We start from the raw sequence: 143699 nt of genomic DNA on the forward strand, positions 1-143699 counted from the left end.
AATAGCAAGATTGAGAGGAACTGGAAATGGTTATGAGGAACCAATGAGGGACTGAAATTTCTGCCACTTGGGGTGGCAGGGGAGGAGAGAGAGGAGTGTAGAGGAAGATGTTGTGGGATTTCCCCCCACCCCCATGTGGCTGCTTTTTAAAAATGTGTGCCAGGAAATCTGTTACTGCTGAAAATAGCAACTATCCACTGCCAAGTTAATGACACCCTCTCTCCATACACAAACACATACTCCCTATTCGAAAAGGCAGGCTCACACAAGATACCCATATCTCCATTCCTGTCCCTCACACCACCACCCCACTGGGGAGCTTCTGTGGAAGCTCATCTCAGGAGATGGCTGTGGGCACAACTGCTGCATCTGAGACCCTCCTGGAAAGGAGTGACCCACCAGAGAGCCCACTGCTGGACCTACTGGACTGTCCTGCCCAAGAAGAGCAGACAGCCAACACAGAGCAGCAGTCAGGGTGGATCACAACAGAACTGGCCAGTGAGGGAAGGAGAGGCCAAGGTCCAGCCAGGCATAGGAGTACCTGGGCCAAGGAATATGCACCCAGAGGTTGCCACCCTGAAATGAACAAGATGCGATGAATCACTAATATATCTTGCCCCAGGTATCAATTCAGCCAAAAGTCAGAGACACCAAGACCCCAGAGAAGCAAGTTTCTTCCCAAAGAAGTCCTGCTTTTGCTGAGGAAGCCCCCATTGTCATCTGCACTGCACAATCACTTCCAGCACAGCACTAAAAGCAGAGTGTTTACCAGAAACCAAATAAATATAAACTTCCTTGGGCAGAAGGAAACCAGCTGGGGCCTGTGATGACATAACAACTTTGAACCAAGCAGAATGGCCTGTACCCAGATCACTGTGCGGCCTCAGGCAAGTTGCTCTTCCTTGTAGCACCAGAGTTAATAGCATCTCCCCTAAAAGGATGGTAGCAACTATAGGAGATGGATACATGTCCCCAACATAGGCCCCATCCTGCAGTAGACACTCAAGAACTATTGGTCTACCCCACTCCCTGCATGTCCAGGGTAAGTTCAGATAAGATCCCAATGTGGGCTCTGTGACCTGCTACCCCAAACCCAGCCCCTCTTGCCTTCCTGCTCTTGGTCTGACTTCAGTGCCCAGCAGAGCCTGATCCTGACAGTTGATTTTTCCTTCTGACAAGCCCCTTGTCCCACCTAGGGCACCCTAGGCCTTTCCAAGCCTTGTCTGAGATCTGCAGATTGACTGTTTTCCTGATGTTTTTTCATTTGTTTGTTTGTTTACACATCGTTAAGTCCCAGACCAACCAGCACCCTCAGTTAATGAGATTTATGAACCAGAGTGTTATAAATAGGGGGTTTACCTACTTACATGTACTTACCTACTTACCTTCTTCTACAAGGAATTAGTGTCATAACTTTAAAATTAAAAATTATGATATTTCCAATACCATCATACTTGAAGTTGGCAGATGCATGCATTTGTGATGTGTAAGTGTGTATTTAAAAGATGACAATGTTTAGTTGACTATTATTGTCACTATTTCCTTTATATTTGAACTTTTTGGAATCAGGGTTAAGTTAACATCTTTATATAGCACATGTAATCATTGTGAAGGGGAAAGCTACAAACGCAGACCAGAATGGAGGTGTTGTGTTGGCGACTCAATTACTGGCATAAACATGGCCAACAGGTTGGGGGGTACAGGGGGCATTTTCCAAAATGGATTAACAGCTGATGAAGTTCCCAAAAAAAATGTGCCTTTTCAGCACGGTAGTTAGAACCCAGGAAGATATAAAATAAAATCATGTTTTTTTTTAAAAAAATCCACTCCTTGTATACAAAGTGAATTGAACTTTGGGCTCATGTGACTATGAACTGGCTTTTCCCCTACATGAATGTTCTGGCAGGATGCTAAAAAGATGTGTAGGATTTAGGACAATTTTTCGTTGTGGAGGGCTACCCTTGCAATGTCTCCCCTGCAAGATACCTATCATCCATCACTGATGTCAGAGAAATGACCCCATCATGTGACAGCCAAAACTTTAAAAATGTTAGGATGCTCCATGAGAAACTAAAACTTCTCACTGAAACCTGTTATTGTGGACTAACAACAGAAACACACTCTCCCACAGCCTCTGGTTCATAGCTCTAGATGAAAATCGGTTAAGCTAGGGGCCTCCCTGGTGGCGCAAGGGGTTAAGCATCAGCACTAGGAAGCTATTCACTGCTGCTGCAGCACAAGTTCGATCCCCAGCCAGGGAGCTACCCACATGGTACAACACACCTCTCCTGTCTCACCAATTGCTCCCCTCAGCAATGTATTTCAGTCAATCTGAAGAGTGGGGAGAAGTGTTCTCTGGTGAACCCTCTCACCCCCCACACCTCTGGCCCAGTTTTTATATTCATAAATAAATAAATCTTTTAAAAAAGAAAAAGAAAATTGGTTAATCTACAAGGGTTAAGCAATCTAGAACTGTCCATTCCACCTCGCATAGCATGTTAGATCCTCCAAGGAACTTCTCAAGATCTACACATCGAGGTTCTTCTACAGACCTAGTGAATGGAGGGTAGGGCCCAGATATCTGTATTGTGAACACTCCCTAGATAAGGACACCCTTAGATCTATATTTTGAACACCATTTCTTCACCTTCATCCCACAGTGAGTGGGCACTGAACCTAGAATTCCTGACATTCCATCCCAGAAGCCCAGGCCCAGAGAATGCAGTGAAATCTATAGGTTCTTGTGTAGCCTAGGGCACTCAAATGCTGTGTGGCTTTGGCTGCACCATTTACCCTCTCTAGATCTCAATTTCCTCACTCAAAATTGTTAGAAAGAGGAAGCTGCTCTCCAACTCCCGGTCTAGAAATCTTTATGCCCCACTTAGGTAACACTTTCCAAAAACTTCTGTTTGGAAATTCTACCTCTCTGGCCCCCACATTTCCAGGAAGGGCCCTAGATCATGAGGTTGTTTGATGGGGGAGGTGTCAGTGCTGGTCCTGATGAGCAGTGTAGCCTGAATGTCCAGGAGGACAGGCCCCTTGTCTCCTTCCTCACTCCCACAGTGTTGACACAGATGGAATGCAATAAAGAAGCCCAGCGTAATAAAAGTCCTCTGTAAACAGAGGACCAAGGGGGTAATTATGAACCTTAGCTATGCTTACTGCTTGCCTGGCCCTGCAGAACCGGTTCCCATGGTTGACTCACTCAGAGGGGCTGGTTTTTGACAGTTGAGCAGCTCTTGCATCCAGCACTCAGAGGTTCAGGGCAGGAACAAAGGGCATTTGTCTCCACATGCAGATTAAAATCCTCCTATGTCTTTACAAATGAAATAAAAGATTTCTCCAGAAGTTTAAAAAAACTAAGGACACTTATTCTCCACGCTGAGGGGAAGTGATCAAGGCAGAAAGAGCAAGGACAGCTTGAGTTGAGAATGCAGGATGAGCAGGATTTAACCAGGCAGAGAGGGGTAAGGAATTGTGTCGCCAATGCCCAGTGGGGCAAAGGCAGGTCAATGGTGCTAGAGAAATAAGAGTAAGGAACAAGGGAGAGGTCAGGGTAAAAGTCTATAGGGACGGATTTGTCAGGGGAGTGGGCAAATGTCCGTGTCTTTAAGGGTTCATGCAGGTTAAGTGACCCTGCATGAAGGTTAAGTCCATTTGGGAGTATAGGTTTCAGCCTCATTTACTCATTCATTCAGCTTTTAAACACTAAGCTGCAATATCCTGAGTGGAAATGTATCATTGAGCATAACAAAGACCCCTGCCCTCATGCAATTTACATTCTAGAAGAAGGAAACAGACAAATAGATATGTGAACTAGAATTTCAGCAAGAAGGGGCCAAGGGCTAGGGAAAAGGGAAAGCAAAGTCAAGTATGAGAAATAGAAAATGTGGGGCATGAGGCAGGATGTCATGGATGCTGCAGCTTTAAGAAAGCTCAACAATTCAATTTTCCAAGCTGTGTGGAGTTTCCTCAAACTACTAAAAATGGAGCTACCATATGACCCAGCAGTTCCACTCCTAAGAATCTACCCAAAAGACACAATAACATTAATTCAAAAGAACACCTGCACCCCTATGTTTACAGCAGCACTATTTACAATAGGTTAGCTATGGAAACAACCCAAATGCCCAAAAATAGATGACTGGATCAAGAAGATGTGGTACATATACACTGTGGAATATTACTCAGCAATCAAAAAAGATAAACTCATGCCATTTGCAGCAACATGGATGGCGCTGGAAGGGATCATGCTCAGCAAAATAAGCCAGAAAGAAAAAGAAAAATACCGGATGGTTTCACTTATGGGAGGAATATAGGGGAACCAAATAAAGGATCAGGAAAAAAACAATAATAAAATAAACTTAACAGTCAATTACAAATCAGAGACTTTCTTCAGAGGAAGGGGAGGGAGAGGAATCAAAACAAGGGAGGGAAGAGCACAAGGGACTATGGTGATGGTTCACGGGTGACTTGGTGGTGGGAATTTTACAAGGACTAAACCTGAGAGGAGAAAGCAAACATTGAACAAAAATGTACAATGATGGGGCCTCCCTGGTGGCGCAAGGGGTTAAGCACCACACTATGAAGCAATCCACAGCCTCTGCAGCACAAGTTCGATCCCTGGCCAGCCAGGGAGAAACCAAATAGTGTGGCAGACTTCTCCTGTCTTGCCCACTGCTCCCCTCAGCAGTGTACTTCCAGCAGTTGCTAGTTCTATTCCCCACTGTCTCTGGTGAATCCTCTCACCCCCCACCTCTCTGGCCTGTACCCCAGCTCTTATATGCATAAATAAATCTTTTTAAAAAATGAACAATGATGTAACATGTATATAAATAAATAAATATTTTTTTAAAATTTCAATTTTCCAGTCAGAAATCTAGACTTTCGGCAAAATTCTAAAATGGTGATGTCCTAGGGGCCTGTCAGGGTCAGGGATAATGTTCACCCTCTTCTATAAGACTGCGTTAGTTTCAGCACCCAAAAGACAGAGCTCTGTTAAAGAGCCTGTTACTGTCCCCTTTGAACCACCTTCAGATATTACCAACTAATGTTTTCAGATATCTGTGGCTGGTGCTTCCCTTTTCTCATTGCCAGAGCTGTCCAAAACTCCTATTATCTTGGGGCAGACACAGAGCCCTCAGCTTGCCCCTGATCTGCTGGGAAGGCTGTTGCTTCAGAAAGGAAGATTCCCTCCCTACAGCAGGAATGACGTGTCGCACTGACACCCAACAGTGTCAAGAGACCCCTCCTGGTCTCTTCCTGGTCCTGGGAGGCACAGGTGGTCAGCAGATCACTCTTTTTTTTGTTTTTTGGTTTTTTTTAAGACTTTATTTATTTATTTATACAAGAAACGGGGTACAAGCCAGATTCGTGGGAGGGTGAGAGGATTCACCAGAGACAGAGAGGGAAACAAAACAGGCAGACTGACTGAAATACACTGCTGAGGGGAGCACTAGGCAAGGCAGGAGAGGCCCACCGTGCCATGTGGGACCCTTGCCAGCCATCTGGGATCGAACCAGCACTGCAGAGGCTGCAGACAACTTCACAGCACTGTGCTCAACCGCCTGCACCACCAGGGAAGGCCCCAGCAGAACACTCTTGATTCTTAGTTCCCACCCAGATATAGAAAGCCAGCATAATTTCTGGTCTAAAGCTGCTGAAAATGTAGGGTCATGTTGTTCTGGACTAGTCCTGTTGCAATTGGACTAGTATTTGGTGACCATGACATAACTTGCTATATCAACCCTGTGTGTTAATTCCGACCCTTTCCCCTATGCTAGAGAAAGAAAATCTCTAAGTTGTTTGGTGATTGTCAAGCAATTTAAAAGGCCATAAAGGGGAAGAAGACCAAGCAACTCATTCAATTGTTTTGAAGTGTTTTTTGTTGTTGTTGAAATATACCAGACGTACAGACAAGTCCACAAATTAAAGATTAGAGCTTCCTAAATACTCATGGAGTGAACATCAACATACACAGCATCAGGTCTGCATGTATGTGGTAAGTCCCCTGTCTGAGAGCTTGGGGTCCTAGAGGATACAGTATTCTTTTTTTTTTTTTTTAAGATTTATTTATTTATGCATACAAGAGCTGGAGTAGAGGCCAAAGATGTGGGGGTGAGAGGATTCACCAGTGACAGAGTGGGGAACAGAACAGAACAGGCAGATTGACCAAAGTACACTGCTGAGAGGAGCTGCGGGCAAGTCAGGAGATGTCTGCTGCGACATGTGGGTTGCTCCCTGGAATCGAACTTGTGCTGCAGTGGCTGCAGATTGCTTCATAGGTTGTGTCTTAACCCTTGTGCCTCCAGGGAGGCCCCAGGATACAGTATTCTGATTTCTATCCAAAGATCAGCAAGCAACCAATGAAGTTATTTAAATTTAGGAGCTGACTACAGCACATTTGTATTTTAAAACACTCCCTCTGTATCGTATGGAAAATTGGCCAGGAGAAGACCCAAATGCTCAGACAAGTTACAAGATGTTTGCATTCCTCCAGGCAAAGAATGAAGATGGCTTTCTAGGGCAGAATAATGGCAAAAGCTTAGAAGATACTCTTGCAAAGAGCACAGATACATGAAAACAAGATTCCCAGAGCTAGAGGGTCCCTGTGTCCTGGTCAGCAGGCTCCCAGGTGTGACCTCAAGCTACACCAGAGAAGTTACAGTCATAGTTCAAGGGAAACTCACTATCTAATAGACAAAACTAACTTGTGACACCAGAATTGGAGTACCTCTTACTTAACCATGGGGTTCTTTTTGATGGTGTCCCTTAAAATCGGTTGTAGCAGTAGCCAACTGAGCAGTGACCTCCAGGCTGATACTCTTTTTATGTACCTTAGTGTTGTCAGTTGAATTGTGTTCCCCAATAACTCATATATTGAAGGCCTAATCCCCAATACCTTAAAATGAGACATTATTTGAAAATGAGATCATTGCAGCTGTAATTAGTTGAGATAAGGTCATACTATAGTAGGAATATTCATTTTTACAAGAACGGGGTACAGGCCAGATATGTGGGAGGGTGAGAGGATTCATCAGAGACAGAGTGGGGAACAGAAGAGGCAGAATGACTGAAATACACTGCTGAGGGGAACAGCAGGGGAGACAGGAGAGGTCTACCGCACCATGTGGGTTGCTCCGCGGCCAGTGGGGATCAAACTGGCACTGCAGAGGCTGCGGACAGCTTCATAGCACTGCGCTCAACTGCCTGCGCCACCAGGGAGCCCCTATATTAGGAATAATCTAATATAACTACTGTCCTTATAAATGCAGGAAATTTGGACACAGACATGCACACAGAAAATATGGAAAGATAAAGGCAGAGAATTAGCTGATGCTTTTACTATCCAAAGCACACCAAAGATTGCCAGCAAACTGCCAGCTTAGGGGAGAGGCACAGGGCAGATTTTTTTGTTACATGCTCAGAAGGAACCAGTTCTGCTGATACCATGATCGCAGAATTCTAGTCTCCAGATCTGAGAGGCAAGAAATCTCTGTTGTTCAAACCATCCAGTTTATGGTCCTAGCAAATTAATATACCTAAATTCTCAAACTAGGGTTTCCCTGATGGCTCAGGGGTTGAAGACAGCACTATCGAGCTATCACCAGCCACATGAGTTCGATCCCCCACCAGCCAAGAGCAACCCACATGGCGCAGCAGACCTCTCCTGTCTTGCCCGCTGACTCCCCTCACTAGTGTGTTTCAGTAGATCTGTCTGTTCTGCTCCCCATTCTGTCTTTGGTGAATCCTCTCACAACCCCCGCCCCCACACCTCTGGCCTACACCTCTGGCCTACACCCCAGTTCTTGTATGCATAAATAAATAAATAACTCTTTAAAAATAAATAAATAAATAAATAAAATTTCAAACTAGCCCCCCAAACTCCAGCAGGTTGACAAAGCAGGAAGGGGTGGGGAACAGTCTGAAGCAGCCAAGTGTCAAAGCAGTGATTGGGGTGGGGAATCTTCCAGAAGTCCTGGGTCCACTGTCAATTGACTTCCTTGTGGAAAAATGGATCTTGAAGCTAGTCCTGCTGGAGGGGACTGCTACATTCAGTTTGGGGATACAAACCAATACCTGCCACTTAGGGAGAGACATCGTAGGGGACACTACTGAGGAAACCAGGCACTTGAACATAGTTCAAATGTCCACTCTAATTCACTCCTATTCACATAATTCAAATACTCTCAATGTTTAAACCATTTCTACTGACTGCCCTTGGAAATACCTAACTCAACATTCCCTAGTTATTGCATCACCTTAGACTCAAACTCATTCCATTTGCATATTCTTATAATTTGCTCCAAATACACAAATCTTCCCAGTTCTTTAAAGCAATTATTTATAACTATTTATTTATAGGCCTGCTCTTGACCCCAGCCACCCACCTCCAGGGAAGCTTTACAATCATTCTGGTGAGGAACAGAGGTCCTAAGGGGATTGCCCAATGTTGTCTCAGAACACAACCTCACAACCATAAAAACAAGTCAAAACCAAAGCCTGCTGTAATGAATCAGTTACAGGACATGTATAAACAAAGGTCAGGGAGATTGCCTAGGCCACATCTCAGGCTATATGGAAATCACTTAACCTGATAAATCTTCCATAACAGATAACCCATAGCAATAATCATTTATCAACAGATATGCTCATCTCTTTATGAATTATATATCTGGAGAAGATGACCTCAAAGGGAAGACACCCATACAAAGCTCAGTTAACTGAATGCTCTTCTTGAATTTGGCCCACCAGGCCTCTTAAGAGCAACTTCTCTTTCCAACTTCATACTCCCCTTTTCTACCTCACCCTCAGATTTAAAGCACCAAACACAGGGCCTCCCTGGTGGCACAAGGGATTACACACAGCACTATGAAGCTATCCATAGCCTCTTCAGCATGAGTTCAATCCTCAGCAGGCCAGGGAGCTGACCCACATGGCGCAGCAGACCTCTCCTGTCTCACCCACTGCTCCCCTCAGCAGTGTATTTCAGTCAATCCACCTGTTCTGTTCCCCACACTGTCTCTGGTGAATCCTTTCACCCCTCGTACCTCTGGCCTGTACCCCAGTTCTTGTATGCATAAATAAGTAAATCTTTTAAAAATTGCTAAAAAAAATAAAATAGAGCATCAAGCATAGCTGGAGTGATCATGTAACTTATCATCCAATCTGGGATACTTTTGAGACTGAGGACATATTGGTAGGTTTTCTGGGACAACAGGCCTACACTGGACTATTTTGTTCAACCTGGCGCTGCCGATCTCATTAGCTATATGGAAAGACTTAAAGTCCCCATAAGGGCCATGGGCTTTTATATCTGCACACTTTTGAGTATGCTCTCTTTTTTTCCTTGGAATAATCTCTTCTCCCTGTTCTACTTGGAGCTCATTCCATACCCTCCTCTGTGGCATTTCCTCAAGACTCCTAGGTTGACTTGGGCACCCCTCTGCTGATCTCCACTATCCCTAGCACTTTTCACATTCTAGCTTCATTTCTTTGGTTCCTCACAAGACCAGTAACCTCTTGAGTACAGGTGTTATATCTTTTCATCTTTTCATTCTCTAGCCAATTCCATGTTGTAGGCACTCAACAAATAAGTGTCTATCTATTCAATGATTTTGTGCTTACCTTGGAGAAAAGGTGGATTTTAGAATTAACTTCAAAGGCAGCCTAAACTTGATTCATGTGGCCAAAGGTAGACTAATAATACTGACTGGATGCCTCAAGGAGATATATTTCAGTTCAATATTAAGAAGAACTTCCTGGCCAACAAGACTACATCAAAAATGACCAGGTAGCCCTGGACAGTAGAGCATTCCTATCACTAGAGCTGATTTAGTGGCAAATACTACCATAAACTTGGTAAGACTCTTAGAATCAGCACTTAGTGGGTGAATGTCTTGGATAACTAGTTTAGACTGTGGGATTCATTCATTCATTTGTGCAGTGAATATTTACTGGGCACCAAGCATTGCACTGAGAGTTCAATGAATTAGCACAAAAGAAGCACACTTGTCTAACCAGCGTACAGAGAAAGGCCCTATGTTTTGTGATAAACAAAACAATGTGGCCTTTGACCTCTTGGAGGTTACAAGCTTGCAGCACAGATACATGTCATTGTAAGAATTACTGAGTATTAAAAATGAGTGTGAGGGAGAGAACTCGGGTAGAAGTCAGAAAAGAAGCATGTAAGTTGAAAAGGGATGAGTGTAGGAAGCTTATTTGGTTCAATGACCGTAGATCAGCCTGGAGAGCTCAGGTTTCTCTCTTTTCTTATGCCTGCTCTTCCAGTTGGGTGACCTTCTTAAGTAATGGTTTAAACCTATATATACCTGTTAATTCTGGAACAGTGAGTCCTGTTCAGGTGACAGATAGCCAAATGACTTTGATCATCTCAGGAAAGACAGGTGGGTGGACCATGTAGGGTCTTAAGTCATGTACCTTTCTTTCCTCTCCTCTAGTCACACAAGCTAGTCACACAGACTTTGGGACAACAGGCACAGGCAATGCCTTAGTGGCTATACCCCAAGAGCCTGGAAGAGACTCAATTTTCAGAGCTGCCAACCCTCATCAAAGCACCCAACAGTATTGGCCATAATCCAGACCTCCACAGACAAAGTAGAAGACAAGGTAAGACAAGGGGCATGTGATCACAGGATTTTCTCTTATACACTGATGGGGGATAACACCAGGATTATATAGCAGCCATTCATTAAACATTTGCTTGATTTGAGTAAACAAAATTAAAAGTATGCCATTCATCAAGTCTTCACTATAGGTCAGGCACTGTGGTGGGTGATTACATGTGCATTATTTTATTTAAGCATAAAATAATCCAATAAGGTTGGCAGAATTGCTATCCTTATTTTACAAATGAAGAAATTGAGGATCTGGAAGTTGTCAAAACCTATCTAAATTTGTATAGCTAGAGAATGGCAAGTGTGTTTCCAGAGCCTGTGCTCTTCTCTGTGGATTTTCCATAGGGAGGCATGAAAACCCCAAAAAAGCAGAATGCGTCAAAACAGAGCTACCCTCTCTGAACTCCTAATGTCAGTGCATGTGCCCTCTACAGAGTAGCAGTTTAGGAGGAGTTCACAGCACAAACAACAACATAAGAAAAAAATGTTCTCTTAAAAATTACTCATATTACAAAGGGATAATCTAATATATAAATCTGTGTATCCATATAACAAGGACTAACAAATCAGCAGACAAAATGGACAAAGGATATGAACAGAGATCACAATAAATATATACAAATAGCAGTTAAACATATGAAAAGATGTTCACTCTCACTAATTAAAGAAATGCAAACACTGATTAAAGAAGTGGCTATATTAATATTGTCAGATAAAGTAGACTTCAGAGCAAAGGAAATTACCAGAGACAGAGGACTTTAGATAATGATAAACAGGTCCATCTATCAAGAAGAACATATCACAATCCTAAATGTGTATCACCAGGCAGTACAGTCATAAAATATGCAAATAAAAAACTGATAGGACTGAAAAGAGAAACAGACAAATCTAAAGTTATAATTAGAGATTTCAATGTCTCCCTTTCAACAATTGCTAGAACTGGACAGAACATCAGCAAGGATAGAGAAGAACTCAATGCCACTATCAACTAGCAGAATCTAATGGACATTTATAAAATATTCTACCTAACAACAGCAGAATATACATTTTTTCAAATGGCCACAGAATATATACCAATAAAGACCATATACTGAGTATAAAATAAACTTCAAAAAATTTGAGAGAATTAAAATACATAGTGTTTGTTCTCTAATCACAATGGAACCAAAGTAGAAATTGAAAGTATAGAGAGGGTGGAAAATATCCAAACATTTGAAACTAAAGCATAAACTTCAAACAATCCATGAGTCAAAGTAGAAGTCTCAAGAAAATAAAAAATACATTTAACAAAATGATAATTAAAATATACCAAATTAGAATTTGTGAGATACTGCTAAACTGAGAGGGAAATTTATAGCACTAAATTCATACATTAGAAAAGAATAGTCTTAAATCAATAATCTAAGCTCCTGCCTTGAGAAGATAGAGGAGGAAAAGCAAAATAAACCCAACATAAACACAAAAAGAAAATAATAAAGATATGGCAGAAATCAATGAAACTGAAAACATAAAACAGAGAAAAATCAATGGAATAAAGGACCACTTCTTTGAAAAGAAAATTTAAATCGACAAACCTTTAGTGATACTGACAAAGAAAAAGAGAAAATCACAAATCGTCAATGTTATAAATGAAATGGGTTATTAATACAATCTTCAAAGGGATAATAAAAGAATACTAGGAATAACTCTTTGCATATAAATTTGACAACTTAAAAGATATGGACCAATTCCTTGAAAAACACAAACTACTATAACTCACCCAATGTGAAATGGATAATTTGAATAGCCCTGTAACTATAAAGAAAATTGTAATTTAAAGACTCTCAAAAAAAAAAAAAATAGAATTCCAAGTCCACATGGTATTCCTAGAAAGGTCTAGCAAACATTCCAAGAAGAATTAACATGTATTTTATGCAATCTTTTGTCCCTTCTCCCCCCGCCCCAAAGTGGCAAGAACACTTTCCAGTTCATTTTATGAAGTTAGTATTACCCTGTTACCAAAACCAGACCAAGACAGTATACAATAAAGGAAACCACAGGCCGATATCCCTCATGAAAACAGGTATAATAATCTTTAACAAATGGAATTCAATAATACGTCAAAGGAATTATCCATTAGGATCAAGTGAGGTTTATTTCAGAAAGACAAGACTGCTTCAATATGTAAAATCAGTCATTGTAAGCCACCATAATAGCAAGTTAAAGAAAAAAAATGTAAGATCATATCCATTAAGACCAAAAAAGCACTTGACAAAATTCAATAATATAAAAACTCTCAGAAAAGTAAGAATAAAGAACAGCTCACCTTAGAAAGGAACACCTACAAAAACCCTACAGCTAACATTATATGTAATGAATAAGACTGGATGCTTATCCCATAAGATCAGAAACAAGGCAAGGATATCCACTTTTTACCATTCTTTACTCAATTATTCAAAATAGTATTAGAATTTCTAGTGTGTGCAATAGGTAATAAAAGACAAGACACACAGACCGGACAGAAAAAAATTAAAATGTCCCCTATGTGGGTGATATTATTAGCTACTTAAAGAAATCTATAACACATCTCCTTGGACTAATAAGTGGGTTCCCCAAAATCACAGGATACAAAACTAACAAAAAAAGTCTACATACTAGCAATGTATGTGTGGACACTGAAAGGCAGGAGGACTGCACTCCATTTCCAGGCAGACAGAATCTCTGACCATAAAGAAAAAAGTAGGTTTCCCTCAGCAGACCGCATGTTCAGTTCTAAAGAATACAGGAGTACCCCCTTGTCTACAGAGGATATGTTCCAAGATCCCAGCGGATGCCTGAAACTACAGATAGCACCAACCCCTATTTTACGCTATGGTTTTCCCAATACATACACGCCAATGCTAAAGTTTAATTTCTAAATGAGGTGTGGTAAGAAATTAACAACAATGATTAATAATAAAATAAAACCATGACAACACTCTACTATAATAAAAGTCTTGTGAATGTGAGCTTTCTCTTAAAAAATCTTGTGACATGTAATATTTTCAGACCTCAGTTCATCAGGGATAACTGAAGGGATGGAAAACGAAACTGCAGAGAGGGGAGAATCTAGGTGGGGGGGTGTGGGGAGGTGGGGGTGTGTGCAATGGGAAGTGAAGCTGGTTTTACTCTCAGCTGTGTCAGCCCTGACACTGGGAAGCCCCCTAAGTATCTGAAAACATCAAGGTAGTCAGGATGGAAGAGAGTCCTCTCTTCTTTCAAACACGATATATCACTTATCATAACAGCCACCCGGATTCCCGAGAAGCGTGGAAGAGGAGGCTTTCAGAATGGATCACTTCATTTCTGCAGAGACACATCCAGGAAAAGTTAGAGCTTAAAGGGGGACACATACCTGTGTGGATGGAGAAGCATATGGGTCAAGGACAACATGGAAGTTCACTCCCCGGAGGGTGACTGCTGTGATCAGAGTCCCTCCCTTCAGCTGAGAAGGTTAGAAGTTTTGAAGAGTTCGGTTTTGCCTCAAGCAACCCCCCCTTCATTTTCTTCCTCCCAGAGTGAAGCTAGAATCTAGAAGCTTTCAGGGCTCTGTTAGGGAGCCAAGGGTGCTGAGAACTCTTGAACAGAATCTTCTCATTCTTGGGACAGCCTTAGGCATAGCCTGAAAACCTATCCTCTTTCAGCCTGTTTGTGCCCCAGCCTCTAACCCACCACTGTCTCATAGACTAAAGATAATCCTCACCTCCATTTTACAGGTGTCCAAGTTGAGCCTTAGAGAAATAAAGCAAATTACCCAAGCAATTAGGCAAAGGACTCATTTCACTAGACCCCCCTCCTCCATGAGCTACCAGTGATAATGACTCTTATGTCACTATTTCTAAGCATCACCGGTGTGCCAGGCATGTGGCAAGGTGCTTCACTTTCCTTATTGCTTTTGTCTTTCAAAACATCTTTTGTGAGTAAGTGAGATGCTGCATTTTATAAGTAGAGAGGAGCAACAATGAGCACTCACTCTTGGTGCCAGGCACTGCTCTAAACACTTTCCTGTGCATTGTCACTCAGTCTCCCCCCAAGTCCTGTGAAAATCAGTGCAAGTATCACTCATTTCAGAGACACAGGACTGAGGCTCAGAGACACCAGGTAGATTGTCTGCTAGGATGTAGCCGGACTGGGATTTGAACTGAGCGTTATGGTGGCTGTTCGGAATCTCCAGCAGTACAAGCGACTTCCCCAAGGAGACATGGCTAGGTGGTGTCAGATTGAAACTCCTGGCCAACAGGAAGCTCAGGACCTTCCCACCAGCTATCCTGCCTGGAATAGGGGGCACGGATGCTCTGAGTCACATTCACAGGCTTCCCTCTCTCCATGCCAAGAGATGACTCTGCATGTCTATCCTCAGAAACTGGGTGCATGGAGACAGAACCCGCTTAGGTAGCATTAGGCCCATTCTGTCTGACAGAGCTGGGATCCAACTCTTCCAACTTTCTTCGCCAGTTTTTCTCTCTCTGCCTGTTACTTGCTGGCTGGAACCCGCCCTGACTCTCATTTTCTCCCTAGTCCCCCCACTGAAAATGCCAAATGCAACATGGAGAGGGAGCTCAGGAAGGGAGAAGATCCTCAGTGAGTCCTGTCTGTCCTCCAGGAGAGGTAAAAGGAGCTGTGTGGGGATGAGGAGAGGGGTTCTGGGGAGTGGTTCTGGAGTTGTAGGGAAGGGGTAACCTAGCAACCACTAGCTCATGCAGTCACAAAGCAGACAGGCTTGCCCACAGAACCAAGGAGCCTTCTCGGTGACTGGTTCTTTTGCCCTTTCCTCTCTGGCAGCAAGGGCTTCCTACCCACATTCTATAGCGGCGGGCACTTGCCTTCGGTGAGTCCAGGGACCTCTCCAGGGGAGAAAAGAAACACTGCAGCCAGACAGGAGCCTGGGTGGGGGATAGGGGTGGAGCCCAAGGGAGCTGAGTTGGAGAAATAGAAGTTCTGTTTCATTACTGATCTGAGCATTCAGACCCCTCCTGCCTGGATGGCTGGGGGCCCAGAGGAAAAGGGAAGTGAGGACAAGGGCAGGGGCAGTGGGCTCAGCCTGTTCCAATCTGGATAAGGCAGGCCTGGCCTGCTCAGTCTCTCTTGACTTCTCTGCAGCAGCTATGGATGTGATCCATTCATGGCTAATAAAATCAATTGAGTGGGTTCACGTCTAGCATTTACAAAATGAAAGCCAAAAGTAGAAAGAAGATGTGAGTCTGCATCAAATGAAGCAAGGGTAAGTATGGCTTGGGGATCTCCTTGCTTCAGTTTCATATCCACAAACCTATGCTCATGCATGTGTTAATTGGGTCATGAGGCAAAAATGAGTTTCTTACTGTGATCATAGTCAAAAGCATTTTGAAAGTGTATATTATGAAAAATATCTTTTCCTACTGGCAGGTGCGTTTGGGGCTATCCTCAAGCCTGTGGCATCTAAGTGCTCTAGGGCACAGGACCCCCACCCTACCCTCATCCAAAGCTCCCTTAAAGGAAGAACTCTTTCTCTTTTCAAGAAAGAGCCTTTGAATCAGAATGCCTGGTTCCTTGCTGGGTGACCCCAAAGAGTCTTCTCTTTCTCCACCTCAGAGAGTGTGACCCACCCTCCCCACCAAGTTTGGCCCTGGGAATTTCTGTGATTCTGAGGGTTAATTTGAAGAATGCACTGATTTTCTGTCCTAAACCCATTCCTGGCACCTGAAACCCCAGTACTTTGGAGATATATATGTATGTATTCAGGTCCAGAGATTTAGATTAATCACAATTCTTAGGTTTGACATCCATCGTCATTCATCCATTTAATTTCATTAGTTAATAATATAGTGAACATGTGTAAATAATGTCGCAAACCAAGAACTAGAAAATCACCACCAACACATCTTGTCTCCTCCCTCCTTCCCCTCCCCTCAGAAGTAGCCACTAGTCACTTTTGTCATTAACATTTGTTTTTTCCTTGTTTTATCACGCTTATGATAATTTTTCTTGCTTTTGAACTTCATTTTTCAAAAGAATCTTAGGCTACATCAGGACAGTTCCTTGATTTGTAAGATGTATCTGCTGATAAGATGCATCAATGCACTGACTATAGCTGTGGTTCATTCATTTTCCTTGAAATACAATGTTCAATTGTCTGAATCACCACAGCTTGTTTATCCATTCTTCTGCCATTGAACATTTGGATTGTCACCATGTTTTTGCTTATTTGAACAATGTGAGTTTGAATGTTCTTGCAAATAGTCCCAGTTGCACATCTGCAAGAGTTTCTGTTGACCATGTATCTGGCAGAGGAGTTGCTGCATGGTATGGCATGCACATGTTCAATTTTATAAGATGTTGTCATTTTCCCCCCAAAGTGTTCTGGCTTATACTCCCATCACCAGTCTATGAGAGCGACTGTCATCTGTCTTCCGCACTAGTATTAAGTGTAAAGGTCTTTATTCCATTAAACCCTAAAATGACTACGGAGATGACTGAATTGTCCCAGGATCCACAGATGAGGTAAGGTCCCATGTGCACATCCTGCTGGCCAAGGAAGTGGGGTAGGGGTGGGAAGGAAGACAAAGGTAGCCTGGGGAACTCAGCAGAGGAAAGACTCAGCAGTTTTTCCTCACCTTTCATTGTCACCAACCAGGCCCCCAGCAGGGTTCTCAAGCCTGAGTTAGCAGGGGTCACAGCCTGGGGAAAGGGAGGCCATGGTGGCAGGGGGCAGGGGCACTGATTTCTGGGAGTGGCTTCCTCTGTTACTTGCAGGGGATGAGGGAGGCTTCGAATTGCTACTTTCTGAGGTTTGCTTTATTTCTTTAAGTCCCAAGTCTCTTAGTGATGAATTGAAGATGGAACAGGAAACTCAGGTGCCTGATCAGCAGGATCCTCCCAGTGTCCCAGGGCGGAAAGTCTTACTTAGCGTATCCAAAGCCCATCTGTTCTCCTCCAATGAGACTCCTTTCCAGGGCCACAAGGAGAAGGAAATACAGACACCTAGCAGGCAGGTGGTACCACCAGGCCCCAAGTAAACGCAGCTGAGCTTGGATCTTTGCGGGCCGACCTTGACCTCTTCCTCTAGGGGAAAAAGGACAGCATACTCAGAGCAGGGCGGGCTGCAGGGTGGAGGCCAGAGAACCTGAGACGGCTTGTCTCCAGTGAAGCCAAGCCAGTAAGAGCTTGATGCTTCCCTGCGGCGTCACAGCCTGATATCTCTTCCAGGAGGTGCCCCCACAGGAAAGACTTGGTGGTGTAGTCTGGTTTGGTACCGGCTTTGACTGGGCCAAGACTGACCCAAGGGCATGGGGGGAGGTGACCACCTGTAGTTGACTTCTCCTGGGTTGCCAACAGTTTGGCTTGGGGGCAGGCCCTTGCTTGTGTCAGCCCATGTATATATATAATGGGTCTTTGCTCCATCCCAGGTGTTTGGATGAGTAGGTGGGTCTGTGATTTCTGTCTCTGGCTTTAGAGATGGTTTCTGGGGAGAAACTGGGATCCTGGGAGATCCCATCTGTGTTCTCTCAAATGGATCCTAGCTTCCTGCTAAGTAATTTTAGGAAGGTAGAAGGTTCTCTGGGGCCAGATTGTACCAATTTGGAAAGGACTCTTGGAGAGACCCAGCTTTGCGTGCCATGGGGTGGTATTGAGATACTAGAAAACAGGCACTGAGTTCTGAGCTCAGATGAGCACCACTATGGGGGTTCCATTACCTTCTTCTTGATCCTGTCTTTTAGTCCAAAGGCTGAGCTGAAGCCTGTGAAGAAGTGTGAGGACAAGCCAAGGCATCGAGGGAATGACGGGCCACAGAAAGAATTGGTGATCCCAGGGATCATGAAGTTTGAGCTGACCCAAGAGGCACCAAAGACCCCTAAAACCAAAACCCCAGGCGCCTATCGCTTTGGCCGTCTCAGTCACCACTCCTTCTTCTCCCGACACCACCCCCACCCCCAACGTGTGACCCACATCAAAGGTAGGGCTGAGGTAGGCCAAAACCTGGGTGGGGTGGGGGGTGGGGAGTGTTCTTGAAAACTGGAAAGGGGGGGAGGCCTCCTGCTTCCAGGCTGAGGTCCAGAGAGGATGGGGACTTGGTCAGGGTCACAGAGCTGTTTGGCCACTGCAGCACTTAGCCAAATCAAGACTTGCCTTGGGAGTTGGGAGGGGTGGGGAGCAGAATAAAAGCCTTAAGGGCAGACTGTGTGTGTGTGTGTGTGTGTGTGTGTAAAATATAGGATTTCCCTCCTTGCTGGATTCTCCCATTTTACAAATCAGACAAATGGATGACATTTTGCCCCAGCTGCTCTCTGTTCTCTAGCTTAGGCCATTTCATCCCTTCACCCATCCATCCATCAACCATTTATTGTATGTGAACAATAGTTCAGGTACTTTTTTAGGTCCTGGGGAATGACAGTGAATAAAACAGGCAGCCCCTGCCCTGATGGGGTTGAGAAAGTGGGGGAGGCCAGGAAAGAGACCAGGTACCAGAGTGAGTCTCAAGGCTGGAGAGGAGAGACTGACCAACAACAAGACATTTGAGCAAAGCACTAAAGGAAGAGGCATGAGCCACATGGATATCGGGAAGAATGTCCCAGGTAGAGAGACAACAAGCATACAGGCCGTGAGGCTAGAGCATCTGGGCACTGTTGCAGGAATAGTGGGGATTGGGGGGGAGAAAGGAGAGCATCAGAGAGTACATGGGCCCTGCAGCATTTGCCATGGAGTCGTCTTTCCAAGTCAAGTAGGAACCATTGGAAGGTTAAGAGCAAAGCAGTGACAGGAGCGACCTACTGCCCTCTGTGTGGACAGCCAGAAAGGCGGTAATGGAAATATTAGTGAATTTATTCCAGAGATATACAGAAGGTAAAGCCGGCAGGATTTGCTGGTCGATGAAAAATAAAGTATGAAGAAGAGAAATCAAGGCTGATGCCTAGCTTTTGGCCTGAGCAACTGCAGTTGCATTGACTGAGACAAATAAGCCTATGGAAGGAGCCAGTGGAAGGTGGGGAAGGGTCAGGAGTTTGGCTGGGACGTGGGAAACGAGAAGTGTGAGCTGCCTTTCAGACACCCAGGAGGAGGTGGAGAGTGGGCAGCTGGGTGTGGAGTTCGGGCAGAGGCAGGTGGGAGAGCCATTCAGAAGATGGTATTTGAGTGGACATGGCTGGAGAAGATCGTCCAGTATGTATGCACCGGAGATCCGTGCATCCAAGAGAGGAGAACCTGGGGACAGAACCCCAGTACCCCAAGGTGAGAGGTTACAGAGATGAGAAGGAAACAGCAGAGGAGAGGAGGAGGTGGCAGCGAGCTGGAGGGAACCCAAAAATTGAGGGGTCCTGGCACCAAAAGGGAAAGGGAGAGGAGGCGACCTTTCTGAGTCCAAACCAGGCTGCTCCTCCAGGCTTAACCCTCTAATAGGAATAGCACATCACACAGCCCTTCGCTCAGAAGGGCCCTCGTGTGCAAACTGCCTGCCACCACCTCCGAGCTGCCCTGCCCTGTGCCCTACACAGGCTGACAGGTGGCGTGAGGTTCATTGTAAGAGTCTAGTGAAATCTCACTCCCTGTGATCCGAGCCCTCTTATCACAGACTGTGTTTTAATGCCCCCAGCATGACCTCTGTGTGCTCATACCTGCATGTATTACCCCATCATGGAAAACGCAAAGGACTCAGAACTAGGGGCCCAAGGCGCCTGGTTCTTTTACCTCTGCCTAATTTACTGCGTGACCCTGAGCAAGTCCCTCCCGCCTCCATTCTGAGTGCCCCTGGGGTGGACCATGCTGGCTGCAGATTTCCTCCCAGCTCTGTGGATCTAAGGGCTGTGGGTACTGGGAGAAGGGGACGTTGGGGCTCTCCCTGTACACTAGCCTTGACTGGTCTCCCAGAGTTCTTGGGGTCCACCTGGGCCACCTTCTCACACCTCTAACCCTTCACAGATCTCACCGGGAAGCCTGTCTGTGTCGTCAGGGACGAGTTCTCTTTGGCAACCTTACCCCGCTATCTGATGGGGATGCCCACCATCTATGGCCCCATTGGTGACCCACAGTCCAATAAGGAACCCCAGCTTTCTTCTGGAGGTACTTGAACCATACACCTTCCCTATGGGCAGCCCTGCTTGGGGGGGTGCCTGAGAAGGAAAGGGCTATTGTTTTTAGGTCAGTGGCTTATGGTGGGGTCCTGCATTTTTCCCCTCATTTCCTTGGGCACCTGCATCTGCATTAGTTCTCTCCCTGCGCACCCCCGCCCAGGTGCTAACAAATGCACCCCTGCTTGTTTTTGAGTTTCTTCTGTACCAAGCAGAAGACAAGCAGATTTGGACAACAGTCTTGTGACTGACAGCTGTAGACGGGCATGATATTGGAAATATTTAGTAGCTTGTAGCCTCAGGTACCAGCTTATCATCTCATCAGCATAGAGCGTGCTGGAGCTGTGTGCCAGGGACCTCTGCTTTGGCAAGCCTTGCCCTTTCCATACTAGGGTGTGGGAAAGTGGGTAGGGTGGGGAGGAAGGGAGATCCTGGGGGGCAGGACAGTCCTGTGCATGCACAGGTTTGGAAGATGTGCTGTAGTGCTCCTTAATAACCACTCCAGCAGTAGTTCGGTATTTAGTAACAGCACTTTTCCTGAATCTCAGTCCAGCTTCAGAGCCCTAAAAGAGGCAACGCTATAATGAACAATATACAACCTGGTACAGTCTCCAAATAAACCCCAGGCCTTGCACATCGAGCCCTTCCAGCACTCACCACACCCACGCACTCCCAGCCAATGAAATATTCCTGCTCCATCTCTCAAGGACCCTGCCTCTCCTTCTCTCTTTAAGATGTAGGGTGGGCATAGGTTCCATCCCCTGGCCAGCCAGGGAGCAACCCACATGGCGCAGCAGACCTCTCCTGTCTCACCCGCTGCTCCCCTCAGCAGTGTATTTCAGTCAGTCTGCCTGTTCTGTTTTCCACTCTGTCTCTGGTGAATCCTCTCACCCCACACACCTCTGGCCTGTACCCCAGTTCTTGTATGCATAAATAATACTTTTTTAAAAAAAGATGTAGGGTACAAAGCTGGGGAGGGGAGCAGGCCTCCCAACACCCTGCACCACAGGGAGGGCAATGGGGAGAACCCAGATGTGGGCCAGCGGGATCTTGTTCCCTCCTCCCAGAGGCGTGGAAGAAGGAGTTGAAGGACCTGGCCTCCCGGGTGGCCATCTTCACCAAGGAGAATGAGCTGAAGGACAAGGAGGTGGGTGCTGAACAGAGGAGCTGCCTGGGAAGAGAGGAAATGGATCCATCTCCTGTCCCAAATCCTTCCGAGTCAGTGGGACCTAATCAGTCCTAGAGCACAGGGTCATATGAGGCGCTGTTGGCACGGGAGGAGGGGCCCGGGAACACTTAAGGGAGAGGGTTGCAGTGAGGGCTCAGGAGGAGAGCATGTTCCTAGGGGAGACATCCCAAAAAGAGTGGGAGGTCAGCTAGTGGAAGGGGCGGCGCTCCCAGTAGAGGCGTGCAGCCCGAATCTCAGGGGCTGAAAAGTGCAGGACAGCTTGAGATGGGGGGTGAGTGGGCAGGCGGCGGGCATTGGTTGGAGAAAAGGTGAGAGGGGACCAACTTTGAATGTGGGAAGAGGAGCTTGTGTTTCCCTCTGAACTTAGTATCTGTTCTCATAAGGAGTGGAGAATCACTGACTCAAGCAGGGTGGGGATGATCGCATGGGGCCTTTTGCTGATAACCCAGTAAAAATAGTTGGGAGGCAGCCTGCAGGGAGTTGGAATTGGTCCTGGGACAGGCCCAGCACTGTGTGGCTGAGTAGGGTCCTGGCCCTGCCTGAGCAGCAGAGTGCTCACCCCTGCTCGGCAGCTGATTCCCTGCAGAGCTCAGCTTAGCTGCCTGGACCTCAGTTTTCTTATCTTTAAAATGGGCGGAAGGATACTTACTACCAGTCTTAACTGGAATTGCAGGGGCTGGGGACCCCAGGTCTCGTGTCCACAGTCCTGGTTTGGGAGGGTTTCCCAGGGCAAAGAAAAGATGCCAAGCTGTGGGGGATAAAACTGGGGGCAGCTGAACTACGAATTAAAATATGTGGGGGTCCTGACACAGGATATTGTTTGCAAATCCCTGAGGGACTGGGGGAAGGGGAGGGGCAGCAGGGCGTGTCTGCCTAAGAGGAAGCATGAAGACCACCCAAGGAGCACTAGAACAGCCAAATGCAATGAAATTTCAGGAGAAAGAGGGAGACGATAGAACGATGAACTGGGGAGAGGGTCTAGGATGGGGTGGGGTGGGGCTGGTCTAGTCAACGTTCTGGATCCTCGCAATGTTTTGATGCTGGGATTCCAGGAGAAGAGGCAGTGATGGGCGTCCTAGGGTGTGACCCACCACCCCTCCCTTCCCCTCTCCTCCCCTCTCCTCCCCTCCCCTCCCCTCCCTTCCTTTTCCCTCCCCTGCCTTTCCTCTCCTCACCTCTCCTCCCTTGTGTCTGTCTCTGCCTGTCTCTCTCTCTCTGCCTAGAGTGTCAGGACACTTACGTCCCAGCAGAAGGAAGAGCCCCAGCGGAAACAGGGGGCAAAGTACTCAGCTGAGACAGGGAGGCTCATCCCCACTTCCACCAGAGCCATAGGCCGCCACGCCTCCCGCCAGGGTCGAAGGAACTATGCTTCAGGCAAGGACAGAGGAGTCCAGACCATCCTGCAGGATCAGGAGCTGTTGGTAAGGCCCAGGGAAGGCCGACGGCAGGCCCAGCAGAGGCCCCGGTCTGAGGACGACCAGGTGGTACCTGCCCCCAGGCCCGTAGCAATCCCCACTAGGATTCTTCAGACTGCTTTTAAGTATGGCCTCTCCCAGGGGTGCTTGCATCTGATCTGAACACTCCAGACCTAGGAGCCAGGACTCTGGGTTCCAGTCTCCTGCTGCCTCCAGGTTTCTGTTAAGCTTTCCCTCCCTGTCAAGTCCTTCCCTCTCAGGGCCTTAGTTCCAGGATCTATCCAAATTGGGAGCATGAACAAGTCATCATGAAGGTCTGCTCGAGCTATGGCATTTGATGAGCTAATGAAGGCAGCTACAATAGTGGAATGACAAGCATGGAGATGAAGGTCCTGCCCACTGTGTCCTCAAAGCACTCCCGGGGACCTGTGCCCCGCAGCCTGGTCTCCTCATACTCCGAAAGGGTCTGGTCTATGCTATGGCAAAGCAAAAAGACCACCTTTTCCACATTCAAGTTTCCCCTTCCCGGCCTGAGATGAGTCCATGTCTTCTTCAGTGGGTTACGGCACTGAGGTCCCTACTGAGATATCCGTGTCCTCCAGGGAAGGCAGACACTGAGACAGCATCTGGGCACCTTCCCTGTGATCAGCATTTTCAAGCCTGTGCTCCCTTTGGAGTCCAGGGAAGTGAATAGAATAGACAGGGCCTGAGATCCTCATGGCACAATGGGGAGGCTGAGGCCCTGCCAGGTGACATTCTGTGGCCCAGGTCCCCAGAGGGAGCAGCAGAGCTGGGACTAGAACACAGTACTTTCTCCACCTTAGGGCGGCCTCACCTTGCCTGGAATTAGGTTCTCGGGTCCCGTGGGGAGGGGGCACAGGGCAGGTAAGTTGGATTGGGAGAATGGAGAAGGGCTCAGGGATAGACAGGGGAGGGGGTCACTGCAGTGAGTATATACATGGGGGTGAGGGTGGGTGCCCAAGTGGCATAAGCCTGGGGAGCAGCCTGCCCAGTTTCCACTCTGCCAAGGATGCAGAGACTTGAGGGGACTGACAAGCCCCTTCAAGTCCTGGGAAGAATAACCTGCCAAGCACTGAGGGGTTCCCACTTTCCTAGGACTCCAGGGGCTACACCTCCCACCACGGCTGCCAACCTCAGCCCACCGTAGCCATGGCCGCCGCCTGCAACCCTGCGTAGGGATCTCCCATAGCCCATCCGAGACAGAGCTGGATCTTTCTTTTTTTGACTGGAGAATGAAGGGGGGGAAAAGTCCAGAAGTAACAAAGATGCCAAAGGCTGAGAAAGCTGGGAGCGAAGTGTACGAGTTGCTCTGCAAGAAGGAGCCCCCAGCTGGGCGGTTTGCAGTACCAGCCAGGCCTGACCTTCAGGCTACCCCCTGGGATCACCTCACCTCTTTTCTAATGTCTCCAGACTCTGGGAGCTCCAGGGTGGGGAGGAAGCCCGTGGGGTCCCTGAAGCTCCCACACCAAGGACCCAGGGATTCAAGACTCGGTGCGTCTCCAAGCAACTGATTGGCCAGCTCTGACTTTGCCTTCCCAGTGAAGGAATTGGGGTACAACCCTTCCAAGTGGGGTGAGGGGCCCACCTATATGATTCTGAGGCTTAGTTCTGCCACAATTTCCCTGTGAGTCATCCTCTCATGGTCTTGAATTCCTCATCTGTCCAGTGAGGAGCTTCCTCCAGAGTTCTCTGGAGAGAAGGTCCCCTGTAAAGTGTAAAGAACCATGGAGAGAGGGGGACCATGGGCCACCGTGGGGACCAATGTGGCCAAGCAGAGGCTGTGGGAGGCCACTCGGGAGGGCGGAGAGGGTCTGTGCTGCGGCTGGAAGGTACCATCCGGGCACGCTGACCAGGCCCTCTGCCCACAGGTCTTGGAGCTCCTGTGTCAGATCTTACAGACAGACTCCTTGAGTTCTATCCAGTTCTGGCTACTCTACGCTCCACCAAAGGGTGAGAACACAGCCACCCTGGGGTGCCTGGGTCCTTTTCTCACTGGAGATGGCTGAGAGAGGGCCTCCTCCTCTATCTCTGCCAATATGGATGTTACCTGGCTCCCACCCCAGGGCCCTCCACCTGGGATTCTTCTCCTTTCTCCTTTTGGGAGTCCCAAACTAACCTTTTCCAGCCGGGCAATCACACCGCTTCCTCCTCTCCATGCCACAAAAAGACTTACATGAGGAGGACCCCTCCTTCACACTAACTGCACGCAGGCCCCAGCACCCAGGAGGAAAAAATCCAAAGACTATACTCAGCAGACTCAGTCCTCACCCAGCACTGTGGGAAATGCACACATAGATACAAAACACACACAGACACACACACATGTATATGCACATGAACACACATGGACACACACGCAGACATGGGACAGTGCGTGTGTCTAAGTGGGAGGGTGAGGAGTGATGAGGGCCGGAGAGCTGGAGAAGGCTTCCCAGAGGGGAAAGCCAGGGGAGAAGGGAAGAGAAGGGAGGAGAGAAGCTTTCCAGGGTGGGTGGGGAGTGAGTGAGTGGGAGCAGTGGGCCAGAAGGTGTTAAGAACAGGGTGCACAGGTGCTTGTATAGCAAGAGTGAGGAGCAGAAGCACTGGATGCTCTGTACACACAGGCCAGGAGGGAAGTAAGGCCCTTCTTACCAACTACAGGGACCTGTGCCAGCTGGTTAGAGAAAGCTGTCCTGGGCCAGGGTTGGCGGGAAGCCCTGACCCCTGCTTCTTGCCTGTTTCATCTAGGGAGGGGATGGGGGCCTTGGTCTTGCCGCTGAGGACTTGTCCTGGCTGTCTTACAGAGAAAGACCTAGCACTGGGGCTCCTGCAGACAGCGGTGGCTCAGCTCCTACCCGAGCCATTACTTTCCATACCAGCAGAAAAACTGCTCGACCAACTCCAAGAAGTACAAGAATTACAAGAGAAACAACCACCACCACCACCCTCCAGGTGCGCTTGATCGCCTTCATCTGCCCTTCTGTATCCAGAACTGCCCCCTCATGTTCAGCCACCTGTCCTCCCAGGTGAGGTCAGTGGGTCCAGAGAAGTGAGCCTGGTGCTAGCCACAGCCTGAGCTGGCTGAGCTGGCCCCAAGGAAGAGGCCCAGCCCCTTGCAGGGGACCTTCCACTTCTGCCTGTACTCTCTGAAGGTCGCTTTGCAAACCAGACCAGACTGCTGGTTGTGGGAATGCGGCAGGAGCTGTCTCTTGTAGCCAAGAGACCATCCGGGTCTGAATTACCCCATCTAGTCCTCCAGAAGCTCCTGGTCTTTGGGAAGACAAAAATAGGGGTGAAATGCTAAAACGGGGAGGCAGAAGGACCTTTCTGTCAGCATTAAGTCTGATGGAGAAAGAGAAAGGGTTCAGGAAGGCCCCACAAAGCAGGTGAGTAGGACTTGGATGTTAGCAATGGAACCAGAAATATTGAACACCAGGTACTGTATATCTTTCTGGTCCACAACCACTCACAGAAGCAGTATGATCTCCATTTTACAGATGACAAAACTGAGGCTCAGGAAAAGTTGAATGACTACTCACAGTTACCCTGTTGGTCAGCAGGAGAGCCATGCCCAGCAGCACTCAGATTTAACAGAGCTCTTATTAAAAATGCAGAATCCTAGAGATTCAAACCCAGCAGGGTGGGAGTGAACATAGAGAATGTGTAGTTTTAATAATCACCTAGGTATTTCTGATAGACTTGTGGAACTCTGCAGGGTTGGATAGGATTTGAAGTTGAAGAGAGGGGGTAGGGAAATTCAGAAAAGGAGGTTGGCTGTGTGCATACTCTAGGGAATGTTGAGTTTGGGATGGTTGGAATATGGGTGGGTTTGATGAGAAGGGACTGGGTGCTCAGACTTGAAGGTTTGATTTCATGCTCTCGTCTTGAATTTGGTTTTCTTTTCCATTTGGAGAGACCAGGGGAGACTCACGAGGAAGGCAGACCCCACTGTGAGCTTGGGCAAGCCACCTCCCACCTGTGAACCTCAGTTTCACCTTCCCAAAACCCCTCTCCCAGAGTTGGAGACAGGAAAAATGATACTGGCTGCAGAGAAGGGCTTGCTGAAGTAGAAAGCTGATACAAGTTGGAAGAGCGTTATTCGTGCGTGTAAGACTTTCCCTAGGGCAGCAGAGGTCCTGGTCTCCACTTAAACAAGCAGGCTTCCTATTTTGGAGGAAGTAGCAGGCAGGTGAGGGTCTGGGGCAGGCAGGTCCAGGGACCTCCCTACAGCAACTGGGACAGCAAGGCCTTGGTTCCCTGTGGCTGCAGCAGGCAATGGAGTTACAGTTGCCAGGGTCCTGGCTGGGGCTGTGCCAGCCAGGAAAGAGACTTGCTGGCTCTCCAGGAAGGGTGATAACCTGCCTCTCCCAAGAGTGCCTTCCCTCCACTCCCTGCCTATCCTGCTATTCCGCTGTCATGTGCTCCAGCCTGACCTTCCCAGCCTCTTGTTTGTGTTGGTTATAGTCAATCCCTGAAGAAGATGAAGTCACCACCGGTACCAAAAAGCGAGAAACCAGGTAAGTCCACGCAGCAGGTCATGCTGGGGGCACCAAGGCTCATCCAGATTGGACTTCTCGAGGGATTCAAGTCACCCTAGAAATGGGTCTCTGCCCAAGAAAGTCTGGTTTCATCTGTCCACCCATCCTTCCACCCACCCATCCATCCATCCATCCATCCACTCACTCATTCACCCCACACATGCTTTTTTAGCAGTTGTATGTTAGGCTCTGGGCATCTGAGGGAAAATTCAGACAATCCCAGCTGTGGAGGAGCTTGTATGAAGAACTTACATCTAGTGAGGAGTAGTGCAGACAATAAATAAAAACATCTGAGAGGCATAAGTGCCTTCAAGCAGGTGATATGAGAAATAGCAATAAAAAAACAGACAGTAGGAACTACCAGCAGGTGGGAAGAGGACTCCAGGAGCCGAGTGACAGCAAGGCCCCAGGCCTACACAGGTCTGGAGAGAAACTAGAAGGAGGGCAGCCCCTCTTCCCCCGCTGTGCTGGTGAAAGAGCAAGTAGGCCAGGATGGGGACTGGGGTACTCATGGTTTGGGGAAAGTAGTAAGAAATGAGATGAGGCAGGTGGCCTGTGACAAAGGCCAGGATATGGTTCTTACACTGTGTCTGGGGTGCACTGAAGGGCTTATAAGCAGAATGTGGGGGACCCCTATGGCCCCTGTGTGAAGACACACTGTTACGGGACAGGAGGACATAGGGGAGATGGGGGGAGGCTGTTGTATGAAGCCAGTGCCTGAGACCAGGTCAGGGGTCGGGGGTTGAGGTGAGAGAAGAGGACAGATATTCTGGGGGTATGTTATTCTCCCCCAGACTAGACCTAAGTGCCTGACTGAGTGTCTAACACGAGGGCACTGCATAGACATTTGTTACCTGGGTGTAGAAAGGACAGAGAGTGGTGGTGAAGATCAGAGATGGGAGTTCACCCCTCTCCGGTTACCAGCAGAGCCAGGGCCAGACTGAGCTTGAAAAGGCTCACCCATACCAGCTCAGGGCCTGCGGAGGCATGGGGTACTCCCGGGGAGGGGCCCAGGCGCCCTCATCCTCTCCTGTCTGCTGTCTTCCTTTTTTCAGAATATATTGGGAAAGCGCAAGTTCTCCAGGTGCATTCAAGCGAGAACACAGAGGAGAAAGTGTTGACGCCCAAAGCAGAGGGCTGAAGACTTTTAAGCAAGTGGAGCACTTTGCTACAACGATGAATTGGGCTTCAGGGTTATCCCGATCTCGACAAAAACAATACCGCATTGCCTATCACGTAGAGCCGATTAAAATACAGTCTCCTCTTTGAGAGGCCAGTTCCACTTTCCTATCTGCAACAGCTATGTGCTTGGGGTCATTTATTCCAAGAGAGGGGATGAGATGTTCTGAACGATCCCCATTCATTTGAAGAGAATCCAAATCCCACTGTTCATGTGCAGTTGACCTGCTTCTTTTATGCTCCAGAGAACTGAAGGGTGGATGGTAGCTGGGGCAGCCTGAGAAAGGGGTTCTGCACTCCTTGGGCCCAGACACAAGAGTTCTGGTTATAGATGAGGTTGGGAACTCAAAGCTTCCTCAGGAAAATCATCAATCTTCAATCACCAATTACTGAGCCCTAGCCCCCCCGCCACCCCACTCCCACTGACTTAGGTAGCAGGGATGATGAACACTATGAGCTGTTCTGCATCCATTACCTGAGGTGCTGATTTCATGCTCCTAAGAGTGCTATAAGGTAAAATATTAATGTCACACGGTAGGAGGCAGAGCCAGGATCCCAACTCAACATAATTCATTCTAGAATTCCTGCTCTGTTTCAACATCCTCTACTGATTTACAAACAGCAAACCTTACTAATATTTGTAGTTGCATTTCTGAAAAGCATAAGGGTTATCCAAAAAATGGTGGCTGGCAAAATCCAGAAGGAAAGGGGCATTTTATAAATGTGACCCAGATGCAGCTAGGGGTGTCCTATCCTTTAAGATCTAGGACTTGACCCTCTGGAAGTCCAATGCCTTCCTTGAGAATTGCCTGGAAAGGTAGGGGGCGTGCAATGGGGAGGCACTGAGGTCAATGTCAAGGTCGCTTATGACTCTGAGTGCCTACTTCTGGCAGTTCAGCCCATGGATGGCAACTCTATTCTATGCACGCAGCACCGCACAGCAGTTCAGATGTATTCGGTCTCTCCAGGTTTTCTCAAAGACCCGGTTTATGCAAAACTTTTCTGTGCATCAGGCTTCAGTCCAGATCAGGGGCTGGATAGGGATTTGCTGTGAACCTAGCTAACAGCTTCACCACAGTCAATATTAAGTCATCTTGTTTTTAAAAGTCCCTGGCCACTGTCCCATTGGGGATGTTTCCTGGACGGCAGCATCTCTTACAACAACTGTGTCCCTTTCCATCTTGCTGCCCCCAGTTTACCCTGGAAAACCCACATTTCTTTTTTTCCATTTTTTGTATTGTGGTAAAATCAACACAACATGGAATTTACCATTGTAACCATTTTTAACTGTGCAGATCAGTGATACTAAGTGCATTTGTATTTCTGCAATCGTCACAACCATCTGGCCACAGAATTATTTTCATCTTGCAAAATGGAAACTTTAGACTCATTCATCAATAACTCTACATCCCCTCTGCTCCCAGGCGCTGGCAACACAGCTCTGCTTTCTCCTTATGGATCTGACTGCTGTGGAGACCTTATGTAAGAGCAGTCTTACTGCATTTGTCCTTTTGTGCCTGGCTCACCTTACTTAGCATAATGTCCTAAAGGCTCATCCACAGCTGGTGTAGGAATTCCTACCTACATTTATTATTTTTGTCCATGAAGCACTTCAGCTTCCTCTAGTCCCTGCTCCTAAATCCTCCAGACCCACCTTCGTTGTAAACACTCCTCAAGGGACTGAGTCTAAGGTCTGTTTGTGGAATAAGGTCCTTGCCCCTTGGCAGTTAGAGTTGTAATAACATCCCACCTCCTAAGAATTCTTTTCAAAAATCCATGCAGTAAAAATTCCTAGAAGATACCTGCTTCCAGAACAAATCATACTTGGCATGAAAACCCTGATCCTTTAGGTCATCCAAACTCACTTTTCCCAGAAATAAAGCTGTGAGGTTAACATTTGCCACTGAAGATTCTGAAAATTTTCTTATTCCACAGAGTAGACCTCTCTTCAAAGTTGCTTAACCCAGCCTTCAAATTTATTTTGCTTTCCTGTCTCATATTTGCTTTTGCAAATTCCTACAAAATGTTCGCGTCATTGCTTGGCCTTTGCACCCACTGGCATTGTACTTAGAGACAAAGCTTCCTGGGCCTGGCTCTTTGCCCAGTATTTGAGGGTAGATTGTGCACAGATCATTCTCAGCAACCCTGCAGTCTATCGAGAAAGACAAGAGGACGTAGCTGAACCATGTACTCATAAAAACACTGTGGAAATAAACACTGTGACACGCACATGGGGAATCTGTATCGCTAAAACATGAGCAGCAGAGCTAAGGTATATGACCTGGCCTGATTCTGTTCTCACTCAGCTCATAGGTAGCCCAAAGGGCAGGCATAGCTATTCACAATCTACTGGTAGGAAACTGGAATAGAACAATAGAAACATCAAAGTTCACATAGCCCCTAAGTAATTGTTGCAAGCCCAGTGCAGTCAGACTCCTCCTCCAGTGGTCTCTTCATTCTGTTACATCGCGCAGGCCACACCCCAAAGCCCATTCATCCCCAGATGAAAGAAATGGACCCTTCACCTTCTTTTCCTCCTGATTCCTCTTCCCTGATCCCTTGGATATGGAACAAGACAAGGTTTGCCCTGACTCCCTGGTCATCTTCAAAGTCCCCCAACTGGCCTGCATCCTCTTTCTTCCTTTCAAAGTATCACTGCTGAGTCCTAGAGGGATAGCCAGTTGGGGCAGTTGGAAGATTCCATCTCATGAAGCACCAAAGTCGCAACTGGTCTTTCTGGAAACTTGAGTAGTGTTGGGCCTGACTTCCTCCTCATTTACACTCACCCGCTGTGCCTGCAAACCCTGTCTGGGTGGGAGGCCAGGCTACTGGGCACTGACCTCTGAGGTCTATTTGGCTTTGCAGAGTCTCTGTACTCTGCTTAACAGTGCTCCCTGTCACAGCAGCATGGCCTGCATCTGGGCATCAAGATGACTTCTCCTGGGTGTCAACATGCCACTGTTCCTTCCTGGTCATTCCTAAGTTTTCTTTTTTAAAAAGATTTATTTATGCATACAAGAACTGGGGTGTAAGTCAGAGGTACAGAGGTCAGAGAATTCACCAAAGACAAAGTGGGGAGCAGAACAGGCAGATCTACTGAAATACACTACTGAGGGGAGCAGCAAATGAGAGAGGAGCGGTCTACTGTGCCATTCCTTGGCCAGCTAGGATCAAACTAGTGCTGCAGTGGTTGCAATAGCTTGATAGAGCTGTCTTTAACCCCTGGGCAATCAGGGAGGCCCTATTCCTAACTTTTCTCTGACTCCTAGTCCTGGAATTCCTCTTCTCCCTACTCTCTGCTTCTCGCCTAAAGCATAACATAGATTTCCCCTTCCAATCTTCTCCCCTATAGCTCTAAGTCATCCTTGGAATGTAGTCTCCTTAATCTCTATGGTAGTTATTGTTTGGGGCTGCCCAAAGAGCTCCCCATCCTTCTTCTGCCCCATTAGTGCACCCCCTCCCTTGGGCACAGGGACTGGTTCAGGGGTAGGATAAGCATGTGACTCAAGTCGGGCCAATCACTGTCCTAGGGATTTCTTTTGTGGGGGGAGAGGAACATGAAGAACTCTTGGTGTTTGAGAGGATGCCATCATTGATCATCATCACTCCATGAAGACCAAGCCCTGGTCACACGTGATGCCCCTGATTCTGCCCCATCCTCCTCCTTTATGTGAGACAAATTACTTCTTAATCTAATTGCTGACTTTTGTGCATTTCTAAATAAAATTAACCATCTTACCCATTTTTAAGCGTATAGTTCAATAGTAAATATTGTTGGGCTACCCTCACCACCATCTGTCTCTACAGAACTCTCTTTATCTTGCAAATCTGAAGCTCTGTACCTGTTAAGCAATAATTCTCCATTCCCTCCATCCCTAGCCTCTGGCCACTTCTACCTTCCATCTCTTGACTATTCTAGGTATCTCATATAAGAATCACATATATTTGAATTTTTGTGACTGGCTTATCTTATTAAGCATAACGTCTTCAAGATTCATCCAACTTGTTGCATATGTCAGAATTTTCTTCCTTTTCAAGGCTGAATAATCTGTTGCATGTGCATACTACATTTTTGTTTATTTATCCATTGATAGGTATTTGGGTTTTTTCAGGTTTTTATTCCCCTCCTATTGTGAATATTGCTGCTATGAACACACATGTGTAAAAGTAGTTGAATTTTTATGTCATGTGTGAACAAAAGGATCCCGAATAATCTAAGTGGAGACACAAAAATTAGAATTCAGGATCATCAGATTCCAGAGTCACTGATAAGAGCCCTTGTATCCACTAACTCTGCCCCACTGTTGTTTTTGTCCTTAATTTCTTTTCTTACTTTCTTACTCTTCTATTCTCTTACTTTCTTGCTGCTCCTTTTCAAATCATTCTCTTGCCTTGCCTGGACATTGATCTCATGTTTCAAAGAGCTCAAGTTATCTTCAGTTTCTTGAGAGAGCAAAACATTTCTTATCCAATATTGTCTTCTGTTTCCTGCGTGTCCTCTTTTAGCATGTATATTTCATCTTTCCCTTGCATAGGTAACCTGTGAGGTTTTGCACAGGGACCATGGAGGTTTCTTTTTTTTTAATTATTATTTTGGACCTGGAACCCTTCTTGTCAATAGTTTCCTATTCTCCTATTCTCACAGAGGGCTTCTTCATTCTCTCTATTTACATGCCCCCTGCCTGCCGGACCCCCCCCCCCCACCCCCGTTTCCCTTTCTAGCTGTTTAGGACAGAAGGGTTGAGAGATGGCTGGGGCCTGGGAAACCAGCAAATGAATTAGAGCTCTGTTCTCTTCATTTGTAATTTCACTAAAAATTTTGACCAGTTTTAGATTGAAAGAAAAAAAATGTGAAAATAACACAGAGAATTTCCATATAGGGGAAACATCCAGTTTCCCCTATTATTTTTTTTTTTTTAATACAGAGCTTTGTTGAAATCATTCACAGGCTATAAAATCCACCTAAAGTGTACAGTCAATGGTTTTTAGTATTCAAGAGTCATGCTGCACAATTAATTCCAGGACATTTTCATCACTCCAAAAAGAAACTCCTACACTCATTAGCAGTCACTATTTCCCTCTAAAGCCCCTACCTCCTCCTTATTCAAACCATTCAACTATTTTTTGTCTCAGGATTTGTTTATTCGGGCCATTTCCTGTAAATGGAATCATACAACATATGGTTTTATAAATGGCTTCTTTTATTTAGCAGAATATTTTCAAGGCTCATTCATGTTGCAGCATGGTAGTTATTGCTTAAATACTTTCTTCCTGCCAGCTTGGGGTAGTGCCCATTAGTACGTTTTCCATCTCCATCTAAGATGTTATTCATCTCTAATGGGAGACAAGTACCAGGTGTTTCACTGCCCATGTGGGCACTCCCAAACCTGCAATTTCTTTTCCACTAAACTGGGGGGAACCTGTGAGGTTTTTAGACTTCTCTTTACCCAACTTCTATCACTGCACCACTTTCAGGGAACAAGGCACATGTCTTGGAACCTTTGTGCAGTTTGTCCTTCGTGTAGTTGGCATCTCTAGGTGAATTTTCACGAAACATGTGGCTTTGGTTGAGCCCCTTCCCAAGTTCCTAGATCAGTGACCCATTCCTTGCTGTTTCTTTTTCCTTTGGGCCATTTCAACATGCAAGAGGAAATAAAAATAGCAACAGAGATGCTGTGATAGTAATTGTGCTTTCATTTTTGCTGACTTGGTTGTGAAGGGGTAAAACCTGAACAAGACTAAAGGCAAGAAAATCGACTTGTACTGAAAAACAAAGGCAGCCCTGCTGTTCTTCAGACTGGGAGAAGAGACACAGAGCCAGCCGCAGCAGCTGTAAAATGCCATAATCACCCCCTTGTTGAGTCACTGTTACTTTCTTACCAGTGAGACCCACTGACTGACAATGTTTGCTATTTTTCTATGTTCCTCAGGATGCCCAATGGCTAAGTCACCCTTGCCCATGACCCAGCCTCTAGTTACCCCCACACTCCTGATCCTGCCTCAGAAATAGTCACCAATCCAGAATTCATCTCTGCTTTCCTTGGACCTTTCCAGAACACTTTGGTTGGAACCCAAACCTTAGAAAAGACACCCCTCTCAGTCCTGTTGCTCTGTGGCACTCCATGCTCCTTGGCTGTGATTTTCTTGGACCACAGTCTTGACCTCTGCAGTCTGACACTGCTTAGCTCTTCAGAGTTGATATTAAACTGGTGTAGCCCAGCTGTTTTTTTCCATTCAGCAAAACTTTTGTTTGTCATCAAAGATCATTAATTTGGGGTAATGATTGCTTAAATGTTTTCTGCCTGTCAGCAGGAAGAGGGAAAAATAGTGCCTATTAACATTTCTCCCTGATTTATTCACTTCTTCTAAGAGAGGGGTGGACCCCCCACATATGCTGCCCATACTGAAGGTAGACAATGGGTTAGTCCCCATCACAGCCCCAAGTCAGACAACATTTGGGTGAAGAGGCCCAGGTCAATGTTCAACCCCAGGACCTGTCACAAGTCCTGCCAGGTATGGATGTGGTACTGCCCCAGCAAGCTGTCTCCAGGCACGTCCCTCTTCTCTCTGGGCCTTTGTTTACCCTCAGCTCACTGAGGCCCCTTCTTCCTAGTTAATCTGTGACTTTACAATAAGAGGGTTTCCCGATAATAAAAATCAGTAACATTTGTTAAAGGCTTTCCATGTCCCTGGCACCATGCTTAACATTTTATAAACATCATCGGTACTCATAATAATGAAATTAAATAATATTATTATCCTCATTTTTACATGAGAAAACTGAAACAGGGAGAGGCCAACACGTCACAGCAAAAGGCAACCCATGTATTTAGTCAGCGCAGCATACTGTTTCCCTTAGTGTCACGGAGAGATGACAAAGAAACTGAAGAACAGGGAGGAATGTGACTCCCCTTGGCCACACAGCCAGTGACCAGGGTTCCTGGCTCCCAGGACAGCACCCTGTACAGATCTGTCTTCCTAATGCTGCTAGCGAGTTTCCCCAAACTTAATCTGGCCAGGACAAAGGGGAGGTTCTCCTAGCAGGGTCCTTTGAAGTAACCTTCCCTAGAGCTGCGCACCCTGGACTTCAGAGAAAGGGAAGACAGGGAGGATGCTGTGCTGGCTGCCCTGGGAGCGCCTGGCCTAGCTGGCCAACTAAAATGACCCGCGGCCAGAGAGCCAAACACAGGCCATTGATAAATTTCATTTGACCTTTGCAGGGATTTTTTCTTCTTTCTTTTTTCCCCCCTAACATATAACAATCTGAATTTGGAGCGTCTCTTAAAACATCAGAAGCTATGGAAACACTGGATCTTTGTTCCTCCTGGCAGCAGCTCCCACTCCCCATAGTCACCACCCTCATTTACAGGACTTGCTGAGTCTGAGAGACTGCGCTGGACACCCCCGCTGCTACCCATGTGAGGCTTGCTCTAGCTTTCTCCAGTCCCCTCGCTGAACTCTGGCTCCCGTGTTCCCTTGGGCTCTGCACTTCCCTAACAATGGCCTAAAGGCCCTGAGACAATCTGTCCTTGCTCTCGGCTAAAACAATTACTCAGTGAGCATTTAGTTCAATCTCTGAAACTTAAAGAGGGTAAACTTTTGTTCACAGTCATGGATCAGGGAAAGTTCTGTGTGAACTATATTTTATTGCATTCTAAGTTACAGAAAATGAAGGGATCCAATTTCATTCACTGCAAAAGGTGTTGGTTGACTGCTTCCTTTTATCTAGATGCCAGGACTATTGTGCACTGACCACATTCCAACTCTGTAGTTCTTTGGAGAAGCAGAAAGATAGACATGGTGGCTTTAGGGTTGGCAAGCAAAGGATGGAGACAATTTCTGTATGGGCCACTCACTGTGTAAATGTCTTCTCTCCTTTCATCATTCTAGGCCTTGGCTTATGCCTGCTAGGAACACCTTCCCAGAGAACATTAGGTGACCTGTAAGAGGATTGTCTTGACTCTGACGTCAATATTAGGAGCCCAACCCCTTTTCTTTTTGCAAACACTGTCACTCAGTGCGTAGCTGGCTGTCTCACGTACACAATTCCAGGCGTGTGTTTCATTTACTATATGGCTTCCCCTTAGCTTCCAGGTAGAGGTTCTCTACCCTTTGCTACCTGTATGCCTTTAGGCAAGTGGCTTCTTTCGCCTCAATTTCCTCATCTGTGAGATGGGGCTAATAATAGCAGCTATTGTCAGACTATTGTCAGGACTCAGTGAGCTGTTAAATGAAGGACATTGCACAGTGCCAGCACACTGTGTATTTTCGGTAAATGTTGGAATATATTCCTCCACAGTCAAGCGCCCATCTCCAGAAATTAATGGAACCTGAAAATCACCACACCTATCTTCCTGACTGCTTTTTATTCAGGGGACAGCTAACATTTACATAGGGGTCTCATGGCTTCACAGCTGCCCCATCAGGATCCAGCCAGAGGAAGCTTCTCCTGCCTGGCAGGTGACAGGGAAAGGGGAGTAGTAACTATCAGATGACAATACAGGCAGAGTTGGGCTGGCACCTGGTCTCCTGCCTCTGAGACCAGTGTTCTGGGTCCTACAACCTGTGACTACTCAGAGACCATCAGCCGAAATGAGGATTCAGAAGCTCCTCAAACATCCTCAGCTCTTGGGGACGTCATTACAAATGCCAGTTCTTACCATGTGGACAGTAATCCCAAAGTTCTAGTAATGTCATCTGTTTGGGTGCTCCAAAGTCTTTCTATCAGTCTTGAATAGTTAGAATGCTGTGCTGTCACACCATTGGAAAAACTAAAATCTGAACCACCTTTCTGGAAGGCAGCTGGGAAATATAAATATCAAATGCCTTTAAAATGTGCTTTTGGTACCTTTTTCACTCCAGTTCACTCTGGCAATGTCTCCTAAGAAACATTAGGGAAATGTGAAAAGATTGACCTGATGTCATCGTTTATGGTCCCTGCCAGGCCGGGGAGAGGCCCTGACTCTCGACAGTGTCTCTCCTGCCCCTGCCACTCTGCTTCTTCTTCACTCTGCTTTGAGACCTGCCTGGACAAAAGAGCCACTGTGCTCTGCCATAAACCCACATTTTCTTTTTAAGATTTATTTTATTTATTTATGCATACAAGAGCTGGGGTGTAGGCCAGAGGTGTGTGTGTAGGGGGGTGGTGGTGAGAGGATTCACCAAAGACATAGTGGGGAGACAGAGCGGGGAACAGAACAGGCAGACTGACTGAAATGCACTGCTGAGGGGGGCAGCAGGTGAGACAGGAGAGGTCTGCTGTGCCATGTGGGTAGCTCCCTGGCTGGGGATCTAACTTGAGCTGCAGGGGCTGTGGATAGCTTCATAGTACTAAGACTTAGCACCTTGTGCCACCAGGGAGGCTCGTAAACCCACATTTGACCCTGAGGGAGAACCCTCCTCCCTGGGCCTCAATCTCCCCCTCTGTAGAGGTGAGGGTTCAGAATATTTTCAGGCTCCTTCCAACCCCCAAAATGCCATGGCTCCACAGGGAGAAATTAGGATCATGAGCAGGTAGATCCCACTTCGACTATCCCAATACAAACACCACATCAACAAAGACGTTAAATTGGAGGCGGTTTCTTTATGGAAACCCAGCTCTTCTTAAGGTCATGGATGGCCTAGAATCTCTGCAGAATGTGGTGCTTTCCTCACTATTTCTGCGACTTCCTGGAGAAGGGGTGGAGGCAGGGGAGGGCACTTGCCTGCCCTGAACCTCATTCTCCCCCTCCCCCCTGTTCCCTGGGCTGCTGTTTGCTCCTTTACCTACACCCACACATCCTTCCATTTTTCTCAATTTCCATCAAAATAAACAAAAATCCTGACTCACACAAAGCCATTGTGGTGGGAGAGGGGAAGGTGGTGGTGAACATTCCTAAAGGTTTGAGGAGACAGCAATAGACACAAATTTAATTAAATATCACACACATTAGGCAAACTGTGTCCTAAAAAGGCCCCCTCCCATTTCCACCATCTGTCTTTGTTGCTCCCCCAGCTCCAAAACCACTTTCTCCTCTGCATTATGGAGGCAAGTCAGCTATCCATGGTCACAAAGGGCCCTTTCTCCAGGCTCACTTTTCTCAGCACCCCAGTGGTGCAGACCTATTTACTCAGGGATAAAAATTCCACCACTCACTTAGAAAGGGAAAAGTGGCTGCAAGTCACTTTGTTTCAATGACGATTTTTTGGCCAGTGGCAGCTTTATGAAAGCCTCCTGAGATTTCTTTAATGAGTTCCCCAGTTGCATTTAGAACAAGATGAGATTTTCACAGATTTGAATCACAAAAGTGGGGTTTTTTTCTGCAGCACCATGCAGAGATAAAGTACAGTCCTCAAAACTGGTGGAAGCTGAACGCCAACCTGGCAGTTCCCAGAAGGGCAGGAAAGGGTTGGCAGGAGGGACCGCCCTTCCACAGGTCAGCCGGGTAGGCTTTGGAGCCCCAATGCTCCCCAAACTGGGAATGAGGCTGTCGCTAACAAAGGCCTTCCCTCTCCCCAGCTCCAGCACTCCCAGCAGAGGGTGGCCCCCTACCTGAGGCACTTGGTGAGGACCCCAAGGAAGGAGCTGGAAGTGTGGAGAGAACTCTAGGTCATGGACCAGGAGCTGGATTTGCTGCAAGCAGAAGGTACCAGGACTCCTCTCTGCTTACCTGGCAAGCACCCTCACTTGCCCCCACCTGACAGAGGCTGCGTGGCCAAGGGCTTTCATTTGCTGGCCGACAAGGGGCTGGGCCCAGATGTTCTATGGCTGAACCCACACCTGGAATGCCTGCCACATTCCAGCTCTGCATGCCTTCCTTGGTCAGATCTGTTTCCTTCTCAGTCCATCTGTCCAGATTTTAAAGTGGAGAATAAAGCAGAGAAGAAATCACCTTGCAAACTGGCAAATTGCCAGTACAAAGCAAGTACAGTCTAGAAAATAGCTCCTGGTCCAGGATTCCTGCCCAGAATCTAGTCCCCTGTGGCACTGTGGCACTCTGTCTTCCTGCTCATGGCACTCCAGGTGAGATAACCTCGAACCCTCCCAATTCCCATCACCTAAAGATTTCTGGGTCCCCGACATAGTCTCTGGGCCCTTCAGCCTCTGGCCTCTGCTTTGCCCCTAATGTCAACCCAGATGAAGAATTTGGTTCCTGCATGAATCACCAGAAGGAACCCAACCATAGTGAGCTAGGATTTGGGATGTCAGGAGATTTTACAGGAGATGTGCAGGGAAGAGCTATGCTGTTAGCCCCTAGCGTTCTGCTGTGGCCTTTCTTTCCTCCCCCTCTCTCTTCTGATTGCCTCCTCCCCTCAGATCTCACAAGAGTGCAGATAATACCCCCCACTCAGGAATATCATGGCTTTGGCAGTTGTAGTCAGATTCATTTGTGAGTCAATCGGCAAAGAGGTAGGAGATAGACTCAAATCTACTTTCCCAAATTAAGAAAGGAAATGAGGTTATAAAGGTTTTGGGGGACAGGGTTGAGAACAAGGAATTCAGTTTTATTGGCTGAAAAGTGGGTCATGGGCAAAGAAACGTGGACTTGGCTGAAGTTCATTGACGAGTCACAGGGCACAATAAACAAGAAGTAGGAAGTAGGAAGAGGCTTATTTTTTTTTTCCCAGATAGCTGGGCTTTGAATTTCTGTTGGTGGGGCCTGTGTCTGGGGAACCCCTCCTCTGTGTTTTCAGTATCTGGCCTGTCATAGAGCTCAGCCCAGCCTGTTTGCTTCTGCTTGTTAGGCTGTGCCAGACAAGGTCCAGGCCCTGCTGGCTGTAAATACATGAGAAAAGTTTAGTTTATTTTTTTCCTTTTGTCTGAGACCAGTTTAAGCATTTAGCCTCCATTTTAGTACTAGGGCCCCTTGCCTTGTACTAGTGCCCTCTCCCCAGGGGGCATTACCAAGGCCCCTCCCTCAAGGGCACCATCATCTATTCAGTTGCTCAGAAAACAACTCCCCCAGCTCCTGGTGCCAGGGGTTTGCTAATGGGCCGGGGGACTTGACACCCCCAGAGGGCAGCCCACTCAGGATCCTTTCAGGAATGGAAGCCTCTGTCACTGATCTGTACCCTCTTTCTGAACTCTCAGCACTCACAATATCGCCTCACCCACATTGTGGCCTTTACCCTCCAACCCCCTGAGCATGTCTGTCTCTGTCTGAATCTCTTCCTTTTGTTAGGATGCCAGCCGCATTGGATTAGGGCCTACTCCAATGATGTCATCGTAACGAGTTATATCTGCAACAATGCTTTCTCCAAATAAGGACACATTCTGGGTTGTCAGGGGTTGAGTCATCAACATATGAATTTGGAGGGGACATTGTTCAACCTATAACTCTTGTGTAAGGCTCTTCCCGGGGCCCAGCTGGCTGTATTGTCAACTCTTGGCCAGCAGCGTCCTATGCAAGCCAAACACCGTGCAGGACCACTGCAGCCCCCCTGCCCAGCTTGGACCTTCAGGCTCCTTCCTGGGCCCTCTGCTGTTCCCTGACAGCTCTCTTCCTCAGGCCATCCTCCCCACGCCCTGCTGTCAGACACCCTTTGCAAGCTGATAACCCCCACACTGCCTTTTCCAGTCCTGCCTTCTCCCCTGAGCTCCTGTGGCCAACACCCCTTCCTTGGGTCCATGGGCACTACTGGTCTAACATGTCTACTATGTAGCTCGTGACTCTGAGCTCCTCCAGCACAGGACCTTCATCCATCTATGTGCTCAGAAACCTGGGCGTGACCCTTGACCCCACATCTAATCCTTCAACAAAGCCTACCCGGCCCTCCTGCAACATTCTGACTCCTGTTCCTGCTGAAGAGCTCCTGCTCGTGCTGTTCCCACCATTGCTCCCGCAATGCTCTTCCCAGCACTTGCCTGCTGGCTCCTCGTCCTTTAGTTCTCAGCACAATCATCACTTCTGAGACCCCGCCACCCTCTGCCTCCCTCAGACCACCTAATCCAAAGAGAGTTCACCTCTTTACCATGTCATGCTGTATATTTCTTTCTTAGCAAGGAATCTGAAAAGATCATCCTCATTGTTGACTCATTCATTAGCTGCCTCCCCTATCAAACTGTGAGCTCCATGAGGGCGAGGACCGTCTCTGCTTTGTCAGCTCCATATAGTGCCAGTGCACACAGAAGTTACTCAAGGAATGCTTGCTGACTGAATGACAAGAAAATGAAGAATTGGGTCTTGCCCTCAAGGAGTCCCAGCTCAGTAGAGCGGAGAGAAAGGCAAAGTCATGAGAATGAGGGACGAGAACATGGAGGTATGTGAAGGATGCACAGAGGAGGGCATCGCTAAGTCAACTGTGTTCCCCAGAGGTGACACCTGACTCTAGTCTTCCAAGAAGAATAAAGAAAGGGGAAAAGGCAGGGAACTGCATGAGCACAGGCCTGTAGGAGGGACCATCAGAGTCCCTGCTTGTCCCACACCTTCCTTCTCTGCACCCCACTGTCAGGGCTGCAGTTGTGATTGTCCGTCAAGGCCAGCTCCAGCCGGGGGCATCTGCTCAGGTGGACATGAACCTGTGGACACAGGTACTGAAAAACAGCCCCTGGGCAAGGGAGGGAGAGACCCCAAGCCTGGTGTCTGAAATTGAAGTATGGCTCTGTTGTTCGTGTTGCTGGGGAAGTCTCCCGGGAGACTCGAGGCCACAGTGAAGCTGCTGTCCAGGTGGGACGAGTGGCCAGGGTTGTCTTGGTTTCACGATGTTTCATATATTTTCAATTCATCTGATAACAGAAAAAACTTAAAAGGAGTGAGGTGAGTGCTGGGAGGTTTGTTTGAGGTAATTTTCAGGGAGTTAAATTAGCAATGGGAGAATTTAACTACCTGTTCTCAAGTTTACAACAAAGCCTAGCTCCCCTACTGTTTTGTGCTTTCCTGATTCTATAAGCCTCCTTTCATCAAGGGCTTGGCCAAGGCAGAGTGTGGGGCTCAGATTTTCTGGATGATGGAGCTATGTAAGTGAGCAGGAACACTAAAAGGGAAAAAGTCTCCTCCTCACGGTTGCCCTGGAGGTGAATTTCCAGGTCTCTGTGGATGCTCTTTCACTGTGCTGAGTTGATGGTCCTACTGGAACTGAGGTAGTCATGACTTTTGATGACCTTTGACACCCCATGAGTCTGTGTCAGCAGGTACAGGATGAGAGGCGGAACCCCAGGGCCAAAGCCCTTTTCAGTCCAGCCCAGGGTCCAGTGGGAAACTCTCCCGGAGCCGTCCACTCTCCACTCCACACACCCACCTACAGTTCAATATTCATTTACTGTGTGCTTCTGTGTGCCAGGCTCCGAGCTAGAGAATCAGCTCCTGCTCTCAGGGGTTTTCAGTGAGTGGTGGAGACCAATAGGCCACACCCAAGAAGCATGCTCTGGGTGCAGGATCCCCCAGAGCAGGATCACAGAGGAGCAACTAAGGCAACAGGGGCTCCCTAGAGGGATACTGGGCTGACCTGAATAGTAAACAATGAGAAAAGGCTTTAAGCAAGATTGCCCCTCGAGCCAGCAATACCTTCTCTGGGCTGCTGGGAATCAAATAAATCCCTGTCCAATTGAGGGAGTGGAGCAGGTGTTTTCCCCTAGGAAAAGATAATGAAGAATTGGGTCTGCCCAATAGCAGGAAAATAGCAGTGTGTTCTCAGAGGTCTTGGGGGGACCCAACATCTCCCATTGTCTTGGTTATGTGACTTTTAAAAGTGTTTCTTTATTGAGATAAAACTTGCAAATAAGAAAGTTCATTTAAAAATCTGCGTCATGTATTCAGAGTGTAACCACCACTATAATCACATAGAGAGTACCCCCATTACTCCAAAACGTTCCCCCTGCCCCTTCCAGTCAATCTCTCTCCCATCCTGGCCCTGGCAACTAGTGATCTGTTTTTTTATCCTTGTTGTTTTATCTCTTCCAGAACACATGAATCACCTGATTCACTTAGCACTTAGCACAAATACTTGTTAGATCTATCTGAACAGAAGTATTACAAAACACACCAGTAGTTTATTCCTTTCTGTGGCTGAATAGTATTCTATTGTAAGGATGTGCCTCTTTTACTGATCCACTCACTATCTGACACATATTTGGGTTGTTTTCAGTTCGGATCTATTTTGAATAAAGTTGCCATGAACATTTGCATACAGGTTGTTTTATGGACAAGTGTCTTCATTTCCCTCCTGTGCATGCTTAGAGGAAGAATTGCTGAGCTGAGGGTAAGTGTATGTTTAACTTCATAAGAAACAGTCCCAATGTCTTCCAAAGTGGTTGTGCCACTTTGCATTCCCGCCAAAAAGCATAAGCATTCCAGTTGCTCACAGTCTTCACAACACCCCATGGAATCAATCCTTAAAATTTAGGTGGTTCTAATAGGTAGAAATAGTGAATAGGTGAGATAGTATCTCCCTGCTGCTTTGAATTGCATTTCCCTAAGGACGAGTGATGCCAAGCACCTTTCCATGTACCTTACTTGTCTTCATGTATCTTTTTAGGAAAGGTGTCCAAATCTTTCACCCATTTTTTATTAGGTTGTTTGAGAATTCTTTACATATTTTGAATACAAGTTTGATACCCAATATTTGGTGTGAAATATTTTCCTCCCAGCTTGTGTTTTGTTTTCTCATTTTCTTACCATTGTTTTTTGAAGAGTAGACATTTTCAGTTTTGATCAAGTCCAATTTTATCAATCTTGTCTTTTGTGGCTTGTGCTTTCAGAGTTTAATCAAGGTCACAGAAATTTGTTTCAACAATGTTTTCTCCCAGGAATTTTATAGTTTATTACCTATGGGTTATTCATTTTGAATGAGCTACTTCTTGCATATAATATGAGGTGAGGTGAGGGTTGAGGTTTATTTTTTTCCACATGGATCTTCCATTTTTCTAGCATCACTTTATTTATTTATTTATTTATTTATTTATTATAATATTCTTTTTTTTTTAAAGATTTATTTATTTATGGCAGAAGGACCAAAGTACACTGCTGAGGGGAGCAGCGGGCGGCAGGAGAGGTCTGTGCGCCATGTGGGACCCTCCTCTGGTGGCCGGGGAGCAGCTGGGGATAGAACCGGCGCTGTAGAGGCTGTGGGCAGCTTTGCAGCCCAGCGCTCAACCGCTGCGCCACCAGAGAGGCCCTAGCATCACTTACTTAAAAGACAATCCTTTCCCAATTGAATCACCTTAGTACCTTGTTAAAAACTGACCAAGTTTGTGTGGGTTTATTTTTGGATTTTCTATTCTACTCCATTATTCTGTCTAGTCTTACACCAATGCCATACAATCGTGACTCCCAATAATCTAGAAATCAGGTAGTGTAAATTCTCCAACTTTGTTTTTTTTTTTTTTAAGATTTATTTATTTATGCATACAAAAACTGGGATGTAAGCCAGAGGTGCGTGGGGTGAGAGGATTCACCAGAGAAAATGGGGAGCAGAGCAGGCAGATCTACTGAAATACACTGCTGAGGGGAGCAATGGGTGAGACAGGAGAGGTCTGGTGCGCCATGTGGGTCAGCAACCTAGTCGCCTGGGGATCCAACTCGTGTTGCAGTGGCTGGCGATAGCTTGATAGCTCTGTGTCTTAACCCCTGCACCACCAACTTAATTCTTTTTCAGAATTGTTTTGGCTATTTTAAATCTTTTTCATTTCCACAAAAGCTATATGATCTTTTTGTCAATTTCTTTTTTAAAATTCTGTTGGAATTGATGGGAATAGCCTTAAATGTACAGGTCATTTTGGAGAAAATTGGCATCTTAATGAGACTGATTCATAAACAGTCTACCCTGTTTAGATATTTCCGTGTCTGCCTCAGCAAGGCCCTGTAGTTTTTTATACTTGTACAGAAAAGCATTGTGTTCCTGATGCTTGTAAACAGGTATTGCATTTTTATTTGCACTCTCAAACTTGTTCAGAGCCTCAGGGGGTGCTCTTGTGGGCCCCTGTCCTGCCCCAGCTTTTCCTTGTTTGCATCCAGGAGAGGCCTGTGGACAGGAGCTGATGAGTAGGTGCACAAGCCCCTAGTACATGGTGCCTTGATGATTCCAAATGGTCACAGTAACATTTAAAAATCTGTTAAAATTTCAGTTGTCTTTTCTTACCTGTGTACATGCTCGCTATCTCCATGTTCAAAGAGTGGAGGAAATGCATGTGTGTCCTGCCTCTTCTCACAGGGGGTTTGTCACCCTTTAGAATTTAGTTCAGCTGCTTGCCTTGCAACATCAGCCCTCTGAGGAGCTGAAAAAATACGACTTTGTAGCTTATCGGTCTTTCTTTTATTGTTAGGGTGGGTGTGGTGGTCTCCTGTGGTTTCTAGATCCTAAGTGGTGACTTGGGCTTCCAAATTCCAGGCTGACCATGCCTGCAGGGGTGGGAGGCCACAAGGAGCCTGAAAAAGGGACAAAACTGACAGGTGGACTCTTGGAGAGCCCTGACTCTACTGCGCCACTACTATGGCGCAGCCAACAGTTCCTACTGACTGGTTCCCCTATGCCCACTCCAGTGACCATGGGAGGCATTTTTGTCATCATCGCCCCTGCATTTTCTGGTTGTGCTGTTTTCAATATTATCAAGGCAAATGCTTTCACTCCCATTTTTCAGGTGAGCAGATAAATTCAGGGTTCCTCAGAATTTTATATCCCAAGGCTCTTTAGAGCTTTCTCAGCCACCCACATTGGACTCTGTGGGGGCCTCAAGATGAGTAAAAACTCCTTGGGACTGTTTTCTGAGTCTCTCTTCCTAAATTCAAGCACTGCAATCCTGCTTTGAGATGTTGAGCTTCTGCCTGAGAAGTTCATTGAACAAAGGTTTTCAATGGTAATAAAATTTTAAATTACTGATCCAACCTAACATGGCAGCTCCTTGTCCTGGCAAGTCCATCAGAGGTCACTACCAGAACAATAAGTGAAGGATTCTTAAGTGTATCTGGACTCAGTGGGGGTGGGGAAGGGGTGTGAGTGCAGTGATGGATTTGCTATGCCTGCCATGGGCATATGTTGGGAACACATCAGCAAGCATTTCCTTGAGTTAATCCTGCCCCATGCAATGTGCCAAGGTGCTAGGGCACTTGGAGGGATCCACTCTGCCCATACTTCCCACAACAACAAGGAAAGCTCTGGCCCAAGGGCGGGTGTCCACCAGGGTGCCCACGGCCTTCTTGTTGCAGGCCATCCTTTAGCACATGGGACCACAGAATTTGTTGCCTGGACAGTCCCAAGTGCAGTTTCAGGGCCTGGTCTAACATCTTCCTGGTCAGCTCCCTCTGATTGGACTGGGTCATCCTACATATACCTTTAGGCCCAAGTGGCAGCTGTTTAAAAGGAGTAGCTCCCAAGGGGAGACTGTTTGCCGATGGATAAAAATGGAGCTTGAACTTGAGGTTTTGACTACCCCCACACAAGCATTGAGGTCCCTTAAGAGGGTCTCTGTGCTCTCGTCCCAGTTCTATAAATGTTATGGAAGGGTCCATGATACACTCATTGAAAGAGTGTGGTGATGGATTAGTGATGTCTGACTTGGCAAGGAGTGAGGTGTGGATCCTCCAAGAGTTTTACATCTTCCAAGACATTTCACAGGGGTCCTCCCTGCCTAATAAGCTGCATTACAATCCTCCCATCTCCTGCTAGGGACTCATGTTCTGCTTAGACTTTTTCAGGGAAAGAGCTCTCATCATCTTCCCTTGCATGTTTGAATAGCTCTACTAATTAGAACACTCTTCCCTATAGAGACCCCAAAACTACCTCCAGGCACTTCCACCCTTTGGACCAAATTCTGGATGGTGGCAGCACCAAGTAAGGGGGCTGAGTCTTCTTGTGCCTCCAGTCCCACCCTATACACCCCCACCCCAATCATCTTGCTACAGCCTAGCCCAGCACATTAGAATTCTGGCTTTGTTGTCCCTCTCCTCCAAAATAGAGAAAAGAAAAACACAACACAATGTTTTCTGATCCAACACAAAGCACCAAGGGCAATATTAATAAATACATAAAAATTTAAAGATTTGGATCTCGAAGGCACAAAAGTTGACACCACACACACAGGCAGGCTGGGCCTCACGGGAATGATTTAGTGTGAACCCAGCATCCCAGGAAGGGGTGGGCAGCAGGTAGAGAAGGCACCTGGGAGCTTCGTCTCTGGCTTCTATTCTCCATAGGGTGAATATACTCCTATTTCTCTAGCCTGGCTCAGAATAGCCCCTTTGCCCTGGGGAAGGAAGAACTGGAAAGCACCTCTATCACCTGCTGGGAAACCCTCAGTATGACTCAGAGTGAGACCCCAGGAGTGGGGGTGGGGAGTAACCTGGGAACATGGGCAGCTTCCTGAGAGCCTAGGGAAGTCACCTGCCTTGGAGGTAACACCAAGCACAGTGGAGGCCTTACAGTGTGGGTAAGAGACTCACATCCTGCCCTGGGTCACTTGGCCTGGATGGCCTTTGTTATCTACAAGGCCTGGCTATTAATGAGCTCTGGTCTTCAGCCATGAGGCCAGAATCCTCCCACCCCCACCCTACAATCCAAGCATGACAGACCTTTGGCCCCGCCATGTGGACGAAGAAGACCCCTTAAGCCATGTGGACGAAGACCCCTGACTCCAGCAGCAGTGGTCTTTGTAGAAGGGTAATGATGGGAAAGGCAAAGCCAACTCACATCATCTGTTTCCCACCGTCCCCTTCCAGGCTGGACTCCCATTCATGCCCTGAAATGATGACGAAAGTCGCCCTTCCTGGTCTAGCCAGGAGTTTAGCACCATTGGGAAGGTCCAGATTGAGGAAGCCACACATTCCAGAGTGTCACGAGCCCCTTCTCAGGTGGGCTAGGATGAGATTGGGGGGGGTCTGCCTTGTGACCTGGAGGCACCAGAAGTAACAGAAAGTGCCATCTGCAGGGGCAGAGCTGAACCTGGACACAGCCCCCCAACCAGCAAAGGCAAGCTGGACTCTGCTCCTTGCCTTTGTGTGGAAGAGCTGTGTGGAACTGTCTCTATGAAGAATGGGGATAACTTGGCTCGACCTACGCCAGCCCTGCAGCCAGGTCCTCACAACTACATTCTCCCCTAGCCCCTTCCTCTCAGAATGCCCTGTGAATGCTCCCCTCCCCTTCCCAGGTCCTGCTTTGCCTCTCTGAGCAGAAAGCCCAACAGATGGGGCCTCCACAGGAATCCTCACAAGTTCTGGCCAAGGCAGGTAGCTGATGGGTCCAGTGTGGGGCTTTAGCTCTGCCCAGGGTTCAGTGGCTATGAAGAGGGGGCATTCGTTGGCCCTCCCCTGGAAGGAGAGATAGACAGGGGTCTCGGAGAGGTTCGACTCCTGGGCTGCTTGCTGAGGTATCTCTTGTTGGGGCTTTCCCTGATCTTTTTTTTTTTTTTTTTGCCTTAAACCCCTTCTTTATAGGGTAAAAAGTGTCACAGCCCCAAACTAGAACACCAAGTAGGCAAATAATTTAAAAGGAAGACTGTGCTTGTCCTGCCCCGCTGTGTGTTCTCTGAATTGGGGTCTCTGGGGCAGCAGAGTGTAAACATGACTGGTGGACTAGGCTAGGAGGCTCATGTGACTGGGGAGGTGGTGGGCATGCCGGTGCCCAAGTGCTCTGGGTCTTCCCTGAGCTGCTCCTTATTGTCAGAAGTTGGTATAGGTGACCCTGTCCAACTCCAAGGTTGCCCCCCAGAGGTGCTTGGGGATGTGCCCCAGAATGCTCCAGGGCCATGTTTCTGGGGAGTAAAGGGGTGCTGCGTCACTGGGGTGCTTGTGTCCAGAGGTTCTGGGAGCTGTGTGGGTCGGCTATGCTGACGGCCGTCTGATCCTGTTGGTCTCCCAGAGGACTCCACAGTATCTGGAGGGACCATAGGTCCTGGCATGGAGGTCCCAGGAGTGGATAAGGGTGGTAGTGAGGACAGTCTAGGGTCCGGGCTCACATCCATGCCCAAGGCCTTCTTGGTACAAGACTCACAGCACAGCCGGTGGTAGCCAGGGATGGAACAGTAACGATCGAGCACTTCCATCTGACAGACGAGGGACCTGTCCCCCACGCAGGGCTCCGCTGCACACATGACACAAGGACCAATGCTGGGAGAAGCCCATCAGCAAGGATACAGGCCCCCACCTCCCACTCAACCCACCAGCTACAGGCCTGCTATCTCCTGCTGGAGGGCTTTATTCCAGGGGGCTACAGGCTACCTGACAGGAGAACCAGCCCCAGTAAGAGCCCTTGTGATTTGGTAGAGAGAGGACCCCTTAGAGCTATGGCTCTCCAAGCAGGTATCACCTGAAGCTTGTTGAAAATGCCAATTCGCAGACCCCACAGACTTACTAAATCAGAAATGCTAGGGGTGGGGAGGCCAAGGATGGTAGCTCTGTGCTTTAATAAAGCCTTCAAGGTGATTCCAGGGCATGCAAAAATATGAGAGTCACAGCCCTACATTAGTCCTCAGACTTGGCAGCAAACTGGAATGACCTGGAAGCTTCCAAAAGCTTCTACCTTCCTCCTACAACAGAGAGATTGGACAAGTCGGGAGTAGCCTGGGCACTGGTATAGTCTAGCCTGCGGCAAGGTGGGAACCCTGCCAGATAGAAGTGGGAGACTTTGCTCTCTCCCACTTCACCCAGAGGAGTTTGATCCACTTCAGCCAGAGCCAGCAAATGCCCAGGTAACTCATCCATGAGACAAACAGATTCAAAATCCTGTCTCCAGTCAGCACACATTTGAAACAATAAACCCTCCAGCAAGGCATTTGGATTCAGGCAGATTCAGCTTCCAATCAGTCTCTATCACTTAAAAGCAACAAGGCCTTAGGCATGTCACTTAAACTTTCCAACTCTAGTTTCTTCTGTAAAGGGGGGTAACCCTGACATTTATCAATGAATAATAACATTGTCATTATAAATAACATTTATAAAGTTCCTGGCACTGAGTGGTGCTCATTATAGTAGTTTTGCGTACTTTAAAATATAATCTAAAATGCGCTTCTGTTTTGTGGTAACTCCAAGTAAGTCTCTCCAGGCAATGTGCAGGCAGAAGCTCTGCTTGTTACTAAGTTCTATGTGCACAACAGCAAGGGAATGAGCGAGGGAGGGAGGAGACAGGAAAGCAGGAGGGGAGGAGGAGGCAGTTAGGAATAGGAGGAAGCCTAGAAAAACTGGAAGTCACTGGCCGCTAGATGGTGCCAGAATCTTAGAATCGGAGTCCCACCCTGTGCACTGGGGAGGAAATGGGAAGGAAACCAGGGACTTGCACAGCCTGAGCTTCAGCACAGGAGCAGGGCAGCAGGAGCCAGAAGAGCCTTTGAGGATACTTAGTCACGCCCCTTTATTTTACAGATGAGTTTGCTGAGCTCAGAGAGGTTCAGGGATTTGCACAAGGTCACATGATTTTTCTGCTACTCATCTTGTCAGACACTGGCCCTTCAGAAGGTGAGGAAGGAAAAGAGAGAAGGAATGGAGGAAGGGGACATAGAACATAAAGCCTGGTACACAGCAGGTGCTCAGCCAATATTTATTAATGGAAAAAGAAAAGGAAGGGGGGAAGTAAAGAAGAAAAATTAGGATAGATGGATGGGAGATGAATGGATTGATAAATAGGTGGGTGGATGGATGGACAAGTGGGCAGGTGGACGGGTAGACGGATGGATGGATAGAGAGGTGGATGGGTGGATAGATGAGTGGCTGGAAGGGTGGATGGATGGATGGATGGATGGACAGACAGACTGATGGACTCCTGATCGTGAGGCAGAGAGCAATTAGTATTTTTATTGTTAGTTGACAGCTTGGCAGGATGCCTTATTTGATTCTCTCAACAGCCCTGTGAAGGCAGCTCAGATCTACAAATGTTATCCAAAAATCTTAGAACTAGATATGATTCCGAATCCAGAACTTTTGGGCTAGAGCAGTAACGATATGCATACCCATGTATTCATATTGTTACATGACATCCCAGTAGGAATGGGGACTCTCTTTCCAACTACATATAGCAATGTTCCTGTGAAGGAAACTTGTTAGTTAGGTCAGATTTTGCTGCCAAATGAGTTTCCATCAAACTTAGGGAAATTTGCAGCTTTCTGCATTTTGGAGTCACAGCGAAGGAATGAGCATGATCCCACCTCACACCTGAGGAATCTGAGGTCCCAGGAGGCCAAGCTCTCAGGTCAGACTGGAAGCTGGTCTGCTCCACTGCATGGCCCTTGCTTGTGATGCCGTCCCCGCCAGAAGGTTGGGGAGGCAGTGGGGGCCAGAGATATACTTACTTGATGGTATCTTGTGAATAAGATGTGGGGGCCCAGACTGTGACACCTCTTGCCCCTCTGCGGTCACAAGTTCCCAGATGTCAGCCTTCATGGTGGCGTTCTGGAGATTTCCTATGGGTGGGGAGAAGCAGCTCTAGTATTTGGGATTTCTAGGGGGCCAGGAGTAAGTGGGGCTGGGTCTCCGGTCTAGGCCAGAGAACGGGGGCCTCCCCCGCTCCTATCCTGCTCACCTTCACAGGCGGGCAGGCTGCAGACCTGGACGGAGTCTGGCTTGTCCCCTGCGCAGGTGGCCCGGCACACCACCTGCCGCTGCTGGATGCCCTCTCCACAGGTGGCTGAACACTGTCATGGGTGGGCCAGGACCAGGTAAGGGCCAGGTCAGGCCCATTGGTCACGGAGGGTAAGGGGAGAGAAAGAAGAGGGGGTCAATGAGCTCCAAAGGCAGTCAATGGCCAGGGAAGAAAGGGTGCAGAGAAGGGTGCCAAATCCCCATGACCTGAGGGACATGCAAGGACTCAACAGCCCTAGAACACAGCATCAAACTGGCTGATGCTCCTGTGCCAGGCAGTAAACAGTACTTTTCCACCACCTAAATGGTTCACCCTGGCTTGGAAGGTGTCCTCCGGCGCTCCATTCCAGCACTGCAACGGATCCACTATGCGTCACCTGTGCCTGGGTCCTTAAATATTTTGTGTATCATAAAACTTGTTGCCATGCACCACCCCACATAACTTCAGGGGGCCTCAGGGCCTGGATTATGGGGCAGGATCATCCTACAGCTCATTCCTCTGTTCTCAGCTCAAATGTCACCTCCTCAGAGAAGCCCTCCTTGACCACCCCAGACTCAAGATTGCAGTACTATTTACTGCCCACCCAGTTTTAACTACAATTTGAAATGGTTTTATTATTCATTTACTTGTCCCTTAGGTCTCTCTTAAGTCTCCCTTGTTGGCCTCTGAGCTCCATGTGACACGAACCAGGTCTGTCTGGTAGATGTGGATTCCTGGCATTCTTAGCTCTACAGTTTTCCTGGCACATAATTGGTGATAAGAAAATATTATTAAGTGCAAGGATGTGCCTTAAGTTGCTTATCTGTAACAAAAGGATATTAGCCCATACCTCATAGCGTGGCATAAGGGTTACAGAGGATAGGGAATAATGGAGGTAAAGGTTTGGCCTGGAGCCAGGGCCCAGGCTATGTAAGAGCTGTTTGGCAGAGTTTTGAGAAAAACCAGATCAGATATAGAAAGAAAAAATCAACCAGAAAGACTGCCTGTAGAAACACCAGATCTCACAGAACTTCTTACACCCAGACCCCCAGAGAATGGGTGCCCAGTTGGCACAGCCCCTCCCACACTCTTCAGACAACTCACCTGGGACCAGGCTCCCGTCCGCCACTGGGCTGGACAGGGTACCCGAAGGCAGGGCCTCCGGGCCTCTGGCCGATCTCCAGGGCAGGTCTTGGCTGGCATGGCCTTATGGGTACCATTCGCAAGGGGCAGCAGGCACTGCACCCCCCGAGTCTGCACCCCCAGCTTGCCACAGCTCCGACTGCAGGCACTCCACTCTTCTGTCACCCAGCTGGAAACAGAGAGGGTGGGAAGTGGAGGGTGGGTGGGATCTCCAGAACCACTATAGGAAGGCACCAGAGTGGGTTGGGACCAGGTAACGTGGCTCTGCAGCTGCTGGGCTGTGTGACCTCAGGAAAGTCACTACTCTCTCCTCTGTCTCCCTATCCAAAAAATGGGTATAATGCATATTTAAATCCTGCTGCCCTGCATGTCCTTGAGCAAGCTATTAACCCCTCTAAGCCTAAGCTACCCTGTCTTCACATCAGGATTCTCTAGACATTTCATAAATATTTGTGTCTACCTTGTGCAGGCACTGTCCTAGGTACTGAGCTACAGCAGTGCACAGAACAGATGAAAATCACAAACTGTATATTAGAACTCTCTCCCCAGGGATCTTGGCACAATTGTGAATATATTGTACAATTTCCCAGCCTAGAAAGCCAAACTTAAGACTTAAGTCTGACAGTTATACAAAATCTGATGCCTGCAGGTAAAGCCAGTGCTTTCACCCCCACTAATGACCAAGGAGCCAAAAAAATTTAACAACGGGTACCCAGCCTTTGCATCTCTGCAGTGTTTCTTTAGAAAAGAGGAAATTAAATCCTGCATGGCCTTCCTCTAATATCAACATATCTTTAGGTCAAGACAACTTGGAATTAGAAGTCCCTCCTATCAAGAATAATTACATTTTTAATGTCAATGACTCACTGTTCCTACTTATAAACTAAATTCCAACTTGTATTTATTGGAATAGCTCTCATGGAGTAAAATCTGTGGGACTGCTTCCTGAGTTTTAAGCCTCACTTATTACCTAATAAACTCTTTGTCTAACTATTATTGAGACATCACTATCAGTTAACACAATGAAAGCCTGTGATTACATACAGCACTTGGCCTGCAGTAGCGATGCAATAAATGCAGGCACTAAGACTGTCTCCATCACTATCCACACAGCTGTAGCACTATCAGCTGAGAGTCTTCAAGTGTCTTTAAGTCACAAAGCAACTTCCAACAGCATCTTGCGCATATGCCCGCTGGATGAATTAGACATAGCAACACTTCCCTAGTGGGGTGGGGAAGGCAGCCCCGACTCCCATTCCTCTCTTAGTTTCCTGAGGCATCTTTTAGTAAATCAGGGCTTTTCCAGCCAACCCCTTTCTTCACGAAACAAAACCAAAAAGCCCTCAAACTTCATTTGGCAATTTTACGGGTAAGGAAACAAGCTGAGGGGACCTGCCTGGACACCCAAGCAGAGTAGTGGGTCCCCCATGCTCCAGGTTCACAGACATGTGTAAGGGAATAACTACGTAAAGCAAAACATAACAGAAAATCATGGAAGACTTGGGGGTTGGGGATCATGGCCAGGCACAAAGAGGCTGAGCTGGTCACCAGCTACCACGCTGGTCCTGATCATACAACTGGCCTTGGGGTCCCCCAGCCTGAGGAGACAGGAGCTGCTGACGGCCAGCTGCTCTGGGAAGGGCCTCCGTGAAGGTGGAAATGGACCCTGCTCTCTATAGTGTCCTACTGGCCCTGCCAGGGGGTGATTAAAGCTTGGTGGGGCAGAAGAAGTCTGGGAGCCGGCTCTGACAGACTCAGAAGCCTGACCTGGAACCCTCCACAAGTCACAACTCATGCCATTCCTTGAAGTCCCCTACAAATCACCCTGAGAACATGGCCTTATTCTCACAAGCACCTGTATCTTCCTGCCAGGGAATCCCAGCTAGGGGCTCATCAGGGCTGGAGCTCCACAGACCAGGCTGTGGCCCTGGGCCCCAGATGGGTGGGCTGCGAGGAGGTGGTGCACAGAGTCCTGCCCTGGGGCCAGGAGCCTCAAGCAGTGAAATTTACTTCACCTCCATGGAACCCCTTCCCTCAAACATTGGGGGAAGTTGTGTGCCCAAATTGGGCCTTGGTTTCCTCATCTGTAAAAGAATGCAGAGAGAGACATAACAAAGGAAGCATCTTCCTCCTGGGAGTCCTGCCTGCAATGGCCAGCGCCTCTGAGCAGCAGTGCTGGAGGAAGCAGGCTCAGCTGCACCTCTCCACTTGGGACCAGGACTGAGAGAGGGTCTGTGACACCTAGGGGCATGGAACCGGGCTCCTAATCCTCCCTTAGGAGCACTCACGCAGGCTGGGGGCACGGGTGCTGGTTGCAGCGCCTGCGGATGGGCTTGGGCCTCTTCGTGTGGTCACACAGGTGCCGCTGCACCATGTGGTGGTCTCGGCGGCGCCGGCAGCCATATTTGGTGAACTGGATACCTGTGGAGAGGGCAAGCTGCATGGGGTTCTGCTGCTGCCCAGCCTGGGGCCTCCAGGAAGGTAAACTCTAGAGACCCTAGAGGGTAATCCCATCTCCCTGTACCTTTGCCTCCCTCCTGCCCAAGGCATTGTTTCCTTGATCAGTCCATCTCATGAGCCCCGGTGTAGTATCCACACGGCCGGTGAGCCCTTCTGGGGCATACCGCCCTCATCCTAAAGGCTCTACGCCCCAGAGATTTTTAAAGAGAATCTGAGGTATGAGCTGGGGTTATGTTAAGTGGAGACATTTTCCCCCCAGCCATTCCTGCTCCTCTCCTGCTGAGAGGCCCTAGGCTGCCCACACAGGCAGCTGGGTGGTGAGGACTGCTGGCAGGGGCAGTTGGTACCTCCTCCGCAGGCCTTGGTGCAGGGGGCCCAGCTCTTGAGTGCCCACTCATAGGTGTCCGTCTCCTCCAGGAGCACATTGTTGCTCCCAATAAGAGGCAGCAGGTCCTCATGGATGACATACTTGTAGGCCAAGCTATTGCGGGGGCCACCCTCAGCCGGAGGGAGCACCTGCAGGGAGATGGAGGAGGTGGCACAGGACTGGAGAACAGAGAAACAAGGCGAGCAGAGGTGGAGGGGTGAAAGGGAAGGACACAGGCCAGAAGCAGAGCCTGTGAGAGCCAGGAGGAGGGCAGCACTGAGTGTGGCCCAGGAGACCATTCACACTAGCAGTCACTCAGCAAACTGAAGCTAAGCACCCAGTGTGTGCCAGGCCTAAGTTCTAACAAAGGAACTGTATCCTTTGGTCTGCCCCAGTGAGCAGAGCATCCATACTTCCTGTTTCTAAAAGATGGTCTATTAAACACACTGGACACTAGAGGCTTATCAGCCTTATGATTGCAAATATTTTCTCCCAGGCTGTCTTCTCACTTTCTTAACAATGTCTTTTGATGTACAAATATTTTCAATTTCCATGACGCTCAATTTAACTATTTTTTAATTTGTTGCTCATGCTTTTGGTGTCATATCTAAGAATTCAAGGTCATGAGATGTAGCCTTCTGTTTTCTCTAACAGTTCTATGGTTTTAGTTCTTATAATAATATTATATAATATTATTTAGTTCTTATAATAATATAAACTTATATATAAGTTTTCGATTTGAGTTAATTTTATATGTAATGTGAGGCAGGGGTCAGCTTCATTCATTTACATGTAGATATCCAGTTGTCCTAGCATTATTAATCTAAGAGACTATTCTCACTCCCACTGAATGAATTCAAAACCCTCATTGAAAACCAAGAGATGTTTGGGTGACTGATAAATATAGGGGGAATAGAAAATATGCATAGGATCTAATTAAAATGCCTCAGACCCTAAGTAGGCCTCAGACCCTGTCCTTCAGGACTCCCCAAGTGGTGAGGGCATCATCAGGAACAGAACCTGCCCCCAGTCCCTCCATGGGCCAGCGCCAAGGGCACTGCAGCCAGGGCCCCTCCTGATCTGGTCTTTTGGGTTAGCAGTCATTGCTCCATGAGCCCTGGCCTATGGTTTAGGAAGAGAAAGGTATGGGTAGCGGTGGGTCCCAGGCATGATGGTGGTCCTCAAGGACCAGCAGTACCAGATGGCATCCCTAGGTCAGTTGCCCTGGAAGTCACAGGAAACCAGCCCTGGACTTACTTGTTGGCAATGCCACAATGCCGCAGATGCCAGGAACCACCGGGAACCAGCCCAGGTTTCTCCCACTCCTCCCAGCCCCATTTCTGACCCTTCGTTAAGGAGAACAGACACTGTGTGGTGTTTCTGATCTGATAGTGAGACAAACATTTATTTTCCTCTTTTCACTTGTCATCCTGCCAGCATCTGAGCAGAGAGCTACCTTGACCTTATCCAGGCCCCTGATGATACTAGAAAGAGAGGATTTCCACCAGGCCCAAGCCAGTATGGCAGCAGACTGTGAACTAGGGGGACAGGCTAGAGCAGCAAGGGGGTAGGCAGGGGCTGCCACAAATAGTGGGGCTCACCAGGACAGCGATGGCTTCAGGCAGGGGCCCGTTGGTCTTGAGGTTCTCCTTGGCGTCCTGCACCGAGTACTCCCACTCCAAGCCCATTGAGGTGAAGGTCCGACTCGTGGTTTCCTTGCCTTTGGGGTTGAGGATGAAGCTGCCTGTGACCTGATTCTTCACCGCTGGCCAGGGGGAGAAGACACACACAGATTTCTGTTCCCTTTCACAGGAGCACACATCAGATTCCTCAGGGGTTTCAAGGCCTTCCCAGGAGGCCCCTCATCAGACAGGTCACTCCTTCCCAGCTGAGCCCTTCCCATCAGACAGGTCACCACACTCCCCCCACCCCAATTCTGCCTCTGGATCCTGGTGCACCTACCCCACCACCCTCACTGTCTTCTCGCTTGACTAATTGCCACCCTAGTTAAGGTTCAGCACAATTCTCCCTTCTTCCATGAAACCCTTGACTGCTCAGTCCTCGGGGATTATGCCCCCTTTAGAATTTCTAGAGCAAAGCATGAAGTTTAAGAGTACAGGCTGTAGAGTCAGATAGATTGTGGGGAAGTTACACAGCCTCCCTAAGCTGCCTCAGTTTCACCATTGGCAAAATGGGAATGATAGTTGTACCTATCATTATAAGAGGGCTGCACTCCCATGAGTATAAAAGCAATGCCCCATTCCCACCCCACCATGGGACTCTTAGGAGAATTATAGGTGTTCATCCCGGTAAAGACCTAGGCACAGTGCATGACTCGCAGGAGGCACTTAATAAATGGTAGGTGTGTGGCACTTCCTTAAGGGGTTCAAGAGTGTGGGAGAACCAGCCACTGCCCAACATGAAGGCAGCTGCCTGTCCCACCTACTCCCAAACCATGCTCAGGTTTTAAATTGAGATACAATTCACAATTCAGTCTTGAAAGTGTGCAATTTAATGATTTTTTTTAGTATGTTCACAAGGTTGTACAATCACTGCCATTATCTGATTCCACAACATTTGCAACACCCCTCAAAGAAATCTGAGACCCACTGACAATCGGTGCCCATTCCCTGCCACCCAATCCCTCCATCACTTCCTTGACAACCAGTAAGCTACGCTCTGTCTCTATGGACTTGCTTATTCTGGAGATGTTCATTTATTTGACTGACTGCTGATTTAGTTTCAGCAATACCAGAACAAAATGAACAAACAAAAAATCTCTCCTATTACATAATGTTCTTAATTTGAATTTTATTGATTTATTTGGGGGCACTAATTTTATTTTGTCGTGTCATTTAAATCAAAGCTTATTTATAACCAGTCGTGCCAAAAATTGTGTCAGAACCTGATCGTTCAAAAATGAAGAACATTTTTTCCCCTCTCATCCCTCGTGTGCCCTTGTTCCTTTCCTGCCTGCTCCCTCTGAACCTCCATGGTATTTATTAATGTCCACAAGTTCTTATAAGTATTTTACTTTAGCAAATCATCTGCTATGTAAATACCCAGTATTTGTTTTTATCAATCTGACTTGCTTTACTGCACATAATTTTCTCAGACTCTCTCCATTTTCTGAGGCATCATTTGGTTGCATTTCCCCATTCCTTATAGCTGAGTAATATTCCACATCAACTTGATCCAAATGTTGACTGACGGACATTTAGGCTGCTTCCATGTCTTAGCTATTGTAAATAATGCTGCTGTGAATATTGTAGAACATTTAGTTCCAGGGGGAAGGGGTGCTAACTTTTCACCGGTCCTAGGTTGATAGTTGTATACCGTTGTAAGTATAGGGGCAGCCATCTAGTCTAGTAACTATGTGTTTAAGTATTATTATAATGACAATAATTTAAGAGTCCATGCAGTAGACTCTTGTGCCATGTGAAAATGACACAAATGCCTCCTATTCCTGTATGCACACACCTTTGTAATGTGATTTCACCACTTTTCCCGTCAAGAGATAGGGTGTTTCCACCCCGTGGGCTTGGACATGAGACACACATAACCCACTGGACGTTAGAAAGCAAGATGAGAGGCAAGGCTTGAAAAGTGCTTGCACACCCTTCTCTCTCCTGAGACACCACATGAATAATCCTGGGCTGCCTGCTGGGGACATGGCCCTGTGACCCCAGCTGACAGCAGGACCAACCAGACCCCAAGAGACCCACCAGCGAACTGCATTTGCATGAGGGAGTCCAGGCAGACAAGTGGAAAATGCACCCAGCTAAGGGCACCCCAAATTGATGACCCACAGAAAAATGAAATAAACAGTGGTTCACTGACATTTTTCAAAGTTGTGAAACCCCCCTGCATTAGAATATATTCCTCTGCCCCTAGGTCCCATGAACCTAAGATAGGTCCCTTTTCCAGCATTCCAGTACTCACCAATGTGGTGGGGGGTCTTCTCCAGCAACTCAATCTGAATGTGCCTGGCACCTGCAGGGATCTGTACCAGTTTGAGAGCTCCTGTCACAGAGGAGTATCCAGAAAAGCAGTGAGCATCCTAGTTGGTGGGCCCACACCCAGCGTCCCCCATGACCCCCTGAGTATCCAGGAATCTCAGTTTCCTTATCTATAAAATAAGGATGGGCACTTCTCTATAAGGCACTGCTGATAAGAGCAAGTAAGATACACCAGCTTAAAGTGCCCATGAACTAAAGCTGTGTGCGTGTGTGTTAGTTGTTATTTCCCACCTTCTCGATCCGATTCCTCTCTCTTGATTTTTTTCCCTTTTTCTTCTTACATCATAAGCTAATGTAGAGATTTAGATGAAATAGGATATGAAGATTCAGTATAGCTACTCTGAGTCTCCAGGGCCCTCCCAGCCTGAGGCTTAGAAACAACCCTCTCTCAGAGCCCTAGCTGTCCTCCCACAAGGAAAGGGCAGGCAAAGCTGTAACATCATCAAAGAAGAAATGGATCTAACTCATACTAAAGTGTAAAGGACTAATATCTTACCCTGTTCAACAGTAGGTTCGGCCAGACTAGAGGTAGGGAAGGAAATCAAGGAACTCAAAGATACCAAGAGTTCAAAATAAGAAGCAACACAGATTTTAAAAAAATAAGTGAGAGAGGAAAAGAAAATTACATCTAGTCTGAGACTGGACCCCTCACTCCCTTAACAATCCCAGAGCCAAAGAGATGACTGAACTCCCATCCCAATATATTCCTGGAGTTTCTAAATTCCAGGCCCAAACTCTAGCAATTGCATGCCTCAAAGGTAAGGTGACCAAATGGGAAGCATAGGAAGGTCTGGAGATAGGCTTCTCCCCCACCCTAAACTGTGGCCTGGCTCCAGGAAAGAGGGGGCCATTTGAAGGACAGCTCAGGTACTAGGAACTCTGGCTGAGCCAGAACCCCAGCTGTTTCTGGTCATCCCCCCAGCCCCAGCCTGCTCACCTGCCTGCTTGGAGGCCTTCCCCAGCGTCCCCTTCACAGTCCTGCAGTGGGAGTTGTCGCCTCCACAGACCCCGCATTTATCATCTGCCTTCATGGACCCTACCTCCTTGTCACAGCCGACAGGCTAAGACCAGAGGTGAGGTCAGCAGGAGGCAGCACCCAGGCCCCCCATCACCCTAGGGCCAGTGGCCCTTGGCTCCCTCCCTGGTCCCCGGGCCCCAGATAAAAGGAACCTTGAACCAAGAAGCATACTGGATGGGGGCTCAGCCACAAACCACCAAGGGACACAGGCAAAGTCTTAAACCCAACCCAGACTTCTCCCCACAAATGGGACTAGCATTAAGCCCTTTCCAGCATCCCTGGGTTAGGCTGAGGACCAAAGGGGTATCATGGGTAGGAAGGGGGAGGGGATATTTGTTTCAAAGGGAGAAGCAGGAGGGACAGGCAATGTAGCCCTCCACTGTCCTGGGGCTGGTGGCAAGTGGGCAGCCCCGAGGGGCCACTCACCACACACTCTCCACGGGCACAGACGCTGTAGGGGTCCCGGTAGCTGCAGCGTGTCCCATCGTGGACCACCTGGTTCATGAAGACTATGTCCCCTGTATTTTCTGACTGGCAGATGAGCTCGCACTTCTGGGCATCTATGAGAAGAGAGGCCCTGTAAGCCCCCTGCAGGGCTCAGAGAATGTGAGGTGTCCCAGGATGATATCTGCCTGGTCCAAGCAGGAAGCACTGGGAAGTGGGTGGAGCACCTGGTATGTGTCACTTATTTATTAGCCACGTGACTTGGGTGAATAATCTGACCTCTCCCACCTTCACTTCCTTATTTATCATCCCTGACCAGTAAAACCCTACATCAGTGGCAAGTGTTAAAATAATAAACACAACAATAAGCCAACATTAGTCTGAGACACTTTTACCCACTCTTGATGTACAAACTGAAATGGCTTTTATGAGTTAACTCTTTTAAACCTTGCAATATCCCCAAAGGAGATTCTAGCATTACTAGGCAAGAATCCAAAGACCAGAGGCATTAAGGAATCTGCTCAGGTAACAGCACATGGAAAAGGCAGCCAGTCTGACTTGAGCCTGCTGTGACTCTCCACACACTTCACCAGACACACAGACAGTGGTTGAATCTTGAAGAAGATGTAAACACCGGAAGGCTGTGAAAGGCAAATGGAACAGTGATCTCTTTGGGTTTGTAAAACAGAACAGCAGCCAAGGAGCCAGCAGCCTTTCTTGTTCTAACAATTAAGAGTTCCCGTCTCTCTCTCTGTGTTATTGATGTCCTAAAAAGGAGGTTCCAGAGAACATTATAAACACTTGCTGCGTTTCTTAGAAAAAGGGAGGTTGGGGCTTAGCTGACTTCCTGGAATTTGTCTAAAAGTCTTGGGAAAGCCCAAAAGGAGTCGGCTCCATCAGCTTGCAGCCCCTCCCCACCCCATGCTAAGGTGCTTGTTTGGGTTCTGAATGGATTTGCAAGACTTTCAAAGCAAGTCGCTTCCTCAGCAAGTCACTCCTGATCCTGGTCCAAGGGCTCCCAACTTGCCCAACACTCAGGACTCAGGTCTGGAGCCACAACTCCCAGGACCACTTTGGATTTCATGCCCAGGAGCCAGGCTCCTGGTGGGACCTGGGGTAGGGGGTGGGGGCCCAACCCCACTGAAGAGAGGAAGGGCCCTGACCCTTTTGCTCCTGGCAGCTGGGTCTCTGGGCAGTCACAGAGCCAGGGACAGTGGCAAGCAAATGGTGAGTTCCCCAGATTGGAAGGAATCTAGAAGGCAGACACTCCTGCAAGGATGTTCCAGAGAAGTCTTTACACCGGCAGGAATGGATAGGCCTCTGAGGTCCCTCCAACTTGCTGATTGTTGTTCTAAAGAAGAAGAGATGAGGGTCCTACCATGGACATCCTGGGACCAGGGCCACAAAGAAACAGCCTGGGGTCAGGAGTGGAAAGGCTTTTCTCATCAGAACAGCTGTCAGAGCCCAAGAGCTGTGTGGTAGGGGATGAGCATGGGTCTGTGGAAGGACCACCGAGAGGTTGTCAGGGATGGGCGCTCAGAAGACTGTGAAGGGTCCTTCCAGCCTGAAGGCTCTAACATGCCATGAATCCCAGCCCTTTGCTGGCTTCTCTCTGCTTCTATGACAGCCGTCACAGAAATGTTCCAGAAGAGACAGACTGGCACCGGCTGGGTAGATCCTAAAACCATGGCATAGAACAGCACCAAGTTCTTGGGACAGCAGCTATGCAAAGTGAGGCATGCCTGCATAGGCAGATGCCTTCCTGTACCAGTAAATCCAAGTCTGCAAGGCACCAACCCAATGGCCAACTCTGTTGATGGCCTCCACATGGGTGACATGGCCTTGGCTCACAACATTCTCCTACATCAGCCAGAAAAATGTTATCATAAATATACAAATCAGGAACAGCTTTGATGAGAACGGAGGCGCCCTGAGTTACGCAGTGAAAGGCCTGCAAAAAGTGATGTGGCCACCTGCCCACTGTCCCTCCACCTTCACCAGTGGGCCCAGGAGTGGCATCCATAAGAATGTGGACCCAGCAGATGCCCAAGGACACTCAGGTGGGAGGGGGAGCAGGGCACACTCACCTTCCATGGGCTCATAGGGGACCCAGCTGTGCTTGGCGTTCTGATGGAGGTAGTAGGAGTTGCGTTTGGAACATTGCTGGGCCCGGAAGTCTTCAAAGGGCCCCGGACACTCCTCACTGTTGCAGATCTGGTACTGGAACATGGGCCCTGGGCACAGGCGGCCTCCGTAGGCTGGGCTGTGGCAGGCACAGAGAGGCCAGTCACCTTGCTGGCAGGGAAGGCTGGCAGGATCAGGCTCCCGCATTGCCACCAGGATGGTCAAGCCTTTTAGAGAAGCCTAAAGAGGGGCTCCACTAACCTATAAACTAGAGTGACCCATTGTGGGGACTGCTGAGATGAGGCTTCCTGACCCCTCTAGACCCAACATATATACTGCCTCTTCATGTGTGTGCGTGCATGTGTGTGCATGTGGATGTGTGTCTATGGGGGGGAAGAAGAAAGGAGTAAGAGTTGGGGGAGAGAAGAGTAGAAAGGGAAGGGGAAGGTAGGTGCAGAGGAGGTGGAGGGTGTGGGAGGGAAGACAGGGTCGACAACCTTCTCCAACTAGACTGGAAGAAAAATCGTCTATCATCTTCTTACATTGTTTCACCCTAACACAAGGCCTGGCAAATGATAGTACTCAATCAATGAGGAAACCACTCCTATTTGCATACACTTCCACTTGATACCATACACTAGGGGTTAGTAAGACATTTGGATTTGCACTCAGAAGGTCTGGCTTCCGAGTCCTGGGCATGTGCAAATGGGCAAGGTGCTTAGTCTCGTTGTGCCTTTGTTTCCCTTAAAGGAGGCACCATCACACCTCTCCTGATCTACCCCCTCCCACCATTCTGTGAAGCATCAATAAGAAATGCCATTGTAAAGCCATCTAGAGCCTCTTCTCCACTAACGGAAGAGGATGAGGCAAGGTTACTAACACAGAGTGTCAAGTGCACGAGGTTACCGGCCCCTGCTCAGAGGCGCTGGGAGAATTACACGGGTGGATGCACCTAAGTGCTTAGCATCCCATCTGGCCCAGAGAGAGCACTGGATATACTGTTATTAGTAAAACTGTGTCATGTATTACAAGCAGCTGTCCTTTATTAAGTGCTTCATCTGTGCTGGACATGGTGCTGAGAGCAACACATTATTTCACTTAAGCCGCATGAAATAAAAATAGTTTTTATTACAGAGGAGTTCAATAAATGGATGCTAGGATCGAGGGTATGAAAGTCCGTCGGGGCCGGAAGGTGGTTCACTCAGAGTGGGCACCACGAGGCTTCCCTCTAAGCCCGGCTTTCTCACCCGCGGGGGGGAGTCACAGGGTAGCTCCCGTGGGCCCGTGGCCCAGGGGGGAACACAGCATCTCGCTCGGGAGCAGGCTGCCCCAGAGGCTTGAGCCCCGGCCATGGAGGGAAGCAGCAGAACACGCAGGGCCTGAGGGTGCCAGAGCCGCTGCCATCCTTGGACTCTGCCATTCCTTTTCCTCAACACGCTACCCAGAGCCGGGAGGGCCTGGCCTGGCTGCCCCCGCCCAGCGCTTCCATCTCTGTTCCTGGAGCGCTGCCCTGCACGCCCGCGCCTGTCGGCTCCATCTCTCTTGCAGCTGCGCCAAGCAGGCTGCTGAGCCACGGTCAGCTGCACTCACAGGCCCGAAGAATTGGGGAGGGGAAGGGATTGCCACAGAGGGCACACAAAGGGAAAATGGGCTGTTCCCCAGAAGGCTGACATTCGGGTGGTGGCGTGGGAGTGGAGGTTGGATGCTAGAAACAGGTAAGTGAAGAAAGATTAAAGGAAGTTTTGCTTCATGTGTATTTGTTCTCTGAAGACCTGGCTACTGAGCATTTAGATGAGTGTTTGCTCCAAGTTTAACTGGGCTGTGGGGGCCCAGGAGGGCAGAGTCTTGGACCCACCCGGACTTTCCAAGGACTCTCCCGCACACATCGCTGGTTCAGACCAATCTCAGATGTCAGACCTGATGGGTCATTAACCAATAATGATTTGGGGGTCCTTGGGCATTAAAACACCCAACCTGTGGGGTGTTTCTTCTCTTGTGCCCAGACCCCCAGTGCTTTCCCCTCCAAGCCCCCCAAGCCTAAGGTGAGGTGTCCCCTGCTCTGCCCTGCCCACCCCAGCCAAGCACACTCACAGAGGATTATCACAGCTCCGGCTGCGGGATCGCACCCCGCCCCCACATGACCGTGAACATGACCCGAACTTGGTCCAGGAGCTCCAGCTTCCATCTTGGCCATAAGTCTGCTCTAGCGACTTCCAGATGCAGTGACCTTTGAAGCACCACTGAATAGATCAGAGGGGGTGAGGTCATCCTAGGCCACCGAGCTTGCCACAGAGGTACCCAGCCAGGCGGAGACACAGCTAGTGGCACCAGGGATGAGCCCAGGGACAGGGATATTAAGAGTTAGTGCCACTCAGGGGGGCTACACAGAATCCCACACCTCCCCCTGGGCTGAGTATCCTTCAGCAAAGGGCTCCCCTTGCTAAGTCACTCCTCAACTGCCCGATGTGGACACCTGCCCACAGGGCTGCTGTGCCAAGGAGAATGCCTGGCACATGCAGCCCTGGGAAACAGCAGAGGGTATTACTAGTGATGAGAACAACTGTGCCCTAGAAGGAATAAAGGGCTGATAGTGGAGAGAAGGCAACGTGCCCATGCCACCAAGCATTTGAACTTGCAGCACTGTGCCTCAAAATCACTATCTAGGGGTCACAAGTAGTTGTATTCCTGGAGGCAAGCCAGCCGCACAGGGAGGTTCATGCATGCAGTGGAGGAGCACATGCATGAATCAAAGGCCTGAGTCCAAGTCCCAGCTCAGCCTTTTCTAGCTCTGTGTGGTTTGTTGTCACTCCACCTTGCTGAACCTCAGTTTACTCACCTGTGAAATGGGACTGTTGTAAGAACTGGAAGCAGTAACACCTACAAAGGCCCTAGTGCAGGGTCAGACACAAAGGAAGACTCAGCCAAACTTAGCTCCCTTCCTTTATCCTCTAGGGTGACAGCAGAGAAACACAGCAAAGCTTTCTCAAGAGATGACTCAGTGGTACGCAGCCTTGGAATCACCTGGGGAACTTTAAAACTCCAGATGCCTTGGCTTCACCCACACCCACTGAGTCAGAATCCCTAGGGGTAGCGGTTGTTTAAAGAAGGGGTAATGAGGTAGACTTTACAGGCCATAAAATTCACCCATTTCAAGTGTGCAATTCAATGATTTTTCCTAGCAGCATTGTGCAACCCTCACCACACTCCGTCCTCAGAATATTTCCATCACCCCAAGCAGATAGCTCATGCCCATGGGCAGCCACTCCCTGTCCTGGGGACTTCTAACATGTAGCCAAAATGGAGAGCCCCTGACTAACTGCTGTACGAATTGTGCCTGGAGAGGGTGGGACTTTGGAATCCCTGGAGTAGCCGCCCCAGTTCTCGGGATAATCACACACCAGGCTTGAGCCTCCTGGGCCTGTGCAACCATGGGCACATGTGCGTGGAAGGAGCCTGGTGAGGGCAGAGGCCAGTGGATCCGTGTTAGGACTGGTGCGTGTGGATCCATGTTAAGACTAACAGCTGGTGCTGAGTAATCGTACCCCTTAGCACCCCACTGCACCCGCACTCCCTCACCGACAGAGACGTGACTCAGTAACTTCTGAACAGCGCCGAAGAGAGAGAAGGACACTCAGCCAGGGGCCAGAGCCCGGAAATGTTCAATGAATGGCCCAAGGTCACCACACAGAGATGACCCAGGGACCAGCAATAGAGCAAAGGGGGGTTTCAGACCCCAGTTCAGGGCTCTTGCACCGGCCACAAGGTACCCCTGGAAACAAAGCCCTGTCACTCACACTTGCATGAGGGGGCAACACCCACTGACAAGTGAAAGGGCAGGTGTTGGGGGAAGCGCAGGGAGGAGCCCAGAGTCTCTCATGCCTCTCTTCTCTGCTAATCTCTCTGTGTGACCTCATGGAGCTCCCCGGGGACGGGCTCATCCTCCTCATCTGTAGAGAGGAAATAAGCATCCTGCTGCATGGAAGACCCAAGTCTTCAAACTGCAGCAACAAAGGACTGTGGCCTGTGGGAGACGAAAGTGTTGAGTGTGCGCAAGTTCCCGTGAGGCCTCCATGCAGCCTTCCCTGCACACGGGGCTTGCACCTCTCCTTTAGCACTGACTCCACATGCACAGTTGGTGGGGGGCAGGGCATCCCCTGGGACCCACACATCACGAAGGCTGTGGCTGCTACAGACCCCCATCCTGCAGGTACCTTGCCGGGTGCACACTCCGTGCCGTCCAGCGGGGGCCCCTTCTTGGTCTTGCAGAAGTACGGGTTGTCGGGGTGGCTGCACCACAGCTGCTTGCAGGGCTCAAAGGTCCTGAACTGCATGGCAGGGGGAGCGGGTTCACAGGCTGCACTGGTGTCCAGTTCTGACACATTGCCCAGGGGGCAAAGGGTAGCGACAGAGGGAGAGGGGTGTGTGGTGGATGCTGGGCCCAGAATACTGCCAGGAAGGCAGGAGGAGCCCGTCCAGACACACACACACACACACACACACACACACACACACACACACACACACACTCTCTCTCTCTCTCTCTCTCTCTCTCTCTCTCAGTGACAACTTGACTCTACCCCAAGTACCAGTGGCTGCCAGATGCCTCCTCTCCAGTAGGGCACAGAGGAAAAGGAGCCAGCCACAGCCCACACTGCCCTGTCTTCTCCCTAAGCCCTTCCGGCCTTTGTAGGACCCACACTGTCAATGTTCAGGGACTATGGTTCTGGGGAGTCTGAGTCCCGTGCACATGGCGGGCAGTGAAGGGGTTACTGGTCTAGCCCAGACCCCAGCACCCACACAAGGTCAGGGTTCCCATCTCCCTCCCATCTCACCTGCCACAGCACAGGTGGTGGGAAACTGTGTTCCAGGAGAGCCCCAATTTCCTAACAGTCCCTCCTATCATCCCAGGCAGCACATGGGCATCAAAATGCCATCTCCCCCGCATTCTCCAGCCAAAACAGATGCCATGACTTCCAGGATTGCCTGGCACATTGACACCTCCCAGCTCTGTAGAGCAGAGTGGGGTGTTGCATTTCGGGGTGGGGGCTGAGCTACTCGGGTCACCGAGGCCTGACCCCTTCTGCAAGCACCTGGCCTGGGCTCTCCCCTTTTCTGTTGCTCATCTCTTTTCTGGGTGGCCCTCACTGATCCCCAGGCTGTGCCCTGCTCTGCCCTGTGGCTGGGGCAGGGTTATATGGTTTGTGTCTATCTCCTCAGACACAAGGGCAGGGGGAGGTAGGAACTGACTTCCCTAGGGGGAGGTGGGAGCTGACCTCCCTGGAGGGAGGTCACCTCCCTGGAGGGAGGTGTGTGCAGGAGAATTTCACCAGGGTGGGAAGACAGCCCCAAACTTTCCGCCATGCCCCTGAAGAGCAGGTGGTGACAACTGTACTCCCAGCTGGAGCCCAGGGCCTGCTCTGACTCGAGGACCCCTCACAGGTCAGCTCCTAGACCAGTCCAGCCAGGATCTCATTACTCTGCTCTCTGCCATCTTTCCTGGCACCAAAGCATTCTCCAGCCACTGTACTTGCTGGAGAGCACACAGGTAGGGCTGGGCAGGGCAGGGCAGGGGTGTAGCAGAAGGTGGCAGAGTGAGTCCTGTTCACCTAGCTCCCTTATGGTGGACCTAGCCTGGAGCATAGCTAGACCCGCTGGTGGGCTGGGTGGACCAGCCTGGGTCACAGTACATGGCACCCAGCTGGCAGCACCAGTGGGGACTCACCGCCGAGCAGGTGTGGTACCCAGAGCCGAAGTCAAAGCGGCACTGCTCATCCATGGAGTAGTCAGTGCCAGGCAGTTCTGGGGGCTGTGGCCAGGCGGGTGCAAAGGGGTCATCAAGGAGGCAGTCGTAGGAGCTGCATAAGTCGGATGGTGAGCCAGGCAGAGGCAGGAATTCCCCAGTCTCCCCTTCCCGGAGGATGGACTTTGAATGAGCAGGGAAGGCCTTCAGGAATCTGACCCACTGCCCTGTGCTGAAGCTGTCTTCCAGGAGATCAGCAGCCCTGAATGCCCTCTGGCATAGGCCCTCACTTTGACCCATGGCTGTGTCTGGGGGGCTCCAGGGAGAGGCACCCAAAACTGGGGTTGGGTGTGCAGCTCGTAGTTATCTTATAGGCTGGGTTTCGCCCACCAGAGAGGGACATGCTATGTGGCCAGGACCAGGCTGATACATGGACAACTGGAGGGTTCACTGCACTGAGAGAAAAGGGAACGTCAGTCCACCATGCAGGACATACCTGGGCCCAGGCCAGCTGCCAGGGGGGTTAGTGCAGCTTTTCTGCCCACCCTTGCCCCAACCAAAACCTCTCCACTCCCATTCTCAGCCCTGAGCTCCCGAGTCTAACACGTGTCTGCCCAGTGAAGCCGGGAATTGTTTCTGGAGCGGGACGGTGTTGGGATGGGAGATTGCTTGGGGCGATCTCTGCTTGGAGTGGCAGGTTGCTGCCCCATCCTGGCCCCTAGGGTGGAAGTAACTTACGGGAGATAGCGGCTGAGCTCCAGTTTGCTGCAGCGGGACCAATGGAAGCGGTGGAAGGCGGCCTGCACCAGGGGTGCCATGACGCTGCCCAGGCTGGTCTCATCTGCGCAGCCGTTCCCCTGACCGTCATGCTCCATGCCAAGACTGGAAGGTGCAGTGGAAGATAGAGAGGAGCCCTGGTTACACCCTGGACACCTGCCCTGGGAAGATGAGCAAGCAACCTAGCAATGGGAGACCTTGCCCTGACCAGGCTTCAAACTGTACCTCTTGGCCTCAGTTTCCCCAGCATGCAGTGGGAGGATCACCTCTCTCTCTCTCTCTCTCTCTCTCTCTCTAATTCTGTCTCTCTCTCTAAGGCTGCTAGGTAGAAGCCGAGGCCCCAGATTCCCCCTACTGGGGCCAGAGTCATTCTACCCTGAAGTCTTTACTCTTGATATTCTCTGCTCCTCAGTACCCTGTACCCTCCTCAAACCCCTACAGCTTCCAAGGCTGCCCCAGGAAACCCTCCCTACCCACCCTGCCCACTGACGGACCTCCCACAGTAGGGACCTCCAGCATCAACATTAACAACGTGCCCTCTTCCCAACAGACCCAAGGCCTTTCAGTGTAAGGTTGGGGTCTCACTCGCTCAGTTCAGCCTCATTTATTGGGGCTCTCATGCCAGTCTCTTAAGTGTCTCAAGACCCTGTGGCACTTGACACAGAATTTTGCATGTGGGCATCTATCATATGATAATTTAAATTGAAAAGTCTGTTCCTTAGAGTTAGCACTTAATGCCAAAGGCAAAGCTTCTAAGAAGCTCTCCGACCCATTGGATAGTGGCTTCTTTGCTTTCTCCCAGCATGCAGCTTCTAGACCTTCTATTTTCAGTTCTCTGCTATAGCCCAATTCCTAAACATGAGTGTGTGAATGAATAAACATCCTCTCTCCAGTGGTCAGCCTGGTCTGCTGCCTGAGCTCCTCTTTATGATGGCCTCAGGCTAGCATCTCTGTGTCTCAGAAGGGCCTGGAGGTGTGGGTGGATGGACAGAAGCCACCCAGGAAGAGTTGATCACCCCTGTGCTGGGACACTGCTACCAACTTGCTCAAAGGCAGGATTATCTCTGATTCCCCATGGCCCTGGGATGTGCAGGCTGAGCCCAAGGTGGGCCAGAATTGCTGTCCAGGCTGCTGGGCACCCTCCCAGCCAAGGCAGCTTCTCTGGCAAAGCCTCACACACCATAGAACTCCTTGAAGCTCTGGAACAGCCCACCCTTTGGGTGTCACTTACACGTGGCCAGTCTCATGAGCCACCACGAAGGCGGAAGAGAAGCCATCCTCATGGTTGAGGGCGCAGCTTCTCAGGGGGTGACACATGCCAGTGACAGGCGCGTATCCTGCCAGGGGAAAAGGGAGAGAGGCAGAAAGAGGTCACGGGCAGGTGAGGCAGGACATGATGAGGTCTGAGTCCAGCTGGCCACTGCAGACCAAGCTGACCTTGCCACTGCTTGAGGGCCCCGGAGGAAGGGTTCTTGCCAGTCTCACCTGCAGAAAAGGCCATGCCTCCTTATCCTAAGGTTTTATGGCCTCCCTCTTGGCCTGAAGCTTCCCTGTGCCTGTCAGTTTCTCCTCTACTCAAGGCCAGGTTTCCAGGCAGGACCCAAGCCTGTGCACTCAACCTCCAACCTCCAGCTAACAAGTCAGTTGGTCAGTCAACAAACTCCAGACATTTTCTATGAGGAGGCTAAGGGGTGACAATATGTTAGATCCATGGAGAAAGCAGAGCAATTAGATACTTCCCCCCCCTCTGGCCCCTTGCTGCCCTGACACACACAACACACTGAAAGGCAGGTGACCTAGCAGGGGACTAGGGGTTAGGAGGTTATCAGATGTGGGTCTGCAAGGCCAGGGTTCAAAGAGTGCAGAGCGGTGAGCAGGGATGGCTTGGAAAAGTAGTTAAAGGGGAACAACCTGAGGGAGGGCAGAGAGGTGGGCATAGAGCAGAGAGGAGACAGCCCTCCCAAGGCAAGGGGGAGAGGACATGTAGGTGGGAGGACACAGGCAAAGCTGCAGACATGACCGTGCAGGCCTCAGGGAGCCATGGGCAATGCACTGGGGCTGGCATGTGGCATGTGGTAGCAACAGCTGTGGCCAACATTTACTAAGCAGCTACCAGGTTGGCTAAGGGGCCTGCTGTCAAGACTGACCCACAGGCCCATGTTGTGGAGGGCAAATGGGCCAGGGTAGACATTAAGGACAGGGGACAGGCAGGGCACGCTCCCTGCCAGGCAACCAGTCAGACAACCTTCAGAACTGCTGAAATGCCTTTTTGTTCAAGATGCTTTTGGGGTACAGCGAGAGGCTGTGGTGGGAAGGTTTCTTGGAGCCAGTTGTCCTGGAGGTCTGAGGTTTGCTATATGTTTGCTATGCAAGTATACAGGTCTATGCATGTGTGTGGACTGTGTGCATGTATCCATGTGTGTGGCGTGTATGTGCACACAAGTATATGTGCATGTGGCTGATGCACATATATGGCTGATGTGCACATGCTTGTGCAAGTGCATGCATATTCATATGCCTATGTCTGTTTATGACTGTGTGTGCACGCATCTGCCGTGTGTCTGTGTTGTCTGTGTGTCTGTACACACGTCTCTGTATTGCTATGTGCTTCTGCCCATGCGGCTCTGTGTGTGCATGTGTTTATGCATGGACTCATATGTCTGTCTGTGTATGATGTGCTCCATGTCTGTACCTCCCCAGGGTGGCCCCAGAGACACCTCATCCCAAGCCTTGGCCTCTGCTCTGCAGCTGCACACACCTGGCCACTGCAAATACAGTACCTTGCATACCTGAGGGCCCAAAGTTCTGCCGGGTGAGGAAGACCACATGGTCGTGGTGCTCTGCATGGCCGGGGTCCTGGCGCTGCTGAGAGTGTGCCCAGCGACATACCTGCTCCAGGCTACGGGAGGGGTTCCCACGCTCAATCAGGCTCAGGGACTGCAGGACCATAAAGCATCCACAACAGAGGGGTTGGTCCCAGACCACAGCGGGCACCCAAGGGCCCCTCCCACCGCAGAGGGCCATGGCGGCAGTGCCAGTACCAAACTGCCAATTGTCTGACTCCAACTGCCCCGGTACACGGCCCTCCCACTTTAGTGGATATCCCCATGCCAAGGCCTACACCCAGATGCTGCATGCTAAGCACTGGACACACATCTCTGATCCCCAACTAACCTGCCAGGCAGGTTGCTGTTCTGAACATTTCCTCAGTATACTGACTTTCATCACCTTGTTAATCCATATGCTAGTCTCCAGAGGAAACTTCAGTTGTCACCCCCATTTTGGGGAGAAAGCTGGTCTGAGGTTGCAGATCCCAGCCCCCAGGACCCAAAGATGGCAGGACATCCCTCAGTGTGCGCCCCTCTCTTCCCTGCTTTCCTCCTTTATTCTTCAAGAAGAAGGACTCAGTTGGCAAGGGTATGAGATTGCTGGTTTATCAGAATGGAGGGAGCACCTAAATCCCTCATGCCCCAATTCTTATGACCTCCGGGTTCTGATTTGAGACAAAACATCTTATTGCAATCCCTGTTTCCCACACCAGAGCTAGTTCAAAGCTCTGAGTCCACACCCCATCCCCCTCCAAACCTGTCTACCCACAGGAGGGGTTTACCTGTCGGTAGCCAACCATGATCAAGCGGACCAGGGCAATGTTTATATGCACCCCCAGCGACTCATCGTGGTAAATCTCATCTACCTGAAAGGGGAGAAGAGCTGTGAGTTAAAGGGGAATCCAAGGTTCATTAAGGGCATAGTCCATGCCAGCTACTGGGTTCGGTGCCAGACATATTATCTGATTTTATCCTTTCCAGGGCCTTTTCAGGCAGGCATTCTTAGCCTTACTTTACAGAAAAAGAAACTGAGGCAGAGAGAGGCCAGGCAGCTAAAGGAGTACCAGGGAGCTTGTTAGAAATGCAGGGTCCTAGGCCCCACTTCCTGAGCCCAAGTCTGTGTTTGAACAAGATCCTGGTGATTCTCAGGCACAGTCAAGGTTGAGGGACACTGCAGGGATAACTCCTTCTCCCATGGGCCCAGGGCCCTGGGCGGTGCCTTGCAGTTGTGGCCACTCCTTTGTTCAGAAAGCCACTGAACAGTGTCCATGAGTGATGGGCACAGCCTCTGCCTGTCAACCCCCAGGACCCTCTCCTGAACATGCCACACTCTGTGTTGTCTTCTTGGGCAACTCCAACTTTATTTTATTTTGAAATAACTTTTTTTCTAAATGTAAAACATTTCCCTTTAAAAGCCTTGAAAAGTAACCAAAAAGTAAAACAAGAAAATGAGATCACCCATATTATTACAGATAAGTAATAACCACCATTAACATGCTTCCTGCCATGTGTGTCTCATTTTATGAAATTATAACCATACTGAATACACTTATGTATCTTGCTCATTTCATGAGACTTGCTATGTACTGAAAAGCATCCTTTCTAATGTGTCCATGGGATGGGCTGTGACTTATGTAACTAATCCCTTACTTGGACACGATTCCAGAGAGAAAGGATTGCCTAAGAGGAGAAACGATCAGCTCAGCGAGGGGCAGTCAGGACAGCCATGGGGAAGCAGTGTAGCTTGGGAGCCAGGGCCCAGCATCAAATCCCAGCTCTGCCCCCAGGAGCTGGGCAACTTGGGGTATGTGGAGTAATTCCTTGGGATGTCCTGTTTCTGCAGAGTAATGGGGAATGATGGTGCCACGGGACTGGCATGCAGCTGTCCTGTGTCAACTCAACATCTGGAAATAATGAGCGACTCACAGGCGGTTCGTCGCACATTGATGATGGAGAAGCCTCTCGCTTCTGCCCACATGGCCTCCTGGGCGCTGGGATGGGGCTTCAAGTATAGCCCTGTTTTGCCACATTCACCTCTCCATGCTCTTCAGCTCATGAGTCAAGTAATCAGTCCACTGCGCCAAATGGAGAGTGGCCAACTCTATGTGATAGTCGCACGGGAAGGGAAAGCCAGAGGCAGACTAGAGGTCTGTTTCTATGCCAACCCCTCTCCTGGGCCAGCCAAGGGCAGAGCTGGGCTGTGGGCACAGGCAGGCAGCGGCAGAAGTCATACTGTGCCCCGGAGCCACAGCACCCCCCTCCCAGTGCCCAGAACTGGCTGCTGCCCCAGCTTGCGAGTGAACCACTCAGGCAGAGAGGATGTAGACTTAAGAGCAGCCAGAGCCAGGCTTCTGCCAGGGACTGCCTGGCACCACGCCTGGACCCAGCAGAGACCAAAGAGCAGTACCCACTGTGGGAGAGCAGGCCCCCCCAACACCCCACCACATGGGATGATGGAGGGCCCAAAAGGTGGCAGAACCTCTTTCCACCCTCTTCCACCCTTCCCAGCAGGGCAAGGACTTCATGGTCACAAATTTGAACTATCCTAGAGGAACCATGGAGAGGAAAGGATGCCACTCATCACATACACAAGTATTCCAACAGGATTCTTGGCCGATCCCCTGAAGTGATAGTTTCCAATAGAATGGCTTTAAATAACCTGACATCTCAGCCCTCCCCTCACTGCCCCAGAACATAGGCTTTCTTCCACACCAGGGCAGGGCCCCCAACGTACCCGCAGAGCAAGGATGAGGTCTCGGGCAAGCACTCTTTATGCAGTTGCATCAGGGCCCTATGTATACACGCGGGTGGGGAGAGGAGAGGTCACTGGGATACTTGGGTGGTGGCAGCTGCATGGCCTCGGGCATTTGGAAGTCACACAAGACCACTGTCTTCCTGTTCTCATCTCTCTCCAAGTGGGTCAGGTGGATGGCTGCCAGATTCCTGCCGTGTTACTCATTTCTGACCCCAAACCACCATCAAGGCCCCCAGTGACCCCTGCTCCAAGGGCTGCCACCACCAGTCTGGGACACTGGGAGGTCCATGCTGGAAGAGGGGGCTGGGAGGGGCTGCTGCCTAGCTGAGCAGGAGGCAAATTCAGATGGCAAATGTCCAACACAGTTGGAGTTGAATGGGGCCTCCTGATGCCAGCTTTCACCCTTAGGTAACTGGTCTAAGTGCAAATACTGATCCAGCAGAAAGGGGCACACCCTCTGGAGACCACTCAGCATCCTGAAATAATCTGGAGACCACAGGCTCCCAGGGACTGTGGTACCAAGCTCTGGGCACAGACCCCAGGAGTTGGGGGAAAGGAAGATGGTGCACACGTGGGCAGGAGGTGTCAGGGAGGAGGCTTTCCTGAGACAGCCAGACTTGGGTCCAAAGCCCACATCAGTTAGTCATCACAGCTCCTTAGGCTGCCCTAGACTTTCTCACCTCTGATGTCTGTCAGATGCCCCCTGGCTGTTTGATGGCTGAAACAGTTACAAGGAGTAGTGGTGAGGTATTTTGTAAACTCCCCTTCAATTTGGGTATGTTTCTTTTTCTCTGATGTTTTCTCAAGGTTAAACAGGGGTGATGGGTGTGGGGGAGGTTACTCGCCATCCATATCACAAGGGCATCCAAATGTGTCCTCCCCAACCCCCTGGAGCTGACCCACACAGTAGTGAGAGCTGGGCTCTGGTCTCCCCTGGACGGGGACGCTGAGACGTCACCAGGCACCAGACTCACTCTCATGCCCTGTTGGCAGGCCCCACTTCCCAGGGCTCTGGTGAGACCTTGGAGGCTCAGGCTGCTCTCAGGGTGGTGGTGGGAGGGTGCTGACTCTCCTAATTCACCTCTCAGTTGTGAAGGCTCAGCTGCTCCATCCCCTCCCCACAAGTTCATGATCATGGCCCTGTATTTCAAAGGGCTGGTATGGGCTCCAAGTGAGCACTTTGAGCTGTCTTCCAAACAACATACCTCTTAAAGGTGTGGCTATCTCAGGGCTCCCTGGAGCCTGCAGGCTGGCCCAAGAGGTTCTTCTGGGACCTAGCCACTGGGCCCACCTCATGCCCAGCCTGTTTGTGCAGGGTGGTTCCAGGGTGCACAGGGTCAGACCTCCCAGCCCAACAGAGTCCCTTTCACCAGCCCACAATGCTCAGCATTTATCCCCCACAACCTATTTCCAAAATGCAATAGGTTTGATGTCCTTGCTCAGCTGCTGGTCTGTGGAAAGACAGGCAGTATGGAGGTCTGGAAAGTTCCGGGATTGGCTGCATGATCTCATTCCCCTGAACCTGACTCCTCAATTAAGTGTGTGGAAGTCAACCTTGAGAAGATCTGAGCACAGAAGGTGAGGCAAATGTCAAGCATTTGGAACAGGGCCTGGTATGTAATAAGTGCTCGATTAACAGCATGCTTTAGTTAGTTGAAAAAGTCTACCTTCTGCTTAGAAACTTAGGAGTGGTTGGGCCTCCCTCGGTGGCACAGCAGTTGAGCACTGGGCTGCGAAGCTGCCCGCAGCCTCTGCAGCACTGGTTCGATCCCTGGCCACCAGCGAGGGTCCCACATGGTGTGCAGACTTCTCCTGCTGCGCCCGCTGCTTCCCTCAGCAGTGTATTTCGTCAGTCTGCCTGTTCTGTTCCCCGCTCTGGCTCTGGTGAATTCTCTCACCCTCCTGCGCTTCTGACTGTACCCAGTGCTTGTATAAATAAATAAATAAATCTTTAAAAAAAAATAACTTAGGAGTGGCTCATTAGCTTACCCAGAAACAGGATTTCTAGATTCTGACCTCCAGTACGTCCATATGGGAGCACTGGGTAGTGTGGGGTGTTTAGGAGCCTCCCTGGCCTCCTCCCACTAGATCCCCATAGCAGCCCATCCCCTCCAGCTAAGAAAATCAGAAAATATCCCTGGGAAGCAAAATTGCCCTTGGTTTAACCACAACATTAAAGTAAGTGAAATTTTGTTTTCAGTTTTGGAAGTTTTAGGGGGGAAGTCTTTTTTTGGGGGGAAACTAAAGTAGAGAAAGGACCAAAAAACTGGGGGGATATTGCATCCTCCAGTGAGCAGAGTGAGCTGTATTGGAGGCTCACATGCCCCCAAATAAAAGGGCCTGGCAAAGCATCACTCTGTCAGCTAGTGTTCCAGACCAGCCTTCGTGGGAATATGTAACACATATGTTGGGCCAACAGAATGCTGCCCTCCCAGGCTGAGGCCACCATGGCCCTGCTCTGACAGCCATCTGCACCCCAACCTCCTGGCTCTAGAAGGGGTACCAAATTTTTCCAAGCAGGGACCTGAGTGGCCTCAGTGCTCAGGGCAACTGAGCACTGGGGCCTCAAGAAACCCAAGATGTGTCAGAGCTGGTAGGACTCTTGCAGAAGCACCAGCCAAAGTCTCCCCAGCAACCACACCCAACACCTTTGTAATGTCGGCCTAGCAGGGCAGGTGGGGAGCAGGATGGGTTGGGAGACTACCAGCCAGATGGGTGGGCTGTCAGGAGGGGCCTAACTGGAGACTGGCCTGGTAAGGAATGATGAAAGGGCCTCTTTGTCTCTTCTCACCCTCCCACTGCTCCAGCTCCAGGCCCTAGGAGGGGTTCCATATCCCCATGCCAAGGGAGTCCTCACCCCAGAGATTCAGTGCAATACCCCCAGGAAAGGAGAGGGCCCTTGCAGATGCAGGCAAGGCCCCCACCAGGAGCCATGGGTAGGAAACATGTCCAGGGTGAAGCTTCCAGATGCTGACTCTGCTAGGGAGACCCCCTGCCTCAGGAAGACACTCCTTCTGTAAAGGGACTGCCAGGGCTCTCCCTTCCCTCTTTCCCCGAAGTGGTGTGCCCCAAGTTCTGCCACAGCAGCAGTGGCAATGGGAGGAAAGCAGGCAGATATGGTGCAATCCCCAAATCCTGACTCTGCCATGTATTATGTGTATAGATTCTGAGCAAGTCCACAGCATCTCAGAACCACAGAGATCAAAGGCAAATTGCCCATATAAAGCCATGGTGAAGATTCAAAGAGCCTGATACTAAAGTGCTCAGCCGTGTTTCTGACATGTGGTAGGTAGTGGGATGACACGATGATATTTGAGATATTCAAGATAGTTCAAACTCCCTGTCTCCTGGATCTTTCCACTGGCCCATCATAGAAAGGTGCCCCTCCTCTCCATCCCCGAGCCCACCTCAGTGCCACTCTCGGGTAGTGTTCTTCACACACGCCCATGCAGGAGCCCATACCGCTTGATGGGCCATCCTGCCATGACTGAATTCCAGCATTGTCTCTGCAGGTCCCGGTCACCTCCTGGCACACCCAGGGCGCCCTCCACAACCCTGCCTTGTCACCTGCCACCACTATGCACCTGCACAATCTTCCCCTCACCAAATGCTCCCTCCCTCCAAAGGCTGGCTCAGCTCCAGCCCCCACCAGAAAGCCTTCCTTCTCTGTACACCCCCCATCAGTCTACAGGGTCAGCCACCTCCTCTAAACTCCTTTAGCACTAAAAAAAAAAAATAAAAATAAACTCCTTTAGCACTGCCCTCAGTGATTCCTGATTATTCCATGGGATGGAGGCTTGATTTCACAGCCAGACCAAAGCTTCTAGAATAAGAGTCTGTCTCATACTAGGCACACACCGGGTATTCACTAAATGCTGAAGAAACTACTTATGTTTCAAAGCTCTTAAATGGTTCCCTACTACTGAGATTTAAAGAACGCCTAAGGAAAGTGACCTGATACAAATGGGTAAGCTGAGGCACAGTGCAAATTAAGTCCATCCAGGGCCCACTGTCATGGAAAGGAGGGATGAGGAGAGACTCTTTCCCAGCACCTGCTGTTGCATGAATATTTATAGCACATCCACAGGTTAAAGAAAAATGAGAGGCAGGATGCCCTGAGAGCAGCAGTCACTGGAGCCTGATCAGATCATTTTGGGTATTTCATTAAGAGCTCTGTCCCCTCCTTCCTGGGTTAGCACAATGGCAGCTTCCATCCTGGGAACCAGATATCCTCTCTTGGATGCCACCAGGCCAGCCCTGGCCCTGGAAATCAGCAATGGCCACAAGCAGACAGCACGCTGAGGAGAGAGCAAAAGGATGCTCTTTGTACTGGCTTCATGAAATTCCCAAGGGAATTAGTGCTAAGCATCCCAGTCAAATAAAAGTTCCCACACAATGGACAGGACAAGCTGTTGGTCCCCTGGGAGGGAGAGGTTGTTGGACGCTTGCCTGCATGTCAGAACTCTGGCAGTCTGTCCTCTGGGAAGTCAGGACCCCACAGGCCCACCTTTCCCTGAGGTGGCAGCAGGACTGCCAGGCTCCACCTGCTGTCTTGGCAATGTGAGCCTCTTCCCACCACAGGAATGGGTGCCCATGGGAATCTGGGCCTTGACTGCATCTCTTGCACATCCCCAGGCCTTTCTGTTCCTACATCCACAAGAGAAAGGCAGCAATAAGAAAAACCAGCCTCAAACAACCTTCTAGAATCTCTGGAAATACATTTCCTCTCTTTACCTGCTTTCTGGAAGGTTATGGAAAGAAGAAAGGAGGAACCAAGCATGCAAATACCATTTTCAAGGTAGGCCCTCATGGCATGGACTGTGGAAGGGATGGAGCAGAGGGGCTCCCCAGCCAAGGCTGTGAATTGTGGGTCAGAGGTGAGAGTCAGAAGTCAGAATGTGTTTATTTGGCCAAGAGATCTGAAACAGGTCACAGCTCACCTCCTCCAAAAAAAAAAGTTCCAGGGTCAGGGGAGGGGCACCAGGGAAGGAGGAGCAGAGGCAACTCCACATTGTGAATCTTGAGGACTTAGTAGAACTTCCCACACACTCCCCACTATCACTGCATGGCTCCAGATCTGAGGGCTTTAACTAGACACTTCTGAACTCATCACATTTCTGGGAGAGCCTTTTGAATACCAAATTTCAAAAGCACACTTTGCTCAACAAAATGAAATGGCTCCTTGTATGATCCATCAAGGCTTTTCCACTTTCCAAGGGAAGACCCCAACTTCTGAAACAAGTTCCAGTTGACCCTCCCCATAACCTACCTAATGTTTTCACCTTCAGCCCTTTACCTTTCACCTTTTGCCATGGCCCCAACAGCAGACCCATTTCCCCTCTGGCCACTTGAACTGACCCTCCCAGAGTCCTCCTGAGAAGGGCTTAGATAAGACCAGACCTGCTAGTGGGGGCCTTGCCAAGGGCACCTTGTGGTCCAGAACCCACAACATGTGGGTTTCCCACCAAGCAGGGATCTCAGGGACTGGCCAAGGTCTATAGCCCCTCCAGGGTGTGTATGTACAATTGCTCATCTCCTGGGGTCCACCCAGAACTGCAGAGTTGGTATAAAGATGATTTTTAGCTGAAGACATTTTAGATTCAACAGATGCAGAAAGAAACATTCTTGGCATTTCCCTTACCTGACAAAGCAGCAACTTTTGGGAAATGAGCTGCCATAAATCCCCCCTTAAGAGAAATTTCATTGCCATTAAAAAAAAAAAAAATAAAGACAGAAAGACCACTTGCACCTGCATCAACAAATACCACAAATTTTCTTATCTCCAATCTGTTTTCCTAAAAACCATTTGTCTTTCCTAAAGAAATTCATTTGTTTTTCTCTCTCCTCCCTTTTGCTAAGTTAGGTATATAAGCACTCCATTGAGTCATGCATCACTGAGACTCCTACATGGAATCTTATTGCACACAGAAACAAATTCTTTTCTCTTGCTAATCTGTCTTTTCACTTTAAATTGCAGGTCCCCAGACACTGAAGCTAAGAGGATAGAAAAAAAGCTGTTTTCTTCCTTGACACAGCAGCCACTAGCCACAATACTACCTGGCTTGATGTTAGACTTCTATGTAGAGGCCGCAGGAGAAGGGTGAGCTTTGAAGGTGACAGAGCAGCACTCAAAACCCCACCCTTTGGCTCACCAGACAGGAAACCAGAAAGTTAAAAACCAGCTCTCTAGACCCCAGTTTCTGAGTAATGACATCAGGACAGGCAAAGGGTCATTAGGAAGACTTGAGTAACTGAAGTCATGTTTATAAAGAACATGATTCTCAGTGGTTGCTTAGAAATGATTCTACTTATTTCTACAATGATGTTGTTTGCAGTTGCCAGCTCAGAGGCTCTCCTTTTGTCTGCATGCTGCCAGCTTTCTAGGAACAGATCTGGCCTCACCTCCCCCCCACACACACGGTGGTGGGCCCCACCCAGAGGGATCCAGGAAATTATTCCTGGATGGCCACTGGCCCCAACCAGGGCCAATCCTCCCTAGGGGGAGCAGGAAGAATTCTTTTGCCTTTGGGTCTTAGGAACAGAAATGTGGGGGTCTAGGGTTGTCAGTGGCCCCATTTTCTGTCTTTGGGAGCAAACCTGGCTGCTGTTGGTGTATTATACAGAGCAAAGACAAGCAGGGAGAAGGGAGGGAGGCTGAGTCCTTGGGTCCCTGGAGCTGTCATGTCCAGAGCTCTTGCACCGATTCTGTGGACATAGTTGGCAGTTTCTGTCCAGCAGACCTCCCCACCTTTGACAAAGCCAGCATGGGTAGGTCTCCATCACCTGCAATGGCAAGCGCCCTGACTAACACCATCCCCATCCTGTCCAAAGCCTAGCACTGTGGAGCGCCCACAGAGGCAGCACAGCACCTGGTGCAGAGGGAATGAACAGATAACAGCCAAGCCTGGGTGAGGCCAGATGGGGATGGGGGCTCAGAAAGTCTGTTCCACCTTCTAGAACCTGCTGACCTACTCACACTTCAGTCCAACCAAGAAACACTTAAGGGGAAACTATGCAACAGAATTCTTCATGGAGATACCTCACTGGGAAAGGATGGGGCATGTGACCCAAGAAAAAGAACTTTGTGGCATTCCTTGGACTCCTCACCTGCCACCACTCAAGCCCTAGGCATTCTCTCCACTCCCCCACTTCCCAGCCAGAAGCCAGGAAGGGAGAGGCAGGTGACAAAGGCAGCTCTTGGGGAGGGCCGAGGCTGCCAAGATGGGGACCTTCACTCAGATGGCCACCCAACTCCCTGCCACCCATGGAAGGGGTGCTTCCCTGGGACCCAGTCCAGGCCTCAAATTCAGAGAATACAAATTTGCACTTCAATGGAAACTGCATATTGTCCACAGATCACCCTTTGGCTTTACCTGAATCTTCTGCTACTGCAGCTACTTTACAATGAAAACATTGTGGATGCAAATTCTGTCTTCTCTTCCACCCTACGAAAAATTTTGTCTCTACACACTGATTTCAAAATTTCAATTTCCTGATCTGGAAAGGTTTCCATTTCTTGGGTTCTCTTTGAGCCAGTTATAACATCTGTCGGGGTTCCTCACTGACCAATGAGTTGAGTAAAATTTTTAACACATGCTCCTGTTCATATCTCTAGGACAGTCGTGATTGTACCTTTTCTGAAAATTCTATTTCAGCAATTAAAGGTCTCTGGGACCGTGAAATGGGTACAGTTAACATCCCTGATTCTTCAGTGCCACATTGGGACCCTGAGTCCAGGCTCCCGGCACCTGAGGGCTTCCTAAGGTCCCCCAGTCCCTTCCCTCACCGGCCCTCCTGTCTCCACCTGCGGGCTCCTGGGGCTGACAGGGCTCTCCCACTAATAGACCTGGAGCACAAGTTCGATCCCTGGCCAGCAGGGAGCAACCCACATGGCGCAGCAGACCTCTCCTGTCTCTCCCACTGCTTCCCTCAGCAGTGTATTTCAGTCAGTCTGCCTGTTCTGTTCCCCACCCTGTCTCTGGTGAATTCTCTCACCCCCTGCATCTCTGGCCTGTACCCCAGCTCTTGTATGCAAAAATAAATAAATCTTAAAAAAAAAAAAAAAAGAATTAGCATTCAGCTGTGTGGTCTCAGGTTGGGCCAGCAATTTATAGTCTGGTGGGTGGTCAAGTGCACCGGAGAGGTGGGTGTGTTCATATTCAGAGTCATCCCTCCCTCCCCTCTCAAACAGCCCCACATGTTGGCCTTTGCCCCTTGAGTCCTTAGCCACATATTACCTAAAAAATAGAAAAATTCATATCCAAACAAAGAGGTGGCAAGGGGCAGACTTTCTGGCACCCCCTCGTCTCCCTGGGGATGGTTTCTACCCCGGCCCTTTCCTTAATGCTGCACTGTTTACAGAAATCTACTGTCTTCCACTTTTCCCATCTCGGCCGATGCTGGCTCCCTGCTTCTCCCATCGAGGATGTTCATTTACGTATTTACCAATCACTTATCAGGAGTTGGGCGCTGTGCTGTTTGCTGCTGGGGTTCAAAAAGGCCTAAGGCCAAGTCCCCATCCTCAAGGAACTCATCTTCAAAGAATTAGACAAAGAAATACTTAATGCACACATACAGAGACTTATAACATAATAGAAGTACATTAATTGAGTACTCCCTATTGCCAAATACCTTATATGCATTTAACCTTCACGAAAAACCCACGACCAGATACTACTATGAAAAAAATGAAGGCTCTGGGTGGGAGTTTCAATATTGTAGCATGAACGGATTGTGTGCATGACCAGCTTAGAACATTTTCTCCGGTGGCCATGCCCGTGTCCAATGCCTGTATCCCCTCCTTTGGGAAGCTCTAGCTCCTTCTCCAACATAACAGTGTAATTGATCCAAAAGGTTAATCATGTCACCCAAAGTTGGACCATTTCAAGTCCTCTTGGGAAATGGCAGAAAAATTTCTTTTGTCTCTGACCATGGAGTTCTGAGGTAGGTGAGATGCAGGTGGTCAGAATCTGTCTTGTAGAGAAATGGGTCAGAGAAAATCAGAAAGTCACCAAGAGAAAAGAAACTGGAACAAAGTCTGTGTGAGCCTCTGGTACCAATTACACTCACCACCAGCTCTATCCTCTACTCTCCCACAGCTTGGCCCACGAGTTAATAAATTGCCATGTTTTTCTGAAACTAGTTTGAGTTGATTTTCCATCATTTGCCACCTACAGAGTCCTAAGAAATGCAGGTCCCTTGCCTGAGCTCACACAACGAATAAGAGGCTGGCTGCCAGCCCCAGCAGCCACCCCACCCAGCCTGTGGCCAGATGTGGACCCCAGACAGCATGAGCAGCATCATGCTGGTTTATTATCCCACAAAGTTTCCAAGGGGGTTGGCTTGACCAGGGGGTTCACATAGGGTTCTCAACTGCCTACTTCCCAGAAATGTGTTACCACTTACTTCATGGAAGTCATGTCATTATCATCACCAGCCACTCATGAGAGCTTACCCCATGTGAGGTACACGATTCACTGTGCACCCATTTAATGCCCCCCAATCTTGCATGGTAAGCATTGTGAATGCTGCTTTGAAGGAGAGAAAAAGGACAGTTGAGGTTAGTGATCTGCCCCCAAAGTGAAAAGACAGGAAGGAGCAGAAACTGGGCCCCAACGCTCATGTTCTTAGTTAATGTTACTCGTGTTCCTCTCCTTGTGGTATTTTGATTGGCTGCACAATCAACACAGGCTCGGGGGCTGTTTTGTCAGGCTGAGTGTAGTCAGTCTCTATCCCATCCTGGGCCCAGCAGCCATCTTCGGTCAGCATGCAGCTGCAGCCAGCCAACTTCCTTACAGGGCAAAGCCCCTAACTTTTAGGTCAGTGGAGGGCCTTGCAGGGTCTGGCAACTTTGGTCTTCAAAAGAGGTCCCACTCCAATATTCCAGAGCCTACCATTTGTGTGTGTGTGTGTGTGTGAGAGTGTGAGAGCGCGCGCGTATACGTGTATCCATATATATATATATATATATATACATATATTTTCTTTCTCAGCTCTTGTGTTCCTGATGGATGTTTATGCTGAGCCTTTAAGCTGGGTCACCTGCAGACTCAGATGTAAAAACCTGCCCTGTTGGCTCCTGTTTTCTGTGGCCATTGCTGGCCACCCCACACTTGACGTCTCCTTCTATCTGGACCCCAAAGCACTCCAGCATGCCAAGCTAGGTCTGAACCCAACATGTCACCCCACCTGACTCCATTGAGACAGTCCTGGCTGCCATCCCCAGCATCTGCCATAGTCTGTATAATTTCCTCTGTTAGCACCTAGGCCGGTCCCCACCCTCCCCAGAACCACAGTTGTGGGCGTGCTGACAAACAAGCTCTCCTTAAGAGATCAGCAGCACTGGGCCACCTCTGACACGTCTATTCTTTCTTCCTTTCTGGTCTCCTTCATCTCTGCCCTTTAGCTCAGGGGTGACCACCAGTAGCCCATGGCCCGAGCGGGGCCTTCAGGTGGTTTCTTGCTTCACTGTTTAAAAATTAGGAGTTTCACTTAGATCTCTGGATTTAAATTGCCCATAGTGAAAGTTGTTTTAAAAAAAAACTCTTGAAAACATCAGCATTTCTGATTTTTCTTGAAAAACTGACTTTTCTGTGATAAGAGCCCTACAGCTATGCGGGAGCCAGCTGAGCAGCGGCCACCCACTTTGGCCAGGATGTGGGCTCTCTGCTTCACCAAGTCTCAATATTTACTCCTACTCTCCATTTCCCTGCCTGCCTGGCACCCACACCAGGGGCCTGGGATCCCCAAGTAGTTTGCCTACTCTTTGGCCAACCTCCCAGCCTGAGATTGGACACTTCCTCCAGATGATGAGCCGCAGGGAAGTCCCTTCAATTCCAAGGCAAGCCAGGCCCCCAAACATGCTTGACCCAGGTTCTGAATGTGCCCAAGCCCACAAACCATTGTCCAAAGGCTCCAACTGGCTATGAGCTGGCACCAATGGCCTATGGGCACCTCAGCACCAGCCTGTAGAGCTGAGATCAGGCCACAACCTGGGCAGACACCAGGCGAGCTCAGACCCATTTTACCAAGCAACTGGCCTTTCCCACTTGAACAAGGTAGACTCCCTGAGTCCCCCAGAAAATACCAGGCCTGAGAGAAACCATCGCAAAGCTGGTGGCCATCCCATCTCCTGCCCAGGCCCCACCACCCAGCACTTGGGGACACTCACTATGTTCATGAGGGTGAGGACATAGTTCTGCACGTGCTCCTTGCCATGGAAGCGTACCACCGAGTCGTCCACCACCAGCAGCACCTCGATGCTGTAGCTGCCCGGCTTGGCGTGTCGCCTCTTCCGCTCCGCTTCACCTAGCTGGTCACCCACCAGGCTCAGCAGGTTGGGAAGGTCACCCAGACCAAAGGCTGGAATGAGGAAGGAAGAAACCAAGGTTAGACTGCATGAGGGGCCATCACCCTGAGGCTGCCAGCAACCCACCTCTGTCCCGGCCACATGTGCCCCTCTTCCTGGTTCTGTAAGCCAATGTAGCTAGAGGGTTTGCTCCATACCAGCTAATGTGTGGGCACCAGCCCTTTTCCTGGCACAAGAGCATAGCTAAGTCCTTAAGGCAGAGAGGAGCAGAGAGGTAAGAACTGGCCCTGAGCTGGAAGCCTGCGTTCTAGTTCCCACTGGGTCCTCTCTCCTTGTGCAGCCTAAGCCAACCCCCTTCACTTCTCTGGGCCTCCATCGCCCACCCCCACAGTTCCATTCCCCCCACCATCCTTTCCCCCCACCCCCTACCGTAACATGAGGTAAACAATCCTTGATCTCTTGCCCCACATATTTGCTGTAAAAATCAAAGGTGGAAACATCTTGATGAAGGAAAGTAATCATAGTGTGGCTGCGATCTACCCAGGGCTTTTGAGGAACCCTGGGAACAGTTAAGGGCTTCCAAATTCCACCCAGTCACCACCAGCAACTCAAAAAAAATCACTATTCCAGCCATAGTCTTTGAGCAAAAGGCAAAATACTTATTTTACAAGCATTTTATTATGTAATCTAGGAGTTATCTACCTTTTTCTGTATAGGACCAGATAGTAAATGTTTCAGATTTTGTGGGTCATAGCCTCTATCTCAGCTATTGAGTTAGGCTGTTGAAACATAAAAATAATCACAGACAAATATAAACAAGTGAGTTGATCTATTTTCCAATAAAACTTTATTTGCAATCGCAAACAGTGGGCCATATTTGGGTACTTCAGGAACTGAAATCAGAGGCCAGTGCTGTTGTTTCTTTTTATTTACCTTTTAGGAAGTAGCGCTACAGTGCAAAGGAAAGAATGCACAGGACTGAACAGTGAGGAAAACATGTGGCTGCTGGCTATTGGGGAAAGCAGAAAAGGGCAGCTGACTCCCTGAGTAACACTCTGGCCCCTGAGGCCTGTGCGCCTCTCTTTGCAGGTCACACTGTGCAAGACCTCCTGGTAGTCCTGGCACCTGAGCCCAACAGTGAAGGCAGCAGCCCACTGACAAGTTCCTGGGAAAGAGGCAAGAGAAACCCTAAGAGGTGAGAAGAGGCAAGGGCTCTCACCATGGAGTGGGGAGAATAACAATCACCTCCAACACACAAACGGTGCCTGGAAGATTAAGTACCGCAAGGGCAATGTGGAACTTGACCTCTGATAGTTCTCCCTGCCAAGTCTGTCAAACAGAGGCCCAGAGAGTTTACCTGACTCATCCCAGGTCACGCAGCAGGTTAATGGCAAAACCCCAGAAAGTTAACTCAGATCTGCTTCTCACCCATTATCACACCCTGTCAGGCCCACCCAGATTTCTCTCTCAAGAAAAACAGGGGAGGGGAACTAGGGAGGGCCTGCTGAGAGATTCCAACATACCCTCTCCTGTCTCTCTTCCTTCAAGCCATAGATAGGTACCCTCAAAGAGGGGAGGGGCGGAGGCCAGCAGGCTGCTGGGAAGCTTTTCAGCAGCCCACCCAAGAAGCCCCAAGAGAATGCAAAATGATGGAGTTGCTTTGAAAAACAGTTTGGTGGTTTCCCCAAAAGGCAAACATAGAGTTGCTGTGGGACCCAGCAACTCCATTCCAAGGTATATCTACCCAGGAGAATTGAAAACATATGATCACATGACAGCTTGTATACAAAGGTTCATAATAGCCAAAAGGTGGAAACAACTAAATGTCCATCAACAGACAGTGGGTAAAATGTATGCACACATAAAATGGAATATTACCTAGCCATTAAAAGGATATTGCATGCTACAACTTGAAAGATTCTTGAGAACAGCCTAGGTTAAAGAAGTCAGTCACAAAAGGACACATATTGTATGATTCCATTTGTATGAGATGTCCAGAGGAGGCAGGTCCATGGAGAAAGAAGTAGATTAGTGGTTGTCAGGGGCTGAGGAGGGGAAAATTGGGAGGAATTGTGAATTAGTGAGTACAAGGTATTTTATAGGAGTGATAGAAATATTCTGGAATTAGACATCGGTGATGGTTGCACAGTCCATGAATAAGGTAAAAAAAAAATAAGTATACTGAACTGTGTACTTTAAAATGGTTGATTTTTTCTCAATTAAAAAAGAAATCAGCAGGGCCTCCCCTGGTGGCGCATCGGTTGAGCGCTGGGCTGCGAGGCTGCCCGCAGCCTCTGCAGCGCTGGTTTGTTCCCTGGCCACCGGCGAGGGGTCCCACAAAAAAAAATCAGCAGTAGCCCCAGCCTGGCTGGCTGCCCCTGAAGGGATGAGCCATCCTGGGATCTGGCAGCCTTGGCCCTGAGCCAAGAAGCCAGAGTTCTGGCCACAGTGGCCTCCCATTGGCATCCAGTTCCCTCCTCAGGCAGGACTTGGAGGGTGAAAGGCTTGCAGAGAGCAGGAGTTGCCAAGGCAAAGCCTCAAAGGCCAATGCAGGTCCCACGGCAAGTCCCTGTGGGGCTAGGGCGAGGGCCAGCTCACCTGGAGGTCTGGTGAAGGGAATTCCTACCTCTGGGCTGAGAAGGTTCTAGATTTCTCACAGGGTCCCTGAGCAAAGAATTTTTTAACTCTTTTTTGGAGCCCATCAAAGTTGGTATGAGTGTTTATAAGTGTGAGTATAAGTGTGTCCTTCTCTGTGTGTATGGGTATATGTGAGGTGTGATTGTGTGTGAGTGTGTGAGTGGGTATTAATGTGTGGATGTGGTGTGTTTGTGTATGTGGGTAGGTATGAATATGTGTGTGAGGTATAATTGTGTGCATGTGTGAGTGTGTATGAGTGTATGTGTGAGGTGTAACTGTGTGTGCGAGGTGTAATTGTGTGTGGGTGTGGAGGGATTTGTGTATGCATGTGGGCCTATGTTGTATGTGAGAGGGTGAATATGAGCCGGTGTTTGTGAGCGTGTGGGGGGTGCACAAGTGCTCCTTTTAGGAAGCAGCATCTAAGCCATCCCCTGAGTGGAAGGGGAAGTGTCCTCATCAGCCCAAGTTCATTGATGCACATCAGACACCTGTGCAGCAGATCCCAGGTGGCAGGAAGATGCCACACTCAGGCAGGAAATCAGTCCAGTGGACTGTCTGATGCCACCTTGTGGAAAGCCACACACTCCTTTCGGGGCAGCTGACCTCACAAAGAGACACAGAGATCCTTTAGGCATGGATCTGTGATCCGGGAGCCACCAGCCTGTTTGGGAAGAAGTCAGGACACTGAGGGAGGGGACATCTAAGTTGGCTGATACTTGGACAGGATGGGGATGGGTAGAGATGGGGAAGGAGCTCAGGCTGAGCGAGGTTCTCTAAATATCCATTTACTAGCAGCTGACCCAGGCCTCTGAGACACTTCTCTACATGCTGAGAAGTGAGCCCAAAGACTATGGGAAAACTTTTTTCTTAATCAAGGAAGTTAAGTAGAGACAAGTGCACTCAGAAATCCTTCACACACTAGGCTCAGACGCACTATGCTGCAGTCTTCCAAGAAAGTCCTCTGTTGCCCCTCTTCTAAGGAAGGACAGAGGGGTTCCAGGACAGGGCGTCACCCATAGGAGTTAGCAGGCGGTGATGAGGGGGAGTCTCACCAACACTCCCCAGGGCCTGAGTTCCAGCTCCACAAGCTCAGCGGGCTCAGCCTCCCAGCCAAGGGCTTTGGTGGCAGGTGACGTAATTGGCTCGAAGCTCAGAGCAGTGGAGTGAGACTTCCCAAACTTTCTCCTAAAAAGGGAGAATTTATGGTCTTTTGATGCAAAACTGGCCTCAAATAAGTGGAACTCTAAGAGACTTGTTTTTCCTAGCCATGGTGGGGAGAACAGTGCCTGCCCCAACCTGCTTCTGAAATCCACCAGGGCGTTCGGAGGCTCTGTCCAGTCCTCTGGCTTCACCCCCACTGCCAAGGCCTGCAAAGCCCACGGCTTAGCTCATGGTGCTGTGAATTCCCTTATGAGCCACACTGGGAGAGCAGCTGGGGCTTCAAAGGAGGCATTGTCTGGGGACAACAGTTTCCAGGCATTCTTTCATGCTTTGCTCAACCCCGCCAGGGCCTGGGTACAAGGGTGTGATCTGCTCATGGCCAGGGTCCAGCCATTGCCTTCTCATGTCCTATTAACTAAAGAGGCTTCGTGACAAAGTTATGTTGGACTCAGAAGCTGGCCTGGGTGCAGGACCAGCACACATCACACCCACAACTTCATTCACTCAACCAGGGTCCTGAATTTTACAGGGGTGCAGGCTTCTGTGCTCACCACACAGGTGCAGGGAAGCCCCCTGCTTTCAGGGGCTGACACCCTAATAAGTCTTAGTTACCCTAATAACAAAGCTGTATTAAGAGCAGCTATTGATCAGGCACAGGTGCCGAGCTCCAAGCTGGGATTTTTATATGCACTATCAAACATAGTGCGCATTTATATTTATATACACCATCACTAATACCCATGACCTCGGAAGACAATAATCAGCCCCACTTTAAGATTTGAAAATAAGACTCAGAAATGTCAAGTAATTTGCCTCCTCTTGGAGACAGGATTTTTAAAGTGGCGTTGGGCATAAGCTGACCGGAGTGCGGTGAATACCATGAGAACTTCCTGCCTGTGGCTCCTAGGGGGTTGAGTGGTTTTTAGGGAAAGAGTTAACTGCAATTATTCTACCTTCGCCCTTGGTTCAGAAATAGTCTGGCAAAGCAATGCTGAGTCCCTCAGCGATCGCTGGACCATAGTTCAGAGGGCTGGCCCCAACTCTAGCCAGTTAGAGTAGCCCCCAAACCTGCAGGGTTTCTCCAATGGCCTGAAGAGCTACATGACCCAATCCCATTTTACCATGAGAAGACTGAGGCCAGGTATTGAGAGGTTAAGGTCAGAAGTTACCTAAAAGCACCCCCAGGTATGGACAGAGGTAGAACTTGGAGCCCCGCCACAGCCTACCTTCATTGTGAAGGTCCCCACGAGGCTCTGCCCACTCCTGCTGGACGACTTCCCGGCGATACACCACGTGCGTCCTCCCGCTGGCCTCCTTGTCCTGCTGCCCCCGCTCTAGGGGCTCAATGAAGTAGTCGGTGCTGTCTGTGCGGATGAGGCCCGCCTGGACCAGGACGCAGCGAGCAGGAGGAGAGAGGACGAGGGAGAAGAGGCATGAACACACGGTGTGGAAGGTGAACAGACGTCTGTGCATGCAAGCACGTGTGACCACACCCACCTGCAGGCTCTGCTTCCAGGGCCGGAAGCCCCGCAGAGATGTGGGAGGGAACGTTAGGAAGGCTGAGCAAGGGTGTGCATGCCTATCTCAAATAAAACGATCCACTTTTACCATGTTGTGCTCCCATGGGGTTCCATGTAACATTTCATTAAACGAAAGATCCGTGCTTGAAAGGGGGACAAAGTGGGCGCAAAGTTGCTACCACAAAGAATAAGCGCACACACCAGGGCTCTGCTTTCTGCTCCACGAGAGGGAAAAAGGCTATCCGTGTAGGATAATTATCCTAAGGTGGGTGCTGGTCCCCCACTCCAGCACAAAGGGCTATTATTTCAGATTTAAAGCACAGTGTGCGCAGGCCACGGAGAGCAGCTAATGTCCACTGACAATAAAGGAACCAGGATGGGGCCCCAGGAGTGCATGCTCTCATCTTAATCTAATTTTTTGCCTCAAAATATTCCCTTAAAATAAATCAGGTGTTGGTCTTGAAAATGAAAATATAAAACTACAACCTGGCAACTCCCAGCAAACATGTTATTAGCAATAATCACAGGGGCCAAGGAAACACACAGCTAGGTGTGCGTGAATCTATGTGGAGCCACACATGCTCCTACCCCATGTCAGCTCCATAAAGTCCTAAGACCAGCCTAGCTGCCCTGTGCCTGGAAAATAGTAGGTGATACTTAATAAACATATCTGCTGTATCCCTTCACTCATTCAACAATTATCTATTGAGGGCCTACTGCATACCAGGCACTGAAAACGCAGCTGCAAATACAAAGCAGTGAAAGAAAGACATTTTTATAAATCTACTGGACTTTCTTGGTTGGAATATGAGCTGCCTCTTTCCAGCAGTTGCTTTATGCAACTCAATTTTATTTCTGTTGCCACCTCAACCTTTTTTGTGATTGCTTCTTAGGGACTGAGGACACACGCAAGTCCTGGCACCGGCCCATCTTCCTTATGTCTGTCCCTGCTACCTCTGATGATCAAACACCATTTTGGAAGAAAACCATGAGAGACTTCCTTCCATGCCTGCGCAGACCCAATCAAGAGGTCAAGCACTGTCCTAGGGAAAAATAGCAGCGTTGCTGGAATAAGTTTGGGCTTTCCCAAGGTAGCCCTTTTATCAGGTGATAGTGAATTGTCTGTGAAAGTTCTGGCCTTCTTATTAAAATGTCCATGTCAAACCTTCTTCAGCACACACTCATTCAGCCAAAGCACTTCCACTCTTTTACTTTTGCATCTGCTGCGTGCCCAGGGCAGGGAGAATCAGATAAATAAGGCCCAGTGTTTGGCTGAGTTGCTCATCCCCTGGAAAGGGGGGTGGGGTGCACAGAGAGCAAAGGGGCCAGATATGCTTGGAGCTATGATGGGCACACCTGATGCACAGGGGTCCATCAGCCTCTCTGTTGCAAGATGCAGAAATTCAAGTTGAACCCACTTGGCCGAAAGGGGAGTGCATTGGCCCCATGACAAACCATGGCCGAGACAGACACTGACCTGAGGGACCCAATGCCCTCAGCTCCCTCCTTGCCTAGCCCCTGGACAACCTCTGCCTCAGTTTCATTCTCGTCACCCTGTTCCTATAGGCACACTGCCACCCTGCCTCAAGGGGACCAAGGGAAACTTTGTTTCATCTGCAGGAGCCCAAGGCAGGGTTGCACTTGGTCTGGTTGAGTCTCTTGGTCACTCTGGAACCGGCAGTCCCTGCCAGAGCCCGTGGCCAGAGGAAGGGTGCTAAATGCATGGGAAGAAAGGAGAAACTCTTAGGATGCTAAGGAGACCCATTTGAGATGTTAAGGGCCCACCAGGTAGGGTGTAGGCAGGGGTGTGGAATCATGGTGAGAGGGCAGTGTGGGTCTGAGGAGGCATTCAGACTCATGGTCACAGCTGGAATCAACAACTGATGCTAAAACAAAGGACCCTTATCACTGTAGTCCTGAAGAATCCCCTGAAGGACACAAGGGACCAGAGGGCCAGATGCCAGTTTCTGGGCCGAGGGAATTCTCCCAAAATCACTGAAACCCTGAGGTCAAAAGAATTTATGAACAATTTCTCAGCCAAACCCCATGCCCCGCCCAGCCCACTCTATCTTATCCCACCCTACCCCACCCTATTGCATCCCATCCCTCTTTCTGCAAAGCTATCTGATACCTGGGGGGAATATTCCTGCCCTATTCAAGCCCCCATGAACTAAGCAAGGCAGGAGGCCCACACAGCACAAGTCAGAAGGTCTGTACCTTATGCAGGTCAAACCCAAACTCGCAGAGAGTAGTAGCTTGCATTACCTCTGCCTATCACAGCTCTGGAAGCAGTCTGGCAGGGAGAATTTTCCAGAATGGGAGGCAGAAGACTTCACTCAGCCACCCCCACACCAAGACACCCCACCAAGCTCTCCCCTTCCGGGCCTTGGTTAACCAACTGCATACAGAATACTGCAAAATCTGGCATTCCCTGCTTCACTATCCAAGGGCAAGCCAACCCCTCCTCCCAAGATCACTTTGCCCACTCCAGTCTGAGACTTCAGTACCTCCACAACATCCCCAGTTATGGGATCTCTTGCTTTTGCTTGGTTACCCCTAGTGACAGAGAGCTCCCTCCCTGAAGATATAACCTATTCTGTATAGGGACACTCAGTGCTTCACAGAGCAAAACACACTCCCTTACATTCTACCCTTTATAAACAGTCTCAGCATCCCCTATATCAATAACACTATCTTCCATTTATATTTTCATAACTTATTTCTTTTCACAACAACTCTACAAGGTAGGCACAAAAATTAGATCCATTTCATGGGAGGGGAAAGAAACTCAGAATGGTTAAGTAACTTACCCAAAGTCACCCAGCAAGGGACAGCACTAGAACAAGAGTCCAGTTTTGTGTAGCTCATAACCATTACGCTCTATTATCTCAGGTCCTGCTTGTGCCTTGGCGGTCACTTCAAGCAAGGAAACTGTCCTTTCATAGTCCCATCAACAAACTCCCGGCCTCTGGGCTGGCCTGACTGGTCTATGGAAGTCAGTCCACCTCCCACCATGGAGATGAGAACAGAGGAGACTCTTCTGCCCCAAAAGAAGCAGACCCCTCTCTCCCCACAGGTGCCCTCCAAGCAATCTGAAAGAATTCCTGCCCCACACACATCCTCGGATACCCTCAGCTTTCCTCTGAAGATCCTAGGTCTGCTCCAGCCCCCATGCCCACCCACAGGTCTTTCCCCAGGGGAGAGTCACAGAAGCCTCTTTCCCACCTAGCTAGTTGTTTAAGGCTAATAGCAAGCGCCGTAATAGGCAATCTGAGAAATAACTCTCAAACCTCTCTGGAACTATGGGTCTCTTCAACCCCCAGGGGTCAAGGACAGATCCTTCCCAGTGACCTTCCTCATCCTTTTCATGCATCGTGTCCTGGTCTTGACAGGCAGTTCTTGTCAGGCCTGTGTGCCCCCAGCCTCTGAGACCTCCCTCCTGAGCAAGACCTGGGAAGCGAGGCTCAGCGACCAGATCAGGAGGCCTGCTGGGGCAGCCCCTCCCCCAGGCCCTCAGTTTTCCTGTCTGCACCAGGAGCAATTTGGCCCTGCTCCCCACCAGCTCTGCCCTGGCCAGGAAACCAGGCACCACACAGGGCAGACAGGCTGGCAACGGGAACTTTCTGGCTCTGCGCCTTCTCACCAAATTACTCCCGTCTTTCAATTTATGAGATGTTTATATTTCTGAAAAGTGGTGGTTAATTTTCAAGCACTAAAATCGAATCAAATTTCTATATGAAAAGTCAAGAAAAGGGGGAAAATAAGTTGTTGGAGAATAAATGTCAGTCATATCTGTTCTTACCTATACCTTCTTCTTTGGGAAACAGGAAAATCCATACTAAGAAGGTTCTTCATGCAATAAAAACAACAAACAGCTGCTAACACCCAGCAGAGTCACATGTTCTATGGGCACTCAGGAATTTCTCAGAATGTAGACTGCCCCCCAGCAGGTCTGCCACCCTTGGGTATATTTTAGGCCCTTTGATCAACTGCTTCTGAGGTGCCTTTCCTGGGAGACTTGTGGATGATGGGCGTGAGGGGGAAACTTGTTTGAATTTTCCAAAATGGCTGTGACATCATTTTGGTTGTGAAGTTGATGCTTTCTGCTGTGTCTTCACCCAGAGGCTTTCAGGCCATGCTGACTGAGGTGATCCAGTCCTGCTTGCACTCAGGGGAAGCCCCCAAGTCCAGGCTGCAACTCCAGGGTACATGGAGAAGGCAAGGTCATGTGGTGACTGGGGAGGGGGTGCTGGCCTAGAAATCACCTTGTGTCCTGCAATGGGTCGTAACTGAGTAAGTTCAGGTGGCCGTTTTTTCAGCACCCCGTGTATCATCAGGGCAAGATATTTCAGCAGATAACGAAAGCCACCTGATTTTAAATGTATATGTATACATTTGTGCATGCGTATATAGAAACATGTATATGTGCATGTGTATACAGAAACATGTTCATTCTACCATTGCATGTACTTGCATGTAAATTTGGAGGCAAGGGTACGATAAGTCCACAAAGAGATCTCCAGGGAGGCCCCAGGAAGAGATCCCCAAGGCCCCGTGAGCTCGAACGGGGCAGAAGTCCATGTGTAGACAAAGGCGGTGCTCCATCTGTGCTGAGCCAGGAGCACAGGCTGAGCAAGGGCCTGGTCAGGGGTCTGGGCAGGGGCCAGTGGCTTGGTCCTGACAGGACATCAGCAGACCCTTTGGGAATGGGGGAATTCTAAGACCCCTGCCTGTGCCCTCAGATTTGCCAACCTCTGTGGAATGCCCAGAGGCGGGACCCATTTCACAAGGGCAGTTCTAGCAGAGCTAGCTGAGGGGCAGGCCAGGTCTCCTCTTTCTTTTCCTTCCAAGGCAGCCTGTATGGGGCCTCCCAGAGGAGAAGGAAGCAGAGCAGGCTACCTCCAAATCAAGCACCCTGTCACCTCTCTAGGAGAGTGCCTTCTTGGGGCCAAATTCACTCTGGAAATCCCATTAGGAGGATTTTACTGTCCAGTGTGCTGTGTTGAGTTCTGGACTTCCAGAAAATTCAGATTGAAACTGTTCCACAGTGAGAAGGGGAAGAAAACCAGCACATGAAGGCTGGGGTGATACACACAAGCAGGAATCAAACGCTTTCCACCAGGTTCACCCCCAACCCAGCAACCTGCTTCTATGCCCAGCTACTACCAGCCTGGCTTCCTCCTCGAACCATATCACCTGCCACAATTTGCTACAGTCTCAGAAAACTCAACTTCTGCCTTGCTCACCTAACCCTAGTACACTTGTTCTGGCCATTATTCACCTTCATCAGGATCTCCGAGGCATGACCCCACCATTTGGTCACTGTCAATCCCCCCTTCAAGTCCTCACTTTCCTTCTCACCACCTTGAACTTACAGTTCTAGCTGCATAATAGTTCTCCCCCACTTTCTCCCCCACTTCCCCTCCATCCTACCTGCCAGAAAAGCCTCTTTCCTATTTAACCCATTAGCCCCCAACTCCATGCCTGCACACTGATGGAGAAAATGTACATGTGGGCTCACTGGTCTCTCAGCAGCCACAACTCTCACGTGAGCACGCTGCTGGCTGGCAACTGCTGCACCTCCTGTTACATCTGCAGTTCAGGCCTCCCCAAGGCTTGAACTTCCCACATCACCCCACACTCACTCTCTCCTGTTTTCAGGGACCTCCCCTGATCCCCACCGCCCTATGAACTCCCATTGCCATGGTCACCCTCTCCTCCTGTCCCACCCTGCACTCAGGACCACCCCTCTCACACCCTCTTGGATGTAGTTGCAGCAATTAGCTGGTACTACCATGCCTTCCCTCTCCCTGGATCATTCCTGTCCACACACAAGTACACACAGGGATCTCCTGCCTGTGAAACTCCACCTGCCCTGCCCTGCCCAGCACAACTGCCCCAGGCCTTTTCCCTCTACAGCTAAGAGTTGTGTACACTCCCTGCCTCCAGGGAGGGCCTTATGGTTTCTCCCCTACCACTCCGCAGGGGCTTCCAGAGCCACCACTTCCTGGAAACTTCTCATCAGGGGCACCTGTGACTTCATGTGGCCAGAACTAGCAGTCACTTCTCTGTCCTGGTCTCACTCAGCTCCTCCAGCCAAACACATGTTCCTTGGGGATGTCCCCTTGATTCCATGGCTTTAAATACCATAGATGACTGGATCAAGAAAATGTGGTACATATACACAATGGAATATTACTCAGCAATCAAAAAAGATAAACTCATGCAATTTGCAGCAACATGGATAAAGCTGGCAGGGATCATACTCAGTAAAATAAGCCAGAAAGAAAAAGAAAAATACCAGATGGTCTCACTCATAGCAGGAATTTAGAAAACCTAAATAAGGGACAAGGAGAAAGACTAATTATAATAAAGTAAAAATCAAAATCAACAAGTAACTATAGACCAGAGACACACTACAGCGGAGGAGGAGGGAGTAGGATCAAAACCGGGGGTGGGGGGTGGGGTGGGGTGGGAATTGTATGGGGACTATAACCAAGATGAAAATGTATACATTGTGCAAAAATGAAAAATGATGTAAAAAATATATAAAATTGAAAAAATAATTATTAATTAATTAATTAAAAAATAAATAAATACCATGTATTTGCAGACAACGCCAAAATTACATCCCCAGTCTAGAACCCTCTCAGAATCCCATGTAGAATTGTCCAGCAGCCTCCGTGATAGTGACCCCGGATCCCCACTGTGCACCTCAAACTTTAAAGCACCCTTGCCCACCCCATCTCTGAAAATGGTACTATATTTTTCCCAATTGTTACAAATCACAAATTGAGTGGTGGTATAGGGCCAAGGATTGGTTTTTTTTCAAGCCTTCTTTTTTTTTTTTTTTTTAAACAACTGTGTCTTTTTTTTTTTTAAAGATATATTTATATATGCATACAAGAACTGGGGTACAAGCCAGAGGTGTGAGGGGGCAGTGAGAGGACTCACCAGAGACAGAGTGGGAAACAGAACAGGCGGATTGACTGAAATACACTGCTGAAGGGAGCATGGGTGAGTCAGGAGAAGTCTGCTGTACCATGTGGGTCAGCTCCCTGGCTTGATGGAACTTGTGCTGCAGTGGCTGTGGACAGCTTCATAGGTTGCGTCTTAACCCCTTGCACCACCAGGGAGGTACTCTCTTGTTTCTTGAAGTCAATTGGACTGAAAGGTGCACCCAACATACCCCTTAGGAATAGACCCTTTGATGGGTCACCTGGGCTATTGACTTTGATTCATGACAAATATGAGGAGGCCATCCCCTCCCATCCCTGTCCCTGGGACCCCCACTCCTGCTGGGACTCTTCCTCCTTCAGTATGTCCTTATGTCTCTCTGAAGTGTCTACTGTAGTCTGGGCTTGATGGGTGAATGGGTGGGAAAAGACATGCGAGATTAGTCTCTGCTTTCCTGATAAGAAACTTGTATCTTTAATATAGAAAGAACACTTCATTCAATAATTAACAAACAATCCAATCCAAAAATAAGAAAAGGATCTCAGTAAATATTTCTCCAAGATAAACATGTGACCAATAAACACATGAAATGATGCTTCACACCATTCATCATTAAGAAAATGCAAATCAGGGACCTCCCTGGTGGCCTAGGGGTTAAGTCCCAGTGCTATCACCACTGCCCAGCCCAGGCCAAGGAGCTAACCCATGTGGCACAGCAGACCTCACCTGTCTTGCCCGCTGCTCCCCTTAGCAGTGAATTTCAGTCAATCTGCCTGCTCTGTTCCCCACTCTGTCTCTGGTGAAACCTCTCACCCCCCACACCTCTGGCCTACACCTCAGTTCTTTTATGCAATAAAAATAAGAAACTTTAAAAAAAAAGAAAATACAAATCAAAACCACAATAAGATACTCCTTCACACCCACTAGGATGGTTAGAACCAAAAAGTCAGATAATGAAAGTGTTGACAAGGTTATGGAGAAACTATAACCCTTGCACATTGCTGGTGGGTATATAAAATGATACAGCCACTTTGGACAACAGTCCGGCAGTTCTACAAACAATTAAATAGGATTACCATGTAACCCAGCAATTTCATTCCATGATGTAGACCCAAGAGAAGTGACATTTGTACACAAATATTCATTGCAACATTACTCAGAATAGCTAAAAAGTGGAAACAACCCATATATTAATTAAAGTGACTGAATAAACAAATGTGGTACGTCCATACAATGGAATATTACTCAACAACAAAAAGGAATGGCACAACAAAAGGAATGGGTGAATTGTGGAAACATTCTGCTAAGTAAATGAAGTGAGACACAAATTACAAACACATATGATTCCGTCCGAAGTCCAGAATAGGGAAATCTATAGACAGAAAGTGGGTTGGTAATAGATTAAGAGGGTAATAGCTAAAGAATGCAAGGCTTTCTTTGAGATAGCTAAAACACTCTAAAATTGAATGTGGCAATAATTATACAACTTTGTACATATAATAAAAATCCACTGAACTGTACATTTTAAATGGATGAATTGTATGGTATGTGAATTGTATGCCAGTAAAAATGACATGCATGCAGGAAAATGGAAGACACGCATGGAGATGAGACACATGCACCAAGAGGACCCAGAAATGATGCACAGAGATAACATATGTGCAGGCAGACAACAGACACACACGGAGATGACATTAAGGCACGAGGCACACGGGTTCCCTGCTACCACGGAAGCGTGAGTCAGCACGGCTGGGATGGAAGCCTACAAAACTGAGATCTCATATAATTCAAAGCTGATGTGGAAGCTCCAGGCTACAGGAGCTCTGCTGGAGGCTGGGCTGCCAAGACCTGGGGCCAAGCCAAGGAAATTCTGGAAACTGAATCACCCGGACCTGCAGCCTTGGGGACAAGCAAGAGGAAGGAGTTCTTGAAGGATGGGGCCAAGAATTGCCAGGCTTTTCTTCAACTGGCACACCCTACTGTGCCCTACTTGGGCAGCATTAGAACTTGCAGAACAGCTCACAGGCTAGGAAGAAACATCCAGAAGTAGAAACATTCCACCAACTGGAGGTCACTGTCTGGCATGGTCACTTAGCTCCACTTCCCAAAATCGTGACCTCTGAGGGTCCCACACCCCAGGAGACACGAAGTAAAAGGCTACTGATGTCTTATGGGGCCACTCCATTTGTAGCAAGAATCCTTCTCAGGGCGAATCAATGTGATGGGTGTGGTGAGTAAACGCAGAGACTCCAGAGCCAGAATCCGTGGGCTCTGCCTTGTAGTCTTGGGCACACTGCTTAACACCCCTCTGCTTTAGGATTATAAGCACCTGTCTTGCGGGGTTGCCCTGAAAAATATACTTAGAGCACCTGGAATGGTCTGAGCTGGCAGCAAAGACTCTGTAAGTACACGTTTGCTGCCGTGATCATCACAATCATCATTCAAAGGGGGCATGGGAGTCCCCATGGCTCAGGTGGGGAGCCAGAGTTCAGGGCAGAGAGTAGCTCTGCTGTGACCTGGCTCTGACCTGCCCAGATCCCCTGCCAGTAAACAGGAAGACATCCCTGAGGAAAAACACCAGCATTTGGGCATCTTGGTAGGAGAGCCCTGGCTAAGAAGAGGAGGTTGGTTCAGGGCACTTTTAAAAGTGAGAAAGAACATGCACAGACAAAAGGTTGGTGCCAAGGAGCTGTCTCTGGGTAGCAGAATTGTAGGCGATTCCTTCCTCTTTAAACTTTCAGGCACCATCTCTACACTTTCTATATTTCTCCTATCTGAAAAGAAAGCTGACTTTAGGGCCTCCCCGGTGGCGCAGCGGTTGAGCGCTGGGTTGCGAGGCTGCCCACAGCTTCTGCGACGCCGGTTCGATCCCCGGCCACCGGGTGAGGGTCCCACATGGCGCGCAGACCTCTCCTGCAGCCCGCTGCTCCCCTCAGCAGTGTACTTCGGTCCTTCTGCCTGCTCTGCTCCCTGCTCTGGCTCTGGTGAATTCTCTCACCCTCTCGCGCTTCTTATTTAAATCTTAAATAAATAAATAAATAAAATTTAATTTAATTTTATTTATTTATACAAGCACTGGGTACAGTCAGAAGCGCGGGAGGGTGAGAGAATTCACCAGAGCCAGAGCAGGGAGCAGAGCAGGCAGAAGGACCGAAGTACACTGCTGAGGGGAGCAGTGGGCGGCAGGAGAGGTCTGCGCGCCATGTGGGACCCTCCTCTGGTGGCTGGCGAGCAGCTGGGGATCGAACCGGTGCTGCAGAGGCTGCGGGCAGCTTCGCAACCCAGCGCTCAACCGCTGCGACACTAGGGAGGCCCAAAATTAAATTAAATTTTAAAAAGTTGACTCTACATAGATTATCTGCCTATCACAATGAGCAAGTAACATTATGGCCTATTTTTAAATAAAGCTTTTTTTAAAAAAGAAAAAAAAAGAACCCTCCCTTTCTGTTATCCAGACTCCCTGCTATGGGGTGAAAGGCTGTGCTTGGGAATAGAATACCTGGGGCTCCATCCTGGTCCAGCCCCTCCCCACAAGGCCTCTCCAAGCCTCATCTGAAGTTTCCACATCTGAAGCCACAGGGCTGCTGGAAAGATGGAATGAAATGCTGAAGGGGAAATACTTCTCGTGAGGCCTGCCCCACAGCAGGCTGGTGGCCTTGTCCCCTCCTTCCTTTGGCCTGGCTCTCCTGATTCCTTACGACCTGCCCCTAAATTTTCCACCATACACAATACACATTTCCAGGAGGCTACAGCAATAGGTCTTACCTGAGAGGTGCATCAGAATCCCCTGGCAAATTTGTGTAACTACTGATGTCCACACCATACCCAACTAGAGGATCATCTCTCTGTGCGTAGGGCTCAGACATCAGTATTTTTTCAAAGCTGCCCAGCTTATTTGAAGGTGCAACCAGGGCTGGGATCCAAACTCTGGAAGTGTCCACACAATGGAGTGGTACAAAATGGGATGTTTAAGTGATGATCAGATTAAAACAGCAGCAGCAGCCCTGGAGTATTCAACCAGAATTAGCCTGACACAGTGCAGGAAGTGGGCAAGGAAGACAGAGAGGGAATGAGAGCACAGGGGTGCGTATCCTGATCGAGGGGGTCAGGGTTGGTCCAGACAGGGTCACTGCTCACCTCTTATGAGTGTAAGCATCTCTCTGGGCTGAGTGAGACCAAGGATCACAAGGACCACACACAAATTGTGCTTTAGGGTCTGTCATGCACCCTAATCATCTTCTCTTGGAGTGAAGAGTGATTTACCAAAATTGCCCTGAGTGGAATTGGGGAGCAGGAGGTGGGTAGAGGGGCTGTGATGTCCAGGGCAGCCAGTGGCAAGTCAATTATGGCACAGCCACCCAGCTGGCAAGTCCACAGCACAGAGGGTGAGGACAATTAGTAGCAACTATGATGAGGCTGATGATGAGGATGATGAAGGCGATGACTGGCTCTGTTCTCCAGTTGGGTAGAGAACAATGTTGCTCAGCTCTTCAAATGTCTGGTAAGTGTTCATAAAGGAAGGGTGCTTGTTTATTATGACACCTCCCCCACACATACGCCAGGGACAGGGGACCTCAGGTGCTCAAATATTCCCCTTCTGCTCCGAATCCCACATTGTGCCCAGCCAAAATCAAGGGCAGACCCTGCCAGGCTGGAAGCCACTTCCAGTTTCCACAGCCTATGCCCAGGAGCCATGTGACTCCAAGGTTTCCCCCTCTCTTCCCACCACCACAGCCCACCAAGCTTGAGACCTGGAACTGCGCCCAGCCCCCTCCTGGTCCCTGAGCCACAGCAGTGGTGGCAGTTTCAGGAGACAGGAAGGAGCCCTCAAATGCCAGGAGGTGGTGTGGCTGCCAGCCCCTATGCTGAGAAGTGGCTCCCTGCATGGAGGCCTTGCTGTCAAAATCCTGTGGCTCAGAAGCAAGTCAGCTCACAGGGGGCAGCTCCAGGCAGCCAGGCCCTCCCACATTGAGGGCTGGCACCCAGTGGGTCACTTTTCCCAGCCAGACCTTCCCTCCATCTGTCCGTCAGCCTGGCCCGGAGGGATGCTGACCTGGTTTCAAATCCACCCTCCCGTAAAAACTCATGCATGTAAAATGTTTATCACCAAGCACAGAAGGATGAAAAGGAGTGACCTGGACACTGAACTCCTGTGTCAGGCCAGCTCTCACCTCGGGTGCCTGGCACTGTCACATGTTTCCAGCCCTCTTGGAACCCTGACACTTCACCACAGCTTGTCTCAGGCCCTTTACTGGTTCCTGATTCACTCTACATGTTCACATACATCTCTGCAATTTTATTCTTCCTGAACCTCTGTTTGCAAAAGTAATCATCTACTCATTCATTCATCCATCAGTTAACGACTGGGTGCTAGAGACAGCTCCATACCTGGAGCTAACACTCTACCAAGGGGTGAGGCAGGCAATCAATCAATAAAAATAAGGCAGACCAAATGAAAACAGCCATGGAGAAAAATGAAGCCACAGAGAGAACTGGAGTCAAAATTTTAAGTATGGGAGTCAAGGCAGATACCCCTCAGATGGGGAACTATGAGCAAAAGCCAGAGGGAGAGGAGATACAGGCTGGCAGGATTGGAAAGCAGTGTTCCCCTCTAGGAGTGCAGTCAGGAGGAGCCCAGAGAGCGTCTCAGGGTGCAGAGGAGGCCCAGGGAAGCAGTACCTAGGGCCTGCTGGGCTCCTCCCCAGGGGGTATCATGTGAGGGCTGGACGTGCCTGCACTGCTCTCGCTGATATTGGTGAACAGGCAGCAGATGGGAGCAGGGTGTTAAGGAAGTTAAGGAAGCAGGGAGTTAAGGAAGCCACCACCATCACCAGGGAGAAAGAGGAAGGCCTGCACCACCCCAATACTTGTTATCATTAAGTTGTGTTTGTTTCCCTTTGGGGATTATTGGCAACAAAAATCTCCCACTGTCAGCATGTGGGATCTACTCTGCATCAAGACCCACACATGTTCACACAGCCTCCATGACTTTGTCCTGCCAGGAATACCCTTCCAGCCCATCTCAAATGTCACACCACCATGGCTCCCACTCTGCTTCTGGTGACTCTTGGCAGGTGCCTATCCGATATGTCTGCCTGTCCCTCTTCTAAATGTGAGCTCCAGAGTACCAGTTCTGATTCCACACCATGGGGTCAACTTCAGAAGGAAACCACCTAAATAAACATTCTTGAGGCCAAGCCTCCAGCATGAGCTCCCTCGGGCACACTGCCCTCCATGAGAGATCTGCTTTCCCACAAAATGTGGCTGTGGCTTAGGGGTTGGTATGTGTTACCTCAAGTCTCCCATCCTGGACTGTGAATGATGAGGTGACAAAGTATCCAGTGCTCAACGCACCCAGGCCAGCAGCCTGCTGAGTAATTAGGGCTGAAGCAGCTAATTCAGAGTATGGGCCAGGGCTTCATGGGTGAAAATTCAACGATAGGGAGGGATGACTTGGAGGTAGAGGTGGTGGAGGTGTTACAGCACTTTCTGAATAGATCAAAGGTTTAAATAATTGTTTGACTTAAAAACAAAGGCTGACAAAGAGCTTGAAGCAGCCAGCTTCTGGCAAACGCTCCTACCTTCCAATGTTTCTCTAAAAGGAACCCATTCTACAGCCCCCTTAACTGTGTTACTTAAAGTCAAAGAAAATGAGACCTAAGGGTTTCTACTGTTCCATGACAAGTATACATATAACAGTACTGCCCCCATTACTTTGAAAGTGATAAAACAGAGGCTATGATGACTTAGGATAAGAAACACCCAGAACAGTCTGTTTGTGCTTCAATTCTGCCCACTGGGCCACTGACATTTGCTTATTCTCAGTTGGCATCTCAGTTTTAGGGAGGACCATGACATTGCAGGAGTTGACAGAGCCCACAGCATCACTGATGTCACTTGAAATTTGCTGAATCCTTTTCCACTGACCCAGGAGAGGCCATGTGGTGGGCTGAGTGGGGAGACCTGATATGGAAGTCAAGGGCCCAATCTCCAGTGACCCAGACAGCTGCCTTCTATATGAGCCTGGGTGAGTCTCTTCCTTCTCTGAGTCCCAGCTTCTTCATCTGGAAAGTGAAGAAGGGACTGAGGAGCCCCCAAAGCCTCTCGCAGTTGCAGCTGTCCACAAGTCAGGCCAAAGACAGGGTTTTTCATAAGGCAGGTTTTTCTAAGGCAAGGATGATTTGTGCTGACAGGGAGTGCCTCAAAATGAACCAATCTGTAAATATCACTATTGCTAATATTGTTTCTTAAGGCATTGAAGGTAGGGCAAGGCCTGCATACTGAAAATGGAATGCTGGGCCTGGCAGATGACTAGGGACTGTCCTACTACGGTGTTGAAGGAATGTGGGAATTCCCTGAGTGCTCAACCACCGGAAGCCCACTCCAGGCCCTACCACTCTGAGGCTGGGAGGCAGCTGGAAGGCAAGAGCAGGCCACAGAACATCCCACAGCCCGCCCTCCCTCCAGTCAGCCTGACGATGCCAGAAGAAAAATAAAATCAGCCCCCCGACCTGTGGTGGCTGGAATGGGAGGCTCTGCTCGGAAGGAAGAGCAGTGAGGTGATGTCTGACTTTTGTTCTATATCATAAATAAGTTATTAATCCAGGGCAGACAGTGAGGCACAGCCGTGGTAGGCGAAACTCTGAAACATCAGACGGTTGAGAGGACTGGAAAACCACCCAGGACCCAGATCCTGGAAGTCCTCAGACAGAGGTCCAGACAGGATGGGCCTTCTGTGAAGCGAGAAGAGCACCAGCATGGACAACCTGGCTCTGGAAGCCATCCCCCTGTGGATCCTGCCTCAGTTTCTGCCTTCATTCCAAGACAGCAAGAACAATAATAATAAAAGCCACAGCATATAGTTCTAGACTCTATGGCAGCACTTGAACTTCATCAAAACTAGAAGGCAGGGACACCTACTTCATAGATATGGAAATTAAAGCTCAGAAAGGTCAAGTCTGTAGGGTCAGGGTGGACAAACAATTGTAAATGGCTGCGACAATCCCTCCAGGCCCTGTAGGCACCCCTATTTGCAATGCCACTTTGTCGCTCTCCCCTTTGATAGGTGAAGTCCATTGCCCCATTCTCAGGAAATCTAATCTGGCTTGCTCTGACCAAATAGGATGCAGTGAAGCAACATTATACAACCTCCAAGATTAGACCTTTGGGTCTAATTTTAGACCAAGATCAGATGCTTCCAGCTTTGCCCCCTTGGGGTGCTACTCTAAGGCTGCCATGAAAGAAGCCAGCCTTGTCTACCAGAGGAGGAACATCCACACGAGGAGAACGTAGCCACCAGCCCAGCTCTCTGGGCATGTGACTGAGGCCACTTAGATCTTGCGGAGGAACCACTGCTTCCCAGAAGGCCCTTTATTTGTTGGTTTAAGTTCCGCAGTTCTCGGCTGGCTTGTCCCTCAGCAGTGGGTAAGGATTGGAGATGCTCAGTTTCCCCACACTGCCTAGAAATCCTGTGTTCCCACCTCCCAGAGCTGCCCCTGCCTCCGGCCACCAGACCCCACACCCCCAGTCAGGGAGCGGCCGAGAAGACACGCTCACCCTAGAAAGGACTGCAGGTCACCTTCCACCTGAAACCCGCGGTCTTCACAGTAGATGGGGTCACAAGTTCTCTTTCTCTCCTAAGAAACAATTTTTTGGTCTCCAAGCATAAATTCTAAAAAATGGATGCAAAGTTTCTCAAAGAAATGGGTCATCTGAATAGCAAATGCAATAAACCAGGTCTCCCCATCAGAGAGGGTGTGCGTCCTAGAGACAGAAGCTCGCTAGTGAGCGGAGTGCAGGGAGCAGGGAGAGAGCCGGGTTTCACCTCGCACACCATCTTAGGATGTGACCGCATAGGACACACAGCATGCACAGCTGACCTGTGATGTCTGCCAGGTGCAGGAGGGCAAACAGGGGTTCGAGTGTCACATCTGTCATGGCTGGCCTAGAGGCAGATGGAGAATTCAGCCATGAACTAATGACCAGGCCGCTGGAACTCCTCACCAAACTGGGATGAGGGGGACACAAATATGAGCTTTCTGCCACCTCTGAAAGCCAGCCCTCTACATGCCTTCCCCAGCAAACTCACCAGCACCCACCAACAGCCTGCCCTGTGGCAGGACCCATGCTGGTGTCACAGGGACGAACAAGTGACCAATCTCAGGAACCAGTGGGAAGATTATAGGCAAGAATACAAAGTGGGGCGAAAGCAAACTGCAACCTGAAAAGAACCGGGAGGCCTGGGTGAGGTTGAAACCTGGTAGGCCTGCCCAGCAGAAGGCTTAGAAACCACTATAGGATGTCAAGCTGACAAATGGAGAGCTCTCATCTTCCCCCTCTTTCCTACCACCACCCACTCAGACCCAACTCTATAAAGTACTGTGCTCATAAGCCCTTTGCAGATATAACAGCTCTATGAAGTGACTACAATTATAATTCCCACTTTACAGATGAGAAAACAGAGATGTGATCATTGCCCAAGGCCATAAGGCATGCAAAAGGCAGGGTTAGGATTGCAACCCAAGCCATCTGGTTCTAAGTATTCCCACTCTCATCTCTTGTACTTACTGCAATCCACAACCTCCACCTAACATTCCTGCTCTATTGCGTCCATACATTGTCCTAAAAAAAATAGAACACTCTATTTTAAAATCCACAGCTCTGATTCTCCTAAAAACACTCAAAGGAGGCCTCCCCAGTGGCGCAGGGGTAAAAGACAGCACTATCAAGCTATTGCCAGCCACTGCAGCACGAGTTTGATCCCAGGCCAGCTAGGGAGCAACGCTCTTGGCACAGCGGACCTCTCTTGGGGAGAACCCGCTGCTCTCTTCAGCAGTGTATTTCAGTCAATCTACCTGTTCTGCTCCCCACTCTCTCTGGTAAATCCTCTCACCCCCCACACCTCTGGTCTACACCCCAGTTCTTGTGTGCATCAATAAATAAATCTTAACAACAACAACAAAAAAAAAATACTCAAAGACCTGAGATGCCAGATTGGCATTCCCTTTACACAGGCATGTCCTCTCCAGTTTGCTACAATCACCCTTCCCGCTACTATACCTGGCCGGCTGCTCCTTCCCAAGTTACTCCCTGCTGCTGCAGGCATCTGAAATCGGACCTCCCATGCACCATGAGCCCAGCCCAGTACTCAGAAATATGCAAAAATTTAAGACAGAAAGTCCCTGATTTCTGAGGTCAGGTGGTTGAGATGGGGATGCCTCTGGCAGAGGCACCTGTGGATCTGTGGACAGCATGAACAAAGGCTGGGAGGCTGAAAGTGAGGCTGGAACACTATCCTGGCTGGGGTGGGGTAAACTGCACACAGGAGCCACCATTGAGACTGGAGAGGTGCAGCAAGGAGGTGATGCCTATACCAATGTGGGGCCCGACACTGCCTGCCCCTCCCAGGCTCTCAGCAAAGACGTGTGAGGACAAATGGCCTGCAGGCAAAGATGTTAGGGATAGGCCAGCTGGTGGTTGGGTGAGGGCCCTGCTGAAACTCTAGCCTCACACTCCAATCCCCAGGGTAGGGTGGACAGCAGGGAGGGGGTAGAGGGGATGCTTCCCAAAAAGTTGTCAGGACAGCCCATACTCACCCCAGCCAGAAAGGTATAGCCCCTAGGACAAGACAGTGTTGGCATAAGGACAACAATGAGCCACAGGCAAATCTGCTTCACCAGCATGCAGCTGGGAAGATTAGCATCTTCCCCAAACTAATGTAACTCCTGCTTAGCAACCTCCCATGTCTCCCTACAGCCACAGGGATAGGATACGTCTGTGCTCCATGGTGAGGCAGAGTTTCCAAACTACATGTTCACCACTCCCCTCTCCCATGGAGAGCCAGCGTGACTTGCCATTTCCTGAATCCTGCAAAAGACAAGATTTCTTTCCATGTAGAATGCCTATCTCTTGGCTTAAACAACTCCTATTAATGCTTTAAAACCCTGTCCAAATGTCCCCTCCCATAGGAAGCCTTCACTGAGCACCCCTCCATCTCAGTACTTACCTCCAGGCCACTGACTGAGCACATTATGCCTCCTTGCTTTCCCACAAAACACTGAAGTTTAGTGAGGTCTGTTGTTTCCCACTGTCTGCTGTGCGCATCAGTCTTCTTTCAACTGAGGGTTTCTGGAGTACAGGGAGAGGGCTGAGTTTTATCCCTGCATCCCTGGGACCCACTCAAGGGCCAAGCTCTGGGCAAGAGGCCCACTGATTGTTTATGGAATCCTCTAGTAGGCACCTCTCAGTATCTCCCATCCCAGTCCCAGATGGCATCTGGAGTTACTGCAGGCCAGTTGGGATCTCCACACTACCAAGCATTTTGACCTTGGCATGGCTGTCATCTGACCTTACAAGGTCAGCAAGCACCATTCAGTCACTCTGCAGAGAAGCTGCCACAGCAGAGGGGAGTCAGAATCTGGCTAAACTGGGGAGCAGAGATGGCCTCGGACTCACAGCAGAGAACACTGATAATCTACGTACCGTTGCGACACCAGGGACTCTCACGATGTTTGTAGCATTTTTCACTATTAACAATAATTGTAACTACTATAGGAATTACTGTTAAAATGTAATAAAAATTACAATTAATAGTCACTAAAATAATCTCTATTTTAAGGCTTCAATGTACGCTAGACCCTGCACTTTTTGATATTATCTTATCTAATCCTCTGAACAACCCTATAAACAGCTGTTCTTCTCCCATCCTTAGAGATGAGGAGTCCATGCACAGAGAAATTGAGAACTTATTCAAAGTCACACAGCTAGTCTGCACCAGTGTGAAGAGACTCCACCCTCCCACCACCCTGCTCTCTCCCATAATCACCACTAACAATGCCTGTCTCGGGTTTTTTCTAGGCCAGGCACTTATGTAACAACCTCATTGAAATATGATTTACGTGCCATACAATTCACCCATTTAGAGTTCAGAATTTAAGGGTTTTTAGTATAAGCACAAAACTGTGCAACCACTACCGCAATCAATTTTACAAGGTTTCATCACTCCCTAAAGACATCTGAACCAACCCCTACCCTACCCCTACTATAATCCCATTTTAAAGACAGGACTGAGGCTCAGAGAGCTTCTGTGACTTGTGCCACAATTGCAGGGGTAAGAAGCAGGGCTGGGAAATAGCCTTCCTGCCCCCTCCCCACACTGCCTGCCAGGGGTCTACTCAGTGTAACCCACTAAACATGCACCATCTGCAAAGGGTGGAAAATGGAACCATGTGGTGACAAATCTTACACATACAGCTGCTTCCATGCCAGTCCCATGACTCACAGGGACACTGAAGGCAGAGGGACAGTCCACACAGCCAAACTCCCATCACCCCAGTGCAGACGCAGCAAGGCCCAGGTCTCAGGGCAACAGAGATGGCAACAAGAGAGGCTGGCTGGCAGTACTGGTTCTGGAGGGGCACAGCCCCACAGAAAAGCAGGGAACCCACTCTGCTGACCCCAATCCTGTACCCAACAGACCCTCCAGGACCCACAAAGAACTGCCCCCACCACATTCTTCCATGTTCCTCCCAGGAATTCAGAGCCACAATCACCAACAGAGGGTGTTTCTGCACCTGGCCCCCAACTGGGCCTCCTAAGATAACATAGGCCCTCCCTGCCGCACCAGGCCCTCAGAGGTTGGGGATCACTGAGCTTGCCAGGATTTCTGCATTGACTGGTGAAGCTCCCTAAGTTGGGCTCTGAAGAGTGGTCCCTGGATTGCTGCTGTTGCCCAGGCACATTCCCAACCTGGGACTCTGACAGCTGCCTCTACCTTCAGAGGAAACACTTTGCAGGTAGAACTGAGCCTCTCCACATCCCTTATGTCCTTCCCCCAAATATCCTTAAGTTGCTAGGATCAGTTGTTCTCTCTGCTGGCCAGCTTAGCATTTTCCTTCATGTTTATAATGTTTGAACAGTCTTGCCACCTCCTCCAAGGAGCCTTCCTAGATGCCCTAACCAAAATAAATTAGTCATGCCTTTTGCTGTTGAATCATTCAAGATTATTTGTTTGCTTTCAAGTGTGGATCCCCATTAGTCCGCAGGGGCCCTGGTTTCCTCATTCCTGGGTCCCTCCCTACTCCCTCTCCAGAATGTGACATACCAGGCCCTCCAGAAGAGCAGATAGGAAGATAAGTCCCTTCCCTCACCTTTCCCAGTGTCTATCCAGAGACCTATAGGTGAGTGACTGGGATAGAAGTGGAAAGGGGTAGCAGTCACGGACTGCATTCCAGTTAGTAATGAGGATCAAGCCATGGTATCAAGCTGAGATACCATGCTTCCCACAGAGCAGATAAGATGCCAAAGGGCTGCAAGACTGGCTGCACAACAGAGGGAGGGGCTCGTTCAAGATAACCTTACCACTGGAAGGATGCTCAGCCATGAGTATCGCACTCAGGACTGGTGTCTTCCCTCTCTGCACCTGCAGCCTAGCCCAGGCCTGTCATGGAGCAGGCCCCTGACCTGACCAAGATGGAGGAGTCAATTATAGGTTTACAGGTGTCTCATTTCAAACTTCTCCAGCAAGGCCTGCCCCATCATGCCACAGCTGAAGGGGCTCTGAGCTCATCCGTTCCAGCCTTGGGGAATTAGGTAAGAGAAGCTCCAAGAAAGAAGGTAGCTGCTCATGGTCACACAGTCCAGACTCTTTCCAGACAGCAAACCGCCCCATCCCCACCCTTTCCACCCTCTACTTCCCTCAGGGTTCAAACAAGGCCCACCTACCTAGCACATCTTCTGGGGCCCCCTTCCAGCCCCTTCTAGTATTGTGCTCCCTCAGTCATTTGTGTAAGCTTTTCCCTCCACTTGGAATCCCCTCCCACGCTCTGGTCCCAGCAAATTTCTACTTATCCTTCCATGCCCAATTCAAATGTCAACCTTCTCTGACACCAAAGATAATAATCACCCCGATTTATTGAGTACCTAGCCCCACTGTGTTCTGGAAAAGCAACAAGTTAATGCTGAAACTTCCAGTGGGGTCTCCCCTGGTTAGCAATCAAGTTCCTCAAGGACCCCTAAAGCAGTGCACTAACAACACCTGTGACACACCCATATAAAGGGGGCAAGGTACACTGCCCTGGTATACTTGTAAGGTACACTGTCCTGGACTCATAGAAGCTACCTGTGTTATCTTCAGACCACCCCCATGACTCAGTGTCCTCATCTAGACAATGAGCAAAGGCAGTGGATGTGCCTGGGCCTTGGGAAGGACTCGCTTCTGCAGCTGTTACTGTTTGAGTCACTTTCATTTTCTTCCATCTCCCTGGGGGTCTTTCCTGTGACCAGTGCTCTGTGTATCATTTTTTTGAATGAATGATTTTGGCATCTGAAATGTTAAAAAAGATGTGATTGAGATCCAGAGACCACATGTAGAACTGAATCTCTTTAGAAAAGCTGCACTGTGGTCTTTTGGTCCAAATGGGGGCTCAACGGGGTCACTGTGAAATAGCCCCTCTCTCATGGGGACACAGGGCAGTTTTCAGGAGTGAGTTAGAAGAGAGGAGAGTCCTGCTTTGGGCTGCGTTCCTGTCAGAGGCCTAGACAGGGAGGCCTTAAAGATTAGGCTCTGGAAATAGCCAAGGGCACAGGAGTAGCCTGGTGGTTAGGGTCACAAGAGGAGGCCCAGCCCAAGGCTCAGCCCCAGTGAGGTCCATTTCTGTCCCTCACTAAAGACAGAGGGACCCAAGCAAGCCACTCCCTGGAGCCTCCATTCTGCCACAGAACAGGCCTCTGGAGCCCATCCACGGACAGCCTCTGAGAACAGATCTGGCCTCTGTAAATGTTACACAAAGTGAACGGCTGTCTGCCAGGGAGCATCAGCTGCAGCCCCTCTCCGGACAAATAAGAACAGCAAAGCCCAGAGATGGGGAGTGACTCACCCAGATCTTACAAGTGATGAGAACGTTTACTTAGAAGCCACGTCGATAAGAGTCGGCAATGCCTGCCCCAGCCCACTGCGAAGGCCCCACTCCCAACAAGCAGAGTGCACCTTGTTACCGTGTATCCTGCCCTGTATGGCCATGTGAGCTGCTTCAGGGAGTGCTGGGTCGGGTACCTATGTGGCCCTAGTCCTCCACCATCTAACAATCAGTAACCATTTGTTAACAGGCTGCCGCACTGGCTCGATGACAAAGTTTCCAGGGTGAAAAGAGGGTGGAACGTTACTTGACAATCAGCCATATAGACCTTTGTTCAGATTTCCAGTGTCCATTTATGGAGGTTGTCAATGAAGAGGGAGACCCAGCCCTGCCCCTGAATAGCTTACATTCTATGTGGTCTTGGCTTTAGGAGTTTACCATGTGATTCAGCCAAGTCTGGTTTGCACCAGCGCTTTCCTCTCTCTGTCTTCTCTCCATCTGCATGGACACTGCATCGTGGGTGTTTTCATGCATCACTTCAGATTTTCAACCAAAATGTGTGGCCACAGTAGAGCCCCAGCCAGTAGGCTGACCAAGGGCTCCCGCTGCACAGAACCGCTAAGCCAGGGCAAGCAGGGAGCCAAGATTCAACTGGAGTCAGCACAGGTCCCAGCCTTCTCCCGCTGCCCTTCCAAGCTGGTTTTCTCAATGTCTTACAGTCCAGGTGACTGCAGCGCATGCTCACCTTTGACGCCTCAACCAGGCCACTCAAGGGGGGTCCTCTTGCCTCCAACAGGCCAAAAGTTCATTTTCAGAAAGCAAGAAATCTACTGTTTCTCTATAAAGCACAGGTATACACAGTATATAACAGATTCCAGCAGATCTGTGGTGTTAAGGGAAAATGTCTACAAAGATTTCTTCAGGGACTAATAATGAAAGAAAGATCAAAGGCCTCCCCGGTGGTGCAGCAGGTTGAGTGCAGCGCTATGAAGTTGTCCGTAGCCTCTGCAGCGCGGGTTCAATTCCTGGCCAGCCAGGGAGATACCCACATGGTGCAGCAGACCTCTCCTGTCTCACCCGCTGCTCCCCTCAGCAGTGTATTTCATCAGTCTGCCTGTTCTGCTCCCCCCTCTGTCTCTGGTGAATCCTCTCACCCTCCCACGTGTCTGGCCTGTACCCCAGCTTTTGTATAAATAAATAAATCTTTGAAAAAAAAAAAAAGAAAGAAAGATCGAGAGAAACACTGGCCCAGATAAAGGCAGCTATGATATTCAGCAGGAAAACACCTCCCAAGAAGACACTAAGTGCTCCTAGCGCTGCCAGTGAGGAAAGAGCCAGCTCGGGTCCTCCCCTACCTTATCCCTCTCTTACAGCGGAGGGGCAGATGGGGCAAGCAGGAACCCAGGACACATCAGCTCCTACCTGACGTTGCCGACAAAGTTGACACTACCAGCAGAGCACCCATGGGGGCCCTGGGTTGCCACTGGCTGATGAGGGTCTGAGGCCGCGGATGGCACACGAGGGGAAGGAGACACTGCCTGAATTGAGACTTAGGAAGGGAAGCCACCCTTGACTCTCTGGGCCAACACTTAGAATCAACTACCAGGGGTACCCCAGGTGCCTGAGGGGCTGGGCGGGGGGACAAGTCCTAGGGAAGGGAACAGACAGAACAGAGTGCCAGAAAAGAGCAAGCTGACTTTTGGGCCAGAGACAATCGGGGACAAGGAAGGAAAAGAAGCAGTAAGAAGGCCAATGGCGGCTCATGCTCACAGAGCCTTGCCCCAGTGCCAGGCAGCTGCCAACCCCACCGCACGCCACCCTCTGGGGCAGCCCAGGGCCTCAGCAGCAGCATGTCAACTCATGTCTCCCTGGAGCACTGCAGATGCCTCAGCAACTGAAGTGTGCTGGGCACGTGGGACCTGAACAGTTGATAGATGCAAGTGAATAAATCCTGCTTCACACACAGGGAAAGAACCAGAGAAGGCAAGTAAAAGTAATCTGAAGCCTCAGGGTAAGTGAGAAGTACAGCCAGGATTCAACCCCAGCATGACCCACCTTCCTCATCCCTGCTTATATCTAAGTTCGAGATTCCTGCCAGGTAAGATGCAGTCCTGGGAGCCCACAGATGAGGGGGATATATAAGATAAGGCACCCTCTTAACTCAGCAGCTTCACCCTGACAGACTTGAACCTGGTGGCAAGGGAGCATGAGGGGCTCACTCCGGAAGGCAGTGCAGCCCCTGACTGGGCTCAGACTGTACACTGGGCCTCGCAGGAAGCCAAGGAGACAATCACGTCGACCTGGCTGAGGCAGCTGGTGACTGGGAAGGCGGGGGGGGTGCAGCCTGATGAAAGGCTTGTTCCTTACCAATCCATCGCAGTTGCTGATGGCGACAGTCGCCCTCGGCATGCCCGTGATACTCCCGGTATAGACACACTCCTGCCACAAGGGCTGCCGGAACAGCTCCTGAAAATCCTCCTGCCACTCCACCGAGGCTCCGGGCACCACCAGCCTCCGATTGGGCTGCAGGCGCAAGTGCAATTCCTCTCCAAAAACAGTAACATTGAAGTACAGGAAGGAGCGCCCTGCACGGCTTGGCTGCAGGGTGGCTCCTTCAGGGTGCAGGGGGCTGCGGGCCACACGGAGGTGACTGGAGTGTGATGGCGATGCCGGTGGCCCATCCGCTGCCATGCTGCCTGTGAAGGCTGCCGCTGGCCCAGACACCACATGGGAAAGGAAGCGTCCCTGGAAATCTGTGCTGCAGGGCACTGTCACACCATAGTCACTGAGCTTTCGGGAGAAGGACAGCTCTGTTGGAAGTAAACAAAGAGTTACTTCAGTAGTGTTTGTGCAGAGGTAAGGGAACGCTGGAAATTCCGAGGGGCCAGGAAGGGATCTGCAACCTGAGTGTCACCTCGGAGGGACCTCCCAGCTCAAGTTCATCTAGTTCCCATTCATCGCTTCCTGAGCCCCTGGATGGCTGCACTTGGGTGAACGGTGTTCAAGTACTTGAGGGACATAAACTGCTCCCTGTAGTCCCCAGGTCCTTGTTAAACTTAGCAAAAGAAAACAAATGAGGCCAAACAGAGTCCTGTCACTCTAGCAACAAGCCTTCCGACCTAGGGCACCGAGAGGAATGGACTGAAATTCCCCGAAAGCCCCCAGGGCAGAGAGGGAAGGCCGGATCTGCCCAAACGCCTTCAGTGTGCTGAAGTCACTGGCCCAGCCTGGGGTAGGGCCTCTTCACCAAGCTCCCAGAACACAGCTGGCAAAACAAACACACCTAGAAACCCAGGGGATCCTGGGCACGTGTCAAGGAGAAAGGAGGAGCTGGAAAGGGAAGGGAGGGAGTTCAGGTTCTATATTTTGCCAAGTTTAGAAAGAAAAACCTTTTAAAGCAGCACAGTGGCTGCTGAGATTACTACATGGCCGAGACCCAAACCGGGTAAATATAGATTTTCAAAAATAAAAGGAGACGCACGGGGTGACCTGCCCACTCGGACTGACTTAAGTGTGAGGTCATGGCCCCATGCTCCAGGCTGCATGCCAGCAGCCCCATCCTCACACAGCATTCCCTGAGCCCAGCCAGGCTAGGCAGGAATGACAGATCCCTGGCTTCCAGGACTGGTGATTCATGGATACGAGTTTAGGAAGAATTTTCATTTCCACAAAGCTCTATCTCTTGTCTCCCAGCTCTCTTCATGGCACTAATAAAAGCTAGAAAATGATGTGCCTTGGAAATCCCTCATGCTCAAGGCAGTTATAGGTGGAGAACACTAACTCCTCTCATTTCACCCAGTAGAAGATCGCGGAGACTTCTGCTAGGAAAATCCTGCTTTGGTACAAGGACACAGCGACACAGACAAGTAGACAACCTGCCTGGAAATGACCGCAGCCCCCTCCCCCATGCTCATGCAAGATGAGAGGGGACTGTGTCAGGTCTGTGTGTGAAAGGGTTTGTGCATAGGGTGAGAGAATGCTGGGGGGAGAGGGAGACAGGTGTGTTCCTATGCAGGAGTGTGAGTGTCCCGTGTTCACTAGGGTGTTGGGCAACCACCTGCCACAAGGATTCTGTGTGTGACAGTCAGATACATGCACACACACACACACACACACACACAGAGCCGGGCACCCGCACAACTTGGAGCTGAAGAAGAAAGGAAAAAGAGACAGAGAGGTTTTCCCTAAGAAGAAAGTCCGTTTTTCTCAAATCCTTTCCTGGGGTCTCACTCTACAGCTCTGGTGCCAGAAAGGGAGAGAAATCTTGGAACAGAGCAGGAGACTCAAAGGAAGGAGAGTCCAGCCCCACTGCGCACACTGCCTCCCAACCGCTCAATCGCTGCCCGGCTCCTCCAGCACCCTTGGGTCACCCTGGCCCGCGTGCACCCCGGATCCCACACGCCCCGCGCGCCCGACCAGCACGCACCTGGGGTCCGGCTGCCCCCGGCCGCGCAGAGCGCACAGTGGAGGGGCAGCAGGCAGGACAGCAGCGCACGGAGCGGAGCCATGTGGCCGCACTGAGACGCGGGCCCGGAGCTCCGGGCTGCAGGCGAGGTCGGGGCGCGCCCGGGGCTGCCTGTGCCTGGGTCGGCTGGCCTCCGCCTCCCGCCTCGCAGCCTCCCGCCCGCCTGCTCCCGGCCCCCCGCGCGGCGCCGCCGCCTGGACCGCTGGCTCCGAGCTCCCGAGGCTGCCGGCGGGAGAGCCGAGCGGCTGACGCGCCAGCGCCCCCCGTGCCAACTGCAGGCCGCTCGTCCAGCCCGCGCCGTGCAGCTCCGGGACACCGCGGGAGCCGCCGAGGGGGCGGCGGGGCGGGCCGGGGGTGGGCACACTGGCGGGGCGGGGCCGGCGCGGGCCGGAGCGAGGGGCTCTGCGCGCCCGGAGGCGGGGCGCGGGGCTGGGAGAGCTGCGGCGTGTGGCCGGATCGGAAGTGCCACGCGGAGCCAGAGCTGGGGCTCCTGGCGCCCTGGGCGAGTATCCCCAGAGCCGCACGGGTTTCCCCGGAGTGTGAGCGGCTCTTTTTGGCTCTTCCGCCCGGCTTGCTTTAATGCAAGGACAGCCTTCCAGAACCGCTGGGTCCAAGGCATGTCCCTCTGCATTTGGTTGGGAGACGGTGAGCAGCAACAGCCCCCTCTCTGCACACCCCCTCCCCTCACCCTGTCTCCTTTCAGTGATGCCGCCAATGAACCTTCGACCTCTTGGCTGTTCCCTTTTTTTTTTTAAGATTTATTTTTATTTATGTATACAAGAGCTGGGATATAGGCCAGAGGTGTGGGGGGTGAGAGGATTCACCAGAGACAGAGCAGGGAACAGAACAGGCAGAGTGACTGAAATACACTGCTGAGGGGAGCAGCGGGCGAGACAGGAGAGGTCTGCTGCGTCATGTGGGTTGCTCCCTGGCCGACTGGGGATTGAATTCATGCTGCAGAGGCTGTGCATTGCTTCATTGTGTGGTGCTTAACCCCTTGCACCACCAGGGAGGCCCCTAGTTGTTCCCATTTTGCAGAAAACAGCTCCCAAGTGCGATGACTGGCCTGTGTCTAAATCAAGAGCAGGGCTGAGCAAGGTGAGGAGAACCCTGGTTTTAGAGTCAGATAGCCTTGACTGAAGCCCTAGCTCTGAACCTCCCTCATCGTGAAGTGGGCATTTACTACCACACATAGTAGCTGCTCAATAAATAACTGTTCTTTACTTAAAACCTTGGCACCAGTAGCACCTGCCCAGCTCAAGTGGCAAAAACCAAGAAAGAATGGGGTACAGTCCATGGACGGGTTCTGGCCCCTGAGTTTTCTAGGTAAATTTCCTTGGGATGGCCCTGCAGTGGGAGAGAAAAGTTTGCAATCACATGCCATGACTTTGTTCTGCCCCCATCTGGCCCCCACTCTGTAGCTGGGAGAACTGAGACCCTGTGAAGAATGAGAATGAGGGATGAGAGTGGGTGCTGCATTTGTAATGTTGCTGAGGCCAATAGTGTAGTCAGGGTAGTGGCCCAGCTACCACTTTACTCCATAAAAGGGTTCCTAGTGATTTCAACTGAACTGTATTTCAAGCAATCCAGAGGTAGAAATTGGAGAAAGGAGAGTTTTTTTTCCTGCTCTCCCTCTCTCTCTCTTTCAAGAACTGTGGAATAAAGAAACCTTTGTATGAAGTATATAAAGACCCCTAATCTTTCTGCTTTTGAGTTCAAATATTTTGTTGTGTGGCTTTCTTAAAAAGAAGCAAATTTGTGGCTGGAAATTCTCCTACCGGGCTTCTCTTGGGGTTCTCTGGGTGCCTGAGCAGGAATTTGGGTTCCTGCCCTCTTCCCTCGACATGAGGTCACCCAGTCTACACCCGTGCTGGACTTTAAATGCATTCATCCTGGTAGAGGACCTGGAGTCTCCATCCTCGTGCCTCCGGGACCTGACCCGCGGCCTTCTAAAAGGCAGTGCTTGTGAAATGATTGGAATGGTGTCAAGGTTTTTGAGGATCAGTGGTTTTTTGAAGCTGGTTCAGATAGCTGAAGTGATGTGTCTGAGGTCACAACGTGTAAGTAGCAGAGCTGGAATCAGAACCCAGAACTAAGTGCAGAGCAGAAAAGAGAGACAAGATCCAGAGGTAGGAGTTGTTCTAGGCTGAATCTTGCCAAGTATAGTCCCTGTGATCACGGGCAAGTCATTTTCCTCTTTGAGCTGCAGTACCTCATCTGTCAAAGGGGAACTATGAGGACTGAAGGAGTCACAGATGGTCACTCTTGAGGTTCTGTGCAAAGGCAGGACATATTCTATTACAGGCAACATCCGAGCATACAGATCTGGAAATGGCACCACCAACCTGGTCTATATTAAGTTGGGAAGAATGAAGTTTCTCTCTCTCCTCTTACTGGTCCTTTTAGATCTGTCAAGTCAAGAGCCAGACTATGCGGGAGGCTGATGAAGTAAGACGTGAGGGGCATGTGCATGTCAGTGGGAACTTGAAAGGAGGCTGTCTCTGTTCTGCCTCTCCATGAACCCACTAAGTGAGCTCAGGATAAAATGGCCTTTTCACAGGGTCTCACTTCTCCCAGCTACAGAGTGGGGGCCATGTGGAGGCAGAACAAAGTCATGGCATGTGATTGCAAATTTTTCTCCCCACTGCAGGGCCATTCCAGGGACTCAGAGACCCAAGCCCCTTCCACAGACTGTATGCCATTCTTTCTGCTTTAGATATGGCAAGTGAAGAGGGACAGTTTACAGCCAGGACCCAGCATCCTGACTCATACAGAGTGGGCTAGGGCCTTCCCTGCAGCCTGACTTGGCAACAGAGAGTAAAGCCTCACTCTGGCTCCCTAACCCCACCCCCTTCCCCTGGGCTACAATGGTTGCTTTTGTTGGCAAATATTATATGTTCAAAATCTTTTCTACTGAGAAGCCTTTGTTAGAAAGAGGGGGCATGGGAGCAAAGCTAGGAGTCTGGGCCAGAGGAAAATGGTTGGGTGGCCCCATTTCTGGGAATGAACAGAGGTAAAGCTACGAAGTCTACAAGCATCAGGTGGGGACCCTCCCAGGGAAGCAAGTCCTGTCTCTCACCTTGGAATTTTTCCCACAGGAGAATGACCATCACCAACTCTTGCTAATGGTCTTCCATAAACCAACACTCCTCTGTCCAAGATCCTGGCAGAGGAGGGAGATACAAATGTTTGCATTGCACAGAGTGAGTAACCAACTGGAAGATGTGACAGGTACGTGAGAAAGCCTGAAAACCAGATAAGAGAGTGGAAGAGATATGTATTCTGGATGAAGGATCAGGGTCCCCAGTGAGGGCTATGCAGATTCAGGCAGGAGAGGGGCTGGACAGGTGGATTAACTCAACCTATGGAGACCAGACAAGGGAGCATTCCCCCGGGGGGTGGGGCCGTGGTGGGGGTAGGGTCTGGAAAGGAAACTGCCTTGAGCACAGGGAAGAAAATGGGTTCCAGCCTGCCTTGAGTGAGCACCCCTTTAGGAGGAAGGCAGTGCTGGACTCAAGCACATTCTTTGAGCTTAGACAAAACCCCAGAGTTGGAAACACGCTGCCCTGAGACAGCCTCCAATGCAGTGCCCCAGCCCCATCTAGAGAGGGATAGAGTTTTGTCTCTGGTCACACAGCTAGTTTAAAGTAGGGCCAGATACCCCGGCTTCAGAACCCAGGTGACTTACCCTCACCTCTGGAGCCCAAGCACCCACTCTCTCTCCCTTGCTCCACCTTCCAGGGTGAAGAGGAGGTGGTTTGAGATTGAGACAACAAAATCTTCCCATCTCAGAGAGAGTCACAGACACCCTCTAGGGAAGCAAGCATGTCAGTGTGAGACAGGTGTCTGGGATAAGGGGCCAGGAGCCCCTGGGTGGGGGAGGGTCACAGGTGACACAGTGGGAGCACAGAGTTATCACAGTTCAGGGGGCTGCTGGCAGATGGCTGTCATTTGTTAAGTTCCAGCTGCTTTGCTGAGCACTTACAGATTGTCCTCAAACACACAAAGAGGGTCTCTTTTTTATAAGCCCCTATGTGACCAGGGGTCAGCTGGTCTTTGCATGCTCAGGAGAGGAGAAAGAAACTCCACCCCAGTTCAATGAAAGCCACCACCCGGCTAGGAAGCCAGAAAGCCACCTGGGTTTCTCTCTCACCAGCCACACCAATCACCTCCAAGTCCTGTGGATCCGCTCCAAAGGGCCTCCCAAATACAGCTACTTCCCTGGATCGCAAACACACTCCCTGCCCCATTCAGGCTGCCGGCATCCCTTCACTGGAACGCTGCCAATAAGTTGTCCTGACAGATCGCCCCCTCTTCTCCGTCCCCTACAATCTTTTCTCCAACTGCATCCAGAGGAGATATCTGAAAACTGTAATCATGTGGAATCTCCACTATAAAGCCTCCAAAGTTTCTGTTATTCTTCAAAGACCAGACTCCCTAAGTCAGTCTACAAAGGTCTATATAGGATCCCAACCCTCCTGTCTTCTCATCCTTCCAGCCTAACTCCATATACGTACCAAGCTCAGATTGCTGCAGGACCTTTGCACAGGCCATTCCCTCTTCCCAAAATGTTCCACGCTTGGGAGCTCTTTACCCAGTCAATCCTGGCTCACCCTTTGAACATTCTGCCAGTCATGACTTCCTAAGCCTGTCCTGGCTTCCCAACTAGGTCAAACCCCCCTGTCTTTAGTTACACTGTTTCTATCTTCTCCTTCACAGCACTTTGCACTGTTGATTTTCATTAATTCTGTGTGATTCACAGATTAATATCTGCTGCCCCCCCCCCCCCACTCTACCTCCACCCCCATACACACACAGAGACAATGAGTTCCATAAGAAACAGGAACCTTGTCTGGATTTTTTTCCTTATTATGTCCCCAGTGCCTGTCCTGTATTTGGCACTTAGTGGGACCTCAATAAATATTAGTTAAGTTAATAAAACGAATGGGCATTGGAGAAGGAACAGTTCATGGAAATTTGCTAGGCAAGTCTCAGAATAATCATTTCTGGGGAAACCCTGAGACACACACTTGTAAATCCTGATACTACCGTCAACATGAAGGTGACCAGTAGGCCAGGGATGGCAGAAAAGAGTTGCTGTTCTGTTCCCCAACATATTGAAAAGATTGTAAAAATAACAAAAGCAATCCTCATAGCTGCTACTTGTTGGCCAGCTACTTCACATATTTACTTCAGTTTCCACAATAACCTTGCAAGTAATATCCTTTTCTCTACTTTCTGGCTCTTCAAGATGAAGTGAATTTGCCCCAGCGCTCACAGCTAGGAAATATCGGAGTCCCATCACACCCAAGTTGAATTCCAACCCCAGGCTTCTGAGGATACCGCATATCTGCAGGAGATTCTAACACCCTCTTCCCCTTAAGAGGTCACCCAGTGCATTTTGTTTTCTGCTTCCTTTTTTATGTATAGAAATCTTTCGTTGTGAAAACTGTGTTACACATACCCCAAAAGTGCCATCTGCTCATTTTACAAAGGGGTAAACTAAGGCCTAGAGCACAGAAGTGACACCCCCAAGGCCACATAGTGAGATCATTCGGGATAGCACCCCAAGTCTCCTGGTTCCTAGTCAGGTGGTCTTAGAGCATCACCGTTCTTGTTCCCTACCCCCTATTCCATCCCCCCCATCCCCGACCAAAGGCCCAATGGCCATTCATGGTTGAGTTCCATCTCAACCCAAAGAGAAAAAGAAGAAAAAGGTGAGTTTGGATCACTTCCTCCCACTACCTGAGAACCACAATCCCACAGTCCTGCTAAGAAGTTCAAGGCCTGAAGTTCTCAAATCTTTGTCCCCCAGACCATCATCACCATCATCATCATCACTTGGGTGTTTGTTAAAAATGCAAATTATCAGGCTCCACCCCAGACCTACTCAGTAGAAATTCAAGAATCTGTGTCTCAACATGCCCTGCAAGGGAATCTAATGCATGCTCCAATTTAAAAATCACTGTTCTAAGCAAAGCCTTGGAAATCAAGCCAAACTACAACTGAGAAAAAAACTCCCTGAGGATCTGTAATCTGCTCCTAGTTCAAGGCTACCACCCTTGCCTCCACCCCAGCCTCCAAAGCCTGCACTCTAGCAGTATCTGAACTCAAGTCTGGGAAGAGCTCCAGGAGTGTCCTGAAGAACCAGAGACCATGTGTGACCTCTATCCTTTTTCCCAGCATTCCTGCTGCACATTTTCTGGCAAGTGTCTAATGAACGTATCCAACAGACCCGGACGGGTTAAGTTAACCACAGTGATTTGTCATGCATTACAGAACAGCTGATACCCCTGAGACTGGCTGAGCCATGAGATCAGTTAGAAACAATGCTGTTTGTGCCCTGTGTGGACTTTGTGTGGTTGTGGTTACTACGTGTTGAGGGGATCAGGAAGAGGAGGCCCCCTGATCCTTATAAGGAGGGGTGCCAGAAAGGCCAGCTGTCCTCCGGGAGTTCTGTCTGCGTTTTGTCTCCTGAAACTGTAGGTCTCTGATTGCAACATCAGCATCCTTCTAACCAAAGTCCAGTGCAGCCCCTGGCGTTGACCTTTTGGGTTTCAAGGGGGATGAGAGAGAAAGCAGAAACCTCTCCCATTTTTTGGAGCCCCTGGGTGTGACAGACAGACCCAGAGAAATCGAGCTAGAACCCATTTCTCACAAGCCTTTCTTCTAATCCTGATGTCCTCTTCAATGCTGTGGGTGGCATCCTGCAGCAAGGGGAGCCAGACCTCCATTCTTTTCCTTTGTCTAAATCAGATGACTTACATGCAAGCATAAATATATATAGTTAATTAATTAATCATGGCTTCAAGTATTGCCTACTTAATATTGAATACTGAACCAGGCTTGCTGTGATTAATATGACAGTCTGACAAAATCACCCAGCGCCCCAGTTCCTTCCTCTTTCCACTCTGCCAGTTTTGGTGGTCAGTCTGATTCCAGGCTTGTCCCCACTGAGCCACAAAATGGCTGCATTAGTGCCAGCAACATATGTTTACCAGCTGCAATAGTGACTAGAGGCGATGGAAGAGGGAGTTCTTTCATGTCCCCTCCTTTTAACCTTTAAAGATTTTATTATGCAAATTTTCAAACATGCACCAAAAAAGAAGAATAGAAAGAAGGCCCCCTAGCCCCTCATTTACCATAATCCAGCTTCATCACTGTCATCCTATGGGTTTTGTTTTATTTTTTTAAAGATTTATTTATTTATACAAGCACTGGGTACAGTCAGAAGTGTGGGAGGGTGAGAGAATTCACCAGAGCCAAAGTGGGGAGCAGAACAGGCAGACCTACGAAACACACTGCTGAGGGGAGCAGCGGCTTGGCAGGAGAGGTCTGCACGCCATGTGGGACCCTCGCTGGTGGCCGGGGATCGAAATGGCGCTGCAGAGGCTGCAAGCAGCTTCGCAGCCCAGTGCTCAACTGCTGCGCCACCAGGGGAGGCCCCAGTCTTGTTTTATTTTGATCTCTTCTCCACGCTATGGATTATTTTCAAGCAGTCTTAAACATCACGTCCAATTTAGAATCAGCCTAATAAAGACTCTCTTCTTTAAAGGCAAGAACAAGGGCCTCACTGGTGGCACAGGCAGTTGAGCACCGCACTGTAAAGCTGTCTGCAGCCTCTGCAGCAAGGGTTCAATCCCAGCCGCCCAGGGAGAAACCCACATGGCACAGCAGACTCTCCTGTCTCTCTGCTCCCCTCAGCAGTGTATTTCATTAATCTGCCTGTTCTATTCCCCACTCTGCCTCTGGTGAATCCTCTCACCCTCCTGCACATCTGACCTGTACCCCAGTTCTTATATAAATAAATAAATCTTAAAAAACAAACAAACAAAAGTAACATCCACAACAAAAACCATGTCTTTGTCACATGTAACAAAATAAGCCACCACTCCTTAAAACCATCTTAGATCCTATCATTATTCAGATTTCTCCAACTGTCACAATTTGTTAATTTAGCTCTGTTTTTTAAGACTCTAGGTCCAAAGTCCATGCACTGTATTTGACTGATGCCTCTGAATTGTCTTTTAACGATGGGTAAGCCAATGGAATCCCGGGGCCAATTCCAGCCCACTGGCTCTTTTTATGAATACACCAGCCACCTCTACTGGTTTATATGTTCTTTTGGTTCCTGCTACAAAGGCAGAGTCGAGTAGTTTTTACAGAGCTAGTATGGCCTCAGAGACTAAAATACCTATGACCTAGCCTTCACAGAAAAGGTTTGCCAGCTCCTATTCTAAATAGTTTCCACTCTTTTTTTCTCTTTTCTCTCTTCCAATCTCTGACAAAACCAGGACATTCATCTTACAGAATTCTGCATTTTCCTGTGCCCCTTTTGAAGAACAGATAAAGGTTTTCTTGCAGCAACTGACCCTCAAGACTCAGTGCCCCTGATGCAGCTGTCCCTGATGAGGGCTAAGGCCCTCCTTGAAGCCCAGGGTAGCTCATAGGAGAGGAACAAAACTGGGATTCTAGGAGGAAGGAGAAAGGGGTGTGAATGGTTTGGGGCTGGGAAGCCAGGCGTGATGCCAACTTTTTAAAATGGGCCAAATCTCCAAAATGCTGGAGCTGGTGCTTCTCCGTCTGGTTCTAACCAGTCAGAGGACTGACTCTCTCACCCCTAAGACACATATTCTCCCTCTCTACCTCCAACTCATATTCAATTCTACCATCACTTGGACATGTCTCTCCTCTGTGGGCTGAACACTGGCATCCAGAGGCGACCATGGCACAGCAGTCGTGTGTTCTGAGTTTACTGCCTAGGAAAGGCCATAGGCAAGAGGTCTGGTGTGCCAGGGTGGAGTGACCTGCTGGGTGAGGAGTAGACACAGGCACTGTGAGTGTGCCTAGGAGGACACCAGGTCTATGTTTGAATAGAGGTGACTTCTAAGCCAAGTCTTAGAGGCATAGGTGTGGTGAGAGTCAAAAGGGGAGGGCATCTCAGACACAAGGAACTGCATGATTGGTGGAAGGATCAGAAATGAGACCAGGATAGAAAGCAGAGGCTGAGGGGCTGGCAGAAAGAGCAGTGCTGAGAGGCCCCCTTCTGAAGCCAGCAGGGTCTTGGGGAAGAGTGTGGCCTGTGCAGAGGGCTCTCGGCAGTCACTGGAAGGTTCTGTGAAAGGGCAGGCACAGAATTAGGATTTAGAAAGCTGGTGAGAATAAAACCTGTTTTTAAATTCCTCACTCACACTGAGGTGAGTCAACCATGGTTGTATAGTAGGATATTTAGTGCCCAAAAGGGTGAAAACTTGAGGATATGGAATAGGAGGAGCTTATAATAGTATTTTTTGTCTTTTGAAATTTATCAAATATACCTATTAAGGTATATTTTTTACATCTTTTATATTTATAATCTACATTTCAATATATTTATATAATATATACTGTGAAATATATAATAAATTATATACTATGACATATAAAATGTATACCATATATAACATATAACACATAATTATAATTCACAATTATATAGGAATAGAACTTTATTTCTTTATAAAATATATAATATAAACATACACATCTTAATATGATAGGTTTCTAACAACCGAGACTGTTATTTTATATCTAAGTATTATCAGTGTAATGAGGGAACAGTCTGTTGTGGGATTGAGTAAAAGGGCACATGGGGTGGAGACTTCTCTCCCCTCACACAAGGCCAACACTGCTCCAGGGCTATGGTCCCTTTGTGATCCTTCTTTTTCTAAATTTGGAAAATGAGACTAGAAATACCTGTCAACCACCTCTGATGGGCACCCACGACACCAGCCATACAGCCGGAAACTTTACAGCCAGGAGCAGACTGGGCAACGTATAGAACTGTGGGCAGCTCTGCTTCCTGCTCAGCCCCTAAACCATAACACCCCGAGGGATGGAGAAGTCTCCTTTGTTGCCCCCACTAAGAGGGCACACCCGTTAGAGATAAATCTCCATTTGATCAGTTAATCCACCCACTTTCAAATGGGGGACAACATGGGTACCCCAGCCTTGCCTGTGAAGTTCCTGCCTTCCATTTGCACAGAGATTTCAAGCCCCAGCTCTAACTCATTGTGAGTTAAAAGCTGCCATTCACATGTCCTCCAAAAGAGGGAAAGGTCTCTACCCACCATCTGGCCATGGAGAAGGCTACGAGCATTTATGGAGCACCAGCTGTGTACCTGGCACAAAACCCAGTAAGGGATACCGTAATAAGGGTATCCCTTATTACGAACAAGAGAAAGACACATACTACTTGGTTTTGCCCCACCAGATCTTGGCACCCATTGGGTGTGTATTGCATTGAATGGCATTGAACTCCCCTCCCTGCGCCTCCACACGGAACGAGCAGTTCTCTCCAGCTGGCAAAATGGTTCCTCTAAGAGTTTGGCTCCATCACCAGGAAGGATGTATGGGATTAGGGATCGCATAAGAAGTATCTACCTGGCACAGTGTGGGGAGCTGCAGGCCAGACTCGGCAGCATAGAGCTGGCAAAGCAAACCCCGCCAGCTCCAAAAGAGTGCCCAAGAGGACTGACACCACCATGGCTGATGGACCCAGACTTGAGTGAAAAGGTCCCCAAGGACAGAGCACCTCCTGTCAACAAAACAACAATGATGCTTTTGAAGTGTGGCAGGCTGCTGTTAAGGGCCAGTACCTTCAGCTCAGCCTTCACGGGGTTAGATATTCTGAGCATGACCCAGCCAGGGATAACTTCTCCCTACCTTAGGACCCGAAGTCAGGTTAAAATTTATTTTACTCACTTTTTTCATGTAATCAGTGTGGGTAGACTGAGGTTCAGAGAAGTTAAGTAACCAGCTAAAGCTCACACAATAAGTGGCAGGGCTGGGTCTCAGAGTCAGCTCTTTAGATACTCAAATCCATGTTCTCCAAGCTTCTATGGGTTCTGCAAGCCCATCAGTTCTTACCAAATTATTAGCTTCATAATGGTTTCTCATAGCAAATAATGGTTCCCCAAGGTGCCTAGGACTCATTGCCAGCTTTCAGGAGACTGCAGGTCTCTGCTTAAGGCCGGGATCTCGGTAAAAATGGACCCTGCAGGCCCAACTAGAGAGTGCGAAAGATACCAGCCTCCAGGGATGCCTGTCTTGGGACTGTGTGAGGCTTGATACACATCATCTCACCCAACAGCTGAAGGTGACACCCTCAGGGGTCACCATTAGTCACCCACCAACCACAGCCACTTCTATTCTTTTTATAACTCCAAGCAGCTGAGGCCAGCCAGGCCCTGTACCACCCTACATTTACCCTCCACAGGCCTCCTGGATATGATTTTTGGCCAGTCCTCTGGACCAATGAGTCAAGTCAGCTCTGGGAAGCTGGGAGGTTTCTGGGATGGGAACAGGGTCAGACAACCCTCTGAGGGCCCTTGACTTAGAACCTGCATGGCTACTTAGGACAGTGGAGCTGAGCCTTGGGCAGAGGGGTACAGACTGCCATAGGAAGGTCACAGAGAGAGCAAAGTGCTGAAAAATTAAAGTACACTGTGAAGAACCAAAACCGGAATGAGCTAAAAAAGGACTCTAGATTGCAGGTTACAGGTTACAAAACCAGGAATCCTGAGCTATGTGAGTCCCTGAGTCCACTGCAGTTGGCCAAGAGGAAGCATCCTCCCACTCAGAAGTGATTGTCCTCCCCTGAATGTTCAAAATAGACCCACATACTTCTCCAACCGCAGGCCCCAGAAAGCAGCTGGCCTGAGGCAGCCACACCCAGTGACCTAAGAGCCTGACTGAGGTATGAGCACTGGAGGGGCTGCACCTGGGCCTGGGGAGTGACTTCCGTGCAATACTATCAGAGTGAAAATGGTCCAGACAGCCAAGCACAAGACGCAGATTAGTGCCCAGGGTCATGTGGGCTGTCAGTCACACGGGGGCCAGAGGAGAGAAAGCTGCCATCTAACCCGTGCTCCCAGGCCTGTGCAGCAGCTCTGGGGACCTTGACCCTGCCTCTGACTGTATGCAGGAGCGTGAGCAGCCCAGGTGACATTAGAGCCACCTGTCTCCCTCTTGCTGCCCTCCCCAATGCCTCTCGCACCACCTGGGAGAGAGCATTGTGACCAGGCCCATGGGTCCTCTTGTATTCTCCCTTCACTGCAGCATCCATCAGACTCTTGTGCCCTCCTCTCCCAGAATGCGTTCTCTATCAGCACCATCCATGTGGCCAGACACTAAGGGGCTATGAAGGGTCTGGCAGTCACGCCTGTAGGATAATCCATAGTTTCCTGGCAGAAGGCTCCAGACTCCAAGGACTGAGGACTGGCTGCTCATGTCATAGCAGGCAGCATGAGCTGCATGTTCCCGAGCCCCCCAAGTCCCACTGGGCCAGGTTGGAGGTTAGACCAGGTGGGTGTTGTGCCCACACAGGTTGGTATCACAGTTGAAGAACCCCAGTTTAGGAAAGTCCATTCTTAGAAGGGGTCCATGAGCAAACTGCCCAATCATCACCCAGGGAAATGGCAAGAAAATCCGCCTTCTGTCTGGAGAGAAATAAGATCTTGTTATCCAGGGCCACTTTTATGTGAAAATCCTCAGAAAAGACAGTTGAGAACAAAAGCTGCAACAGGTCAGGAAAACATCCATAGGATTATCCCCCAACAGGTACTGGGGCTGAAAGCATCCCTGTGTAGGAGAGGACTCGCATCCATGAGTGCAAGGACAGTTCTTGAGCTCCATCTTTTTCCCTCTGCTCAGCCCTGCCTAGGACTAGAGCACCTGGAGGCAGGATCGGAGACAATCCAGGTGAGCCCTGGGGGGAGAGGGGGAATTCGGTAGTACCTGGGGTCCAGAAGCGGGAAAGCAACCAAGAAAGTGGAGGCATCCTTTCTCAAGTAAGAGGGGGCTTCTGGGGTGTTGTCTCTGGCTGAGATGATTTGTGATTGCCCACAGAGGATGCCTGTCCTTGGGATGTCCTGCCTTGCTTAATCTGAATTATTCCCCTGACCCTAGACAGAACAGAAGACCCCAGAGGAGCCCAGAATTAGATTGGGCCAGGATTGAGTCAGCACCACCACTAAACATCTAGGTGACTTAGTACAATTACTTCACCTCTCATCTTACCTTCCTTCTCTATAAAATGAGAAGAATAGAGGTATCTAGCCATGAGAGATCCTACAAAGATTAAGCTGATGATTCCTGGGAAGGGTTAAGCTGCTATGGAACAGCTGTGTGATGAGGACCACTAGTATTCCAGCAGTTTTTCCAGTGGGGAAACTGAAAGCAGAAAGAGGACAGGACTTGGCCAAGGTCACAGTGGATAGGTACATAAGATTTGATTTGCAACCCAAGTTCCCCAGCTTCCTGTCCAAAGCACCCACACCAACTAGGGGTGCCCTAGAGCCAAACTCCACCCCCTTCTCTTCAACCTCAGTAGTCTATACCTCCACTCAGACATGAACTATTTTGGCAGGGGGTGTCCAAGCACTGCCCCTGATTTGTCCCTGTCAGATGCAGGATCTGGAAGGGCTAAAGGAAAGGTAGCAATGTTGGCTTGTCATTTACCAGCTCTGAGACTTTGGGATCATTTCTTAAGCTCTGCCCCCAGCTTCAGTTTCCCCATTTGCAAAATAAGAAAATCACAGAGCTGGTTTATCAAAATGTGGTGAAGGTGACTATATGCAAAATGCTTAGCAGTGACTGGCACATGTCAACAGTTATTCTGACGGCATTTAGTGCAGATTCTGCTCTATTAATAAATTACCAAATGAGATCATGGGTGGGTTTGAAAATCCTTTGTAACACTATTCAAGTGAGAAAGCTGATGCTGCCCATAACTAAACAGCCTAAAACATGCTTTTGTCAGAAAGACCTGGAAGCAGACCAAATGACTAGACCTGCTGCAGGATCAGGACATGGTGATCACAGGCTCAGCTTCCTAATTCATCTCACTAAAGCAAGAGCAGTGGTTGAGGATGAACAAAGCTGGCAGCTACCTGTCGAAGGGCCCTATGAGGCCCTTTCACATTCAGTGACCAGGTATGACTGCTGGGCAGGAAGGGACGAAGACTCCTAGGTGTGTAAACAGAAGCTTTAGCCCATGGCCATGCAGCCAGAAAAGATACGCATTCAATAGAGCACCCAAGGTCCCAGAGATGCACGGGCTACAGAGGGTGCTCAGTCAGGCATGTCTGCAGGGTGTAGATCCTATTTCTCATAGATGAGATACCCCATTTCGTGAGTTTTTTTTCCTTCAGGCTCTCTTTGATACAAGTTGGATCTTCTCTGTCTTCCATATCAGTTGCATTCTTCACATCTTTTTCCCCTTCTCCAGATTAGTTTATTTCTTTTTAATTTTCCTCTTTGCATCTTTTATTTCTCCTATGATATTATTTGTGTTATTTATTGACCCTTGTATTCACTCTTATTTAACTTTAATTTCTGAAATTATTTTTCTTTCCAGGAAATAAACTACTTTACTGAATTTTATATGAGCTCCTTTCAATTTTTCCTTTTCTCCAATCATTTCACTTGTGAATTTTTATAATTCAGAGTTATATTTTAATTTCATAGATTGGGTCACTTTTTAAAAAAATCCTTTAATTCATTTTGAAATGTTAATTTTTTTTCTTTTATTTTTATGTGTGTGTCTTTCTAGAGACCTTTATGTCTGATGACCTGTTATGCTCACTAGCCTAATTTTCTTATAGGAACCCTCAATGAGGACAGGTTCCTTCTCAGTGACCTTTCCCTGTGTGATAGAAACAGTTTTCTCTGTACTTCTTTTCTTTTTTTAAAGATTTATTTATTTATGCATACAAGAACTGGGGTACAGGCCAGAGGAGTGGAGGGTAAGATACAGAGGGGGAACAAAACAGGCAGAATGACTGAAATACACTGCTGAGGGGAGCAGCAGGCGAGGCAGCAGAGGTCTGCTGTGCCATGTGGGTCGCCTCACTGGCCAGGGATCAAACTTGCGCTGCAGTGGCTGCTGATAGCTTCAAAGGTTGTATCTTAACCCCATGCACCACCAGGGAGGCCCTGACTGTACTTCTCAATGGGGAGAACAGACAAGGATTTCTTCACCAAGATTCGTAACTCTAGGGCTCCCTCTTCTGGGAGGGAGGTGCTTGAACTGCTTTCTGTTTCTCTCCCCTACTTATATCTGTATCTGGTCTTTAGTGGGCTTCTTACTGTCCTGCTCTGTTTAGATTCTGTTACCAACCACTACTCCTAGGTGTCAAGCTTTGACCAAGAAGGGCTTTTTGGCTGGTGAGTTTCAAGATTTCTGGGAGTGATTTCATTGGGAGGATTCATTTACATCATAATTATTAAGTAGTTCCAGGGTGATAGTGAAGGTTAATTGCAGGAGATTTATAATGGTAATTATTATTTAGTAGAGACTTCATACAGATAAATGTGTGCAGAGCATTGTGCCAGGGCAACAGGGTGTTAGGAATAAACTTTTCTAGCTGAAAGGCAGATGGAAACATCTCAGACACTGCTCAATTTCTTCCACAGAGTCATTCCTCAGACTTACTCAGAACTTTTTTCCATTCAGATTTGAACTCAGTGAGACATTCATGTTTTCACAGCCCTGTGGCTACCAGTAACCGGTCAACAACCTCCCAAGCATGGCCAAGCACGGCCCTCAGAACATTCACAAAACCCACACCAACTTTCTAAACTCTATAATCTAGGCCACCACTCTCGCAGGGAAATCCCAGACCTACTGTTCTTTAATAGAAATATCGGAAAATTGAGAGCTCACTGATGAGTTAGAAATCCAATTTCTCCAGACTTTGGAATTCCACTTGGAAGTGTATTTTCTAGGCAGCTGTATGTGAGCTGGACTCCTAAGAAAGCATTGGCCTCCATCTATGACAAGCCAACAGCCAGTATCATTCTCAATGGTGAAAAGCTGAAAGCAATTCCATTAAGATCTGGAACAAGACAAGAATGTCCACTCTCACCACTGCTTTTCAATATAATACTGGAAGTCCTAGCCAGGGCAATAAGACAAGAGAAAGACATCCAAGGAATCCAAATAGGAAAAGAAGAAGTCAAACTATCACTATTTGCAGACGATATGATATTATACATAGAGAACCCCAAAAACTCCACAGAAAAGCTAATTCAACTCATCAATCAGTTCAGTAAAGTGGCAGGATACAAAATCAACATGCAAAAGTCAGTAGCCTTCCTATACACAAACAATAAATCTGAAGAAGAAGAAATCAAAAAAAACCATCCCTTTTGTTATTGAAACAAAAAAATCAAATATTTGGGAATAAATCTAACAAAAGAGGTAAAGGACCTATACAAAGAAAACTATAAAACACTGTTAAAAGAAATAGAAGAAGACACAAAGAAATGGAGAGACATCCCCTGCTCGTGGATTGGAAGAATAAACATTATTAAAATGGCCATCCTTCCAAAAGCAATATACAGATTCAATGCTATTCCAATCAAAATTTCAATGTCATTCTTCAAAGAAATAGAACAATTATTGATGAAATTCATATGGAATCACAAAAAACCCCGAATAGCCAAAGCTCTCCTGAAAAAAAAAGAAGGGAATGGAGGCATTACACTCCCAGACTTCAAACTATACTACAAAGCCATAATCATCAAAACTGCATGGTATTGGAACAAGAACAGACATACAGACCAATGGAATCGAATAGAAAATCCAGAAATAAACCCACAGATTTATGGTCAACTAATCTTTGACAAAGGAGCAAAGACTATGCATTGGAGCAAAGAAAGTTTGTTCAATAAATGGTGCTGGGAAAACTGGGTCGCTACATGCAAAAGAATGAAGCTTGACCACTACCTAACACCATACACAAAAATCAACTCAAAATGGATTAAAGAACTAGACATAAGACCTGAAACCATAAAATATATAGAAGGAAATATAGGCGAAACACTACGTGATCTGCACATCAAAGACATCTTTACAGACACATCACCCAAAGCAGTGATAGTGAAGGCAAAGATAAACAGCTGGGACTACATCAAATTAAAGAGCTTCTGCACAGCAAAAGAGACAATAACAAAAACAAAGAGAAACCCCACCAACTGGGAGAACATTTTTGCACCCAACACTAATGATAAAGGACTGATCACAAAAATCTGCAAAGAGCTGATGAGACTCAACAACAACAAAGAAAATAATCCAGTCAAAAAATGGGCAGAAGAGCTAAAAAGAAACTTCTCTGAAGAGGAAATGCAAATGGCCAACAGGCATATGAAAAAATGTTCAACATCACTTGCCATCAGGGAAATGCAAATCAAAACTACCATGAGATACCATCTTACACCAGTGAGAATGGCACATATTAAAAAAACTAGCAACAACAAATGCTGGCGAGGGTGTGGAGAAAAAGGAACTCTTCTGCACTGTTGGTGGGAGTGCAAACTGGTCCAACCACTGTGGAGAGCTGTGTGGAGATTTCTGGACCTACTAAACATAGAGCTTCCATATGATCCAGCAATTCCACTCCTAGGTATTTACCCAAAGGACACAGAAACATCAATTCCAAAGAACACCTGCACCCCTATGTTTATAGCAGCACTGTTTACAATAGCTAAGCTTTGGAAACAACCCAAATGCCCAAAAATAGATGACTGGATCAAGAAGATGTGGTACATATATACCATGGACTATTACTCAGCATTCAAAAAAGATAAACACATGCAATTTGCAGCAACATGGATGGCGCTTGAAGGGATCATGCTCAGCGAAATAAGCCAAAAAGAAAAAGAAAAATACCGGATGGTCTCACTCACAGCAGGAATCTAGAAAACTTAAATAAGGGACCAGGAAAATGAATAACTATAAGAAAGTGAAAATCAAAATCAACAAAAAACTATGAACCAGAGACACTTTTAGGGGGGCGGGGGCGGGAGGGGAGGGATTGGGTTCAGAATGGGGGGGCTGCAATTGTATGGGGAATATAACAATAAAATTTATAAAAAAAAACCCATTGAATTAAAAAAAATTAAAATTGAGTAAAAATTAAAAAAAAAAAAAAAAAAAAGAAAGCATTGGCCTCAAGCCACAAAACCTGGGTTTGGTCACAGCTCTGCCACTTGTTGGGTATATCATGTTAAACAAGTGATCCTTGCTGGGTCTCCATTTTTTCATTAGATGCAATAATTAAGAATAACAGTTTTCTGCGTGTGCCACAGCATTCTTAGATGGAGATGAAATGATGTATGTGAAGGTCTTGTAAGCTATAAATTCTGTGCTGTGCAAAATCAAGAGAGTGAGCCATGGAGCCCAAAGGGAAGTGTGTGGCTGCCATTTCTAAATAGTAGGGGACTGTGGTGATGGTGCAGGGGTGCATTGGTGAAGGAAACTCTGTTGGGACTACACCTGAGGAGGTTGGGGGACAACAAATATTGTTTAAAAGTGAACAATGATGTAAAAAATAAAAAAAAAAATTAAAAATGAATTTTAAAAAATGATCAGTCTTTTGAGTATTTTGGAATAAAATAGAAAGAATAGAATAGCAGAGTCTTGGCAATCAATAAACATTTATTTCCTTCCATATTTATTGAATAAACATGTGTTGAGTAAATAATATTTGGGACATCAAATATCATAGAATAAATATGCTTAAAATCTCCCTTGCTATAAAACACCTGGTAAGAATAGATCAAATATATGGCATGTATCAGAAAACATGTATAAAATTGGAAATGAGTAAGGGAAATTCCAAGAAGTAGAAGCCAAAGAACAGGTAGACCACTGGATGCCCAGAGGGCACTTGGTATCCAGAATACCCAGAGCCTCAGGTTATCACACCACAGGAGTAACAAGCAATAGCACTTGAGGGGATGGGTAGGGGAATTTTGAAGCTGTGATCATCTCACATAGAGCCTAAATAAATTCTCAAAGCACCAATAACATCAATGAAGGATAAACTAGAAACAGATCTACTTATTGGAAAAGGGACTCAGGAAAGACACTTGCTTATCTCAGTCTCAAATCTGAGTGGAAGGACAGAGTTTCTCCTAAAACATTATAGCCACAGACCTACCTTCCCTGCATTTGAAGTTCAAATTTATGCTACTTTTATGGGTCAGAATATATGACAAGCCAAAAAATTAATATAAATAGGTAGGTTGGTAAAACTGGAAGGTGCCTCACCAAAGTAAATGCAAACCTGCTTTGAAGGAATATTCTCTACCCGGGCTTTGCAGGATTCCCACAGACAAAGAGCAGCCCAGCATAAGCTCACTATCTAAACTTATAAGCAAAACACTTAAGAATAGAAGCCACCAAGAGGGGATATTCAGTTGATAAAATAGCATAAAGAATGAGCTACACAAAAATTTAAATACTAGCATGACTATACATAAAATGTAAATGACTATGTTTGAATGCTTTTAAAAAAGTTCAAAAGAGTAGAAAACAGTGATGACATTTGAACAGAATGAAATAAAGAGTTTATAAGAAATAAAACGTGAAAGTAAAAATTATCTGAACAAAGACCTGTAAGTTTGACCACACAATCTGTAGATAAGAGAAAGGGGAAACAGGCTTATTTGTGCTTTACTGTTAAGGCACTACGTGTGTGTGTGTGTGTAATTTTTTTAAATTATTGTCTTTATAATGTGACTTATCTTCTCTACAAACTTTTTTTCAGATTCATTTATTTTTTGCATAGAAGAACTAGGGTGCAGGCCAGAGGTGTGGGGGCATGGGGGTGAGAGGCTCCACCCAGAGACAGAGTGGGGAGCAGAACAGGCAGAATGACTGAAATGCACTGCTGAGGGGAGCAGTGGGCGAGTCAGGAGAGGTCTGCTGCACCATGTGTGTGACTTCTGACAGTACACTTGTCAGTTTCTGCTTGCTGGAAACGTCTTTATTCCACCCTTGTTTTTGAATCATACTTTTAGCCGGTAGACACTTTGAAGTTATTGCTGGTTGACACCTCTCAGCACCTTGAAGTTATTTCATTGTCTGGCTTCCATTGTTGTTAGTGTTTAATGGTCATTTCTCTATAGAGAATTTAGAAATTTATTGGGGGGTGGAGGAATTATTGTTAAGATCTTTTCATTTCTGAAATTTTACTACAAGTTTGTACATAGATATTAGTTTCTATTAATTCTTCCTGTGTGGGATTTGTTTTTTCTGAATGGAAGGTTCACATCTTTTCTCATTCTGAAAAACATCTTGGTCATTATCCCTTCACTTATTCCAGCTCCATCATTCTCTCTAATGAAGACCCTGGGTCTCACCCACAGCTCTCCCGGGCGGGGTCCCACTACAGCTCAAACACCAGTGGCTGCAAATCCTGGCCAAGGCTGGGAAGAGCCTGGGAAGCAGCACCGACTCTGGTTCTCTTCAAAAAGGGGAGCAGGACTGCTCCCGCTCTGGGTCTGGTGAATTCTCTCACACTCCTGCGCTTCTGACTGTACCCAGTGCATGTACAAACAAACGAACAAATAAATAAATAAATAAAAATACATGCCTCTAAAAAAAAAAAAAAAGGGGGAGCAGGAGACCCCGTGTTTGGGTCACAGAACCTGGGCTGGGCCAAATGTAGGTGTTGGCAGGAAGTAGACAAAGAGGTCTGAATAACATGAATTTTCTCCCCACTGCTCAGGAAGGAGGGAATGGTCACATGTACTAACACCCGCTGAGGGCCAGGCTCTGTTCTGAGAGCCTCATGTAGTAACTCCCCTAATATTCATAGCCTGTGGGTCTAGCTATTTTTATCCCCATTTTTACATAAGGAAACTGGGACAGAGAGGCCAAAGAAGTTACCAGGCCGCACAGCTAGTGGATACCGAGCCCACTCAGTGGGCTGTTCAGTCCGAGCCCACTCAGTGAGCGCCTTCCCTCTGTCTCCTCTTGCATCTCACACCACAGCGCCCTGGCTCAAGAGCAGGGAGATCACCCCCGCGGGCCTCTTCTTCCATCCCAGAGCTGAATCTTGAAGTCCTCGGTCCCGTGTGCTCCTCTAGCCTAAACCTCATCTATTCGCCCCATCCCACACCCCAACACTTCTGTTTGGCAGATGAGCCTCTGGTCCTCTGAGGGCTGTCAGCAGGGCCGGATGAGGTGAAGACATGGTGGTTGGTGGTGTGAGTGGGGAGAGCTAAGGGAACCCATGACGACACTAGGGGCAGTGCAGGAAGCAGAAGTGAGGTGCACTAGGCCTGGTGATGAGTTGTGTGGTGAGCCTGCCTGGGGGGCTGACACCACCATTTCAGAAGCCTCCCGCGAGGAGCTAGGCTGTCTGTTTAGGAGCAGCTCGATACAGGACTCCAGGTAGGAAGGCAGGAGGGGTTTGGGGTGATTGGAAGCCCCTGGGTGGGGACAGAGGAGCATGGGTGTGAAACTACTCCTTTGAGGGAAGAGCCTTGTAGGGTAAATGGTTTTTCAGGCTTTTCTGCCTTCTGACCACTAAGATTGCCCTGCCTGATGGGGCACCTACAGTTGTTACATTGTTGTAAGCTGACTTGTTTACTTCTGTGGGCCATGGGAGTAGTACTGATATAGTCACCAAGAGAAGAAGCAGCAGGAGAGAGGTAGGAGAGAGAAGGGGAGAAAGAAAGCCAGAAGACAGAGAGAGAAGCCCAGAGTGAAGACTTGCCGGCACCTTGGAGGCCTTGTGGCCTCCTGGCCCCCTGGCACCCCTGCCTGCCGTGTACCTGGTTGCTGCTCTATATATAACAGCTCAATAAAAGCCTGAGAAAACCTCTGAGGGCTACAGGACTGTCCTTCACCCATCTGCTGCATCAGAAAACCTGCACTGTGGCCATCCTGCCCCTACAAGCCTGATGGGGCAGGAGGTACTGTTTCACGTACGAAAGAGACTTGGATTCCAGACTGCTGTGCACCAGGGCTAACTCATTGGGCAGCCTTGAGCCCACTCTGTGCCTCAGTTTCCTCATATACCAAGCAAAGAGGGTAGAGTACACAGTCTCTTTGCCCTTCAGATGCTGACTGAGTCACTAAGAAAGCTGAAAACAAGTGCCCTGGGAGATAATAAGATGAGGGTCAGTATGGAGACCAAGTTCTTTGGATTAAGGTTATAAACTGTGCTGGCTTCTAAAGGGGATGATCCCAAGGCCTTTGAAAGCCTCCTCTTCTGCTGTTTACCTCCAGAGGACTGCCGTATTGCCTGGAATTCCATCATTCAAGACCCTGCTTTGAATTGAAGGCCCAGAGGCTCCAGGTAGAGTGCAGGGGGAGTTCATGCCCCCCATCAACCTAGGGCTCAGAGAGGCAGCTGCCTCTGCTAGATGCCAGAGAGGAAAGGCCTCCAAGGAACTCAGTTTGGATAGGGGTAGAAGAGGAGATTCCAGGTTATAAACAAACCCAGCTGAGGCTCCAGAGCCACCTCAAACTGGGCGAGACATTTCTAAGTAATTGTTGTCCAACTATAGGCAATAGGTAGCTCACAGTTACTGCCGGGATCCCAGTGTGGCAGGGACTAACCAACAGGAGACTCAAGCATCAGTAGGAGACCTGCAGAGCAAACTTCAAGGCCTCTTCCATGCAGGATCTTAGGGTATAGGCATATGGGAGCTTTCATTCTAGAATTCAGACTGATTTTCTTCCATGAGGCTCAGAAAGAGGTCCCCAAAGGGGAAATGGAGAGAATAAGGATGAATAACAACCACTCCTCTTTCCCAGTTATGTCAAGAACCTAAGGTGCATATAGGGTGGGGATAGAGAATAAGAGAGATGAAGTTAAGGGGCCTCCCTTTTAGTGCAAGGGGTTAAGTCTCAGTACCATGAAGCTGTCCGCAGCTACTGCAGCATGAGTTCAATCCCTGGCCAGGGATCTACCCACAAAGCACAGCAGACCTCTCCTGTCTTGCCCGCTACTTCCCTCAGCAGTGTATTTCTGTCAGTCTGCCTGTTCTGCTCCCCACTCTGTCTCTGGTGAATCTTCTTATGCCCTGCACCTCTGGCCTGTACCCCAGGTCTTGTGTGCATAAGTAAATAAATCTTAAAAGAGAGAGAGACATGAGGGTAGGAGAAATGAATGTTTTGGGGTCAACAAAATAACATTTTCCAGAACCCAGAGTTCTCTAGAATTACCAGGTCCCTCTCTCAAATCTGCTACAGCAACTGTCTGCCTCCTTCTCTGTACACAGAGCACCTTCCCAGCAGCATCAGCTGTGATACAAAGGACAAAGTCATCAATTTGGATCTTCACAAGGCTTAAATGATGAGATTGGGACATCCTTCTGGCTGTGTGTCCTTGGTAGAATCACTTCTCTGTGGCCCATTTTTACAAAGAGGGAGGCAGCCTAGGTTTATAAGGGTCATTCCAGTTCTGACATTCAGTGAATTAAAAGGGATTGCATTCCCTCTGGTTTCCACAGGTCACAGCTGGGGGAGCAGTTGGGTGTCCTCCATAGCTCTGTCCACAGACTCCTGTCTCTGCAGCTCCATGGCCACATCTGTGCTTCTCCAGGGGATTCTCCTCCTTCTGCTGCCCACACCCACCCCCGCCCCCTGCCAAACTTTCACATACTCTGAGTGCAATGAACACGAGACTTTCGTGCCTGGCTCGTGGCTGGCAGGGGAGGGAGTAGACGTGACCAGTCTCCGCCGCTCAGGCTACTTTCCAGTGGACACAACCCACTACCTGCGGCCAGATGGCACCTGCACCCTCTGCAAGAACGTCCTGCAGGACAACACCCTCCAGCGCCTGCCCCTGGCCCTTGCGCACTGGCGTGCCCAGTCCTCAGTCTGCCAGCGCAAGGTAGTCAAAGCCGAGATCAAATCTGTCGAGGGTGTGGCCAAGGATGCTGCTAGCAACATCCAAAATGACTGGCGTGTGGGGCTAGACGTGAATCCCAAGCCCAGCAGCAACGCACGCATGACCATGGAAGGTGCGCACTCTGATGAAGCTAACTTTGCAGCCAAGAAAGCCCACGAGGACCAGTACACCTTCAGCAAGGATGAGGTGGAGTGTCGATTTTACAGGTGAGCTTGGGAGTGGGGGTTGAGGAGGCATGAAAAAAAGCTGGGAAATTTAGGGTGATCTAAAAGCCCAGGAATGGCAGGATGGGAACTAAGAGACTGCCTCCACCAGGAGGAAACCACAATCCTGGTTCTCACACACCAGGTGATACAGTGCCCTATGGCCTTCCCCCTAACCCCCGGTAGTCCAGATGAGGCAGAGAACCGGTAGAGGGAAGCCAGCAGGCTGTGCCTGAGAACATGATGCTATTTAGGTCTTCCCAATAACCCCTCTTCTATGAGCATTGGCAGTTCTGTGGGGTCCTTACTGGATGGCACAGAGACAGGAGACCTGGTTGGGTCCCTCCCATCACTGACCTCATACATCCTTTCACCCACTATTTAAGTCTGACTTGTCAGTCTCTGTGCTGGGCATTAGGACCCTAGTGCTGAGAAATTGCAATCACCCCTCTGGGATCCAGATCTCAACCCGAGAAATGTATGGACTCCAGAGTCACGCACTCTGATTTCTTATACCTGGATGCCACCTTTTCCCCATGGTGAGACCAGGGCACCTATGTGGCCAGAGCTGTCTGGGGTCCATGCATACAGGGCCCAATTGAGTGGCAGACAAATAGGCCGCAGCAACAGGACTAGCTTCCAAAACTATAAGATACCATCAGTATAGTGTCTTCACTTTTTATAATTAGAAAATAAAAAGGAACAAAAAAACTTTATTTTGAAAAGGAAAGGGCAAACTTCTAAGCCAA

At 48.9% G+C, this 143699-nt stretch overlaps 3 protein-coding genes across 4 annotated transcripts in view; 2 read left to right on the forward strand and 1 right to left on the reverse strand.

The window, feature by feature from the left end:
- Positions 1-17103: 17103 nt before the first annotated feature.
- TBATA (thymus, brain and testes associated) lies at positions 17104-28978 on the forward strand (the record flags this gene model as incomplete). Its single annotated transcript, XM_084245447.1, has 9 exons — positions 17104-17135; positions 18353-18588; positions 20547-20687; positions 21763-21842; positions 23132-23305; positions 25189-25270; positions 26104-26251; positions 27764-27816; positions 28893-28978. 9 exons carry the CDS (start codon positions 17104-17106, stop codon positions 28976-28978), a joined length of 1032 nt encoding a protein of 343 aa, XP_084101573.1.
- Positions 28979-49510: 20532 nt separating this feature from the next.
- Positions 49511-119094, reverse strand: ADAMTS14 (ADAM metallopeptidase with thrombospondin type 1 motif 14; the record flags this gene model as incomplete). 2 transcript variants are annotated; one of them, XM_084245674.1, is made up of 22 exons in its annotated part: positions 49511-50004; positions 52205-52315; positions 52435-52546; positions 53578-53785; positions 55905-56037; positions 56424-56592; positions 58045-58208; positions 60386-60466; positions 61400-61523; positions 61907-62040; positions 64012-64187; positions 66140-66288; positions 68260-68373; positions 69771-69903; positions 70527-70670; positions 71797-71902; positions 73355-73502; positions 74176-74259; positions 87319-87509; positions 92481-92637; positions 116954-117396; positions 119013-119094. In XM_084245674.1, the coding sequence occupies 22 exons, from the start codon at positions 119092-119094 to the stop codon at positions 49511-49513; spliced, it is 3657 nt and encodes a 1218-aa protein (XP_084101800.1). The 2 variants fall into 2 exon arrangements, with proteins under 2 accessions (XP_084101800.1, XP_084101799.1); XM_084245673.1 differs by having other exon boundaries at positions 73346-73502.
- A 23320-nt stretch (positions 119095-142414) lies between these two features.
- LOC311178488 (perforin-1-like) overlaps positions 142415-143699 on the forward strand; it is a gene marked incomplete at both ends in the record, with an annotated part of 2607 nt that continues 1322 nt past the window's right edge. Inside the window, one exon of the mRNA XM_084245129.1 lies at positions 142415-142953. Coding sequence (XP_084101255.1) covers positions 142415-142953 — 539 coding nt within the window. The remainder of the gene's footprint in view (positions 142954-143699) is intronic.

This window comes from Talpa europaea (assembly GCF_964194135.1).
Source record: "Talpa europaea genome assembly, chromosome: 10".
Taxonomy (NCBI): domain Eukaryota; kingdom Metazoa; phylum Chordata; class Mammalia; order Eulipotyphla; family Talpidae; genus Talpa; species Talpa europaea.